This window comes from Lactuca sativa, chromosome 5, assembly GCF_002870075.4.
Source record: "Lactuca sativa cultivar Salinas chromosome 5, Lsat_Salinas_v11, whole genome shotgun sequence".
Taxonomy (NCBI): Eukaryota; Viridiplantae; Streptophyta; class Magnoliopsida; order Asterales; family Asteraceae; genus Lactuca; species Lactuca sativa.
The window spans coordinates 258,106,923-258,251,101 of NC_056627.2; the positions used below are offsets into that span (position 1 = coordinate 258,106,923).

Here is a 144,179-nt window from a genome sequence, read left to right on the forward strand (position 1 = left end):
GTACTAAGAGAGATCTAAGAGATTAATCATCAAGTTCAAAACTTTATACCTTAAAAAGGTCCGAAATGAAGCAAATATCCCAGATCTATACCTCCTCCTTCAGTCCACCACCTTCCTTGTTCTTTACTTGCTTGAGGAAATGGCTTTGCAACACTATAACACTCTTTAAAGGCCTCCAAAGCTCCAAAAACACTCAAAGGAGGGTTAGGGTTTCGTAGCAGCTCTTTAGGGTGGAATGGAGGCTAAAACTTGAGGGTATAACATTCTTTATATAATGGCATGCCCTAAAATTAGGGTTTTAGGAAAGTTGAACGTACGCTAGGTGTACGCCTCCGCGCACCCGCGACCATGCACCCTATTACGCTGGGCATACCCACGCATCTCTTTTATGCATGCATGGCTCTTCTTGCCAACTTTTCCCATTAAGTGTAACGCCCGCAGATCCAGGCTAGTCAATTTAGAGGCAATAAGTGTCGAAAATGAATTTTTGACAAAAGATTATTCAGAATAAATAATCTCAACCAAGTTGTAGTATATGTTACAAGGTTTCTGTACATATAAAGAGCGTCGAAATCTGAGTTATAACGAATAAGTTATGACCCATCGAAGTTTCGCGACGAAACCAGCACGACACCGGGAAACGTAAATAGTGAATTTACGATAGAGCGAGTTTTAGCCTTAGCAATCTAAATGAAAATCGTAGAATATGTTAAACTGAGAGCGTCCATAAAAAGAACGCCCAAATCTGACTTCGTATAAGGAAGTTATGATTTTTCGAAGATTCAGCTTAGCAATGTACAACCCGAAATTCGAATATTAGATCGAACGGTTTTTGGCCGACACAACCTAAACGAGAATCAAAGATCTCGTTAATAGTAGTGTGATGATAAAAAGACAAACGGAAATGGACATCAGATGAAGAAGTTATGAATTTTTAACGGACCAATCGTGTTTCGTCCTGTTAAAAATATAACTTTTAAAATAAAGTCAAAATTAGCTGACAAATTCTAAATGAAAGTTGTAGAGTACGTTCCCGCCTTCGCGTGGATATAAAGAACGTCGAAAACGGAGCTCGTACACGAAAGTTACAAATTTTTAAAGATTTCACTCGAAATTGCGAAGCCTGATGAGAAGTCGATGACGTGGCAGCGCCACAGCCGTCCATCGCCGATCAGCCTCGCTTCGGATTTGCGCCATGTCGCTTCGCCCTACGCGCCGCGTCCGGGGCTGGGTACGCCCAGCGTACCTCGGTTCTTATCCATCCAAGTCCAAAGTGCGAGATAGCTGGAGCCACCTGTGACCCTTATCCAATCTACGCCCCGCGTAGCCAAGGATTACGCCCAGCGTAGTCCGAGGCCTCGCAGGTTATATAAGGGGGCGAGGGTTTCCTGGTTTTTCACTCATTTCTTCATTCCTTTCTCTCTCTACTTTCTCTCACTACCCATTTTAACCCCCTAAACCCTAGGAAAATCCCTAGCACCTAAAGGAAGCCCCGAGGCTCCCGAAGTCCCGAGAAAAAGGGTCTTTCGGTTTCAAAACGCTGCTCCGAGCAAAGCCCGGTTTTCTTTAAAATCCGCTGTAAGTGAGCTACGCTTACGCAATTTTAAATATAGCTTTCAAATAATTATAGTAATGTTATTAGGTCCTTAAAATAATTATTTGGGCTATTATTATGAGTTATATTGAGTGTTATTTAACGCTTATATAATAGTAATAATAGTCAGACTATTAATTTGTCGCGGTTATCGTTAGACTAAACCCTAGTGGTATTGGTACTAGGTTTTATCGAATGAAAATTGTTTTGAGAGTATCGAAGCGCTGTCCGAGTGCTGAGTCATCACCTTTCAAGTGAGTGCATAGTTACTTTAAGCTTACACATAGATATGAAGTATTTTATATAAACTACGTGCTATGTGTGTATATTGTCTGAATACTTGTTGTCTGTGCTGGGTGAAAGATTTTCATACATGTTTTAAATTATTTAAACTGTATACGTATTTTATATCTACAAAATGTGTTGGGTAAAACATGGGTAGATGAAGTAGTTTCTGTGTGAAAAAAAATAAAATGATGAAGAGGTGATATAGACCATGTGGTAAGGGTGAGAGGTGAACCATGAGAGAAGCCTTTTACCCAAGTGATGGCCCCGTCATCCAGCAGAGTATGGATGACAACCACGGGCTATTCTAGACAGTCTAGTGGACACTAGCAGGCTCGCAACCTGTAGGTGTTTTGAACTGTGTATTCACCAGGTGTACTCTAAAAACCCATCAACATGTATTGCGAGTGGATTCTCGGAAACGATACTGTCGATAAACGAGATAAAACCCATTGACCTGTATTGCGAGAGGAGTCTCGAAAACGATACTGTCAATAAACGAGATAAACCTTGGTAACTATGGATTTAGTGCATGTTAAGTAAACCTTGGCAACGATGGATTTCGTGCCTATTCCATAGGATAACCCTTAGGAATAAATAAACGAGGAATAGTTGAATTCTTAGGGTAGAATAAAGAAGATAATGGGGATGAGTAATTGGGTTGATTGTTTAAATGCTTAAACATAATAATTATATTATTATGGGTTGAAAACCCTATGTACTCACCAGGTTTCCCAACCTGACCCACTCAGTTTATTTATATCACAGGTGTTGATATGAAGTCACATTATACTGAGAGATTATGGAGATATAAATCACTAGTGATAATGAATGTAAGTTCTGTTTATGCTTATGTTTCTGTATTGACAATGACATCCCAAATGTTTTAAAATGAATAAAAATACTTTTCTTCGGAAATGCTTTGATAACGTATTTATCATGTTTTACTGGGAACAAATTCCGCAACCTTTTTATTAAAAGAGACACTCTGATTTTTATAAAGCATAAACAAAATCGGTCTTTTCTGACCGTGAAAATGTGGATGTCGCATTAAGGGACCATTAATGTCAACAACTTCAAATCATCACAATTCATTCGTTCTAAGTCCGTTTTCCGACGAACCTTATATCCACGAATAGGCAACGAGAAGCCCTATGCTTCTAGCGACACATCCGGACCCAAAACCTCTTGAATAAAAACTCAAACCCATAAAAGACCGAAATGCCCCTAGTGTTGGCCTATGAAATCCATAAACCTGGTGAGAGGAACGACAATTTTGGAGAAATATCTGATAAAACTCCGATAGTAACCTACCAAACCCATAAAACTCCTGATCTTGGATGGGGATCTCGGCACCTCCCATCGCATAACTACCTCCATCTTGGCCGAGTCGACCAAAATCCCATTCCGATTAACGAGGTTTCCCAAGAACTGAACCACTCGTAACCAGAAATCACACTTGGAGAATTTGGCATAAAGCCTCTCCATCCTCAATACTCCAAGAATCTCCCGCATGTGCTCCTTATGTTGCTCCTTATGAGTAGGTACCGAGTGAAAAAACCGTAATTTTTAGGTTCCGTGTCCTATTTAAAGGACCTTATGCCTTCATATCCACCTCCCTTGTCACTTTAGAGCTTTGTGAGAAACCCTATACCAGTTCCACTCGTTGTGCTCTTGTGCATTTTTGGAAGAGAGAGAGAGAGAGAGAGAGAGAGAGAAAGAGAAAGAGAGAGAGAGAGAAAGAGAGAGAGAGAGAGAGAGATTAATTTGAGTGTTCTTGTGCATTTTTGGAAGGAGATTTGGAGAGCAACATGGATTGGAACGGGGAGGGAATTTGGATTCGGTGTTCTTCAGTGATTAGCTTATGTTGGGAGGTAAAAATCTACCATCTTGACCATTGTGACAACCCGATATTTCGACTCTATGTAATGACCTAAAAAGTCAAGTATTGTAACCACTTTTGATATAATGAAATTAACTTCAAAAAATAAGATGTGCAAAAGTCTCTATAGGGATATCTATTATGCTAGATAATGTGTCAAGGTTTATAGAAATACTAAGAAAACTAAAATCCGAGTTATAACGAAGAAGTTATGACCATTCTAAGATTTCCTAAAAACCGGCAACACCGATTAAATGAAAAACGCGAAGTTTCAATACAATGGTTTTTAGCCTTAAGTATCTAAATGAAATTTGTATATATCATTAAACCGTGATCATACACAAAAAGAACGTCCAAATCTGACTTCGTATGAGGAAGTTATGATTTTTCCAAGATACGGATATAGCAGTAGACAACTAAAAACTCGAAATAGAGCTCGAGAGACTTTTAACCGAAACAACCTAAATGAGAATTGAAGGTCTCAACAATAGTAGCGCAACGGCGAAAAGTCTGACGAAAACGGACATCGGATGAAGAAGTTATGGATTTTTAACGGACTTTTCGTGTCCCGGCCCGTTAAAAATAGATAATTAAAAATAAAGTCAAAATTAGCCGATGAAGTCTAAATGAGAGTTGTAGAGCATATTTTCAGCTACATGTGCATATAAAGAATGTCAAAAACGGAGCTCGTACTCGAAAGTTATGGATTTTACAAGTTCGGGGTCCAAAATCTGAGGTTGTCAGGTCTGCCACGACGTGGCACAGTTTGCCGCGACCCGGAAAGTGACTGAGGGCGTCCAATCAACGGAAGGAGATAAGATTTGCTCCCCACGACGTGGCCAGCCTTTTCAACGACATGGCACCCAAAAATCCACCCCTATAAATAGAACTCTTGGGGTGTCGGGTTTAGGTGCTCCATTCTTCCATCTCTCGTGCCGAAACTCTGCGATTAAGCTCCCGAAGCCCCGGTTTTCACACTCAAGTTCCGAAGGAAGGTTCTACACTCCCGAGATTTCCGAGATTCCCGAGAAAAATCAACTCTTCCAAGTTGAAGTTCTGCTCAATTATCATCTCGCTTTCTTCGATCTATCAAGTGAGTTCATACCCCTATAAACTACACTTTCAAATGTTTTATCAATGCTTTTTATACAATTTTAAGGGGGGGGGGGGAATACAAGTAAACACACGGTTATTATCGTGTGTAATATAAAGTTTCACTATATACTCTTTTTATCAAGTGAATCATATGTGATTCATAACTACTACATAGGAACTTTCGTATGCAATATATATCCAAGATAACACCTTGTCTTTTGGAAATAAGACATGGTTATATATATATATATATATATATATATATATATATATATATATATATATATATATATATCTACACGAATCAAACACTTTATTTATACTTTAAGTATATGTGATCATTTATGTCACTTTAAATGTTATAATTTACATAACAAGTAAGCATTACACTAGGGTTTACTATATGAACAAAACACACACTTTGAAAAACTATAATACGTATAGTTTACGAGAAAATCATGAACATTTACATACTAGGAACACTATATCAAAGAGATATTTTCATACACAAGAACAAATGGACATTTTGATACGTAAATATGCTTTATACTAAGTTTTGTGAGACATTTCACGTACTTTCGAGTATGCATTTTAAGTCCTGTATTATATACGATAATCCCTTTGTAGGGGGAGCGTGATACTTGTGTATAGATCTATATGGGATTGACAATCCCACACCTAAGCTATTAGCTACAGTTAGGCCGGCAGGCCTGGGGTGACAAACGTCATAACTTTCCAACGCCTGAAGAACGTTGTTATAGGCATCCAGGTCAAATAGTATGGTTATAAGACTCACATGGAGTATTAAAAACACATTGATTTACAGGTTTTTTCAAATGCATTAACGATTTATACATAAACCTACTATTTTAGGCATGAAAAGCACTATTGCATTACAGTTTTGGAACAATTAAACTACCATCTACTATAGTAGAAAATATGGGATTTTCTAGGAACATTTAAACATGTACAAACCATTTTCATTCTATTTCATACAAACATTGTCACTAAATACTTATGAACTCACCAACTTAAATGTTGACCTACTCTTTCAAAACTACTTGTATTTCTAAGGGATTCAGTAATACATGTAAACTAATGCTTTTGAAGAAGGGGCGCTGCGGCGTTAGTTTAATTTCATTTTGACATCATATTGTAATTTCTTTTGAAAAAAGTACTTTCTACAATGTAAACTTTCAAATTACATATACGATGGTTGTGTTACTTTCTTTACTATGTATTTAACTGTTTCGATACTACATGAAGTCATCCGCCCTTGAACGATTCTGCCGTTCTGGTTTGGGGGTGTGACAACCATTTCTTTTGTTAGATCTCATTCTAGGGAGTTTTAGGTCTTTCTCTCCTCCATCTTTTGGTTATTGAGTCACTTGAGCATGTCATGAGATTGAAACCTCAGATCTAGAATGTAGGAGGTCCTTTGAGCCCAAAGATCCAAGCTTTATCAAGCTAGAGGCAAGCCTTTATACATTAAACCCTATATTAGAGCTTGTTTTGGCATTTCGAGCCCTAGGTTCCATGCAGGACGTAAAGCTTGCAGCTTTACGTGGTATTTCAGCCTTGAGAGGTTAGATCTAGAGTTTGTGACAATATTTCTGCTTAGAATCGACTGAATGAGAATTGGTCAAGAGGGACTCGACGAGTGCATGAGCCAACTCGATGATTCAGTTAGGGTTTTCCCCGATAGGTTGGACATGCTACAACTCGACGAGTTGACGAGACAACTCGGCGAGTTGAGTTGGAGCTTTCTCGATTCTTCTGATGAAAGGAGGAACTCGACGAGTCACATAGGTGTTGTAACACCCAGAATCAGAAAGACCAAGAAAAGAAAAGAAAGGCTCTAAGTCAATAGTCAACTCGTCGAGTCTAGGGAGGAACTCGATGAGTCGGAGCTGGATCCGGGGTATAAAGTAAGTGACCGACTCAGCGAGTCGGCTAGTGAACTCGTTGAGTCTGGTCTGGGCGAGAAAAACCCTAATCCCAGAGGTTGTGCCCTATATAAAGCACATTATAACCCACCCGCAGCCTCTTTACTCCCCTTTTTAGTTCCAGAACCCTAAAATTGAGTGAGCCTTCATTATTTGAGAGAATAGAGCCTTGGAGGAGAGAATCTTGGAGAGGAGCTTGAAGATCAAGGGCTTTGCTGCAAAGGAGTGGTGTAGATTTGGGATTTACTTTAGTCGGAGCTTTCATTTGAGGTAATAGTCTGTTGCTTGGGCTTATGTGCATCTAGATCTATCTTATGTTTGAGTTTTGGGCATTTTGAGTATGGATGAGATCTATTTCAAGTTTGGAGTAGATCTGAGGTTGCTACCTCAAATCTAGGTTGGTAATATTACAAAAAGTCATAAATTTTAGGCCAATAAGTTGTTGGTGAAGCCCCTTTGTTACAAACCCTAGCCCTAGAGTGTTCTAAGCCTATAACTCCTTGGTTACACGTAAAGTTTGCCACTTTACGTGGGGGTTAGGCTCTAGAGGAATGGATCTATGGATTTGAGCCCCTGCATGGCTCGAAAATCCACTGTATGGATTAAGAACTGAAGAGACTCGGCGGGTCACGTGGGTATACTCGGTGAGTTGTATGAACATGAGCATGAACTCGGCGAGTTGGAAGAACAACTCGGCGATGTTGTTGAAGATTGCTTAGGACTCGGCGAGTCTATTCTTGGAATCAACGAGTCAGATCGCAGAACCCCCAACCTCTTCTGGTTAAGACGCCAATCAGTGAGTCGAGTGGTGACTCAGTGAGTTGGTCAGGACAGGACTCGGAGATCGGTAGACTCGGCGAGTTAGGGGCTGACTCGGCGAGTCGAGTCGAGAATGAAAGGATTCTGAGCGTATGAGCTCGGCGAGTCAGTAGGCAGACTCGGCGAGTAGGGTTGACCTGGAAGGTTGAGTTTGACCAGGACTTTGACTTTGACCAAAGTTGACTTAGTTTGACTTCTAGAGTTCAGTTTGAAACTAAGTGTTATATTGATATTAGTAGCTTGAGGAGCTAGTAGGGCAGCGGTTCAGAGAGTTGTCGGTCAGTAGCCAAAGGTTTATCAGCAAGGTTCAGCAGTGCGAGGTGAGCCTCTTCGCTATTTGTATGGGTCTACGGCCACAATGCCGGCCCATGTAGTTTTGTATGATAGGAAGACCCAGGGGTTAGCCCTAGGCATTATGCATGAAAGACCCGGAGGCGGCTCATGGCACACAGTATGTTATAATGTATGATAGGAAGACCTGGGGGTTAGTCCTAGGCAATATGTAAGGAAGACCAGGAGGCGGCTCATGGCGCACTGTATGCTATTGTGTATGGAAGATCAGGAGGTGGCTCCTGGCACACTATATGCGGAGTAGCCTGGTAGAATAGTATGTATAGTTGTCTTTGTGATACTTGCATGAAAGACCGGGGGGTGGCCCTTGGCACTTGTCTGTAAGACCCAGGGAGTGGCCCCAGGCTTGACCAGGAAGACCACATGCGCCCCGTGGCATAACCACAAGACTATGTTTGGCACATAACACCTTAGAAAGACTATGTTTGGAACATATCACCTTACTTGATTATGGATATGTTGGTTATGTATGGCTCTTGGCTATGTATGGCATGTATGGATCAGTTGGTTTGTATGGTATGTGGTATCTGGGGAACTCACTAAGCTTCGTGCTTACGGTTTTCAGTTTTGGTTTCAGGTATTTTGTTTTCAAGGAAAGGAGTCGGCTCGATCGCAGCGCATCACACTATGATTCTGCACATGAGATCTTTGGGATTACACTCTGATATGGTTTTATGATAATATGTTTTGATTACCGACACTCGGTTTATCACGAGATATTACAATGAATGTTTTTATACTGATGGTTTTATGTAATAACTTATTTAAAAATGAAATTTTTGGCCTTGAATTTTGGGATGTTACAAGTGCACTCGCCGAGTTAGGTCAACAGGGACTCTTGACTCGAGTTGACTTCCGTTGACTTTTAGGGTTTGGTCAATTGTGGACTGTGTAGACCATGGAGGGGCAAAATGGTATTTTCACCCTTTGGAGGCCTAGTAGAAGTGTTAGATTGGTGGTTATTGCAAATTGTTGATTGGAGATAATTATATTATGTAGATGGAGTCTAGACTGTTCGTAGGGTACTAGATCTACTTGCTTACTTGCAAGGTGAGTCTTCTCACTATACTTACATGAGTGGTAATACTGAGTGACCAGAGGGTCTTATTTGAGTTATCGATCAGAGGGTCCTATGTGATTATATTGAGTTATGTGATATTATGCATTTTGTCGTTGTGATATATGCTATATTATTATGTGCTTTACTGAGTTAGGACCGGAGGGTCTAAACTGAGTTGTGAGACCGGAGGGTCTTCACTGAGACACATGACCGGAGGGTCCACACCAAGCCGAGAGACCGAAAGGTCTTCACCGAGACGCATGAGACGGGGGGTGGGGGGGTCCATGCCGAGTTATAGCAATGAGAGGCTTACTATTTGTGTATGTGGTATTTTGGGGAACTCATTAAACTTTGTGCTTACCATATTATGTGATATGTGTTTCAGATACTTCTCAGGATCGCGGGAAGGCACCGGCTTGATTGTACACACGAGATGGAGTTTATGTTTTGAGGATCTTGGATTTTATCAAACAATTTATGAAATTGTGTTTTTGACATTTTGACAATTAGGGCTTTTGAGATACAATATTGAGAATTATGTGATTTTGAAAAGGAATTTTTTTTTGAAAATTTAGAGTGTTACAAGTTTGTAACATCCCAAAATTCAAGGCTGAAAATTTCATTTTTTTTAAGTAAGTTATTATAAACCATAAGTAATAAACATCCATAATAACATCTCATGTCAAAAACCAAAGTGTCAATAGTCAAACATGTTATCATGAAATAATATCATAGTGTAATCCCAAAGATCTCGTGTGCGGAAAACATAGTGTGATGCGCTGCGATCGAGCCGACTCCTTTCCTTTGAAACGAAGTACCTGAAACCAAAACTGAAAACCGTAAGCACAAAGCTTAGTGAGTTCCCCCATCATACCACATATTATACCAAACACATACTGCTAGGCATTTCTAGGGTGCCTGACCTACCCTGCCAGGAAATTCTGGGGTGCCCGACCTACCCATGTCAAGCATTTCGGGGTGGTCGACCTACCCTGTCAGACCATTTTGGGGTGCCGACCTACCCTCCGGTTTATCTCAACCGGCTGCAGGGACTATTTCACCCCCTACTACTACCACATAATAACATAGCATAAACATACTGTCAGACATATCTGGGGTGCCTGACCTACCCTTTGGTCCTTACAACCGTAACATGGGGACTATTCCACTCCTACTACCATTATCACAAAAAACATAATACTATCACATAACACATAACAGATAGTGGCATAACAAATAGTTATCACAAAGACAATCATTTAACAAACAACTCCTACTAGTGGGTCGACATTGTGGCCTTATACCCACCTCTACTGGAAGGTAACTCACCACACACTGCTGAAGTCCCGTAGACAAAACTCTAGCTAATGGATGACAGGTTCTCGAACTGTCAATCATCAAAATAATACCCAATTAACAATTGGGTCCCAGCATATACTCATAAGACCATACTTGGGTTAAAAGACTGATTTACCCTTATCTTAGCTTGATTCAAGCCCAATGCCCAATCCAAAGGCCCAAAAGTCAACTATGAGTCAAAGCCCAACATATGACCTAATTTTTCAAATTGGGCCCAAACCTTTACATGGTCTTATTCTGAGGCCCAACCATTTAGTCCAGTCCAAACATTTGGCATTTCAATGGCTCGATATCTCATAATCATGAAGGCCTAATTATGGCCCATCTGTGGCCCAATTTTCCAAATTGGGCCCAAACCCTCATATGAGCCTTACCCTAAAGCCCATCAAATTATTTTAGTCCATATGATTGTTCTTGAATGGCCCAATCACCAAAGCCCAATAGAAACGCCCAAGTGAAATTAGGGTTTTCACATAAAATGACGATTAAGGTTAAGTGTTTCTCACTTAATCCATTAGGTCCATCACTCTACCAGATAAGTCATATGGCGTGACTGGGTGTAATTTACAATTTCATTCTAATGACCAAGATGTGGGTCCCGATAAGTCCAAGGCCCATATATCTAAAATTAGGGTTTTCTAAACCCTAATTAGGGTTTCCAACCCAATCATAGCCCCATAGGCCCAATAGCTAGGTCATTTGATCAATTAGGGTTCATTAGGCCCATTAGGGTTTCGCTAGTCGGGCACCACCCACTACTACCTCGGGTAGTGGTAGTCAACGGCGGCGGCCACCACCTTACGGTGGTGGTTAGGGTTCTAGTCCAATCGAGTCCAATCATCCCAAAAGCAATCCAAACACAAACTAAGAACACTGCCACCCAACATGGTGGCTGGTGGCGGCAGCCACCACCCTACGATGGTGGTTTTGAGTTTCTTTTCATTATTCTACTTTCTAATTACATTTTACAAAGCTTTGATCCCAAAAATAAACACACACTAAAAGATAAACATACACACATCCACCTTGTGGTGGTCGGCGGTGGCACATGGTGGCAGCCACCACCTCACGGTGGTGGTGGTGGCCTTCTCTTGGTTTTCCGGCTAGACAAAACACATACAATCACACTTCAGATAGCAGTAAATACTCCAGCCACCCACCCGGTGGCTCACGTCGGCGTCAACAACGAATTTGGGATGGCAACCACCACCTCACGGTGGTGGCGGTGGGGTTTTCTTCCGATCTCCGGCCAAAAAACGCTCTTGCAGCCTTATACCATCACAACACAGGAACACAAACACCACCACACACACACAACCACCTTTCATGGTGGCTAGTGGCGGCAGAATAGGGTAGCATGGCGGCAGAACGAAAAGGAACAAGAAAAAGAACGACGACAGCGAACGGCGACCACGGTTGCCTACAGCCGGCAGCAGCAACACGAACGACGATATTCACGACTGTAAAGACGCCTCAACGACGACTCGCAGCGTTTGACGACGATTGGTCACGAGCGACGATGGTTTTTCATCGGTTACACGCGTCGTCCGGCAGTGGCGATGGACATCCGAATGACGAAAAGGCAGGTGGCGCGGTGGTGGCGGCTGGAGGACAAGGGGGGATAAGGTGGCGGCTGGGAGGGTGTTTAGGGTTAGGGTTTGTACTGGGGGTGACAGGTTTAAATACCTCGATCCCCAAAACTTGTTTCCATAATGACCAAAATGGTCCCTCATTCCTCCATTTCTTTCAAAATAAATCCATATTTTACCTTTTTAACCCTCAACATTAACATTCATTACAGATCATGTACAATAGTTACCAAACAGCCCTTCGTTTTTGAATTTCTTTGCAAAGCCAGTACATCATATTTTTAAATAGTACATCAAATTAGATAAGTATAAAAAATGAGAATGGTTGAATTGTTTAAATAGGTGTTAAAGTTTGAAAGAGAAAAAAAATTAAAATAAATCAGATTTTGGACCGTTTGCAACGGTCAAATGTGAGCAGCCAATCAAAATCGTCCATAGATCGCACCCTCCGAAAGCCGCAGTGCACCCAAGGGACGGTGTTGAAAGCTTATGTGGCATAGGAAGTGCAGTCCAGGCCGCATCACTCCCTCTGGTCTAAGAACCTATAAAAACCTAATAGTCAAAGTAAAAGCATGAAAAGACAACATTAAAAGATTGACAATTTCCAAATGTTCAAAATCAAAATTTATTGGATTACCTCCCCTGAGATATATCAAACTTGTAACTTAAGCCTTTATTTTTTTTATATTTATTATTAAACCTTACAATTAATATATAAATTTATTTTTTGTAATCTTAATAGTAATGTATTTTCCAACAACTTTTATTTAATTAAATTTATATTATAGTAAAATATTTTTTATTATTTTATAAAGTTTTAATTACAATGTCCTTTAACATTTGTACTTTTAAATTTATAGTTATTTATGAAAAATATAACGATAAACAAACTGAACGTATATCCAAACATTCTAAATAGTTTGATAATTACAATGTCCTTTAGCATTTGTACTTTTAAATTTATAGTTATTCATTAAAAATGTAACGATAAACAAACCGATCGTGTATCTAAGCATTTTAAGGTTGTGGGAAATGGTCAAACCCAACCCACTGAAAAAAACATTGTCACCTCTGCGACACGTCAGCTTTACCACAAACCCATTAAACATTGGAAATAGTTACCACTCCACAACTTTCCTTTTTATTTATTTATTTATTTTTTTAATATTATATTATATAAAAAAACATAATTTATAACATAAATTAATTTTTTGAAAACATAAAAAAATAAAACAACATTTCATTAATTTAAAACTTAAATGATGAAAATTAAAAATTACACTGTCTAAATAAAATAAAAATTAAAAAACATAAAAAACATAGAAAAATTCTATTCGTCGTCATCGTCCTCACCCTCCTCCTCGTCACCGTCTTCATCCTCCTCGTCGTCACCGTCCTCATCCTCCTCGTCGTCACTGTCCTCATCCTCTTCATCGCCATCGTCGTTACCAGATCCAAATACTCTAGAAATACTTCTTGTATAATCAAGTTTTCACTACTCACTATAATAATATAACTATGTTTGTTGATTGTTCCTCGTATCATAAAAAATGTATGTGTGTATATATTTTGTCAACTCAAGATCCTTTAACACTGAATAAAAACTCAATAAATCAATACTTGATTATTTAATAAATTCTTTAACATAATATTTTTCGTGGGGTCCCGATTTGAGGATAAAGTGTTAAATTAATAAATTATTAAAATTTAAGATGATTTATAGACCCATACACAAGTGTACTATCGTGAATGATATAAATAAGATGGTTATAAATATAATATTTGAACATATCGTTCTATTTGATCAATGAATTTGATTTATCAAGGCTGAATATAAAATATAAAAAAAACAATAATAAAGAAAAAATAATGATGCATCGAAAATAATATCTAAAACAAAGATGATATATACATATAATATAAATGATTAGGATATAAAATAAAGGACCATGTACATAAATGGTTCTCATGGTTGATAAAATCGACTAATTATGGTCCTTATGACGATTTCTTTAAATAGATGGTCCATGTGGTTTAAATTTCTTGCAGATATAATCCTTATGACAAAATCGACTATTTATGTAATTTTGTCTATATAAAATTTGTTAACGTACGATGGATTATTCATATTTAAAATATAAAAGATTGAAATTGACTATAAATGTAAAATTTCTTTTATATCATGGGTTTGATTTAAAATATAAAAGATTAAAATTGAAAAGAATATATAACAGAGGGGCTTGTAAATGTAAAAGTTATTTTATATTATTGAGTTTGGTCCTAATGAAATAATGATGACGCCCATGACAAATAAAAGTGGTTTTGACTATGGTTATGACTCGGTGAAAATGGTTTCGACCTATATTATGGTTAAGTTTAGGGTTAATGACCTACGAGGGTAATAAGGTTTTAACTTTGTCCACATAAGGTCTTTAAGGTTTATTTATTTATTTATTATTATTATTATTATTATTATTTTGTTACATATTACACCAATATGATTGTTATAAACCGTTTAAAAGGGTAATAAGATTTTAATTTTGTCCATATTAGGTTCCTAAGGTCTTTTTTGTATATATTACATCAACATGAGTGTTATAACCGTTTAAAAAAGGTAATAAGATTTAACTGTGTCTACATTAGGTCCCTATTTTTTAATATTTTTATCATTTCATCTAACCCTTTTACAATTTATATTGGTATCTAGTTAGATGACTTCATCATTTCATCTTTTCATTTTAGTCGCCCACTCACCACAACTATGATTTCAATCGAAAGGTTATATAACAATTTTTTTTTTCATTTTTACGAAAAAAAGCTAATAATAATGAAAGTCTTAATGATTAAGACTATGTTTGGCGTCACAGCTAACTGATAAGCTAGTTTATTTATCGATATTTTTTAAGTTGGCATGTTTGCCAAGCTAAAAAGTAACTTATAAATTAGCATTTTAAAAAGCTACTTAGACTAGTTTTTTAAAAGTTTTATTTTATTTTATTTTATTTTAAATTTCCAAATATATCTCTTAATTAATTAAGAAAACATATTTTTTATATGTCATTATATAAATTTCGGATAACTTATAAGTCAGTGGCACAGCTAGAGTGAAAGTAAAAGAGTATCCACGACAAGTAATGAGGTATCCTCGATAAGTAATTGCCTATTGGGGATACCCAATTGGCGAAGCCATTACTTATTGGGGATATCCCATTACTTTTCGGGGACACTATTTTACTTTGGCTTGACTCTGCCATTGGCTTATGTAACTTTTTGATTGAAACCGTAGTTGTGGTGAATGAGCGACTAAAATGAGAAGATTAAATGATGAAGCTATCTAACTAGATACTAATATAAATTGAAAAAGAGTTAGATGAAATGACAAACATATTAAAAATAGGGACCTAATGTGGACACAGTTAAACCTTATTACCCTTCTTTAAACGGTTATAACAACCATGTTTGTATAATATGTACAAAAAAAGATGTTAGGGACCTATTATGGACAAAATTAAAACCTTATTACATTTTCTAAACGAGTATAACAAACATGTTGGTGTAATATGTAAAAAAGAAAAATTAAAGATATAATATGAACAAAGTTAAAACTTTATTACTCTTCTAAATCATTAACCCTTAAGTTTGATAAGAGCCGAAGGTACACCAGAGAAAAACATGAGAGTGAATTAGAAAAAAATAATATAAACAATCCTTTCATCACTAATCCTTTTATTAAATAATATATTTAGGAATATCTAGAAGATTAACTAACATAAATTGATATCTATAATATAGCATTATTAAAGAAAAAAATAATTAATTTCAACATTTGCGTACATAATTTAAGATTTGAAACATATAGAAAACTTAGGGGTCTTTGGATTAACTTATTAACTTATTGTTTATTAGCTTATTTGTAACGCCCCATCTCTGGTATGTTGTTCCTGTGACATTTATTTAAAAGTTTTATTGAGGGACTCGGCGAGTCTATGGCCTGACTCGTCGAGTAGGGTCGAGTTTTCGTGCACGTGTTAGTCGGCGACTCGGCGAGTCCATATTCGGGACTCGGCGAGTCTGCCTGCCTGGAAGAAACCCTAAATCCCCGGGTTGCTCACTATTTAAGCAATGCTATGTGCCCCAAACTCGCCTCCTTCACCCTCAGAGAGCTGTGAGAAAACCCTAATCCATCCCTTATTGTTTTAAGTGCTTTTGTGTGTGGATTTTGAAGGCTTGAAGAAGAAGAAAGGAGCAAAGAGAAGAGGTGTAGAGCAAAGATCCAAGGGAAAAATCAGAGTTCATTGAGGTATTTCTCGAATTCCTTCTGTTTTATGCTTTAGACCTCCATTAGAACTCTTCTAGGGCTAGTTTGGTGCATTTTCCAAGCCTTATAGTTGTATGGATGCCTTAATAAGTCGAGATATCTCTAGATCTGTTCATTTAGGAGTTGTAGAGCCCGAATCTATTGCCTTTTTGAAGACGCTTTGCATAAGAACCCTAGATCTAGCCTTTATTATGCTTTTTGAGCCTTATTATCTTCTTGGTCGCTTATGGGCACGTAAAGATAGAATTTTTACGTGCTAATCGAGTTAAGGAAGCCCAGATCTATAAGTTTCAGACGTTGGATTCAAGCAGAATCGAGTTTAGAGTAGCTGCATGGATGTGACTCGGCGAGTCGGAAGAACGACTCGGCGAGTCAAGTCGCGAGTCCCGTTTTTCCCTTTTTTGAGTGATGTCGAGTGGAAGCCTGTGAGTAGTAGAGTGGACTCAGTGAGTTGGAGGGTAGACTCAGTAATGGAGGGACTCGACGAGTTGTTCATACAACTCGACGAGTCCAAGGCAATCTTCTTAGCTCAAGAACAACTCGTCGAGTTGTTCATATGACTCGGCGAGTCGGATGAAGATTGTCTGAGTTCTTGGATCGAGAGAGTACTCGTCGAGTCGATGCCATAGTCGACGAGTAGCCACGAGTAGGGTTGAGAAGTGAGACTAGAGACTCTGCGAGTTGGCAGCCCAACTCGGCGAGTCAGGTCAACTGTGGGTTGACTTTGACCGAGAGAGTTGACTTTGACCAAGGGTAAAAGAGTCATTTTACCCCAGTGCAGTGTTTAACATTTGATTGAGTGTGTTTGTGGACTTGTAGCCGGGGAGATACCGGAGCAGCATCAGTTAGCTTCCAGAGCCATTCACACAGCAGCCAGTTCACGAGGTGAGTTTCCTTTCAGTAGGAACGGGTCTACGGCCACAATGCCGGCCCGTTTAGTTAGCAGTAGTCCCGGACTTTAGTCCGATGCAGTAGTTAGAGTGCTTGATGTCTTTGTGATTCAAGCATGTTTGTATTATGTGTTCCAGACTCTGTTCCGATGCAGTATGCAGTATATGTGTTTATATTAGTTAATATGTGTTATGCTATGCCATGATCAGCCAGTTCCGGACTTCGGTCCGATGCAGGGGACAAGGTCCCAGTCAGTTCCAGACTTCGGTCCGATGCAGTCAGTTCCGGACCTCGGTCCGATGCAGTCAGTTCCGGACCTTGGTCCGATGCAGTCAGTTCCGGACTTTGGTCCGATGCAGTTAGTTCCGGACTTTGGTCCGATGCAGTGAGTTCCGGACTTCGGTCCGATGCAGTCAGTTCCGGACTTCGGTCCGATGCAGCTAGTTCCGGATTTCGGTCCGATGCAGTGGGCAAGGCCCATTATGTGCTTTATATGTATTGTATGGTATGTGGTAGTTTGGGGGAGCTCACTAAGCTTCGTGCTTACAGTTTCAGTTTTGGTTTCAGGTACTTTCGCAAGCAAAGGGAAGAGCTCGGGATGATGACATCGCACACACCACAACTTCAGTTTTGTCCTGGGAGTTGATTTAGTTTTCTTGATATGTTTGGATACAGTTGTGACATAGTTTTTTCTCACAATATTTTATTATGGTTTTTGAGACACGCAGCATATGGTTTTATTATGTGATACTCAGTCTCGTGGGTTTTGTTATAATAAAAATCGAAATTTTTGGGTGGTATTTTTGGGTCGTTTCATTATTCGTGGTCGGAATCTCCGTTCTTAATAAACGAAACTATATTACACGTGTCAATCCTTTCAATGCATCTTTAGTCAAATGTAAAATTACCCTTCTACCCTTATTTTTTAAATATCAAAGAAAACCTGCGATTTTAAATGATATGCATGAAATATGGAAACGGAATATGATATTTGTAACTAATATCCTTTTTTAATGTGATCAGATTCTTAAAAAACATAACCGATTCATGAAAGAAAAGACTTTATTGCTTACCATATTGATTCTTCTATTTCATTCAATAACTTATGAAACAGTTGTATTTCAAATTCAACTTCAAATATTTTTATAAAATCTCAGCTGTATGAAGATTTCAAATTCAAATACTATAATCAAATCCCTAAATATATGGTTAAATGATATATGTTCCTATTTATAATTTATATTGTATGCATATATTTTCAACTTACACGAATTCCAAGAAACCCTCCTCCTGCATCGTCCGACTTCCTCCAAAATATGTTTCTTCACATCTGCATATTATACAATAGGAAACAAGTTAGTTTCTTTATACTAAGATTGTTCATTCACCACAATTTTTTATATACAGTATATTTATCATTCTATTTCTCAATTCAAAAGATTAAATATGCTTAATGAATGTTATTTTATGTGGGTTTAGTGTGTTTCTGTTGTGCTGTGTTTCAAACCATTTTCCAGAATAACAAAAACTTGACAAATAAATTTGTATCAATTGCAAAAATATGTGTGTACTTTCAGGAAAAAAAAAATCAGATTTCTTTAATTTTTGCAGTTAATCAATTCTACTTCAAATTTGAATATAGGTAACCCAAAATCTGTAACTTTTCTTAATTTTTGTTCCAAACTCATAACGGTCTTTTAGATCTCATGAGTATGATAACAGTACAGGGGCGAAATGGTCACCTGTTACAAATAGCTGGAATATATGCATAAAATAGCTTTTTAGCATCAAACTTTTATATTTATTGGATATAAAATATCCAGATATCTAAATTTTTGAAAGTACCTTGCTATTGTATGCATATGTTAAAATGTTTGTTGTCCACTTTTGGGTTTTATGGAAAGTACTTGGATGCATAACACAATAGAAAGACACAACAAAAAATAGGCCTTTCGCATCCAACTTTCATATGTATTACGTACAAAAAATGCAGAAATTAGTATTTGTGAAAGTACATTGCTATTTTATGCAGTGTTATATATATATATATATATATATATATATATATATATATATATATATATATATATATATATATAACTGTAGTTGGAAACAAAATTATCGTTCAGAAACAATTGCATGTGAATATCAACTACAATATGTTTAAACCATGAACATCAGGTGTAATTTAGCGGTAAATAGCAATTTAATAAAAAAAACTATATCATATAAAGTAGAATGCTATAATATGTTTATAGTAGAATAATCAATGACAAGGTTATTGGATGTTGTATAACAGACTTTCTCATTTATTTTTTTCCTTTTGGCTTTAGGTCGAAGTTCTTCCTGGTTAGCAGTCATGTCCAATACTACCCATTGAAATTATGTCCTCTCAAGAAAGATACAAACAAAAATTTCAAATTGAATATGATGAATTTTTAATTAAGCACGAGATTAAGAGTATCGTTGACTTATTCGAACCACATGATAATGTCATTACAATTACTGTCTTTCACATAAATTTTCAATACATTAAGATTAACACTCTTTTTTGCCACATGGAAAATCCTCCACTCATTCTTAATATAAGTTAAATTACTTTTATACCCTCCACCTATGCATATCGGTTCCAATAACTTAAAATCAAGTAATCAGCCTCTCAAGATTTTTGGATTGATAAGCAAAATTCTAGCAAATGCAGGTAATCGTTTCCATTGTCAATCTCAATTTATAACATTTGAAATCATCAATAGATCATAGCTCATTCTCATTCTTTCTCTTATTTTCTATGTTTTTTTAGCAGCGTATAGTCACCACATCCGCCGAAATTAAATTAAGCAAATCCAGGTGAGCCTTCCATTTTTGTGAAAGAATCCTATACTTTTCCCTCTCTTCCCCATCTAGTGTTGTAAGGTTATGTAATTTTTGTATGGGATTGTAAATACAACTCCAACGCCATCGATTTCAAGACTATTTCATTGTCGATTCATCACTCCCTTTTTCGATTCATGTTTCATCAGTCTTCATTAGGTATGTTTTTTTTTTTCTGTTTGACATACCTATTTATGTTTTGTGTATGTGCGGGTGTGTCGGTGTGTGTGACACAATCAATAATCCGCTTGCACATCTATAAGCTATTTATTTAAAGGTATATTTTTATATTTTTTTGTTCTCATGTTTTTTTTGGCAGGCAGAGTGATATCAACTTCATTTGACTATTTTATGTGTTTTTGTGGTGTGGGGTTCTATATGAAGCAAGATAGCCTTTTTAAGTGAACTTGATTGTATGCACTTGCGAATTCTGAATGCATGAATCTAGATATCTGTGCAAATTGAGTATCGGTTAGTGTTTTTGTTTTGATGTTTGATAAGATGAATATCTTCCTGCACGCCATGTGTTTGATTATTTGCTTGTGTGATAATCTTTAGTGATTCATATGTGTTTTGCTATAAGGACGATATAGTAGTTGAAAGCTTTCTAGATTATTGAATATGATTCACCGAATTTTGCTTTGTTTGATATATGAAACTTATTTTTATATGTTTTGGGTTTAGTTTCCTCGCTCTCTTGATTTTTGCTTTTAATGTTGGCCTAAAAGCGTTGACAGTATGCCATTAACTTGGTTAATATATAAGCTAGATTAAGAAAATCATCTTACCTGGTACAGGGTGTACAAGTTAGCAAAGCACTTACTAAAAATATATATGGAAATGCTATATACTCTTTACTTGTAAGCTTAATTTTGGTATGTTGCCAGCAATGTACTTCATTTTTACCAATAAAGCTACAACTATTTCACATAATAATATTGTATTTTCATTTCCTCCGCACGTTATGTTAGGTCAAAATAGAAATATACTTTTATTTCAAATTATACAACAATTTTGAAAAAGGGTACATTATGTTTTCAAATCTGTTGCTATATTTATATTTGAGCTTCCCTTAGATCATGCTGTCATTTAAAGCCAGATTTGAAAATTATATGGCGTAAACACCAAAGTACAATGCTAAACTATTTAAAATATGACATGGATCCAATAAAAATGACATGGCTAAATCTTATTAATTTAATAAAATTTTAAATCATCAATACAAAAAGTCTATAAATATTTAAATCTTATTAATTTAATAAAAATTTATAAAACTTTTACCCGTGGTTTTCACGGGTTGTAACCTAGTAAACAATAAACAATAAGCATGAGGAGAGATGCTTATTAAAATTAGTTTATTTAGCTTAATAAACTGAATTTTATCCAAACACTCAAAGTTAGCTTATTGAGAAAATAAGCAATAAACAACTCTTTTTTTGGTGAGTGGGTTTATAATAATACGAATAATAATAATAATAATAATGACAACACCAATAACATTATTATAAATCCTTTTTTTTTTGTGTGCGACGTGTATAATGATTTATTATAAAAACAAGCAAAATTGAACACACATATTATAACGAATAAATTTAATAAAATATACTGTTATAAACTTATAATGAGACTGAACTTAAAATACATTGCCATCTTGCAAAAATAAATTACTAAATTAGAAAATAAATCAATAGTGTTATATTACTGTTTAGCTTTCACTGGACTATGGAGGATTTATTATTGCTAAATTGAGAAGCTCGAATATCCGAACCCTAGCGGATGAACTGAAGCCAACAAGTTACAAGCCCTACCAATACCAATGTCTCATCGCGAGGGTCGTGATTCCGATTCCAGACACCATCGTTCTCGGTTCGATCGAGAACTTAGGTAATTATATCATAGTATTTGTATCTCTTGTAGTTTCGTTATCAGTGTCTATAAGTACAAGAACTAGATGCTTCGATTGATCTCTTTACTGTATGCCACAGCATCGAATGATTAGATGCGAATCAAATCTAACCTTTCATGATTCCGATTCTGTGTTGATTTGATTATTGTAACCAATTATTGCCTCTTAGGCTGTGAGACGTGTTCCTAATGGTTTTGGGTTCTGAAGAAGACGAATCAATTTTAATTTTGTGGTGAATCGTAATTTTATTCCGATGATTAATTTGTTGGTCTGGGGTTAGGTGATTTTTCTTGGATCACTTCATGTACAGTTAAATGCTTGTGGTCAACATCAACAGTGCATCTTGTTTTCCTTTTGTAAATTGGTGATTTTGCTGCTGTTTGATGCAGCCCTAAAAGAGTTAGGAGGGATGGAAGAACAGCAACAGAGCAACCAGCCATTAACCATAATCTGGATTCTTCAGAACATATTAACCGAGATAAAAAACGCCCAGTAGTACCTGATTCAAAGATACAAAATGTATCCTCGATCAAAGAATCTGACAAGAAAAGCAACGGATACCATGAAGGAACAAAAATTTCTTCTGAAAATATGGAATCATCTCGATCTCGATCTCACTTTCAGGTTTTTGCATCCTTCAATCTCACATTGCTGTGTCTTTTTACTCTACTACCCCTATGGAAAACTAGGTTTCACTAATGGGCTTGTCTTATAACACAGCATGATGAGCGTGGTCGTAGCTTTAGACACAGGGATACTCATACTACAGGTTGGTTTTTTTCGTAATTATGTACCCTTTCTTGATTTCATGGGACACCCAAAATTCCAAATCATGTCATTTTTGTAAATCTCTCTGTTTAGAACGTGGGGGGTGGAAGGATTCAAAGGATCGTGAGAGTGGAAGGGCTACAAACAGAAGCTCAAACAATGGTTCGGATACAAAGAAGAAAAGGCCATCTTTTCGTGAGACGAAAATACCCCTGGATGCTGTAACTCATGATAAACCAGCAACACAAGTTTCAAAGCCATTAGAAGGAAGTGAAAGGAAGGAAGATGGAGGAAAGCCGGTGGTTGAGCGGCCTGACAGGTGGTTGTCAGGGGAGAGGGACCCACAAAGGATGAAGTTTCAATCAAGAGATAGGTATGGTGGTGGTGGTGGTGGTGGTGGGTACAGGGGAAGGGGGGATAGGTTAGGTGGTGGAAGGCAAGGGCAGGGTGGTGGTGGTGGTGGTGGAGCTGAGAAGTGGAAGCATGATCTTTATGATGAAGCCAATAAGAGTCCGAATTCAAAGAATGAAGAGGATCAGATTGCAAAAGTTGAAGCCCTTCTTGCTTCATAGCCATGTTTTTTTTTTTTTTTTTTTTTTTTTTTTTTTTTTTTTTTTTTTTGTTCATATGATTTCATGGGACATTATAGTTTTTCTCAAATGTCAAGTGATGATCCTAGAATGGGTCAAGGCTGTAGTTTGTGGTTGGTTTAGGATGTCATTCTCTGTTTTGTTATTGTTTTTCACGTGAGTATGCATTTAAGAATAATATCAAGTGATTTTTTATTAAAGATTTGAAGTCACTAATGTTTTTCTTAAGTGTTGTTTTGGATAAAATGTAATGTTTTGAGAAAAATAAAATGGGGTGATTTGTAAAAAAGTTACTACCTAATGACGCATTCGTTGACTTTTGATTTTCTATATTAGTAAACAAAAAAAAAGGGGGCGGACAAACGAATTACACTTTGACCAAAAACCGTTTATTTTATGATCGATGTACATCTTTTGTATTTAATCATAGAATCAAACCATATAAATTATACAGAATTACTGATTACAAACAATTAAAGAATCCTTTTCTTGGAATTGTATTTTAATCAAAATGGTAGCATCGATCTCCTTAATTGTTCTTGACCTTGGAAGCATGAAATGCGTTTGGAGTTGAATGGTAGGACGTGGAAATATCTTTCTTGAAACTCATTGATCGGGACACATAATCAGAACCTGATGATATCTGCTGCAAGTACTCAGCCGTGGGTGGCTGAAACTCTGACCTAGTCCGGCGGTGGGAGGAGCCCTCCACCACAGCCCCATCCAGGAGGTGGCGGCGGCAGGTGGAGCCGGTGGAGAGGGAGCGGTAGCTGTTGTGAAGGCTGTGTTTCTTCACCGCATGCATCAGAAATGGTATCAATCCTTCCATTTTTTTTGCTAAACTTTTGATGGTTTGTATCGATGGTAAGTTGATGTTTGATATTTTGTGGATGTGAATTTGATGAGTGTTTTCGGAGGGTTATATATATATGGAAAGGGGGTGGAACATAGGTTTGACTTTTTAGATTTAGAAGTTTGACTTTGTATGTATTGTAGATAGTGGATAGGATAGGATGTTGTTTCTGAACAGAACAAGTTATTGACTTTGGAATACTGTAAGAATGGCGGCTACGCCTCTATTTTCGTATCTAAATCATATCGTTTAACTCGTTTATTGCATGTGAATACAATTTTTTTTTTAATAATTTAAATTGTAGTTTATCTATAAATGTATTATTTGATTAGTAAACAAAATATGATTGTATGGGCTCTTGTTGTTCTAAATTAGTTTGTCATTCAAATTTTTTGTTTTATAATGTTTAATTGAAGAAAGTGTTTAGTGGCTTAATTCCTGACCTTTGAACTTGAAATCCTTCAACTAGGACTTCAAATTAACTACATTTTGTTTTTATTTAATTTTTGGTTTATTAAGTAAATCATTTTGTGATTTGTGTTGATTACATAATAGTTTAAGCAATAATTATCTATTTGTTGGTTTTCAAAATTTGGGAATATGGTTATTCCTACCAAAAAGAAAAAGTACACTCCATGTAAGTTTGAGGCATTGAATGTATATTGCCTTGGTTCTGTATCAACCTTTAAAATATATTTTATCATCTCTGTTAAAAAAAACTTGGAGAACAAAATTTTAAATTAAAAAAAAAAAAACACAAAGAAATAAAGTTTTGTCTTTTTATTTTCTTGAACACCCTTTTTAAATAAAAAACTCCGTTTGATTTTTAAGACATGTTTTTAATATGATAGATTGATAGGTAGTAATTGGCGTAGGGTGGAATGTAAAAGAGGATGATGGTAGTGTGCAAGTGTCAACCACAAATATCAATACGCGGAAGGGTCTTTTAGTAATTTCATAAGTAATGGTCCACAAGTTGGGGAAGAATCAGGAGATGGCCATATTTTATTTTATTTTATGTTATATTTTTTTTAAACAAACAAGCCAAAATCAAGTGGCTTTTATTTTTGACACTTTAAAATTCAATGTCAAACATAATCAGACAAATTCCCGTGGGCTAAGATGATCCTAGATTTTGATCTCTTGACAGTTTTGAGTTTTGACACTTTGACGTGGGTGGGCATACTGATAAATTCATTTTATTTTTTAATGTTTGCTCATATTTTTGTGTGGCCCCACTAGAAGAAAAACTTATTTTTATATATTACAAAATTGTTCTAATATACTACGAAATTACTGATATTATTAAAAGAATCATAGTTTTTCTCAAAAAACATTTTTTTTTGTTGCGAATAAAGAAGTACGAAAATAAAATATTAAATTGAAAAGATTTAAAAATACAAAAATGTAAAAGTTAAAAAAAATGTTTCAAAGGATCATTTGGTAACAAATAATGATTTTTGTTAATGTAGATTAAATTACTTATTATTTTGGTATGCATTTTTTTCAAAATTATACTTTAAATGATTAATGTTTATACTTATATATTTAACTATTTTTTTAATCAATCCGTGTAATATGTGAGTCTTACATCTATTTGGTAACAAATAATGATTTTGTAATGGATAATTGGAGTTCAATTTGAGTAAAATTTCAATTTTATACCTATTTTATAAAATATGGTTTACTTATATGGCTATAATAATTATTGTCAATAATTATTATATATAACAGAGTTATAAAGTTATATAACATACATACATATGATTCGAATATGAGTTGATTGTACCACATGAAAGCATGTTTGTCAATTCATCCATACATTTTTTCTATCAGGTGGAGTGGCCTTGGATCTGAGTTAGAGGCAGACGGGTCAAGAGATAAAGAGGGTTGGGTGGAGCAACCTTAGATCTGGATTAAAGGCAGACATGTTTAATGACACACTAAAAGAACTATAGAAAGAAGTGGAGGTGTCAGGTTTCAAACACTCAAACTCAATGTTAGATTCTGTACACACCTAACCATCGAGGCAAGCGTGAGCTGCCTTAAACTTTGACACAATATATTTATAAAGAAAACATAAATAGTTACACTTCACATGTTGGTAAATAATTTGTAACTAAAAGGTATACCTCCATACAATGCAATATTTGTATATCCATAAAATATGTAACATCTTGATTTTCAAGTATTTCCTTTTTGACCTGATAGTTTCATTTTATTTATTTATTTTTTTATAGTTTATTTTAACATATTTCATCCATAATTTAGTTAATTTCCATGCATATTTTCTTTTTTGTTATTTTATGACCATTTCGGGTACTTTCTAGTTTCGTGAGCTTTATTGCAGATTTCATGGAGATTAGTGGAGCAAGAATGTTCGGGACGTATGGAAAGTGATGGGAATCGGTGGACAACAAGGATCTTAGGCTTGATGGGTAGTGGAGATGATGCATGGAGATAGCTTGATGATTATTTGAAGGCTTGGAGAGAAATAAACTTTAAATTTGCAAGATGCGGGAGAATATTCAAGCGTGCGTAGATTATTAATCGAGCGAGTTTACGAGCTATGGAGGATTTGGAGAAGCCAAATTGGGCTTAAAATGAAGAAAAATTGAAGAAAAATGGGCTAGGAGCTGATTGGAATCGAATTGGGCAAAGTGGGCTAAGCTATGGAGGCCCAAACCTCAAAGAGGCCACATTCAGGAACCACCCGCGCAACAACTCGCGGGTCGCGCACAAAACTGCAGGGCAAATTCGAAATTTCATTTGGAAGACTATTTGAGGAAGGTTAGTGCCCATCTTTTGGAGACTCTTGGACATTCGATTTTTGAGCATTCTCTCTGGAGTTTTAAAGACTTTTGAAGGCCAAGAACACCTCAAGAACATCATCTTTTCATCTTTTGATTCTTGCTAAATGTTTGGTACAATCTTTTCTAACTTTGTTTCTTTGAGTTTAGCCATGCTTGGCTAAACTAAAATTGGTTGACTTTTGTTGAATCCTTTGAACTTTTGTTGAATGTTGAAGAATCCATGAACTTGTTCTTAAATCTTTATGGGAATATTTTGTGTTTTAACATATTATCACTACTTGTATGTTTTTATTTATGAGTTTAAATGTGTTTGTGGTGATTAGTTGGCTAATTTCTTGATTAAGTAAAGGATCCTCAAATTAGCAAGCAACAAATGATTTTTGTGTTGTTTTTTCTTCACACAATCATAAAAACATTTCTTCCAACACGGTAGTAAAAGAATTTGACTCCTCTTGGATTTGGTAACTTTTTGGTTCTTAATGCTAGTTGACTTTCACTAATTACATGCTTAATGTAAATTGTGACTTTGACTAAGGAAATTGTTATGAGTTCCCTAACTATTTTAACAACTAAGAAAAGTCTAGGTAATCTCAAGCTTCTTGGATTACTATAGCCAAATCAAAGATTTAAATCAAGTATCACACCATTGGATTCTAATGATATGTTCATCAAAAGTCAAAGTGAGGAAACCTTAAGTCAACCATCATTCTCTTATTGATTTTACATCAAACTCTTATTTTTGTTAAATTGTCCAATTAAATCTTAGTTTAGTTTTAGTTTATTTCAAGTATTTCAAAAGACCAAAACCCCCATTTTTATTTTTATTGTTATTTAACAAGTATTTTTACAAAGAGATTTTCATAGAGTTATAAAATCGAACAAATCTCCATGGATTCGATCCCTTTACCACTATACACTATTTTAATGTGTAATATTTAAGGTTATTAATTTTGTTGGCCTCGACAACCATCATGACCATTGGTTGGTGATTGTATTGCAAAGTTGGTCCCTAATGGCGATTTTGTAATTTTTGGGCATGACTTACGTATGTTGGGCGTACGTGGCCAAGGTGCAAACCCTAAATTTAGAGTTTGGACTCTATTTAAGCATCATTAAAACCCCATACCATTCCTTAACTCCAACCTCCATTCCTCCTTGACCTCATTTCAAAATCCTAAAGTGTGTGAGTGTATTCTGAAGCTTGGAGAGTCATTTTGGTACTCTTGGTGGCAAAGGAAGAACCTAGAAGTGGCGGTGTTTCACTCAAGGCCTTAAGTCCAGCATCTACACTCCCTTGTGCAACTTTTGGAGGTATAAAGCTCCAACCTTGATGAGTATTTCATATAGATCTAATTTTAGCTTAAAGTTGGCACCTTTTTGTCCCAAATCTTAATCTGAGTATAAAGTACTCCACGATATTTGATTTGTCCTTTTAGATGTTTTAGGGTGTGTTAAGTCATAAAAATGTGATCTTGGACATTAGTTTCTTTCCATGCATGATCTAGGTTGTCTTAATGGGAAAAAGCTAGGGTTTTTGATGTTAAGGTCTTAATATCCATCAAAACTCATAAAGTTGAAAACTTTATGGTTAAGAATACCTTTTAGGTTCTAGATTTGGATTTTGGGCAAAAGTGCTTAAGGATTAAGCACTTAATGGGTTGATTTGGTGGCAACCGCGTATACTAGGCATACTAAAGGGTACGTCATGCGTACGTGGTCATCCCTTTGATGTTTGGTCAAGTAGGTAGTACTCCCAGCGTACGTATTGAGTACGCCTAACGCACTTATCAAGTTAACCTGGTTGAATCAATTGACTTTGACCTGGATTTTGACCAAGGTTTGACCTAGCGGGTATTTTGGGTATTTTGACCTGTATTATGAGATTTGGTTAGTGTATTTATAAAGGTGTCTAGTAGAGATGATTTCGGAGCAGTGAACTATATTAGTTTTCTCATATGTCTGTGAGGTAAGTTTTCTCACTATATCCATGGGTCGAAGGCACCAATGCCGACCCATTATTGTGTTATTTAGGATGATATTTGTTGTGTAACTTACATAAATTTCTATGATGTGTTGAAATAGACCCCCAGGGCAGGGCCTACTATGTATGATCGAGTTGAAAGATACCCCAGGGAGAGGCCCCATGGCGGGGCTGATATGTGTTGATCGGGTTGAAATACACCCCAAGACGGGGCCCATATATGTATATCGAGTTGGTTATACCTCAGGGTTAAGCCCATTTATATGTTTTGGTATGTGGTACTATGAGAAACTCACTAAGTTTAATGCTTACGGTTTATGTTTATGGTTTCAGGTACTTCTGATTCGAAAGGGAAGGGCTCGACACGATGGCGCAACATCCTCCCTTCATGATTTCCGCATTTTGAATAATTGTACTATGATGTTTTGGATATTATGATTTGGTGTTGGATTTTGAAACGATTAATGAATGAACTGATAGTCTTTCAATAAAAAATTTTATCATCGTTTTTGGGTTGTTACAAATGATTACACAATATAGATATACCAAAATTATATATCAATGTTGTAGTTATGAAACCAAATGTTTTAGTACTCCTAAAAAGATATTGACGTGTGTTCAACATGGATACCAGTTATTTATAATTTCTGGTTGTTTTCATCATTTGATTGAGTCCTGAGAGGTAGGAGATGTCTTGTTTATAATGTTATCATTACCCGACCCTGATTCAAAAAAGAAATTATGCTTTAGGGCTTTATTCAGAAAAGTCCCATTATTTTGGATTTTTTTGACAAAGTCCTAATTTCTTTTCATTGAATAGAAAAAGTTCCGATTATTTAATATTTTGCCCAAATTAATGAAAAATCTTTTATTTTTATTTTCATGGGAGATGACAGATTATGCGATTTTTCCAAACTAATAAAATTTTCTGTTAAGGAAAACCACATTTTGGACTTTAGCAAATAACCCGGTTGACCGGTCAAGTGGTCGGAATTGTAAAAGATTGGAAATCACAGTGTCAAATTTGAGATAAAAAAACACAATCTCAAATTAGAACTTCTTGTTGTGTTGATAGGAGATCTCTTTAAGTGTAACACCATGTTTCGGGTTATTTCTGAATTCGGAGATTTGATCCAAAGTTATATTATGAAAAGGCTTTGGGCTTTGAGGGAAGAAAGGTTTAGACCTTATTAAAGGTTGATAATGTTGTTTGCGAAGCCCAAACCCTTTGATTTGTGTGAAGGACCGAAGAGTAGAAAAAGAAAAGTCATAGATCAGGATCCGTGCGAGGGTTTTGGTTTTAGTTCGGTTAGTGGCAAGTCAAAAGTAACTAGATATAATTGTGAGGCTCTTCAATACCTTTTTGTGCATATAAAGAACGCCAAAAACAGAGTTGGAACGAATATGTTTTGGCCGTTTGAAGTAAAGATGGAAATGGGAGTTGGTAGTATGCTGGGTGTACATGATGTATATGTAGAGTGTACATCATTAAAGATTGAACGTGGACTTCGTCGAGTACGTTGGGCGTACGTAAGGAGTACGCAGGGCATACTCATGTAGATCCCAAACCCTAAATTTTAGGGTTGAGCCCCTATTTAAGGACTTTAAGGTGCTGTTTGTTTTTTGTTTGCATATCTTCTTGGCCTCTTCTGTTTGCGTCACACAGACCACACACAAACATTAGCCTTCATAGATTGTCTGTTTTTTTTGAAGACCGCATACCAAAAAATGTCTGTGCGCCCTCTTCTCGGCGCAGATGTGGACCGGAGTCTTCTAACTTCTTCAGACATCTTCTAGCCTAAAAAACACACATCTTTATTTTTTTTAGTTTTTTTTAATTTATATTTATTCCAACTTTATTAATGATAAAAAATTTGAAAAAAAAGTTACAATACTTAAAAAAAAGGTTCAACGATACAAACATGATATTTTTGAAAAATTTATAAATAAAGATTTATTACAATAATGGTCGTTGAAGTTGTTTATATAAAACTGAAAAAAAATCATATATATTCTTATATTTTTTATGTCAAATTTTATAAAACATTATTTTATACAGTATCGTCAATTTATTGGAAAAATATTTATGGTATGTTTTAATTGATTTAATTGAAAAAAATCAAAGTTGATCCATATTTGTTAAAACATTCTTTGATTCCTAATTATAATGTTTAGGTATAATATAACTTTCCAGTCAAAATTGTTGGTTTTTATGAAATATATACGTTAATCCATACCATTTTTATTTTCATTTTCTATACAATAGTACATAAAAGTTGATTTTAGATTTGTTAATTATTTATAACAAAGTCATAAAAACATTAAAAAATCACTTTGAAGTTTAAAAAAAATCAGTTTATTTAGATTTTAGTTTATTTTAGTAGCACACAGATGTTAAAAAAACACACAGTCTTTTTTTTTTTTTTTTTTTTTTTTTTTTTTTTTTTCAGACTACAAACGTTTGATCCACCTCTTCTACAGCAGAGGTCTACAGATGTGGTCCGTAGACTGCATAGATTTTGCCTTATAAAAAAGAAACAACACCTAAGTCCCTTGATGCCTCCCTATATTTATCCTCCATCCTCCCCAACTGGTGTTTCGAAAACCTAATCCTTGATTAGCTTGTGTAAGCCTCTTTTATGTGTTCTTGACGCATAGTGAAAGAGTAGAAGTTTTTCTTTGGGGATTGTTGTGGCTAGAGCTTGAAGACCGAGGGCCTTCATCACCTTTACAAGCTTATGGAGGTATAAAGTTGTCACCTTTATAGTTCTATGGGTTAGATCTAGACTAGCTTTGAGATTTTCATGCTTTTGGTCCTATGGTTTGGTTCTGGTGAGTAAAAGCTACTCCAGAGCTCAAGTTTGTCACTTTATATTGTTTTTGAGGATCTTGTGTCATAAAAATGAAGTATTTGTTGCTATTTCTCACTCACGCTAGAGTTTGAGATTATTAAAGAGTGTTATGGACCTAGGGTTTGGTCTTGGGCTCTATTAAGCCATGCAAAAGCTTAAAGCTGATGACTTTGTCGGTTAAGACCTTCCCAATATTTAGATATGTGAGTTGAACGTTTATTCTTTAGGTATTAAGATCTTAAAAAGTGGTTTTAGGCAACAAAGGATTACGTAGGGCGTAACCTCTGAGTACGCAAGGCGTAACTGGTTTGCACTGTATCCTTTGTTGTGGTCACGCAATAAACAAGGCGTAAGGATGGAGTACGCATGGCCTACTCCCAGAAGTATACTTGGACTATTTTTAAGCCTTGGGCCATTTTTAGTGGGTACAACTTGGAAAGGGTAAAATGAACTTTTACCCTATATATATATATATATATATATATATATATATATATATATATATATATATATATATATATATATATATATATATATATATAGAGAGAGAGAGAGAGAGAGAGAGAGTATGAAATGGACCTTTGATTAAGGGTTATTACCCTAATTATTAATTAGGGCCGATTTTTGATATGTTTAGTGTGAGGAGCCTTTGTAGCAGTAGCTTGAGTGTGTGATTTGTTTATTATCATATTGAGATGAGTATTCTCACTATTCTATGTAGGATGTTAGTTGTTTTTGTGATACTCGTATAGAAGACTTCAAGGGTATCCCATGACATTTGTATGAGAGAACATTGGGGTAGCCCATGACATTTGCATGAAAGACCATGTAGGTAGCCCATGACACTTGGATATTAGACCATGGGGGTAACCCATGACATTTTAAGGAAAAGACCATAGGGGTAGCCAATGACTTGGTTGTAATACCCTAAGGGTAGCCCATCACATTCCAGGGAAAAGACCATGGGGGTAGCCCATGACAGTTATATGCAAGACCGTAACGTCCCAATTTCACAACCAAATTTTTTCCAATTTATTAAGGTAAAACCCCACATTATAAAACCCGTGTTAAGAAAACTAATTGTTCTAGATTACACTTGTTAAAATCAGACTAATATAATATTGCAAAATCTTCATTGCTGCTGATGAATGTGTACAATCATTCTTTCGGCTTCCCACGATAACCGATGATACCTGAAAACAATAACAGCTGGGTAAGCACAATGCTTAGTGAGTTTCCCCAAAATACCACACACAACATAACACATACAAGCATGCATACTAGGTCCTCAATCATCGGACTGGAATACCCACGAGCCAATTAGTCATCGGATTGGAATGCTAACATGCAACAGGTCCAATCAACCATTAGACTGGAATACCCAACGTTTGTTGGCCTGCCGTCTCAACCCAACTGCTCTTACCGAGCTTCCGTGTCTACGACTTATAGTCGGCCCGCGCCTGGTATGTTAGCCTATAACACACAGCAGGACCGCCTAAGCCTTAATCACCACCATATGCCGACATATAAACAATCAAGGATCAAGTAGACACATAATACAAACAATTATCAATATGTACATGATCATGCAGCTTTTGTAGACACATCACCATAATATACCGTGAGGTAAACATTTTTGCTGATAAAGATACCTCCCATACACAATTATATCCTTTTACATAGAGTTGTTAATAGCTAAGGCATAACATAGACCATGTTTTGACGAAGCTACCCCTCCGAAACGCTCTTCATGTACGTTATGGCCTAAGAAGGTTACAACCTTTGATACTTTTACAACTTTAATTTCATTTAACTTTTTGGGGAAAATGACTCAGGAGGGTAAGTAACTATTGAGTTTGTTCATATTTGGTCCCGTTCATTTTTTTTATACCTAATATACCATCAAACTTGTTGTTTATGTTCACCATAACCTCTTGACCGGATATCACAAGTGATAGCCGGTCAAAATGGTTATGATGAACACAAACAAAAAGTTCGATGGTATATTGGGTACAAAAAAAGGAAATGGACCAAAATATGAACAAACTCAATAGTTACTTGCTCTCCTGAGTCATTTTCCCTAACTGTGAATGATTGATTTTAAAGTATCTAACATTTTTATGGTATATATTAGAACGTTTGAGGTACGAGACGTGCAAGCTTGTATGGAAAGGGAGGTTAATGAACGAGAAAAATTGCAGCCCGTATTGAAATGGAATACAAAGAGATGCAAGCTAGTATAGAAAGGGAAGGAAAGGCAACACAAGAATCGCACCAACCGCAAGTCCTACTTCATAAACAAACGAATGAACTTTTAAAACGATTCCTCCAAAGCAGTAATCCACCCTTGTCATTGTAGTTTTATTAGAAAATATCCATGTTTATGGAATATGTAGCGGACAAGTTTTAGATTTAGGCTTATTATCAATTGTTGAAATTGTTGAAGTGGATTATCTTTACTATTATGTAAAGCATTTTAGACATTTCTTGAAATTTAAGAGGTACCATACCTGCTACATCATGTACAATCAGTTTATGCTTACCATTTAATACACATATTACATTTCCGTTTCAGAAATTAATCACATTAAACATTAATGCTTCATAAATTAAATCAAACCATACTCTTCTATCAATTAAATGACTTTCCTTCTTTATCTTCCCAATTACGCACTGTTATCTTCGACCTTCCCCCATTAAAACATAAATTAAATCAAACCATACTATTCCATCAATTAAATGATCTCTAGTTTATTATAAACATTTTTTTTTGAAGAAAATGAAGCATTTTAAAACCAATAATTGGTATCAAACTATAACCATTGTATCATGGTGTTTGTATATTTAGTAGATTGAAAATCTTAAATGCGGGTGAGATATGTTTTTAGTGGTTGTCATCACAACATATGATTTTCCGGAGAGGTAATCATAAAAAAAAATTGAAAAACACATTGATAAAAAAATAAAAGTAAAATACTATAATAAATAAATAAATGGATAAACATTTATGTTAACCTTATAAATTAAAATGGTTTTAAGACTACAAAACAACTTTAAATAGATTGAAAATAAAAAATCGGATTGAATTATTACAACCGTACAACCCACCAAACCGGTCAAAGTTCTAATACAAGTTAAGATGTTACGGTTATTAGAAGTTAGCATTATGAATGAATGATTAATTGCAATTTGCAAGAAAATGATGCATAAATGGATTTATCAACGTTTGAGGATTGAAAAAATGAAAGAATTATCAATATTGTAACTCGGTTATACTTAAAGGTTTTTATGGTTTGATCTGATAGCCGCAAGGAAACTATTCACTGAAATAAATTAATCAACGTCCGGAAACTATTTGTTGCCGCTGCTTTGCGCGGGCACACCACTAGTATGTATTTGTTGCCGCTGCTTTGCCGATATATTAGTAATGAAATTTCGTTCACTGGTTAGCAATGAAAGAGGCACCTGTTAATTTCTTGACTGACCTGATAGAAGGAAGGTCAACCCTCAGACCGACTGACATTTAGATTTTTGGATGGGTCGGAGGGAAACACGCATGTGTGGATCTTACAGAGGTATCCCCTCTCGTGGGCCTACAGACAAAGTCACCAAACATGAGAGATCGTGCATGGAAGATCAACACGTGTTCATACCATTTGCATTTGATACGTTTGATTTCCTCACACTGGATGCGGTAGAGCTTCTTAAAAGAGTACAATGAATCATGCATAATAATGTTATATCTCCTAGATCTTCGGATGTAGTCTTTAAAAGAATTAGCTTTACCATTCAAAAAGGCTTAGCGGCACAACTTATTGCCCGTTTGACATCTCACTCATTGTACGATGACAATTAAAATATATGATTAACAAATTGTTAGTTTGAAAAAAAAATGTCATAAACCTGTAACTTAAACAGCAGTTTGTCTGTTATATAAACCAATAGGTAATTTCTCACCAAATAAATTTGTTGGTAAGTTGTTGCAATATTTATCTGTCAGAAATCCGTCACAAAACTGATCCATCGGAAATCCACCACAAAAATCACAAAAATTATTAGTGACGGAAAAGTACTTTTGTCAATGAACAAGAACAATCTACAAATTCATTGGTGAAAAAGACAATTTCGGACAGACTGGCCGTCGAAATTTTCCCATTTTGTAGTAGTAGTAATTTGTTTGTTTTCTAGTAGTGCATGATGATTACATATAGTTCACCGGAAAGACGTCCAACTTGTAAAGATAATAAACGTGATGATTAGGTTGTTCTAAATACAAGATAAACATTGTTGTATTATCAGATCCATATAATTAGGATCTTCATTTGTAATTATGTTATATATAATGAAAGCCAACCCTCAGGGTTATATTACGCCAAATATAAGATTTCTATCTTGGTATCAGAGCCCACGATCCATCTGATCTCTCTGTACCGAAACGGCGAAACCTTATTCCCGACTCTTTTGGTCTCCTTCCAAAGAGTATCTCTTCAATTCCCCATCATTTCTGCACTTGTAAAATCATCAACCATTGCTACCGCCATATCTTGCAAATTGACCCGTACCAACTTTCTGTAATGGAAGGCTCAGGTAATCCCTATTCTACGAGGCGTGCAATTGTTTGGCCATCTCGATGGCACTACACCGGCTCCCCCAGAAAAAGTGGTCACCGAACCCAGCACCGCCGAAAAAGAGGCAACAGAACCCGCTAAAACATCGCCTAACCCTGATTACCAGACATGGGTCATCCAAGATCAGGCTGTGATCGTAGGTCTGTTATCCTCCATAACTGAGGAAGTCCTCCCTCAGCTTATTCGATGTACCAGCACTGCCCATCAATTGTGGACATCACTCCACACAATGTTTTCTACCCAGCATCACAGTAATTCAATTCAAATCCGCACTTAGCTCTCAACAACAAGAAAGGGGGACATGACTGCTGCTGAGTACTATCAGAAAATGACCGGATTTGCTGATACAATGGCAAATATCGGTCAGCCAACGAATGATGAAGAAGTGATTGTGTATATGCTGGCAGGACTAGGGCCCAGACATAGTGATTTGTTTACCGCAATTACCGTCCTGAGCAATGAGCGAAAGGTAACGTTACCTGAATTTTATTCCTACTTAATAGCGCATGAAGCTCAAGCTACTGCCATAGGAAACACCGTTGAATTCACATCCTCTGCTAACTCTGCTTCTCGATAAGTATCAACCAACAACAACAATGCACCTCGTCGCAGTTACAGTAACAATAATGGTAATAATAATAATTTCAATCAGCGGGGCAGCTACAGAGGAGGAGGTGGCCGTGGTCGTGGTCGGAACTGTGGAGGACCACGCTTCCAGGTTTGTGGCATACCAGGTCATACGGCTCTCACTTGCAGAAACCGATTTACTCATGCTTATTAATCTGAAGACTATCATAGTGGGAACAGTGTGATGGCAAGAAGACACAATCAAGATCCAAATTGGTTTTTAGATTGCGGAGCAACTGATCATCTGACTAGTGACCTGGATCGGCTTACTGTTCAAGATCATTATCAAGGGAAAGATCAAGTGCAAGTAGCAAATGGTGCAGGTTTGTCTATTTCACATATTGGTCATTCAATAATTCCCGGTTTAAGTAGACCTCTTGTTCTTAAAAATGTTCTACATGTTCCTCATATTAGTAAACATCTTTTGTCTGCTCAACGACTCGCTTCTGATAATCGTGTTTTCATTGAACTTTATCCTAATGTTTTTTTTTGTTAAGGACATAGCCACGAAGAAAATTCTTCTATTCGGTAGAAGCAAAGGAGGTCTCTATCCCATTCCTGTAAGTCGTTTCAGAAGTCTTCAGCAGCATCACGGTCTGTCAAGTGTCAAGGTCTCCACCCCTCAATGGCATAAGCGTCTGGGTCATCCCACTTCAACAATTGTCAAGACAATTTTGAATTCTAATAAGTTAGGTCGTTCTTTTCATAATGAGTCAGTTGTTTGTGATGCTTGTCAACGTGCTAAAAGTCATCAACTTCCTTATAATAATTCTGTTCGTGTTTCTACTTTTCCTCTTGAACTAGTGCATATTGATGTTTGGGGACCTGCTCAAGTGTCCAGTGGAGGTTTTAAATATTATGTTAGTTTTGTGGATGACTATAGCCGATACACTTGGATTTATTTTATCAAACACAAATCTGATGTTGAGCAAGTTTTTTACACTTTTCAGAATCATGTAGAACGTCTCTTAAACACAAAAAATCGTTGTGTTCAGTCTGATTGGGGCGGTGAATATCATAAATTGCACCGAGACTTTCAAAAAATAGGCATAACTCATCGGGTTTCTTGTCCACATACATCTCCTCAAAACGGAGTGGCCGAACGAAAACACCGACACATAGTCGAAACAGGTCTTGCTCTTTTAGCACATTCATCTCTCCCCCTTCGTTTTTGGGATGAAGCCTTCTTGACGGCGTGTTATTTAATAAATCGCATGCCCGGTCGTACTATTGGTAATACCACACCCATTACACGACTTTTAAAAATTCATCATGATTATTCATTTCTTCGTGTTTTTGGTTGTGTATGTTGGCCCAACTTAAGAAAATATAATACACGTAAGCTCAGTTTTCGATCAACTCTGTGTGTTTTCTTAGGGTACAGTTCTATCCATAAAGGTTACAAGTGTCTGGACAGAACCACCGGTAGGATCTATATATTGCGTGATGTTGTCTTCGATGAGCATCGTTTCCCTTTTGCTTCCACTCCAAATTCCGTTATCTCATCTCCAGAAACTGATCCTGTATCCTTTCCTCAAACTGAACCGGCAATTGTAAATGATCATATGCGAAACTATGACTTGTCTGTTTTGTTAGCTAATGATTGTGATGCAGTTATTGTGACACCACCTCAAGACAAGACATCACCAGTGCAGGAATCATCTTTATTGCCATGTATATCTCTGGAGCAGCCACATGTGCCGGTCTCTCCTGCTCAACCAGCTCAGCCCATGCCGGTTCACTCACCAGCAGCACCGTCGATATCAAGCACATCTCCTTCAGATCTGGAGTCATCCCCGCTACAGCAGCCAGAAGCTCAGTCACCAGCTGCACCTATTTTTCCCATTCCTATGGCTGCTTTAGATGAGTCTCCTGTTGGTGTTCGCACTCGAGGACAAGCTGGTAAGACGTTTCCAAAGAAATTTCTGGATGGCACTCTTCGATATGACCCCACCAAACGAGCTTTTGCAGCTATTACACCTACCTCTTACCGTGTGGCTATGAAAGACCCTTCCTGGTTAACCGCCATGAATTCTGAATTCTCGGCATTACAACAAAACAAAACATGGTCTCTCGTTCCCAGGCCCAAGGGTGTTAATATTGTTGGGTGTAAATGAGTGTTGAAATTAAAGCAAAATCCAGATGGCTCTATTGATAAGTATAAAACTCGCTTGGTTGCAAGGGGTTTCACACAATAGTATGGGATTGTTTATCAGGACACGTTTAGCCCTGTTGTCAAACCTGCAACAATACGACTAGTCCTTTCTCTGGCTGTCTCACGTGGTTGGCATCTAAGGCAAATAGATGTCAACAATGCTTTCCTTCATGGTTTCTTAGAAGAGGAGGTTTATATGCAACAGCCACCTGGTTTTGAGGATACTTTCACTCCTCATTATGTCTGTAAACTTCACAAGGCCCTTTACTGACTGAAGCAATTGCCACGGGCTTGGTTCTCTCGTCTTCGTGATAAGCTACATCATCTTGGTTTCCACTCTTCTAAAGCTGACATGTCTCTTTTTATACTTATAAATGACGTAGTTTCCATTTATATGCTTGTCTATGTTGATGATATTATCATTGTTGGCTCCTCCCAAGTAGCTATAGATAAGTTAATACGTGCTTTGGCTCTCTCGTTTCCTATCAAGGACCTTGGGCGATTGAAGTATTTCTTGGGAATTGAGGTCCTTCACAATTCAGGGGGAATAACTTTGCTACAGCGCAAATATGCTTCTGATTTACTTCATCGTATGAATATGGAGAATTGTAAAGGCGTCTCAACTCCAATGTTACTCACAGATAAGCTAGATTGACACTCTGGAAAATTCTTGAATGAAGAAGATACTTTCAAGTATAGAAGTATGGTAGGCGGTTTACAGTACCTTACCCTAACAAGACCGGACCTTTCTTTTCCTGTTAATAAGGTGTGTCAATATCTTTCTAAGCCTACAGATGTTCATTGGGAAGTTGTAAAACGAATACTACGATATGTTAAAGACACGATGTCTACAGGGCTCCATATAAAAAGGTCCTGCTCCACATTGTTGAGTGTTTTTACTGATGCAGATTGGGCTGGATGCCTGGATTCTAGAAGATCTACTGGAGGTTTTGCAGTGTTTTTAGGGCCTAATCTCATTTCATGGAGCTCACGAAAACAACCAACCGTGTCACAATCTAGTACAGAAGCATAATACAAGGCATTGGCAAATGGAACTGCAGAAGCAACCTGGATACAACATTTACTTAAAGAGTTAAGAGTTTGTCAGACACGAGCACTGGTTCTTTGGTGTGACAACTTGGGAGCTACCTATTTGACAGCAAATCCAGTGTTTCATGCTCGAACCAAGCATATAGAAGTTGATTTCCATTTTGTTAGAGAGAAGGTAGCGTTGGGGGCATTGGATGTTCGTTTTATATCTTCAAATGATCAAGTTGCTGATGGACTCACAAAGCCTACAACACGGAGCATTTTGGAGAAATTGCGTTACAATCTTAACCTAGTAATGGTCAAGATTGAGGGGGAATGTAAAGATAATAAACGTGATGATTAGGTTGTTCTAAATACAAGATAAACATTGTTGTATTGTCAGATCCATATAATTAGAATCTTCAGTTGTAATTATGTTATATATAATGAAAGCCAACCCTCGGGGTTATATTACGCCAAATATAAGATTTCTATCTCAACTACCGCTGTAAGTCTATGCGTTTATGTGTTTACATAGATAGATAGAAAGTGGGTTACAAATGTGAAACGTACAGAAGCAAAAACTAAGATCTATTTAGTTGGAATTATAATATTTTATAATATTTTATAATATCTTTAATTTTATAATTATTTCAGTATGTAAAATAAAAACTAAGCTCAATGATTGAAGCTTGGCTTGACATCCGATAACTAATAAGGCGGAGCTAGGCTGAGACTCATTTAATACAATCTTAAGTTGAGATTTTAACGAGTCTATTGATCATGAGTAGTTCGGTTCGATTACACACATATGCTAATTAATTACATTAACCATTTATTTATGATGCACCTCTTTTGGACCTCATGTAGGGTCAGACAACAAGCATATTGTGTATATATACAAATTAACAAAATAGTTCTTTTTCTTGGAATCAATGTTCATTCAAAATGCTTGCTTCTGCTTTAGTTACTCTTGAGCTTTGATGCATGATATGTATTTGGGATTGAACTGGTGGAACCTTTATTGAAGCTCATTGATTGGGAACCAACACCAAACCCTGATCTATGAGTCAAGTACTCCGCCGTGGGTGGCTGAAACTCCAACCTTGTCATGCGGTGGGATGAACCAGTGGAGAGGGAGAGGACTCGATAGCTGTTGTGAAGACTGTGCTTCTTCACGGCATGCATCAGAAGTGGTATTAATCCTTCCATTGTTTTTGTTGATGATAAGTAGTGGTCGATATTTGTGGATGTAAATTTGATGAATGTTTTTGGAGGGTTATGATTTATGAACTTATTATGATGATGGTATATATATGGAGAAGGTGTGGCACATAGGTTTGTTAGACATTGTCGTATGTTGACTTTGTTGGTAGGATGTTGTTTTTGAACAAAACAAGATGTAAACCCGTGTTCATTTTTTAGGATATATGGATTAACTGGGGTGGGTAAGGTAGATCATGGAAGAGGTAATGGTATTCAACCAAATTTTTCAATGGGCGGAAGGGTTATTATTGTAATTTTTTTGGTCTTGGGAAAGTGGCGAGTAAACTGTCGTTTTTGACATTTCAAAACTTCAAACAAATCACGACCTTTATTTTTAGATTAAGATTAAGATTACAACCTTTATCCCTTATCCCTGTGATGTATTCTTTATACATAATTTTAGTCCACTAGGTCATTTTACAATTGCAGTTATTTAATATAAAATTAAATACGTCACCAGTGAGGCATCAAATGATGCTAAAGCCGTTCTGTAATAATAATAATAATAATAATAATAATAATAATAAATAATGATGTTACACATGTGCTTCAACCAAATGATGTTACGTGTTTCTCAAATAAGTGTTTTTAGTCTCTCGTGAGCATGCACACACACACACAAGAAAGGCCTGAATAGGTTTTACCAACAAATTCGGGCCACGATCAAAATCCATCATTAAGAACTCCAAGTAATACAGATTTGCAGACGATATGACTTAAATTTTGGCTTACACCATCTCCAATTTTATTTTATTTTTAGAATAAAATATTAAAATTAATATTATATTAGTCCAACTAACTTTTGTTTTTTATTTTAAATAACCATTGATTTTTTTTGTTTGTGTGGGACTCTTTAAACTTTCAAATTACGGTTTATATTAAAAAATATATTTAAAAAATGAGAAGGTCATCCGGTTACATGTATAAATAATATACACTTTACAGTTTAGTCCATTGAAGTGGTCCATGTGATGCTTACATGGCGGACACATGACATAATCTCAATGTTGACACATGATTTTAGCGTTGGTACGTTGATTTTCGAAAAAATTACATCGTAATTTAAAATTTAAGTGGTTGCAACGTTCAGGGAAGTCGGAACCCCTAGGGGTATAAGTGAGCCGAACTACTCGTGAGCTACTCAGGATCGACTTGTTAAAAGCTCGACTCAAGATCGAATTAAACGAGCCTGGGCCGAGCTCGAGCCTAAATATGAGGCTCGTGAGCCAAAACGAGCCTACACACACACACACACACACACACACATATATATATATATATATATATATATATATATATATATATATATATATATATATATATATATATATACTCATTTAGGCTCAATTAGGCTCGCGGGCCCACTAAATTGTTCACGAGCCGAGCTTGAACTTTATTTTAAGGCTCGAATCGAGCTCGAACTCGAGCTTCCTTAAAATTAAACGAGCCGAACTCGAGCTTGGTCAGGCTCGGGCTCGGCTTGACTCGTTTACACCCCTAGGAACCTCTTTGTCGATTTTTCTGTTACTTTTGTAATTTAAAAATTATTTTTATTCTCTCTGTCTCTCTCTCTCTCTGCTCTCTCTGTCTCTCTCTCTCTCTCTCTCTCATGGTTACTTTGACTAGTATTTTTTTTGATCATCATCTTATCACTACTAGAAACTTGACCTACAGTGATGGAATTTGCGACAGATTCTATCTGTAGCTAATTAGTGACAATTTACTGAGGGATCAGCGACGATACCAACAAATATTTCGATCAAAATAAATATAGTATTTTAGTAAGGTATTACTGAGGGATCAACGATGGATTGTCAAGATTTTATCGATAAAAAACCGTCCCTCGCTAGACCGTCGTGAAGTAAAACCTCCTAGTGAGGGAACAACGACCGATTGCAAAAATTAGAGGCCTTTTTTTCTTAACCCTCGCCAAACCCTCGCAGAATATCTACGACTCCTTTTTTTCATCCCCCACTTTTCTTTCTTTTCTTGTTCCCTCTTTTTATTCTCATTCCCTCTAAATTCTTCACAAAGCGAACAATTTCCTCCCAAAGCCTTAAATGACCGTCAAGTCTCTCCTCCGCCCCGGAAATCGCCTCCACCATAGTCAACCCTCATCGCTCATCTTTGAAGCCTTTGAAAGGAAAGCCTAATCAAAAATCACATCCTCGTTGGCTTTCCTCTCGGTCCGTCTCCCTTTCTTGTTGACTCGCCACTTAATTCCCAGTTAACGCCTTTCGATCTATTGGTTCATCATATACTGTTGATTTAGATCGTACAACTGCACATCAGCAACAACGACGTCGATCACCAGCAGTGTCGATCACCTGATAGGGTAGCGGCGGCGGTTCTGTTGGTGATCCTAATCCTAGCCAATTTCCCAAATCACCTGTAAATTTTAGAAAAACTTGAGTTTTGAATTAAGTTTGGTAATTGTGTTGAATTTAATTTTAGATTTATGGATTGTTGAATCTGGTATGGACTTTGGCAAATTTCCGTTGATTTACTCTGGTTCTTTGCATTCGATTGCAAGTAAATCAACTTACTACAGGCGAAGATTAAAACTACATCTTCAGAAAATTAGGCTACACAGGATGACAAATAGAAAATCATTACCAACTCTAAGCTTTTACAGGCTCCATTTTTCTTTATTTTCACACTTTCCTTCCTTGGGGTTGAGAAATTTCTGAGATTTTTTTGTTTGTATAGAATAAACTTTAGATTGACTCATAACTAACTAGTCTCCATTGAAATTTTTTGCTTCAATTCTCATTTTTTGGTGGAATTTTTGTAATTACTAAAATACATTATTTTTAGTTTCAAAGTAAGGGAAGAGTAATATTTCCATTTATTCATCAAAAGAAACGTCCCTTTTGAACCAAGAATGGATTTTCCTTGATACCTACTGAAATTGCCATATGCACGGGCGAAGAAAAGCCTATATCTGGGTCTGCGTCAACAAGTTATGATTCCTCTACTAAAGAATTCAAGTTGCAAAATAAAGAAAGCTCAATCTAGGATTTTTTTTTTTTTTTGGGGGGGGGGGGGGGGGGGGGTGGTCCATCGACAGGGACAACTGCCAGCAATTGAAAGAAAGTTGCGAACAGACCCTGCCTTCTAGCATTCATGCCTCATCTTTCAGAGAACAATGTATGTTGGCGGTTCTATTGATGACTATCTTATGAAGGTATACATTCCTTTATCCTAATGAAGGTAAATTTACTTTCTTTTAGTCATGTCTTCCATCTAATTTCACAAGAAACAAAATAATAAATTTTCCATAATAAATAAAATAAAATAAATAAAATTGTAAACTTACAGTTGGCAACCATGGGAGGTGGTTGAAAAGATCCCAATGATCCAACCCCATAATCAACAACCTGCCTTTGTTCTTCTAATTCTTTTTGCACCAATTTTCCATAACCCCCCCTATGTTTGACCAGTTAAGGAAACCTTAACCAAAATTCCATCTACTTATATTTTCACTTAATGGGTTAAATATAAGGGTGATATGGTAATTTAGTCTCTCATCCAGACCCTTATTCAGTCTAAGACTAAATAAACCGTCTGAATTAGACCAAGCGACCATTTTACCCTTACATTCCAAAAAACAAACTTCATATCAATCTTAACAAATTTTAACATGAGAGGAGAAGGGAAAATAGGTATAGTTAACTCATTTAGTAAAAAAAGAAAAGGATATCAGGATCACAATTTGTAAGATATTATTTACAAGGAATGCCACTCATTCTCCTGAAAGCCCTCAGAAGTTGAGAAGGGCAATTTAGACAATTTGAAACATGAAGTTGTTAGGAAATGTGATTTCCACAAAAAGTTTTTAAGGGTTCTCCCATTTACCAGAATTTCCAGATTGTATCTACACAGAAATTTAGTGATGCATGGAAGGTGATTCTCAGTTTTATTTATGACACAATTTTATATCATTCTGACATAAATTTATTTTTGGTTTCTAGTTTTTTAGAGCACTTCCAGAACTTGGTTTGAAAGGAAAGACTTGTGTATTGGTATTATTTTCTCCATATTTATAAGTTTGTTTTTACTTTTTAGAGCCTTTTCAGGGGGAAATTATTAACTAAAGGGGTGTTTGGCTTGTCTTTTGAGAGGCAAAAGTCCTTTTTGGAAAAGTTACAAAAAGTCAGGTTTTCCTAACTTTTCCAAAAAGTCAGTTTTCCTTCTATCTAAAATCCAAAAGGAGCTTCTAAAATGTTTCTACCAAACATCTTTTACATTTTATCTTTTCCAAAAAGGACTTTTATCCATAAAAAAGACAAGCCAAACACCCTCTAAATAGTTAATAATTTACATGTACCGTGCACACGCTAGTAGGACTAGGAAGGGTAAAATAGTCCAACAAAAGACTTTAGCTTTATATTGCATTCTTTTTTCTTTTAAACCAAAACCTCTTAATTTGTGTCCGTATTCCATATCACATGAAAAATTAGTTTTATTCTTAATAAGCAACCCTCGGTCTTTCCTGTTGAATGTCCTTGAAGTCATTCTAACTAATACTTTGCAAAATACAACTATACCCTTGTTTATAATTACATGACTAAATTCATGTTCAAAGGCTAGCTCTTTGGTTTGTTCACGTGATTGTCATCCTGATGCTATTCTCCATCAAGTACAATTCAACAAGGCTAACAAAATTGCATATTATTCTGAATTGCATAAGTATCATACTAAGTATGTCTGTTATGTTCATTCTCATTCAATATATATTTTATTTTTTACCACTCTTATCTTGTTGATAATAACTTTTTTTGGGCAAAATGATAGGAAATCTAAAATTATGGAAAGAAAGATGGGAAGCTTTGTGAATCCTGAAAACGAGTTTACAGAAAAGATACTAAGGTAAATTGTTCTTTTTATTACTTTTACTTTCATATTTGTCAGCATTTGCTTTCCAGAATTTGATTTCTAGAGTTCTTGGGTGGTACCTATAATTGTATTGATAAGGTTGGTTGCATGCGATCAAAAAAGGACCAATAGCACTAGAGACCATGAAGGTTAGTTCTGTAATTTTCTTCCTAATTAAAATTTATGCATCCATTTTTATAGATGCTTATAGTGCTATTAGTTTTGGTGTGGTAGATGGCACATAATGGTCAATACAAATGTTGAAAGATCAAACCCCAAAAGAGAAATTTCTAAAGACCAATATGCAAACACGATATTTTCTTTCACCAACATGTTTTTTCATATATTTATTGGTCAGAATCAGAATTCAATTGCATTCTAGTCCTGCATTTAGTTTAGTTTCAAATGAGTTATGAGTAGACAATAATGTCCTTCATCAATAGAAAAAACATACTTCCAACAAACACCATGTCTCCTTCCATTGCAGGAAAAAGTAAGTCGAACTTTGTTCGCCTAATTCCATGGGATTTACCAGGAATAGGAATCGGAATCCAATTCCATTATGATTCTTCTTTCGGATGCAAGATATGAAGCAATGGAGAAGATGTATGTGGAAATGCAAAATATGAAAAGAAATTGAGATTTTTGTAAATTATACTTGGAAATAAAATATCAATCAATATTAAACTTTGATATTTGATGATTTTGATCGTTTTGGTAAACATTGATATTTGATGTTTTTGGATGTTTTGTTAAAATTTGATAGTTGATTTTGGTATTTTAATGTTAGTGTTTGGTTTTGAGTTGTATAATTATTTGATGTTTTTGGTATTTTATTATTGTTTAGTTTGAGATTGTATAATTATTTGATGTTTTTAGTATTTTTTTGTTTTAGATTTGTAATAAAAAAATGTATATTATATATTTGCTAGGGATCAGCGGAAACAAAAAAAATCACATCTAAAATTTGCTAGGGATCAACGACGGAGTATAAAAGGACAGATATAGAGGTTTGCAAGGGATTAGCGACCGAATATAAAAAGACAAAAATAGAGTTTTGCAAGGATTAGCGACCGAATATAAAAAGACAAAAATAGAGTTTTGCAAGGGATTAGCGACGGAATATTTATTTAGTTTTGTTGTTGATGTCCTAAAATAACGGTATTAAGGGAGCAATGTGTGATGGATATTCGGTTGCTAAAGTTGTCGCAAGGAAAATCAAATCCGTTGCTAAATCTCTCACTAAGGCATTAACCACATTTTATTTGGCTATGGAGTAAGTCTCTCACAGATCCGTCGCAAAAGATCTTTAGTGACGGAATGGAGACTGGCTCATCTGTGGCTAAAACCCATGTTTCTAGTAGTATATGAACCCAAATCACTTAATTTTCAGTTTGATTCATGTGCATTTCTCCAAAAGTTTGTTATGGTAATCGTCTTTTTCAAATAATTACATTCGATTTGAGATTTTAGGGATAAAGATAACGGTCATGGTTTCTTCCAAGAAGAGACCAGAACACACATTACATTGAAGACATGAAAAAGGAACCAAAGTAAAGCTTATAAACAGGAAGATTATTCTGACGAATGGTGCTTCGTCTGCAAAGATGTTGAAGATTTAATTGCTTGTGACCACAAATGAGTTTCCGAAAACTATTTCAAATAGGTTTGTCACACATTTGGTCCAAGAAAGTGAAAGGATTTGACAAGTTTTCATACGTTTACAATAACATTCATGACAAAATCATCAGATCCTAAAGTCCTTAACCAAGAGAAATACGATAATGCCAAGAGAAACATGTGACCTGACTTAACCATGTTTAGAAACAAATGAACTGACCTTAATTAGTTTGACCGGAATTGAGCGGTTTCTTAGAACAAGAGATAAGTGGCAAAGAGCTAAGGCGGAGTCATGACGGCGGCAGCGGCCTGAATCCTCGGATTTTAACGACCCTTCTTGAGTTAATAGCAACGATAAATGGAGGAGGAATTGTTTCTAAAAGGAAACCAGGTTAATGATCTTCAAATGGTGAGAAACAAGCCCTAAAAGTGGTCCAACTAATTTTTTAGTAAAGAAAAGCCATATGGACCATTTTTTAAATTTTAATTATTAAAAAAAATAAATAAAAAGCTGCATGGCGTATGTGCAACCAGATCAAATACGTATTTTCCCATTCATTACAGGTCAAATGAAAGTTCGGTGATTTAAGGTACACAAAACTTTAGTGACTAAATAAATAAAAACCAAATAGTCGGTAGGATGATAATGATATTAACATTAAAAATTGAAAATTATTAAATTAGTGCTAATAGTGATTTATCGTCCGTTTTATTTTATTTTCCATTCTGTTTTTTTACACAAAATGAATATTCCAAGTATATTTATTTTTTCCAACTTATTTACATTTTATAATACCCTTTCAATTTAAAACCATGAGCATGACATCAACCCAAAAATCCCGAATATAGAAATTTATGAAAAAAAAATACCACGTACTGAGCCAAATACTCCAAATATTCATATCTACGACAATTAAATTAATGTGCCATTTGTGTAACTTTTTAAAACATGTGTCATCAGATTGTAAATTATAAATGGATGTAGGGGTATAAAAGAGATTTCACTTTATATTGGTTTGCTTAATATTAGGTGATTAATAATAAAATGATAATCATATAATTAATTTAATTAATTTGAATCTAAAATTTTGGAATCAATTGAATCATATTCTCTTCTTTACAGCTCTACATAATCAGCCATCGTAACCCTAGATTGCCTCGATCTATCTTCCTCTCCTAACAGCAAACATCAGCGCAACCATCATCGACACAACCTAACGCCACCATAAACATAACTATCGTCTCCTCTACACCGCATTAATTATAAGAAACCCGTCTTTTAACAATCATTGTCCACTTGGGATTAATTTCTAGGACTCGTTCATGCCGTGGTTGACTAGGTTAGGAATTGTGAACGGGTTCTCCAAGATCTCCCACCACCACAACAAGCGACATAGCGGAAAAATGTGGGTAGGGATGTTATTCGGGTCGGAACCGAACCAAACCGACCCGAATAAACCGAAAACCGAATAAGGGTAATTGTATGAACCGAAAACCGAACCAAATAAGCAATACGGGTTCGGTTCGGTTCGGGTATTATTCGGTTCGGTTCGGTTCCGACCCGAATAACCCAAATAACATGTAGAAGATGATTAATGAGTCGAATAACTCGAATAACCCGAGTAACCCGAATATTTTGTATTACTTTTGTAGCTTATGATTTCATAACAAATCTGTAACATCCCGAAATATCAAGAGTAGAGTTGAAGGGCTAAAAGAGTAAGTTGTGAAAGAGTGACTCGGCGAGTCCATGGATGGACTCGGCGAGTAGAGTCGCGAATGGGTCGCGTGTTAAGTAGCCGACTCGGCGAGTCCGTAAGGAGGACTCGGCGAGTAGGCGCTGAGTGGAGAAAACCCTAATTCTCGGGGTTGAGCCCTATATAAAGAACATTATGTTTTCCTCCTAGCCTCTTTATCACCCCTTGAGCCCCAGAAAACCCTAAATCACGGAGAAGCACCATTGTTGAGTGGATTGGAGCTTGGAGAAGTAATTGTTGAAGAATTTTGGGAGATTGAAGGCTTGGAGCAAGGGGCTTTGCTTGGATTCGAATTACATTGCAGTTGGGGCATCTCTTGGAGGTAATATCTCGTTCTTGGGCTATTGTTATGTTGTTTCTTCATTTTGGGGTTTGTGGGAACTTGTCTATGGATGTAATGGGAAGTCTAGAGGTTAGATCTGAGGTTGCTACCTCAGATCTGGAAGGGAGAAGAATCAGAGAGCATGAAAGTCCCTGTGTTGGAGTGTTTAGTGAAGCTTACATGTCCCAAACCCTAGCCCAATGTGCAAATGGCCTAGATCTCTTTGGATTCACGTAAAGTTTGCCACTTTACGTGATGGATGAGTGGTAGGAGGCTAGATCTATGTTTTGGAGCAATTGCATGGCCTGGAATGCTTCTGAATGGATTCAGACCGGTGGTACTCGGCGAGTCACATGGGTGTACTCGACGAGTTGCTTGAAGATGAGCTAGGACTCGGCGAGTTGGAAGAACAACTCGGCGAGTTGGATGAAGATGGCCTGGAACTCGGCGAGTTGGATGAACAACTCGGCGAGTAGGTTGATGATAGCCTTAGGCTCGGCGAGTCTGTTCTTGAACTCGGCGAGTCTTGTCGAAGAGTTCCAATATTTTCTGGTTGAGTCGAGAATCGGCGAGTTAAGGGATGACTCGGTGAGTTGTGTGCGAGTGGACTCAGAGTTGTGGGACTCGGCGAGTCTCGGGGTGACTCGGCGAGTTGAGTCGCGGACTGGGGAAGTTCCGGGCATGGGGACTCGACGAGTCGACGGGTTGACTCGGCGAGCAGGGTCAACCAGGAGGGTTGACTTTGACTGAGGACTTTGACTTTGACCAAGAGTTGACCGTTGACTTTAGGGTTTGGTCAGCGATGTGGCCTTTGGGCCAAGAGAGGGGTAGAATAGTCTTTTACCCTTAAGAGGGTGCATTGAGAGGATTGATTCTAGTCATGAGAGTATTTGCCTTACGTGTTAGGCGGTGGCGAGTTCGAGATTCAAGTGTGGAGATATCTGCTTTCTGCTTGCCAGGTGAGTCTTCTCACTATACTTTACCTTGAGTAGGTAACTAGAGTTATGTGACAGAGTATTGTATGCTATGTATGTTATGTGTTGTACTGCATTATTTCTATGTGATTTATGCTGTGCATGTTTACAGAGTTGGAACCGGAAGGTTCCTAGAGTTAGAACCGGAAGGTTCACAGAGTTGGAACCGGAAGGTTCACAGAGTTAGAACCTGAGGGTTCACAGAGTTTGGGTGCACGGACCCATAGAGTTATAGCCTCGAGTGGCTAATATGTGTTATGTGTGTGGTATTTTGGGGAACTCACTAAGCTTCGTGCTTACAGTGTTTGTGTTATGTATGTGTTTCAGGTTCTTTCAGGATCACGAGACGACACCGGCTTGATTGTACACACCAGAGAAAGAGTCATGTTTTGGAGGATCCTGGTTTTCTATGCAAGTGTAAATGGAGTTATGTTTTGTAATTCGATTATGAATGAGATTTTAAACAAAGTGTTTCTAGAATAAAATGATTATTTTAAATGAAAATTGTTTTGAAATTTACGGTGTTACAAAATCTTTTAAAAAAACAAATTAAACACTAAAAATTAAATATCCAAAACATCTATAAATCTATCTATAAGTATATAACCCGAATAACTTCATCAATATGGAATGAAACAAGTAAAAGAACATATATGGTTGTTTTCATTAAATTACCTTATTCAATGTCAAAGTCCCCATTGCTTGGACTTATAGAAAAAAAGTTAACTGTTAACATAGCATATTCAAATTTCAATTGATAACATACATAATAACACATTTAAAGATTGAGTAACTTATTAACACATCCAATTTTCAATGAGTAACATACATAATAACACATTGAAAGATTGATTAGTAGATTAAGATACAAATTCTTACTTGTGTTTCTTGATTTGGAACCCAATTTTCCATGAATTGAATGGAGTAGAAACTAGAAAAAAAGATGAGGAGATGATTCATAAAAGTTTGAAGTACGGAAGTCGATCAAAAACTAATGTCGAAGGAGCAATTGTCGATCAAAAAAATTGTCGGAAGGAGCAATTCGCAATCAGTAACTGTCGATCAAACAAAATTGTCGCAATCATCAATATGGAAGTAGACAAGTAGTCGACTCGATTTAGTGTAATAGGATATTTGATTTGGTGTATTAAGTGGGTAACGATCTTCGATTTGGTTTTTTTGGGATCGATTGTGATGATCACAGAACCAAATACGTAAATTGTGCAAGGGAAAAAAACGACTCTTCATATTCGGTTCGGTTCTTTAGACCGAATAAGCCCTTATTCGGGTAACCTGGACCGAATAACCCGAAAACCGAATAAGCCTTATATAGATACCCGAAAATCGAATCGAATTGCTTATTCGGGTCTAATTCGGTTCGGTTCTCGGTTCGATTCGGGTTTTCGGGCCAAATTCTCATCCCTAAATGTGGGTATTGGATGAAGCTCCGACAAGTGTTAGGGAAATACGAAATAGGTATAGAGAAAATCTGGATAACAACTGGATAACAAACTGAAATCGTGTAAAACACTTTCTTTGTTTGATATTTCGACCCTATTTGCCTTGGGTATCACGAAATCCAAACTGAGATAATTCCTGCTGTAGCAATTCTGATTTTAGGCACAAAATCAGAATTAATTTTGAGAAGATTAAGAGAGAGCGTTTCTAGTTTCCTGTGTTTCAACGGGAGTCGTTTTTTCCTTGATTTATCCAACAACAGATGAATCAAAACTGTTGTCATCTTTCAAGAATTACAAATTAAACCTTGTACCCTAGATTAGGTTCAATACTAACAATGTTTAGTAAATACTAGTGTGTACTCTCACACCTCCTAACTTGTATTATAAATAAAACATTATTCTTGAAATACTTGTTAAGTCCATTATACTAAAATATATTTCGTCATAAAATCACCAACAACAAGTACCTTTCTTGGCCAATGATCTTCCGGTAAATTGAATCACCGCACCATTTAAATAATTAATTCCAAATTTAATTTAACAACTTTCTGAAGCATGGGTACAAGATGCTGATGTGATGAACCCAAAATGTATGGCTTCTATTAGTATTTGTATTTCCATTTTAGAATATCCAATTTCATAAAACTATACATGATTGATGCTTTGATTCGTATTCTTTAAAGAAAAGTACTTGGTTACAAAATTACGTACTCTAATAAAAAAAATTATTTAATGCAACATATTAATATTTTTACGAGAAATGATAGGTGCACACTTTTAATTGTGTCTACTTCCCATCTTTGACAAGATGACCAATATTATAGCTTGCATAGTCTAAAAATTGAAATATAGATACTAACAGAAGCAAGAGTAAAACATTTAGTTTTATGCAAATTACAAGTGAAAATAACATAATATCAATCAAATTTCATCACAGAAAATAAACCCGGTGTCTGGAAATTACAAGTGAAGATTAAAAAGTAGGTAGAGATCATCAATTAATTCCAAATAAATTGAATAACCGCATCATCTACTTTGTTTGCTGATCACTTTTCTTTTCCTTTTTTTTTTCCTTAAATAATGTCTTTATTATTTTATTTATTTATTTATTTTGGCTCATAATGAATATAATTCATACATATAACTAGGAGCTTTTCAAGGAATTATAAAAGGTACAAACTACTTGTATCGTTATCAATCGTGTAATAATTCTAAAATGAATATTTTTACAGTCTCTATTTAGTTCTATACATTTTATTCTAACTTTTTTTTACATACAACCTTTGAGAGATGCCATTTGTTTACACAAAACCATATAGCAATTTAATTTGCTTTTGATTTAATTATTTAATAGTTTTTTAGCTTTATAATTTATAATCACAAATGTATTTGATGATTAAGTCAGATTACTTGTTAATTATTCATTGATGATTAAATCGTATTACTTGTTTGTTTTCTATTTTACTAGTAATTACATTGATGATTAAATCATATTACTTGTTAGTTATTCATTGATGATTAGGTCATATTACTTGTTTATTTTCTATTTTAGATTAAGCCATATTACTTGTTTATATTGTTTTCACTTGGTATTTTTCGTTTTACATTGCATCCATCAATGACATGCAATTTGTATGTATTCAGGTGCATGGTGAGATATGGATACACATATATGTACAAAGAAAAAGTTTTATGATTAATTTTTTATTGTATTTTTTCTATATATTGAATTATATATTTCATTTACCGTTACAAATGTAGTTGATTTCTTTTAGCGATACATTGTATTTTATTTAATGATGATTACAAATATAATTTATATTTTATCTCTGCATGTGTTATTCATTTATGATTACAAATGCATTAACAAAATATAGTCATACATTTATACAAGGTCTCTATTTTGAGGTGAATACATTTATACAAGGTCTCTATTTTGAGGTGATTTAATAATTTACGAATATTATTGTATTAATACAAATGTTTGAATTCAATCATGGTATAGTCTATCATTTATAATTAATTATTTAGTTTTATTCATTGATGAAAGAAATCGTATAAATCAAATGATACAAAAAAAACATTGATTATATATATATATATATATATATATATATATATATATATATATATATATATATATATATATATATATATATATGATTACAAATATTCTAAATATTTTTTTTTCAATATCTTTTAATATTTGATTGATAAAAACAAAGCAAAGAATGTTTATTTTTTTTTAAAATTTATAATGTTAAATGATAGTTTCGTATTAGAAAGATAGAATCTTTATTTTATAAATGATGTATCTATAGTTTTGGAAGGTGAAAGTTACATTTGAATCCATTAATTACATACTAGGTGTAAAACCCGTGTATTACACAGGTTGATTAAAAAAGAAATTAAATATTAAAATATAAAAAATAAATATTTTTTAAAATAAAATTTTGAAATAAGAAATAAAGAAATGTATTACTTGCAATTTAATATCATATTTATGACATTTAATATTTTACATATATAAATATATAAATATTATGTGGATTTTTAATTTTAAAATTTAGAAAACCTAAAAATTAACATGTGGATATTATTTATTTAAAAAATATCACAAAATAACATGTGTCAAAACTCATGAGAGATTGACCAAAATGGATCTTCATTTATTATAACAAATAAAGAAATGTATTCATTGTAATTTAATATCATATTTATGACATTTAATACTTTACATATATAAATATATAAATATTATGCTGTTTTTTAATTTTAAAATTTGAAAAACCTAAGAATTGACATGTGGATATTATTTATTTAAAAATATCATAAAATGATATATGTCAAAACTCATGAAAGATTGACATGTGGCAAAATGGATCTTCATTTATTATAGTTGATAACCTATTCATATTCAATTATATTATACTAGTTTATAACCCGTAAGAACCACAGTTATATAATTAATTAAACTTTTAAAATAAAAATTAAAAATTATTAAATAAATATGTGAAATTATATCACTTGACAATTTGTATTAAGTTTATTTTTATATTTATTCTAATGTTATTAATTTAATGTAATTAAAGTGAGAAATTTAAAATTTGAAATTTGAAATGGAAAATTAATAGGTTACAAATGACATGTATTAATTAGAAGATATAATATGATGACACATGGCAAAAAGATAATAAAGTATGCATTAATTAAGAGGCCTAATAAGATGACATATGTCAAAAGATAAATGAAATTATTCTTTTATTAGATAGGGAGATATATATATATATATATATATATATATATATATATATATATATATATATATATATATATATATATATATATATATATACTAGTTTATAACCCGTGAAACCACGGCTACAAAATTAATTAAACTTTAATAGTTAGAACACAAAAGTATTAATCAATTAAAATTGTTAATTTAAATAAATATGTGAAATTATATCACTTTATAATTTGTATTAATTTTATTTTAATTTTTATTGCATTGTTATTAATTTATTGTAATTAAAGTGAAAATTTTAAAATTTGAAATAGATAATTAATAGGTTGACAAGTGACATGCATTAATTAAGAGGTTTAATAGGGTGACACATGGCAAAAAAAAGAATAAAATGTGTATTAATTAGAAGGCCTAATATGATGACACATGTGAAAAGGAGATTAAAACTATTCTTTTATTAGAATAGGGATTGTATATTTTCTTTTATGCCCTTAAGTAACGATTGATCCACAATTATTCTTGCATTCTCAACCTTATCACATTCTCAATATAATCTCTCATTCTCTCTCTCTCTCTCTCTCTCTCTCTATATATATATATATATATATATATATATATATATATATATATATATATATATAGAGAGAGAGAGAGAGAGAGAGAGAGCATATACACGACCTTTTTCTTAGATAATATAGCGACATGCTTTATTTTTTTTATACATAGTAGCAAAATACTTTATTTTAATTCCATAATAGCAACATACATTATTTTTTTTTTACCAATATGCACATTATACTTACATTTGTAATCTATAGTAAGTACATATTTTACCTTTTTTACCAAGAAACAATGCACTTATATCTCTTTTGTCTATAATAACAGTATATTTTGTTATATATATATATATATATATATATATATATATATATATATAATAGAAACATAATATATATTTTTATCCATATCAGTAAGATAGTTTACTATATCTATCATAATAAATGAAAATGTTATTGTCACTTGTCATTCTCTCATTTATTTAGATACGTGTCATTTTGTCATAATTTTGAAATATATTTATTTTCCACTTGTCACTTACTTCATTATTTATTTCCACTGTATCATTAATTTAGTTTTCATAAATTAAACCTACTATAATAACTATTAATTTCAAATTTCAAATTTCAAATTTCAAATTTCAAATTTCAATTTCAAATAAATTTACACTTTAAACATTTGTATTTAATATTTTATTATAATAAATCATTTATTACACGGGTCTAACAATTAAACACATAATTTTAATTAATTTATTTTTAGCATGTTTTTCACTTATTTCATATTTCAAATTCAAATAAACTCTTCATTTAATTGCTCCTGTTTAACATTATGTTTTAATTAACCCGTACAATATACGAGTTTCACAACTAGTTTATCAATATATTCAATGTATTTACATATTTTTGTGCATAATAGCAACATACGTTTATTTTTATGCATAAAAACACAAGAATTAAATAAGTATACCTGCTGAAAAAAGGATGTAATTGTGGAGTTATGGGTCACACTTATATGTTCCTTGTTACCATGAATGAATATGAGACTAAAGAAATGCTCTTAATTACAAAGGACTAAAGGAATGTTCTTAGTTACCAAGATTAGAGAACAAACTTAGTGTAAAATGTTCCACTCATGCTAGTTTCCAAATAGACCGAAATGATTTTACTTCCTATTCAGTATACGTCTTTATCATGAATATAGAAGTTGTGCATTGGTGTAGCTATAAAAGGAGCGCGATTGCATAGTTTATAATAAAGTGGGACTATACTGATGCATCTTACTCAACTCAAGAGGCATCCTAGATAATATTAATGTTGAGTTAGAAGTAGTACCGATCATTGAAATACCTATAGAGATCAATGTTACAAAACTTGATATTCGCTACTCGTTCTATCAACCGGGAAGTAGCAAGTATTTAACCTAGACGGGGAGTATATATATATATATATATATATATATATATATATATATATATATATATATATATATATATATATATATATATATATATATATATATATATATATATATGGTTTAGGTTCTATGGAAAACAAAAAACCCTAAAAATCATAAAAATGCATTAAAAAATACTTAGAGATCACAAAATTTTTTTTTTGAATTTTTTTTATAAAAAATCGCAGCTTTTTATAAAAATTCGTTGAAAAAAAATAAAAAATCAAATTTTCTTTTAATAAAAAAAAGTTTTTTTTTCAAGTTTTTTTTTGAGCGATTTTCTTTAAAAACATACGATTTTCTCATAAAAAATGTCAAAAAAAAAGTTTTGTGATCTCTAGGTATTTTTTTTATGCATTTTTATGATTTTTAGAGTTTTTTTGTTTTCCAAATAACCTTTCCCTATATATATATATATATATATATATATATATATATATATATATATATATATATATGATAAAAATATTTTGTTTTTTATCTGAAAAACAGCTAAGCACACATGCTAGATTTATAACATAATCTTAAAGCCAAAAGTAAAGCTGAAAACACTAAGGTGCTATTTGTTTTCGAAGGCATAACACATTTGTAATGTGGAAGAAAGAAATTGTTTATTTTATAAAGTTTACAAAGTGCATAAAAACTAACGTTTTAAAAAGGTATTATCTTAAACTTAAAAAACTTTTTCATTAATTGTAGTTTTACAACACTGAAATTTAATTTATGAAAAACATTATAACCGTTTTTTTTTTTTTTTTTTTTTTTTTTTTTTTTTTTTTTTTTTTTTTGCAATCCTGTAACTTTCTTGTGTATAATCATGTATATATGACAAAATTATGATACGTTTAAGAATAAGCTGATCAGATTCAACCAAAACAACAATAAGATATTTCAAAAAAGCATAACCATCAACATAAACACAAGAACTTGAGAATCAATTGAAGCATGATTCAACATAGATACATACAAACACAAGATCGAATTAGAAGTTTCATGACCTAATTATGTGGTTAATTTTGATTTCTAATAAAATGTTATAGTATAATATCATGAGTAATTAACCAGACACACAAATACAAGAACTTGAGTTGTTAAGTAATGTCAATCTCATGTTAGGGAACACATTCCAAAAGTGATAAAAGAGAGAAAATAATAGATGATAGATTTGAAGGGGGAAGAGAGATAAAAAAAAGGCAGATATATATCGAGAAGGGAGAGAGGAAAGAACGTTACATGAGGAGGAGGTGGTGGTGATGTACGCAGCGCCGATGTGGAGGTCATTGAAGGGGATGGCTGGTGAAGGGAATGGTCTGCGAGAGTAGCAGAGGCATGAACATGAAATTAAATTTGGAGGCGTGTAGTTGAAGAAGCGTACAAGGTTAGACTTTTTTGTTAAACCTTAAAAGTGACTGTCCAAGTCATGTAAGAATAGATGATGCACATACATTAATTTTGACGTCTGTGATCTTCTAAACTACAAAAAGTCTTTGAGCAAAAAGTCTTCTTTCCGTTGACAAAAGAGGCCTAGAAGAGGTTTTGCAAAAAAAAAAACAAATACCACCTGATTGATCATCAAATCTATGGAATGGTTTGGTTTTAAACGACTTGGTTGAGTTGAGTATGAGGCATCTCAATGTCGTTATCATGAGCACATCTATTACTTATTATGTGCACATCTATTACTTAATTCATCCAGCTATCAGTTAATTAAATATAATATATCTTTGAATTTTTTTTATCTAGTTGTCCAAAAGAATCACCACATGTCCTTCGCATAAGCGATTTAAACTTGGAAGACATAAAAATCATGAGATCATGGAATACTTGCATAAATGTATAATCTTTATAAAATCTTCTTCCGATGAATTTAATCTCTTTATTTTTTGACCTAAAAATATATCGATTGCCTTTTATTCAACAAAAATGTGACAATATGGATAGCCCAACTTTGCATTATCTTGGTGACGATGATGGGATGGTTGTTGAATTAATGAAGCCCAATGTCCATTCCATTGTATGCAATCGGAGCATACATCCACAGATCATCGGAGCTCAACAGCTGCAAATATCACCCATAGGTAAACAATATCAAAAACCAACTCATGTTTTCAAACAAATACATGATATATATATATATATATATATATATATATATATATATATATATATATATATATATATATATATATATATATATATATATATATATTACGTAAAAATCCTTTTTAATTAGTATAATTGACTTTTGTTTATCACCTTGATTTGAAGCTGCAAAAACTTCACGTACTCAACAGCCTCTTCAAGCATTGTGCTTATATCAACCTTTGTACCATTAGGAACAAGATTTTGTAATATTCTTAAACGTTTGTTAATTTTTTCTCTTCTTTTCTGCAAAAACACACAGAGAAATTATGTTAATTAGTTTTAAAGCCACTAAAAAATAGTAAAATTAATTTGTGAATTTAGATTATATATTTACCCGTGCATAGACACTTTGTGGATCAGCTGCTGACCCCCTACTTGCTTTTGTCTTGCCATTTGAGCTCAGAATTTCAGCCTGTTTTGGATCTTCATCAGCTCTATATATTTTCATAAATTGCCCAGAAATGTCTACATCTTCGTTACTTGTAGAAACAGGCTTCTTACTCTTTCTACACTTAATCTTATCCTTGTTCTCATAGACCTATATACATGATCAAACAGTTATAAAAAGTTTAGCATTTCACATTCGAGATTAATCACTAAACTCAACTATATGCATGCAGCAAGTTTAACTTACATCAACCATGCTACTAGAACGTTTCATAGAAGTTGCAGATAATTCATTATCTTTAGTGGGACCACTTAGAGTGGGAAACAGATCCCTACTTCCATAGGAAGAATTATGGTTTTGTGAAGGAAAATCTAGGCTGCTATTTGTGTCATCTGACAAATAAACCCACGTTTCATCAACCCCATCAAGGCTAAGGTGCGGCCATAATGGAGAAGAAGCAGCGTTCTGTGGATCATATGGAATTAGCGGAAAATTGTCAAGCAATTGTGCCATAAAATATGCCTCCTCAGTGACATTTCCTCCATTGAAGGAGTTCCAATCTCCTAACATGGAGACCACAGATTCCATCCTTATGTTGATCGATGAAGTTGAATCTTAAGAAGTATATTTTGAACAGTGGTTGGAAAAAAAGCAGTATGAAAAGAGATATTTATAGGTAAGGAGACAGGCAGTGATTGGTTTGTTTGTTAAAATATATTATTTGTAATAAATTAGAATAGAAGTATTTAAAATAGGAGATTCGATAATTTTTTAAACTATTATTGAAAGCCTGTCTCAGGGGTTGGTACAGCTGTGCAAACTATGTTTGGGCTTAATGTAACCTTTCAGAAGTTTTAAATCAGAAAACATGATCATTGGTGGCGAAAGGGCACTCAGAAGGGAATATCCGTGGGTATATAATTACTAAAAAAACAATCAAATTGTGGTCCAATGTTCAATTGAGTAGACAGATTCAAACTTGTGCATAGATCCCTGAACTGAAGCTTTCATTTTCCCTGCAGAAACTGGATTAGAATTTAGAAGTTGACCACATGCAAAAGCAGTTGTAAACAAACAAAATAGTTTTGGTTGTAAAACTTCCCAACATGTAACGCAATGTGTAATATTCCATATATTTGCCAATCATTAAAATCTTAAATAACCAAACTAAGATTCTGTTCATTGCATTTTTAACATTTTACTCCCTTCCTGCTTCAAAGATTTGAACTTCTCTTCTATTTTGGCCAAAACAAATATGTGAAAACGAATAAAAGTGATGTGAAGCCAACTTCTGGGGAACTGGTGAACATCACTATACCTACAAACGGTAGAATTAATCTGATATTTCATTGATTGTGTAAATATATTATATATACACAGGAAACCTTTATCTTACAAGGAAACTGGATATATATAGACTAACCTAAAATAGGAGATCCTATATATAAACTTTATTTAAAAAGAAGATACAACTTTCTATACTCCCTTCGAGTTAGTGAATATATATATGTATATCATGCCCAAATTGTTCTTCTAAGATTTTTTTTACGAGTATTACTTTTTTTTTTTGGTAAAAATTGGCTAGTTTTGAAAATGATACGGTAGAAATTGGATGTTTTTTCTTTTCTTTTGTAGAAATAGGCTCTTTGCTCATGATCATGATTTTACATAACCAACCTTTATAATTTACAACTTTGGTCCTTCAATTTATATCTAATAGTTTATCTTCATTTTTTATTATTAAAAAACTTTAGTTTTGACCCTTATTATATATTATAAATATAATATGTAAATTGGTTTATTAAAAGTATATAATTAAATCTAATTATTATTTTTAGCAACTTATATTATTATTTAGATTAGATCCCGTAAACACCTTTAAATGAATTCCAGTATTGAATATATTACAATTATGTGATCGTTTTTATTATAAGTAACAATTATATAAATATTTTTATTATTTCTTGTAAACTACAAAATATCATCTATTCATGATAAATCCTGATAAAAGACAATTGTCATTGTTTATAAAATGAAAACCCAAAAAATTTAAATCTCAATTCATTTTTTATATTATAAATTTATCTTCTTTTAGTTTTTTCATCCCTTTCAACATATAAAATTCCTTCCTTCCTTCCTTTCTTTTTATCCTATTCTATGGAAGGTACCTCTTTTATCCTATGATTATTGTAGTTATGTTCTGGTTTATTTATCGTTATGAGTCTAGATCGTCAATTTATGATTAGTTTGTACTGGGGTGGTAATATTTTATATGAGAATGGTTTCATAAAGGATGATCATTCAACTTTGACCACTTAAAACATTGTTGTGTGAAATGTGTTTCAGATATCTCTCAGGATCACGGGAAGGCGCTGACATGATTGTGCACACAAGTTTGAGATTATGTTTTGAGGATTCTGGGATATTGTTAAAGATTTTGTTGTCTTTTGTTTTGAACAACTTATAAATTTGGTTTTGAGAACTGTGAAACTGTGTTTTGTGTGATTTTTAAATATGAAAATTTTATTTGAGAATTTAGAGTGTTACAAGTTGGTATTAGAACCTTGGTTTGAGGGATTCAGATGTACCATCGGGTATGTCTGGACTCAAACTGAGGATTTGAGATATTAGAGATGAGATACTTATGAGATATTAGAGCTGCATGCTAGATGATAGGCTAGGTAGTTCAGGAATTTAGAGCTAGAGTTGCCTGATTCATGATGTCTTAGCCTATGGGGATTGCTATTGATTGATATTATCTGTTATTTGCTCTCTGTGTGTGCTGATTAGGAGTACATAGTATGAACCTTTTAGAGAGAGTTTTGAGTCAAAGAGTAATCTAGGAGAGATACCTAGATGTGCATTGAGGAATATACAAAGAGAGTAGTTTGATATCCATGAGGGATAGAGTACTTGTGAATTAGGACCATATGAGGAGGACTTGGGATGACTATGGGTTGGTGTGGAAGGTAGTATTAGGCTCGTACTACTGAAAGCACCGGATTTGTATGTGACCCAAGTAAGAATCTTAGGATGCTAAGGAGCATGTATGGGTGGATAATTGAGTGTGCGCTTGAGCTAGTCCCTGATGATTTTTGTGTTTGTGTTTCAGAGGGACTATGCACAACCCCAGGGGTGGTGGTACCAGTGACAAGGAGATCCGCATGATCATTGCGGAGGAGGTGGCCGCAGCTATCAGAGAGCCCATTCCAGAGATGTTCGGGTCTATTAAGACCACGTTGATTGAGACTTTTGACGAGCGTTATGCTGTTGTCACAGAGGCTGTTGCTACTGAAGCCACTGTAACCCTGGTAGCTGCGAGACCATATGGGGGTGACTCGTTGTTGTTTCGAAAGTTCAACAACATGAAGCCACCAAAGTTTGATGGGACCCAGGGCCCGATTTCTGCCATGAGATGGATCTCCGACATTGAGGGGTGTTTCTATACGTGTTCACGCCTGGAGCACTTGAGAGTTCGGTTTACACTAAACTAGCTTCGCTTAGGAACGAAGGACTGGTGGAAGTTTGTGACGACTTATTTCACTCCTGCAGATCATGTTGTAGTGACTTGGGAGATGTTTACCCAGTTGTTCAGAGACGTGTATTTTCCCCAGGTGGAGAGGGAACGATTGGCCCATGAGTTTCTGTCTCTCAAGCAGAAGACAGAAACAGTGTCAGAGATTACGAGGATGTTTCATGAGAGAGCGTTGTTCTGCCCTGAGCATGTGTCTACTGAGCAGGCACGTGTGAGCCGGTATTTGAGCATCCTGAGGAGAGATATTCGGGAGTTCGTGGTGAACTTTTCGTATCATACATTGGATTAGTTACAAACCAATACCAAGAGGAGAGAGATTGAGCTAGAGATTCAGACTAGAGAGGATGGAGAGCCTCAGGGGAGAGACAGGAGAGCAGTGTAGTCGCAGCCGGTGATGAAGTGGGATAAGCCCGCTGATACGAGAGCAGGAGGCCAAAAGGGCCGCACTTGTGGCAAGTGCAACAAGAGTCATGAGGGATCTTGCCGAGCAGGGATTTAGTAAAAATATGGCAAAGAGGGGCATATGGTAAAGGACTGCCCCAAGGGATTTTCTGTTTGCTTTCATTGCAATCAGACTGGCCACTAGAAGGCCGAGTGTCCCCAACTCACTCAGGACCAGCCCAGGCTTCTGCTCCTGCTTCTTTGCGCGTTACTGATGGCCGACTGGGGAAGGCCGAGGCTCCGAGAATTTGGTAAGACTCGATAAACCTCCCCACAAGAGACTTAAGTTCAAATACTAGGAGCTTCATCTAGGAGTGGCTAGAAATGGGAGTCTGTTCTAAATGGGAATACTCATATGTGAAAAACAACATATTAATCACTAGTTTAACATAAATTCAAATAACTTGCAACAACCCATTAAATAAACAAAAATTAGGTCCAGGTTGATATGTCTATAATGTGGACTTGATCTTCTTATCATTATCTTCAATTTAAACTCTTCCATACTAACTTGATAATTCTACACTAAAGCGGATCCAAACCCACTAAGCTTTAATGCTCACTAAGACTTACTAAGCTGTAACACTCTAAATTCCCAAATAAAAATTTCATTTTTAAAAATCACACAAAACATAGTTTCACATTTCTCAAACCCAAATTTATAAGTTGTTCAAAACACAAGACGACAAAATGTTTAACAATATCCCAAACTCAAAACATAATCTCAAGCTGGTGTGTACAATCATGTCGGCGCCTTCCCGCAATCCCGAGAGGTACCTGAAACACATTTCACACAAAATTATAAGCACGAAGCCTATTAAGTTCCCCAAAATACCACGCACAAATAATTAGCCTCTCATGGCTATATCTCGATAGGGACCCTCCGGTCATGTATCCCAGTGAAGACCCTATGGTCTAACTGCTCAGGTCGGACCCTCCAGTCCGGTATCTTAGTGATGACCCTACGGTCTCACAACTCGGTTTGGATCCTCCGGTCCTATAGAGCATAAATCACAAAGACAAAATGCATGGTATCCAAGGCCGGTCCAGACGGTGGGCAATCCGGGCGACCGCCCAGGGCCCACGACTCCAAGGGGCCCAAAATTTATGGGTTATATAGTGTACATATATAAACCAAATATTACCAAAATGATTTTTAGGGCCTAAAGTTGGTTCAAACTCAAACTAGCTTAAAAGATAAATAAGTTGTCTTGCTTGTTATTGCTAATTAAACATGTTTATAGTGAAGAATAAATGATATTTTTTTTGAATCTTTATTATATTTGTCTTTAAGGGGCATTTTTTTCCTTTTGCCCCGGGCCCCATATACGCTTGGACCGACCCTAAATTGGTATCACATAACTCAGTATAAGTACATATGACCCTCCGGTCAATAAGTCAAATAAGACCCTCCGGTTATATAGTATTACCACTCAGGTAAGTATAGTGAGAAGACTCAACTCGTAAATAAGCAAGTATGTCTCGCACTCAACGATAGGTCTAGACTCCGCTTGCATATATCATAATCATTTCTAATTAACAATTTATAGTATCAACTCCAAGGATATTCGACTATTCCTTTACTAACTCTCAGAAAGGGTGAAAGACCATTTTACCCCTCCATGGTCTCCTAAGTCTATAACTTGACTAAACCTAAAAGTCAACGGAAGTCAACCCTCAAGTCAACAACCCATGTTGACCTAATCGTCGAGTGCATCTGTGCGACTCGCCAAGTTCCTTCTGTCCTTAGAAAAGTCGAGAAAATCCAACTCAACTCCCCCGAGTTGTCTCACCAACTTGTCGAGTTTATAATGCGTCAGACTATCGGGGAAACCCTAACTAACTCATTGAGTTGGCTCACCAACACGTTGAGTTCCTTCAATCCATTTTCTCATTCAGACGCCTTTTAGCAAGAATCAGGCCCAAAACTCTAGATCTAGCCTCATAAGGCTGAAATACCACGTAAAGTTGCAAGCTTTACGTCTATGCATGGCATCTAGGGCTAAGTTTGCCAAACCAAAGCTCAAAAAAGGGTTTAAGGTATGAAAGTTGGCCAAAACCGGATAAATCTCGAGTCTTAGCTTCAAGGTAAGCTCATAGCCATTAAGGACCCAAGGGAAATGCTAAAAATGGCCATAACTCTTTAATGGAGAGATCTAACAAACAAGTGATTAAGTTAGTAGGTTTTTACCTCCAAATGGCCGCTAACACTCAAAGAATGTCGGATCCAAGGACTCCTTCTCATTCCAGGCCTTTTGCTCCTCAAGCTCCTTCAAACAATGAACCCAAAACACACACCCTTACCCCCCTCTCTCTCTCTCATGATAATAGCTTGATTAAGGTTTCTCTCAGGGTGTTAAGGTGATGAGGGAGGCGGGGTAAAGGACTTAAGGTCCTTTAGATAGGGTGCAAACCCTGAAAATTAAAGTTTAATTTCACGCCCAGCTCCTAGTCGTCGAGTTAGGTCCTCCAACTCGTCGAGTTGACTCTAAAACCCGGGTGGTTATCTCAATTTCTACTCGACGAGTTGGGGCCTCCAACTCGTCGAGTTTCTCTATCAAAATGAATATAAATTAATTAAATTTTATAATGTCCAAATCTAAAGTCTTAGCTTCAGGTTAAGCTCAAAGCCAATAAGGACCCAAGGGAAATGCTAAAAATGACCATAACTCTCTAATGGAGAGATCTAACAAACAAGTGATCAAGTTAGTGGTTTTTTACTTCCAAATGGCCGCTAACACTGTAAGAATGCCGGATCCAAGGAATCCTTCTCATTCCAGGCCTTTTGCTCCTCAAGCTCCTTCAAATAATGCACCCAAAACACACACCCTTAGCCTCTCTCTCTCTCTCTCTCTCAGATGATAATAGATCGATTAGGGCTTCTCTCAGGGTGTTAAGGTGATGAGGGAGGCGGAGTAAAGGACTTAAGGTCCTTTAAATAGGGTGCAAACCCTGAAAATTAGGGTTTTCACGCTCAACTCCTACTCGTCGAGTTGACTCTAAAACCCGCGTGGCTATCTCAATTTCTACTCGACGAGTTAGGGCCTCCAACTCATCAAGTTGACCTGTCAAAATGAATATAAATTAATTAAATTTTATACCTAGGAGTCGGGATGTTACATAAGCTCTACTTACCATGGTCATATATGTTTATCCCTATAATACAAATAAGAAAAGGGTTAATATCAAATGGAAATCAATGGTAATAATCTTTTATCTTTAGTTCACTTATCTTTTGATTGTATTCTATAGGCCACTAAACATTTTTAGGTTTTCATTATACCATTATCGTAGATTTCGACCTTATTGAGTCATATTTATCGTCCACTATTTCATTCAATATGTCATAATTTGTTCATTTAGGCTTATGTGATGTTGATATTGCGTCCAATGTGGCATTTGAGATGGTAAGTTAACTGATTAAGATGCACTCTAATGGCGTAATGAGAACTCAAAAAATGTTAATGGCCCAATCAATATAATTAAAAAATAAGTGACCTAAAAATAAAATTGTGTATTATTGGTTATTATTTTATGACATTAACCTATAAAAATAAGCAAATTATGTATTATTATTGGTTGTTATTTTAAACATATTCGGCCAGCACAAGGCTATAAAGGCAGCCGACCAAACATGGCAATGTAGCCCAAGCTATCACCAACCTATGTTGACTAAGTGATCAACATGATTAACTAAGTCGCTTACGCTTACTACTAAGGAAGCTTTGCAAAATAACATGCATCATCAAGTCTGCGTGACTAATGTTTGGCCATGACAAAGGTTCTTTGTGCGATCCTAAGCCAATCTAGAAATTGTTTCGTTAAACCCGCTTCAAATTAATGCATTCACCAACAAAAAGAGAGAGTAGTTGGTGACAGTTTGGTGAGGAGATTTAGGTAACATCCGTTGACACTTTATGAAGAAGATTTTGCAACAATGTTCCTTGCCTCTTTTCAATGGACTATGTCACTTGCTTCACTAGATATATAAAAGGGAAGAGCGATAGGGATTTATTTATTTATAACAAAAAATAGTTAAAGATAGTGAAATCATAAAGTAGGATAGAATTGTCATTTTACAATGAGTAAATGCTTGATTTTGAATTGTGCAGTCTAAGGTAATGATGAGATTTGAAGCCGAAAACCCATTCCGGAACCGAAGCTAGAATCGAAACTGAACCGGAACTGGTTGGAAATAGATTACTCAAAACAATCATGTTATCGAGTCCATCATTGGCCTAAGATCAGGTATCGGTCGGATCCGATGCTAATCAAGTCTGAGACACAGAACTGAAATTTGTTTTTTTTTTCCTAGCATTCACCCTACCTCATTCCCTTCATAAGACAAGGACAAGATGAATCTATTGCCATGTCTTTAAGAGAAGAAATGGCAACAATCGATTATGTTTGGAAGTAATGCGGAAAACACGAAAAACCACAAACACACAAGAGACAATATTTATGTGCTTCGGTTAAGGTCACCTATATTCACGGACATGAAAGGGGTATTCTTTGTTCACAAGTTCTCAAACAGAGGTTACAAGTACAGTTTATCAGAGCTTTTAGTCACCGAACAGAGCTTTGTCAGAATGCTCTGTCACAATGTTTTGTCACAATGCTCTACCAGAATGCTCTCTCAAAATGTTCAACCATAAATGCTATGTTCTCAAGTCTTTAACAGATTCAATAGAAGGCATTAAACATAAAGAGTGAGAAGATATGGCATCCTTTATCCTATTGCAGCTTTCATGAAGGCTTTGAAATATTTTTGTTCCATTTTAAGCTGTTTTAACTGATTAGTTATAAGTCCAGTTGGCATGATATTTTTTTTCCAAAATGTAGTTCAAGGTTTTCTCTTAAATTAGACGTTGAATACACCTTAGTTGTTTATGTATTGACTGACTTTCGGTTCCAAATCCAATCCGGTTCAACTAGTTCACACCCCAAATCCGATTCCAAACGATCCAAAGTGGTTCTATATCCGGACAACCTAGTCTCGTACCCGAAACCGAAGCAAACCGGTTTTCTTATATATATATATATATATATATATATATATATATATATATATATATATATATATATATATATATATATATATATATATATATATATATATATATATAACTTGAGGTAGCTCCGATGAATGGATCTTCAAATTTTTTTTTTCACATCGGCTCTTCGGGGTTTATATTAATTCCCCAATTAATTATTTTCAAGAAAAGATCATGATAATATGATAATATTTTCTTGAAAATAATTAGTTGGGGAATGAATATAAACCCCGAAGAATCGATGTGAAAAAAAAAAAAATCTGAAGATCCATTCCTCGGAGGTAGCTCCGTGGAATGGATCTTGAGTTTTTTTTAACACACTAATTTATTTACGATTTTGTCATTTCGTGGAGCTATTATAGATTCTGCGGAGCTCCGCGAAATCCATGTCTATATCCGGAAATCTAATTTTTTTTTGACTATATTTTGAAAATACCCCCCATTTTTTGACTATAGCTGGTATTTTCCCTTTTCGATAATGATCATTTTTGTAACTTACATCATCAATAATAATAGTAATAATAATAATAATAATAATAATAATATTATTATTATTATTATTATTACTATTATTAATATTATTAATATTATTATTATTATTATTATTATTATTATTTTATTGTTAATTGAAACAAATTGTATCTATTAAGGTAGAGGCAGAGACGTGAAACCATCAAATCAAAATAAAAATGGACATAAACAAAAATAAAACGCTAAGCACATGACCAAATTTATAATTTAGTCCACGCACATCTATTACTAAAATCTTCCCATCCATCCAGCCATTCGATCGATAATTAAATATTAATCTCTTTGAGTTTTATGTATTGTCTAGTTGTCCAAAAGAATCACAACATGTCTTTCAACCTAAGCAATTTTAAACTTTAAATTAAGAAGACATGTATGCATCATCCTGAATCATTGAATATTTACATGAATGTACATAATGAAGCAATAATGAGCATAAAAGCTTCTTCTGATCGATTTTTATTCTTTATATTTTCTAAACTAAAAATATATATACTACCCCTTATTCCAGAGAAACTTAACAAACTTTAATATTGCAACTTTTGCACTCAACTTGGTGATAAAGATGAGATCGTTTTTAAGTCAAGCCCAATGTCCATTCCATTGTATGCAATAGGAGCATACATCCACATATCATCAGAGCTCAACAACTGAAAACATCATAAAATATTAGGATCCATAGATCAATAATTTCAAAAAAATAAAAATAGTAGTATGCAATTAATTAGTTTTTGTTTATCACCTTGATTTGAAGCTGCAAAAACTTCACATACTCAACAGCCTCTTCAAGCATTGTGCTTATATCAACCTTTGTACCATTAGGAACAAGATTTTGTAATATTCTTAAACGTTCGTTAATTCTTTCTCTTCTTTTCTGCAAAAACACACAGAGAAATTATGTTAATTCGTTTTAAAGTCGCTAAAAAAAAATAGTAAATTTAATTTGTGAATTTAGATTATTTACCCGTGCATAGACACTTTGTGGATCAGTTGCTGTCCCTCTACTTGCTCTTGTCTTCAAAATTTGTACCTGTTTTGGCCTTGGACTTATTGAATCTTGAGACCAATTTGAGTCTTCATCAGATCCATATATTTTCATAGTTTGTCCAAAAACTGCATCATTGTCACCTTCATCTTTGTTGTTATTAGAAACAAGCTTCTGACTTTTTCTACACTTTCTCTTTTCCACGTTCTCATACACCTACATATGTCAAATCATTATAAAAAACTTCAAAATAAATTCAAGAGATTAAATAAAGTTAAGCTTGCAAAACATTTAATAACTTACATCAGCCATGCTACTAGAACGCTTCTTAGAGCTTGCAGACAAATCATTATCTTGTGGCAAATGGACCCAAGTTTCATGATCAACCTCATAATTAGGCCAAAATGTAGAAGAAACTTCAAAGGGAGAAGAATTCTGTGATTCGTTTGGAACTGAAAACTTATCAAGCAATTGTGACATAAAATAAGCCTCATCACCGACATTTACTCCATTGAAGGAGTTCCAATCTCCTAACATTGAAGTCACAGATTCCAATTCCATCCTTGCTGAAAGTGGAAAGAAGTTGCAATTTGTTGATTTGTAAGATGTATTTTGAACAATGGTTGGAAGAAAAGAAACAGTATGAAAAGAGATATATATAGTTAGTTAGGGAGAGTGGGAAATGATTGGTTTGTTTGTTTAATAATATTATTTGTGATAAAGTATATCACATATGAGATCCGTATTTTATAAACTACTATTATTAAGAGCCTGTCTCAGGGGTTTGTACAGCTGTGCAGACTATTTTTTGGGCTTAATGTAACCTTTCAGAAGTTTTAAATCAGATTAGAAAACATAATTACAAGTGTCGAAAGGGCAATCATTGACAAGGGTATATCTGTTATTTGTTTGACTAGTTATATGAGATTGTGTTAACTGTTAAAGCGAGAGACAGGTATTAGCTACCTATGCATGTTTAATTTATGCAAATGTAAAGCCTTATTTTAGGGAAACTAATTAAACATTGGTTCACAAAGTGGATGAGAAGTTGACCACATGCAAAAGCACAAAATAATTTTGGATTAAAAGCTTGCTAACATGGAAAGAATGTGTAATATTTTGATATATTTGCCAATCATTACAAATCTTATGTCACCAAACTAAAATTCCCCTCATTTGACATTTAACATTCAACCTTTTACTCTCCAAAACCACGTGATGCATGCTTTTTTATAATCAAATGCAATCATCATCAAAGTCTTCTGCTTCCATTTTTTGTTCAAGATTAACATATAAGATAAAGCAAGTCTGTTGTTATTTGATTCTTGTTTGGTTGAAGATTCCAGATTTCTGAAATTGTGTAATTTAGCCAAGTTTGGCATTGTGAGCTGTATCAGACCTCCTTTTAGATTTTAAGATACATATAGGACAAAATATTTATAAAGGACAAAAGTTTAATTCCTTCAGGTGATTAACATACTTTTAATATAAAGATTAGTACATATGGATACTCAATAGGTCCTACATGATGCAGGAAAAAATAGAACTTCTAAAACACTATTCAACATGTGGGATTATTAAAACCAGGATATTTTAAACAAATAAGCTTTGAATTACTAATTTTGTTGTGTATTTGGACAAGTACAGTGAAACAACCAACATGGTAGTTATCAAGTAATTTTTTTTACTTATGGAAAGTGATATCTGATCATGGAACAAAGAAAGATGTTCATTATATGCAGAAAAGTTGCAACAAGAAGCTCCATTTAGTAGTTATCTATAAGACTAACCAGATTTTACAGCTTCAAAGATATCTATGCAAGAATTTTCTTTGAATATCGATGACAATCAAGCAAGCAATATCTATGTATAATTGGGCCAATTAATCACTTCTCAAGATTCAAAACTGTAAGATTCATTTTTTTTGGATGTCAATGACTATAACATGTATCATTAGGACAGAGATAAATAGTTCACATTATTCCTTCAATGATTCAGTTGAAGAAAAAAACAAAAGTAGCTCTCAATTAAGATCAAACGAGAGGTTCCTTATTGTTTATTTTTCTCCAATGAGTATGAGATGGGTCAAAAAATAGATCCAATTGGATGTTGAAAGAAAATATCGGCTAGAAGCCTAGAACAGTGCATTGTACATCAAAGTCATTGTCACATTCACATATTAAAAATGAGAGACACATGTTATTCCATCGAGATAAGTTTGTTTATTGAACCATATGTTCCGATTTCGGCTACCAAACATAGATTATATGAAGAAAAAAAAAACACCAGTCTTGCGGAAGAGAAGAACGAGCGAAAACAACGTGCGCCAGATATTCCCGCCGATGTTCCCGGTTGTGAAATCGAAGTCTTCGAAGGGTAATTTTTCAGTTCCAAGACGATGATTTGCTATTTTTGCGTAAAATCCTGCATAGATTGGCATTGACAATGACGGAATAATCGTGGGCTAATTTAAAAACCCGCCAACGCACGATCTTTGACAAAGGAATATAGTAATTACTACTAATGAGACAGAATAAATCATAATACGAGGACGTAATCTGATTAGAACTTCTGCAGGTGGGACCGTGGGAGAATATAAGAATATCCACATCTATGATTCTCTATCTGGTTTGGTGACACGTTTTCTGGTTCATATTCGAGTTCTAGGGTTTTATAATCATTAGCATCTGCGAACGCAATGGGTTTTGTTATTCATGCAGCAGTTCCTCATTTTCCAATATGATTTTAAGAACCCCTCATGTATATGCTACATTTTTTAATTTAAATAAACAACACTGCAAAAATGGTTGTGTTATATGTAGAAATTATCATTTTGTCCAAAAAGATTTAGATTAGATTGGTTTAAAATTTTGATTTTGTTTGGTCCAATTTTTTTAAGTGACAATTTTACGTTTATATATATATATATATATATATATATATATATATATATATATATATATATATATATATTTTAATTATAGAAATTTAAAAAAATTCTCTCTCTCTCATATATATATATATATATATATATATATATATATATATATATGTATGCTTAGATTATTTTGTTTTTACTAATTATTGTGTGTTAGAATGCACAAATCTGGACCTCCGAATGAAATATAATCAAAGATCATGATCTGAGGGTCTATGATATTCCAATATGGTAACATGTACCATATAATCACACAAATTTCAACATAAATGCATTTTAATCAATTAAGACAAATTTAAAAAAGAAAAAAATCAAGATTTATGGGATAATTAATGATTTTGATTTAAAAAATCTGTTTTTTTTTCAAGTTAATTCAATTTCAAATGTAATTTGTATGCATAAACCGATTTTATTCTATCAGAATGTTATTTTGTTAGAATGATATTCTGTAATTCTGTCAGAATGGTATACAACTATGAACATAATATTATAAACACATATTATCAAGACCAATAATTTTTAATAAATACAAATTTTATATAAGACAAAGCTTAATAGTTTATAATAAGTAATTACATTCATTCTTAAAGAATACAACTATGAACATAAATTACATTCATTCTTGAAATCTCTTGCAAAAAAAATATCGACATTCCTGAAAGAATCCTCATTTACTTTCTTGTTTCGTTTCTAGATGTCTTGTGTATGTTTGACCTCTAAGCCACTTCAAAATATGCTAGCTTTCTATGAGATTGACATTCTGTCAGAATTGTCACTACTAGAAAAAAGGCCTTTTACGACGCTCATTGCGCGTCGTAAAACGCTCAGACGACGCGCAAATGCGTGTCAAGGAAGGCCCTATCATAAAGAGAGACGACGCGCATTTACGACGCGCATTTACGACGCGCGTTTACGACGCGCAATGCGTATCAAGGAAGGCCCTGTCATAAAGGAAGACGACACGCATTCGCGTGTCGTAACCTTACGACGCGCGTGTTTATGACACGCAATGCGTATCAAGAAAGCCCATGTCAAGAAAGGCCATGTCATAAATAAAGATGACACACATTTTTGCGTATCATAATTTTAAATGTTAAAAAAAAATTATTTATGGATTTACTAATTTTCAAATTAAATTTGCATTTAATGTCCAATAATAGAAAATAATATATCATATATAAAAAATATAATCCATTACATAAAATTTAATGTCATACAAAAATACAATACATTGTAATACATTGGTATTAAGGGGACCTAATTGTACATTGCTATTAAGAGGTTTTCCCTAACTATATAACCTATTTGTATAACCAAGTCCAAATGAAAGTATCCACGACCTTCTTCCAGCTGTGTTAGATTCCGAACGAATTAACCTATATATTAATAAAAAAAATAACATTAACATATAGCAATAAATAATAATATTAATAATAATAATAGCCATATTAATAAGTGCATTAAGTCAAAAAGAAAACACAACTACGTATTTGTCTATTTTGTTGACTGGATGAACTATGTGAATGTGAGTAAATGACCCTATTACCCTTCTGTACATATGAATTCAAAAAGAAACACCCCTTTGTATGTACTATATATGTCAAAAAGCATCACCCCCTAGTGAACTATCTGAATGCAAGTAAATGACCATTCTACCCCTTTGTATTTGTTAGGTCAATAAGAAACACACCTATATATATGTCCCTTTTTTTACTAAATGAATAAACTGTTTGAATGCAAGTAAATGACCATTTTACCCTTCTGTATCTATACCCATCAAAGTAAAAGATGCTGAATGATAAATGATACATTAATGGATGATATGTCACATAACACATACCTACAAAAAGCAAGAAATGGCTTCATTAACTTTCTTTTCAGTAGAACCCCATGATGATTGAAGATGTGCTTGTGAAAGAAGACAACAGCCAAGAAGGTGAAGAAGTGTGCACCATTCGTAGTTTACACCCTGCATACCACTAGATGTTTGATCCTTATTTCAGGTTTTATAACGCTTCTGGTCCCTATTCCAAGTAAAATGACTATCTTTTTCAGACCAAAATAGACATTTTATTTGGACTATAGACCAAAAAATGCTACAAGCACCTCAGTTGAGGACCAAAATTGCAAAAATAAGCTATTCTCAGGGACCAAAATTGTAATTTACTCTAACCTTAAAGATACTATTAAGTTAGTTATGCACAAAATAAAATACTAACTTTTCTATTGAGTGGAAGAGCTCTAAACCCATTAGCTCTTGAAGCCACATTCTCATTTCCAGTATTGCCCTTTTGTGTGACACCAAAAGATATTCAATTACATGTTAGTAAACAAAAAAATATAAAAATGCAAAATTCGATAAAATAATAGTGATATGTGGATTTATAATAACCTTATCCTTTGTGACCTTTGTGCCCTTTGACTTGTTGCAAGATCAGGTGGTCTAGGAACAATAATATGCAACTTACTATCCATGCCACCTTCCTATATAACCATAAAAACAAAAATATAATTAAAAACTAAAAAAAGAAAACGTCTAAAAAATCATTCACAAGATCAAATGGACCACATATAATCTGTATGTTACCTTTTTTGGTGCCTTGTGGATAAAATTAGCTTGTTGCTTTGTGTTAGTGACCTGAGATGTAAATTATAGGCATCAAGTATTTATCCTTTAATATAATAAGTGTGCAGAAATGTTTCATTACAATGATAAAAGGGTATTTATGACCTTACACAAGAGGCCTCCCTCGAGCTTTGTCTTTTGGCTGCTTGACCTTCTACATTAATAGAATTGTTACCCGATTTTTGAACTCTAACACACAATGTTATAAAGTTTTTTCAAATTTATGGTTTATAAAACAATAATACATTATCCTGTTTGATTCTTTTTCCATTCCTATCTGCTTTTAACAATAATTAAGAAGCATAATCACAAGAATAATTTCAATTTCAGCAGTATAATTAATACCTGGAATAATCCATTAAATGTTCTTGATTTTGTTTAGCTAATTGACTTGCAGTAGGTTTCATTAAAGTTGAAGATCTAGGAAAACTTGGTTTCAAACTTGATTTTGTCTTAGATTTATAATTATCAGTTCTTTTAGGCTGTTGCTTCTGGAAGTTTGGTAGCCTCCTCTAATTTGTCTTCTTTGAACAAAGAGTTTTCATCCATTCTTCTTCTATCATCTGCACTTATTCTCTCTTCTACTGTCATATCACTACGAGCTTTTCCTTATCAAAACATCCCTATTTATTAGACAAATAAAAATGACAACATTAACCCCATAATGATTTCAAATTCTTGGTGGGGCAAATCAAATGTTAGAAAAACCCTTTTATCTTAGAAGCTTTTATCGAAAAGAAAAAAAGCTCTGAAAAAAAAAACTTTTGCGATTTGTAAGTTTGCCATGAAAACCATTTTGAAAATTTCTTTTTAACTATTCTATATTAAGATAAATTATAGAAAGGAAAAAAAAAAACTTATATTTTGGATATTTTTACAGAAAAAGCTTGTAAAAATGTATAAAAATAAGGGCTTTTTTTATTTCATGTAGCATAGCTGCTACTCCTCTGCTTACTTCCATCAAGCAAACAACATGTTTGGTAGCCACTTTCATATAATTTCTTGTGGGTGTGTGTGTATGTGTTTCTTTATCCTAATGGTGATAGTTTTCTCCCCAATAAATATTTGCTGCCACTTTCATTGTGGATATGGCTAAGATTAGTGAGAAAATAACACAACTGAGATAGTTTTATGGATCTTATCTGACCACAATCTTTACAGGAAAGTCTCTTGTTCCTGTGCATAAAACCACCATCAAGTTCAAGACTCCATTACTCCCCTTTCCAAGAACTCAAGTGTTCCATCGTTATTGCAGATCAATCATGAAGACAGATACAACATTACCTATCATAGTCAAGGAAATTCACTCCATGATCTTGGAGATACTCTCGAGGCAGAAAACGATGATGTAACTCAAGAAAACAGATTACTCCCAGCAATGAATAAAATATTTACCAAAGTAATTAATGGGAGTTTTATACAAAGGTATATTACTTTAAAAAAATATTTACCAAACTATTGTGTTTTGAAACTTAATTACCAAAAGGTTGTAAATTGAAGTTTTTATGCGGTGTATTATTTTCTCTTTTCTAATTTTAAATTAACTTCTTTTGTTTTAATTAGCTTCTAACTTCATCCCTATCACCATCATATAATGTCGAATACCATTAACTTTTATCAGGCAGCCATCTTTCTTCGTCTACAAAAAGTAAACAAAAAAAACTCAAATCTACAATAAGCGAAAATTAAACCTAAAGTTTCAAATAAATATTTACCCCAAAAACAAATTTAACCTGAAGCTACTAAACCAAATATAACGGGGTTGATCACTGATTGTATCAGAGACGAACTAGAAGGGGAAATGGGTCCGGTGAGATCAAGGGAGTTGAGCACTATTTGATTAGAATATGAACAAACACAGGGCAAAGATCAAATAAACTTTCTTCCAGATAAACTTTCTTTATTTAATATATTTTGACCAATTTTGAAAAGATGTGTAATACTTCTAGGAAGAGGATCAGATAAACTTTCTTCCAGATCATCAACAGGATACCCATTTTGAAAAGATGAATATTCTTTATATAATATATTTTGACCAATCTTGCTTCCAATTTGCTCCAAGTAACCTAATAATTTGCATCGTATGGTATGGATCCATTATAAGTTAACACAAAAAATGAAAAAAAAAGACAGAAATACCCCTCTCCATACCTGCAACAGATGGTGCTGCTTCTTTTGCTTCAAAAGCTTCACAGACTTTAGATATATCTATTATTGCATCACTCATATACGGGCGAAGAATATTCGACTCCCCAAGATCAAGAAACATGTTGTGAACCTGAATAATTTTGGTTTAGTTCATTTAATGTTTCAGTTAGAAAGATTTTATAAAAATAAGAAGATTTAACAAAAAAAAATCTACCTTGGATTCATATGCGGATAAGGTATTCTGTATCATTCGAGACACTTCATCAAGAGAATGACATGAATATTTTTCATCTCCCGTCTTTTCCTTAGTTTTATTGACTTTGGAAGACTGTAACAGAGACAAAAAAAAAGTATGGATTCCTAGCATATGCATACAGTATACCTGGCCTCATTGCATTGAAGCCGGAGCCACCAGCATCATCAGCATTTAATGTGGACATCTGAACAGGTCTTGCTTGCTTTTCGCATTGCCAATGATCACATCTAACAGGTTCAGCAACTGAAACACAGTAACAAGTTTCACATTGTTAATGATCACATCTAACTGAGGATTTCGACTGTTCAAAGGAGATTCTTATAACTAATTTTGACATAGCTTCCATGTGCAAGAATTACTTCAAAACATAGTAACACAAAAAAGGACAATACATGTAATCTACCTCAATGTTATTGCTATTGTACATTACACTTCAGATTTAATAAAAACATGTGTAGTTCCTTGCTCAAAATATATAATATAGCATGAAAACACAAGAGTCACTCATTGGAGCATTTTATCAAACAGTTGGTGTTCACCAAAAAGTATCCCTAAACAGGCAGTGGTTAATTATTCAAAGATTACCAGGTTGCTGTCTTATGTAGTAACAAAGCAACCAAAAATAACGAGCAATAGCCCAAGTTGTAGGAGCGTAGAGAAATAAAACATCAATTGTGCTTAGAAGATTCAAAAGATTTACAAACAGTGTAATTCAGAAAAAAAAAAACTGTTGACTGATGTCTTTAATAAGAATTGATTACTCACCTGCATATATAAATGCATGATGGTTCCATCATTGGCAGTGGGTAACAAGTTCACGACATCAATCACTCTGTAGTCACGAAACCTTGTGGTGAGATTCTTGAGGGTTTCAACGACCCTTGTAGGCTCGAGAGTAACCAAGTCGCAGGGTTGTGATGTCATACCGGGAATCCATAGCCAAGTTGGGTGAAGGAACAAGACAATTTAATAAGATAACTCTAAAATAGGAGATAGAAACCTAAATTGCCTTTTAGGTTTTGAAAACGTGAATTCAAGGAGAGGAAAAAACCTTTCTGGGCTTAGAATCCCTAGTTCTTCAACATAGAGCCCTTAATCATAATGATTTTGTAAGGTCTATTTTTGGGAGAAAAAAACCCTTAATATCAACAATCTTGTTCCGCCTTAAGATTTGACGAACGTGAAAGCTAAATTCCATCATCTCCAAACGATTCCATACGACTTCAACCCTTTGTAATAGCCTCTTGAGTTGTTCTATTATATCTCGTACCCATCGATCACCACTAGAAACCCTAGCACGTACTAAGTCGATAGAAAATGAGAGAGTTGGGATTTTAGAAGAAAATAAAAGACCTCCAGCTACCTACTAAGAAGCTAGACGCACATTAGGGTTCTTCGTCTGTTTGTTGTTTTGATTTATCTATGGGAAATCAGATACAAACGAGAATCAAGCTTTGCATTCCATAATTCATAGCGATAAATCATGGAATTCACATAGCTTCATTAAGCCAAACCATGGAAAAGAGAAATGTAGAAACGAAGGAAGATGAGAATAAGGCGGGGTTTTCTAACTTTTGGGGATTTTGTTTCCCGCTTAGTTATTAAAGGTTGGAAAATGCGCGTTCCATTAAAATTTATAAAGCGACATCCTTAGACGACACACATTTTATTATAGGTGCCCTCCGTGTTTTTATTAGACACTCATTTAAGGGCGCGCAATAATGCGTGACATAAATTCTTATATTTTTTAAAGAGATGACACTTTTTTAATGTCACACGCTTTTGCGTAACATAAATCAAGGAGTGTCGTGGTTTGCGCGTCGTAAAAGGCTGTTTTTCTAGTAGTGTGTATTACATGAGAATGTTTTTATACAAGGAGCTGCAAAAGGAGATAAACTCGAGGATGCTAAGTGATCCCTAGGTAAAACTTGAAACATCTGAAAAACATAAGAAACAAAAATCATGTTAAAACATCAGCTAATTGCAATACAACCCTTGCAAAATCATTTTTATGTGATCTACCATAATCATTCTTATGTGATTATACCGGAAATACAATTCAAACAGAATCATTCTTATGTGATTCTCCAAGATTATAATATTCTCTACACATTATTCAAATAGAAGAATACATTAGATACATAATATTCTTAAAGAATCAAATAACTATTCTTAAAGAATGAAACAATTGAAGATAAGAATAAACACCCAATGATGAGGAAAGTCATTATCACAGAATTAGCTTAATTAGCTTAAATGGAATACACTATAGAATGCATTCAAATTTCACAAAAATAAACCCATTTTAAAATACAAACCCCAACTCCAGTCGACCAACCAACACCTGATATATTTCATAATCAAAAAATGACTTCCTCTCTTTCAATATTGAAAGAAAATGAGAGGAATTTTTTTCCTATAGTACCCAAATAAGCTTTCATAAGATCTAAAAAATAAAAGAACCTCATTCTTTCCTAGCATATTTGAAATCATCTTCATAAAAATAGCAGCAACACTAACAGAACTATAGAAAATGTTGTATAAAACTATAGAAAAGGTAAACATTAGATGCCTAGTATGTTAGCAAGTTGTAGAAAAAGTTGTTATGACACTAAACCAAAAAAAATATCTTACAACTTTACCACATATGTTGTATAGAACTATTGAGAAGGTAAACATCAGATGCAATGTTGACATTATGTCGAACACATGGTGGGTGGAAGTTAAACTTTCACATTACACATAGCAAATTAACATGTCAAGATCAACATCAGATTCAACAACAAGGTAAACATCATGTGCAATTTCAGAAAGCAATTAGATTCAAGGTGCAAAATCAAAAATCAAATTCAAAACCAATCAATCGACTCAAGGTGCAAAATCAGAAACCAATTAACATCATATTCCAGACGCAAAATTGGAAACCAATTTAAAATTAGACGGAGTAAACGAAAAAAACAATCATACCTAACCAATAAAGAAGACACTATGAAATCGATACAGAGATGGAGAAAAACACGTTGGAGAAGCACCCACCAGAAGAACGATTGCAGGTGGACAGGAGAGTTGTGGAGGCGAGCTAAACGATGGAATTCATGAAAATCAGATAGTTCAGCAACAGGTGGAGACCCTCGACACCTTGATTCCAATTCACATCGTCGACAAGTGTGGCAAGAGGTTTCGATCACCTCTTTTGATCAGACAATTTTCATTCGTCAATAAGAAAATATGAGGAGGCAGAAATAGAATACGTATGATATGGGAGGCTATGGTTAAATAGTTGGTCAAAGAGATTTTTTTTATAATTCCATGAATTAAGGGATTTTATTTTGATTATCATGCTAAATTTACATAATTACCCTTATAACAATTTTTATTTAATTAATTATTCCTAAATTCCTATTGGCTCTAACATACACACAATATCTGTTACATAATACTTGTCAGAAATATTTTTAACTTATATATATATATATATATATATATATATATATATATATATATATATATATATGTTCTAACTATTTATTGTGTGGATGTATCGTTGATTGTGGACCAATCAAAAATTAAAAATAAATAAATAAATAAATAATTTAATAAATAAATAAGGATAATTAAGTAATTTGATAAATAACTTCCATAACTACTCCTTATAATCATGCTAATTACATTGACTTTTAACCTAATTTCTCCCTTATTTATCTGCATCCGTTCTTCTTCCTCCCTCCCCACCATCAGTCGTTTTTCTCCTCGTCTCCATCACCACTTCTTCATCCTCATCGCCACTGCTTCTATTCTTGAACGATTGGAGATAAATATTTTTAATGGGAGGACTACAAAGGTTTTTATTCAAGAAAATATTTAAAAAGTTGAAAATCAACAAGGGAGCGTCAAATCCAAATCGAAAGAAAATAATTAGGTTGACCTAATCTTTCTTTATATCAGTTATCCATACGCATTTTCTTCTTCCCCTGATTCGATTCTCCTTGCTCCTCCTCCTCTTCCTAACAAAAAATGGAACCTAATACAAACGACACATCCTCCTAATTTGAGTCTTTGTTTCGAAGCTCTGCGTATGAAAGGAAAACGAGTGCACACTTAAATTCCAACTTGAATCGTCCAACTTCAAGGGGTAATCACTACTCTGTTTTGACCTAGGGTTTGTTTCCCTCTTTGCATCCATCTCTATTTCTCCGATCTTCACCTGCACGGTATGGACACCCCTGCTTCCCAGCACCGCCAATGCCTTCCGACGACGCCTACAACTTTGGTAAATGTCTCTATTTTTCCTATCTCGTATATGTTTTCTTGTTATGAAATTATCGTGTGTATACATCCAGAAGAAGCAACCATATACCTTTCATTAATGTGGAAGCTGATATGCATCTAATTTTTAAAGTTACCCAAAAGACGATGGTCTTGTGAAAAGGGAACAACAAGTCTTTTGCTCATACTTTAATGGTAGAAAATTAAGTAAACTTTTTTTTTATATTATATTTTTAATGGTAGAAATTTTTTTAGAGGTACTTTTTTGTTCTTGATCATTCAGTATAGATTTAGAGCTACCCAGAAATTAGATAGGCTTGGAATGCATGAAAGTGATATACCATTCTTATATCTCGGTTTATAGATGGACACATGTATCTGTAGTATACCATTCTCATGATTTATAATTTTTATATCTTACTTTATTCGATTCCCCTCTCTCTAATTCTATAATTCTTTATCAATATTTGACATTTGATAATTCTATATGTGACAAAAATTGTTTGAGTATTTCAATGTTTATGAATTTTACAATTTTTTAAAAGGCACAAAATCTCTATTACTTTTTTGAGGTAGTCTTGGCTCATTGTCATGCTAATTTTGACTTAATGTCCACTGTTTTTGTGATATCTCCATCTCTCAAGTCTAGAAAGCCATCAAAGTCACAAAGGCGAGCACCACACCCCACAATCTACGATGAGGTAGATATCATTACTAGATTCCCCACAATTGAACTGTTATGAGATAGAATACTCCTACTGTTTTGTGTTTGACATTACCCTCTTCTTTATATTTTCTAATTTTGTGTTTTTATCAATCTTTCAATTCAATATTCTTTTCGTTATTAGATGCACATTTCAAATTGATGTGTTAAGGGTGATCTAGGTTCGTCTTTTGATGAAGCATTAATATCTTGTAGTTGATAACATTTGCATATCATTATGTTAGTTAGGGTAAGGCACGTATAAATATGAAGAAAATTTGCTTGTTATACCCCTCATCCACAAAACATAAGTTTTTATTTTATTGAATTAGTCTAGATTCTATTACTCAATGTTGATTTTTGAATTGTTTTTTTTTATCATGAAACTGAAGACTAAAAGGAATAAAAACAATACAAGATGCATTTTTCTAATATGTATTCGATCAAAATTAATAAAATTTGTTTTATTATTTTTCATATAAATATATTCTTACATAATTCGATTTTATGGCAATGCTGAAAAGTATCAGAAATCGCCTTCAAAAGGGTTTTTCTTCGTCTGGAATCGTCTAACCATCAAATCTTTTCAGGAGGGTCGTATTTATATGCAGGCAGTAATCTTCCGGAGCAAGAAAATAAAACTTGTGATCACAAATATTGGAAACACGAACATAGATTTGTTGATTTTTTCTAGAATTGTAAGTTAATGAAGTATGATGCTATTGCCAACATTTTTGGAGTTGCGTTAAATAACTGTGATCGCAAATATAGAAATACGATCATAGATTTTTAAAAATTCTTCCTAATGACTTTTTCGACTTTGCAAATCCTCGATCAACAAATGCAAACGCAAATGTCCAAATATATGATCGCGGATTTGGCTTTCTGGCACGTTTTGGACACGATTATTCAGTTTAAGCATTCCAAGTCATTGTTCAGCATCATTCTTCAGTTCCAACTCCATTTAGGCTCCAGATATGCATACAGCTACTCCCAAAGTACAGCTCAACACGAATTATCTAAAAACGACAAAAAAACGCTAACAGTATGGGAATTCTGATAAAAGATATAAGCTAAACATTATTTAAACTAATGACATGAAAATGTATAAAATATGATGCTAAATGCTAATATAAACTACCCTAGAAGATGCATAAAATGGCATCCATCAGACCACTAGATTGGATTATATCCCCTTGCACGTTTCATTATATACACCATATGATTTAATGAGTCAAACATCATTCACAAACTGTCCTCCAGCATCAACACCAGCGTCAGTGTCAGCACAAGTGCTAATGTCTACATAGTATCAGTGACAATGTGACCTTTTTTATAATAGTCTGATACCTTTTGTGGATTAGTCGGTGAGACACTTTGTAATCATTGATATATTTGTATTTATAGAATCAATATTTGATTCGTAATCTTAGTGTTTAGGATCATACGTGTAACACCTAATTCAGGTATTAATCGGTTTTGGACCTTAATATTGAGATTTATTGCTTTTTGTCCCTGATAATGTAAGACTTGGGGAATGAAGGGACTAGTTTTTGCCAAAATCCAGAAGTTGGGGCGTAGCCCGTTATGATGGGCATTCCTTTGAGAGCATTGGGTGTAATGTCGTAACATGCAAACCCTATTTCTTAGGGTTGCTACCATATTTATTAAACATTATAGCCCAAGATTCTCTCATTTCTCAGCTCGCATTGTCCTTAAAGTTCCATTTCGAAACCCTAAATCATCCCAAGAGAGTTTTATCTCGTTGTGTGTGTTTTGGTGGGTGTTTGGAGCATATTCAAGAAAGAGAAGCTTGGTGCAAGGTCATTGATCTAGAAGGAGCTCATGGATCCATATTTCCCACTTTATTTTGAACTTGTTTGAGGTATAAAGATCTTACTATGTTTATGTGAGTTTTGTTCTCTTTTGGTCCCATTAATGAGATCTAGTGGTTTGATACCACTCCAGAAGTTATGAGTTGCCCCTCTTGATGTTTATGAGGTTTATTGTCCATAAAGTTGACATCTTTAGGGTTAAGGACCACCCATGCATGAGCTTATGCTCATTTGGTGATAAAAGGATGTTAATTCTTGAGGTTGGGTCTTTATGGAGCATGCAAAGTCACCAAGTCAGTTACTTTATGGGTTTAGATGTTCCCAAGGGTTAGATCTATAATTTGGACTCCTGGTCTTACGCACTAAGTTCTTAAAGTTGATTTTGGCTTAAGAGGCACGTACATCGGGCGTAAGTTCTCATACGCTAAGCGTACGTGTGTGTTTCCCCAATCCAACCAATCGACCCGGTACACAAGACGTGCTAGGATAACGCTCAACATAGCGTTGGGTAGTGGACTTTCCATTTGGGGCCATCTTTTAGACTTTGAGGTTTTGGGCTTTGGTTGGGTTTTGTGCTATTGAGCTTATGATAGACTTATATTATCTTAGAGTCTTGGACTCCTTGTTGGGCTTGCCCCGTTGGAACTAGGAGTGTGTTGTTGGGCTTTAGTGGGTCCAATGGGATTGGGCCCTTAGTGGGCCTGATTAGTTGGGCCATTGTTGGACCTAATGGTTGGGTTTAGCCATGAATAGTGATTAAGTATGGTTTTGGTTTGTTTGAATCAGATCGAAGAGCCGGTTCACAGCAGCTACGAGTGTAAGATCTTTTATCTGTCGATTGAGGTGAGTTTCATCACTATGTTTAGCAGGTCGTAGGAGCTAATGCCAACACAAGATCTGTTGTGTTAGATTACTCGTTATCTATGTGACACTTGTATATGTACGTGATGTATGCTTACTAGGCGGGGCGTGATGGTTATTCTATATGCTAATACTTACTATGCTTATATGAATTGCATGTAGGCGGGGCCCGTTATGCAAGTTAAGGTGGGGCCGTTATACTCAATGGGTGGGACCCGTTATGCGAGTTAGGGTGGGGCCTGTTATACTTAGTGGGTGGGGTCCGTTATGCTAGTTAGGGCGGAGCTCGTTATACTCAGTGGGTGGGGCCTATTTTGTGATATGTATGTATGGCATGTGGTATCTTGGAGAACTCACTAAGCTTTGTACTTACGGTTTTCATTTTACGTTTCAGGTACTTTTTTTTTCAAAGGGAAGAGCTTAGGATGATTGCAGAGCACACACCACATCTTTATGTATTCTGTGATTTACTCTGTTAACAATAATGTATTAATAAGCTTTGGTTACCTTGGTTTTATGAAAAATTTTGGGTTATATTTTTGGAACGTTAAAAGTTGGTATCAGAGCCTTCATTTGAGGGATTCGAACATACTCTCGGGTGTGTCTGAACTCAAACTGAGGATTTGGTAAAGTCTTTTCAAAAAGACATGTTTTTTTTAGAAAAAAGTTTTCTAAGAAAGGGGTGTGGTAAATGCAATCAGCCGAGTTCAAGTAAGTTTTTCCCAAAATACCCATACATGTTATTCGATATGATTGATTTATGGATTTGTGAATTGCATGCTAGTTAGGTCTAAGGATCTGCTCAGTTTCTGCATGGTAGAATGCTAAAAGAGATGTCATCTATGCATATTGTATGAGCTTGTAGACTTGCATGCTAGTTCTCATTATTCAATGATAGATTAGCCTGATATTCAATGCATAAGGCAGTCAACAACGAGAGTAAAGGTTCCTAGCATGATTTGTAGGGTGTGAGTTTGAATGTTCTCGGGTTAATCAATGGCTCGAAGTGCTACTGCACGAATGCTTCTTGTTTTGTGCTTTGTGGGACTCCTAAGTGACGTGAGTTAGTTGTTAAGTGAATATCTTAAGTCGCATGTAATAAAGGTTGAATAATCTCAGAGTGATGGATTTGACCCTATTGTGCAGCTCTCGTTTGAGTCTAACCGTTGTAGGGATGAGTCTTTTACTTTAAGGATTATCTGAGCTTTGTTGCATGTGATTGTCTTCACAAAGTGTTCTTCAGCAGCTGATGGCAGGGTGAGGCCGGGAACCTAGGAAAGCATAGGAAATGCTTCAGTGGGTTTTGTTGCACTGTTTAGCGAGTGCTTGGAGTATTAGTTTGAGAATGTGACTTGGAGGATTCAGGATGATTCTTGAGGAAAGTATGGATAGGTGTGGAAGGTAGTATTGGGCCCGTACTACTGAAAGCACAAGATCCATACTCAAATCATGGAGAGTCTTGGATAATCTAGGAAGTCTATGGGAGGAGGGTTCTTGGGTATGTTCTGATCTTTTGTATGTTGTCTTTCAGTATGGCGTAGAGCACTCAGTAAAAGGGTTCAGATTCTGGTTCCGACTTAGGTGCAGGTAGTGAGTCGATCGACGAGTGGATGTGGGAGTTTATCATGTCAGAGGTTACCCACGATATTTTGGAATGGACTCCTGTGATCTTTGGTTCAGTCAAGGAAAGGATACTGGAGCTCTTGGATGGTCGTCTTGGGGCCTTTCGGACCGATATTATAGTAGGGCAGTTGGGGGCTCTTCCGGAGCCCACGACTTGTGGATCCTTAGAATCCTTCAGGAAGGAGAATCATATTTCTAGTTCTCGTCATTTGGGATTGGAGGTGGTTTATGCACCATGTTTTCAGGAGGGTCAATCCCATGATTGGATTGCTGCGGAGGTTTTGCTGGCTTTACGCGAGGAGTTACCCGACATCATTGGGCGTGTCACTGATAGATTGGTTGCCAGGTTCGAGGCTCAGACCTCGGACGTTCAGGTGGTTAATGGGATGGTTGGGGTAACCATGGAGCGGGAGATTGGTTCATTTTAGCATCTAGGAAAGAGGAAACGGACCCATGGTCTGGCTCGGCGGTTGGAGCAGTTGGACGTTGCCATATATAGTGTTAGAGACCCAATGGACCTTCGTGGTTGCACGAAGGACGTAGGGTCACATGAGGACGTGCACAGTAGGTCTAAGTGTGACAGGTGCGAATGGAAGGGCCACTTCTGCCAAGAATGCACATTGGAGGTAGAATTGTGCCATCGTTGTCATCAGCCAGGTCATATCAGGGCAAATTGCCCATGCTCAATGGTTAGGGTAAGCATTATCTAAGTGCGACAGGTGCTTTTTCGGGTATGTTGTCTTTTGTTTTCATCTTGTTTATTGTAAGAATTTATATTACCTGAGAAATATGTATTGGTTTGGGGTAAGCATTATCTTTGGTTTGGTTCTCTGCCATTGTCTAAGTTATATAATCAAGAATTGTTATATGCCATTTTGCATGTCATGAATCATTAGTAGGTCGTATCTTGTTGAGAGGGTTTCAAAGTGTTCGGTTGCTATCCCGAGTCTTTTTCGAGATCAACTCAGAGGTCGTGTTTGGAGGGTTGTTGGGTCAAAAATATGGTTTAAACTTTGCTTTTCTAGGAAAATATATTTTTATGTAATGTTGTATTTGTTTGCGGTTTGTGTGTACAGCCGTACACGTGTGTACGGCCGCACACCCTGTGTACGGCTGTACACATGTGTATGGCTGGAGGTCCATATAAATAGAGGAGTGCATGTGGGAGTGTACGGTTAGTAAAAAAGAGAAGGCTAGAGAAGAGAGAGAAAGTTAGAGAGAAGAAGTGTGTGTGACAGAGAATCTATTGTAAGGAGCATCAATCATATCATCAATATATTGGATTCAAGTTATCCTTCTTCTCCTTCTCTTATATATTGATCTGACATCATCTAATTGATTGGGATTCCGCACCATCAATTGGATCTAATTGATACACAAGCAATTTTGGGGACTTACAATTGGTATCAGAGCTTGGTTGTATCAATCAGTTTTGTCAGATCTGGAGCTTATTTGATCTGATTTTGAAAAGAGAATAGCGTTTTTGGATAGATCTCGCAAAAATAAGGGGGGGTTACTTCTTTGCATTTTTCATAAAAACGAGTTTTTGATCGAGTTTTGGAGCAAAAAAGGGTGAAAATGTCATTTTTTTGCGAATCTGTTGAAGGTGTGCGGCTCAGCAGCGAAGGTATGCGGCATCGGTGTGTGCGGCTCAGCAGCCTCGGTGTGTGCGGCTCGGAGTGCGGCTCGGTGTGCGGTCTTGGATTATGGCTCGGAGTGTGCGGCTAGGTCTTCGGTTCTCGGTCTGGCCTCGGAATCCACGGCTCAACTTCGCTCTCGGATCAACAACGCCCACCTCGCAAGCAACAACCTCGCACAGCAGCGCTTTCATAAAAAAAGAAACGGGTTTGAAGGTGGTGAGGATCGAACCCGTAACCTCTAGATTCAAGTCAGCGCGCCTTGCCATCTCATCCAACCATTCTTTTGTGACAATCCTTCGGTTTTTAAAACATAAGCTAGTCTTCTCAGTTCCAACTTTTGAATTTTGACATTTTAAACCCCAAAAATTCAAATTTTATTTTTTAAAATCCTTTTTCAACCCAAATTTTTTTATTTTAATTTTTGACTTTTGACTTTAAAATTTTGACTTTGACTTTCAAGTTTGACCTTTGACTTTAAACTTTGACTTTCTCGTTTAACTTTTAATTTTTCAAATTTAGCTTTTTCGGTTTGACTTTTAAGTTTGACTTTTAAGGTTGACTTTCCCGGTTTTTAAATCAAAGGGCAATTAAAAAAAAAGAGTTCCACATCAATTCCGGTAAATGAAGTTTCATGTACTCCATCTTGTAAAACTACGATTAAATTTTTTCGCGAACAAATTGATTTGCTAAAAAGGGAAAATGAGGACCTTAAATATGAAGGCTATACTCTAAGGAAAGGGCAGAAACCGTTAAAAGCTCAATTATAAACCAAAATCAAGGATTTCCGAAAACTCCAAGAAGATTACAGCAACAAGTGTGAAAATTATGATCACATTAAGAAAAAACTTGCTGATGTAATTGAAGAACTTGACGCTTTGAAAATAAAGTGTGGAAAAACAGATGCTAGTTTCAAAAATTACACTGTGTCAAGTAAGACAGTCGAGTCCTTATATGAAACCCAATTAAAATTCAAAGAAAATCAAAACAAGTGTCTAGGGTATGATAGTGTTCCTCCACCTTTCAATCATGACTACACATCCATCCCTTTGACACAAGACAAAATTGACAGGGAGGCACATCTTCGATATGGCAAACCAGCTGGATTTGTGTCAGGAGGTATTCAAGTTGAAGATACTAATGCTTCTACTTTATGTGTAGGTAAAGTAGCAGAGGATGAGAACAAGGAGAACACCATTGAACAAACCAACATCTCCTTGAACTCTGAATCTGTTGCTTCGAACTCAACTGCTTCTGATCAACCTATCGTTGAGAAATATAGGCCACCAATTCCAACGCAACAAAGTTCTTGTTGCAAGTGTGCATGTGGGAACAACAAGAGACAAGGCATGGATACGCCACCAGGGGCAGGAAGAAACAACTTCACAGTGAAGAAAAAGACTTGTTTTCACTGTGGAAGACCTGGACACATTTCCAAAAACTGTACTAATCGAGCATACGTTCCTTACTATGCAGAAGGGTGGCAGAAAACACCAAGAGGGAGATACCCCAAAAGAAACCCTTTGAGGCCATATTCAGAAAATAGCGACTGGAATGCGACAAAGGCCAAAAATCAATCCTACAAGGTCAAGAATCCAACTCCCAAGGTCAAGAAGGGAATGTCGGTCAAGAAGCCAAATCCAAGAGATGCTCCCATGAAGCCAAAATCAAAGTCATCTCAACGGCCGACATCAAGATCAAAAGCAAGTACTGAGCCACCCATCAGAACGAAAAAGAAATGGGTTAAACCCAACTACAAATGGGTTCCAAAGGCTCACTTTTCCAAATCTACTAATGATTCTAATATTTCTACGTCTTCTGTTTGTGATAAGAAGGATATGTCATGGGAGAGAGTACCATGCAAGGATGACAAAGGTCAACCCAGTTTCAAAATGGACTGGGTTCCAAAGACCAACTGATCCTGCTATGTGTCGGAGCAGCTATGGAGGCATATCATCATACTTCAGTTTCTTGATAGTGGTTGTTCCAGACACTTGATAGGAGGCATCTTTCAACTGTACAACATTCAGACCTTTGTTTGAGAGTATGTGTCCTTTGTGGGAAAGGAAGAAAGGAAGAGATCACTCATGGGGTTAGTGCTTAATGACATGAAGAATTTTCGGATTTGTTTTGAGATTACGCGTGCTGTTCTCAGACCTTATGGATGCAAATTCAATCGGTGACTTACAGTTTGAGTTTTCTTCTCTATACTCCTAAGTTTTTCTTAAGCCGATTCGCTTTAAAGACAAATTTTTGTTTTAGGATAGTTTAAATTTGCGCATTTACTTTCGTTTCTCTCCTATGCACAAATTTAGGGGGAGAAATAAAAACAAAACAAAAATTAGAAAATTTAAAAAAAAATCAAAAATTAAAAAATAATAATATGTTGGTTATGGAATGTGCTTGAGGGAGATATTTTGGGAAGTGATATTATCAAGTGATAACGGGCAATCTGAGTCTGTGTAACGTACCCAAAGTTGAAGGGTCTATGCTCTGGTTTGATGCGTCGGTAGGCACGAAAGATTCTAAATGGACATGACTAGGCAGAGTTAAACTTAAGAAATCAAATGACTTGACAAATCTTGACCTAGTTAGATCCGTTTAGCCTGACAATACGACACTTGGATAGGTTGAGTAGGGAGATATATATGGGAATCTACTCGTCACATTAAATGAACCCATATCTGGAACCATGGTTTAACTTTTCCTCCATGTGCGGATTCTGTCCTTAATTCCGGTATTGATGGGGCAACTTGTAAATTCTGATAAATTAGGCCTGTAGAAAATCATTTTATTTCTTTCTGTCTGTTAGTCATATGTTACCTCCTCTGCGTGATTGGAAGAGATCCGACTGGGACTGTAACATATGCATCTCTATTTCTCTGCATATATATATATATATATATATATATATATATATATATATATATATATATATATATATATATATATATATATGAAATTCCTCATATCTGTTAGCCATATGCTGTGTCCTTTGCGTGACTAACAATCCGACCTGGTACACAGCATATGCACTATAAGTGATAATACTCTGAATCTATCTTCTCCCCTAATGATGGTCTGCTCATCCGATGTAAGGAGTACTCTGGAAGTCCTTGATTACCGGGGCATATCTGGAAGTGGGAAACATGTTCTAGTACAATTAAAATTGAACACTCAAAGATTGTCTATAGATCTCGCTGCTCAATTTAGGTGGACAACAATATCCCTGGTCGTCGTCAGCTGAATGGTCCTTAAGATATAGTATCTAGAAACTTAGGATCAGATATAATATCTAGGAACTTAGGATCACATTGTCTTGTCACTTATAGTATGTCCTAATTTTGTCACAATTTTTCGTGTTTAAGTGGACAACAATATCGACGATCGACCAGACAAAGACGTGAAGATGGAAGGTACCGACAAGCGGATAAAGGATGTCTAAAAACTTTGATCCCAAATCATTCTCAAAGTTAGATATCATTTTATTAAATTTGTTCATAGTTTTCCTCTATGCACAAATTTTAGGGGGAGAATTAAAAATAAATAAAAAATCAAACAAAAATCAGAAAAATTCAAAAATCAAACAAAAAATAGAAAATTAAAAAAAATGTTATTTCTGTTTTATTTTTCCAGAAAATATCAAAAATCCAAAAATATTTTTTTTTGTGTGCTAATTTTTCTTTTAGTTTTGTTTTGTCTTGAAAAGTGATTTCAGGCATAGATAAGACTCGTAGAGACTGTATTGAAGATCTTCTGAGCCAAGGCTTCATCCGTGAGCATCGAAGAATTCACATTCAAAGGAGCAAGAAATGAAGATTATTCTTTCGACATTCAATCTATCAACCCCAGAAGCATGATGAAGCTGTACTTGAAGATCATGTGATAGATTGCATTGAAGCCTCCTCTATCAGTTTGCTGCTATCTTGTACCTGTTGAAGAGATCCAGAAGATTATTTCTCTCTGATGTTCTCCCTAAAGATTCTCAAGCTGAAAGAGCTATCTTTCAAGAATCTTTTCAAGATTCCTCCTCACCCAACGTGCGTTCAATGTCAATTTTTGAAGAAAAACCCAACCGTTCAAGATGAATTCATTTATTGAAGATTCATATGTTCATCTTAATGCTGTGAAGAAATTTGAAGATTAATGCTGGAGCCAAGCTCCCAATGAAGATTAACAAGAAAAGCCATCAACTTTTTAGGGGGAGTTTGTTGGATCAATTAGAAAAGAAAGCTATAAACCAAGGGGGAGATTGTTGGGTCAAAAGTATGTTTTATACTTTGCTTTTCTAGGAAAATATATTTTTATGTAATGTTGTATGTGTTTGCGGTTTGTGTGTAGTGTACGGCCGCACACCCTGTGTACGGCCGTATACAGGGTGTGCGGCTGTACACATGTGTATGGCTGGAGGTCCATATAAATAGAGGAGTGCATGTGGGAGTGTACGGTTAGTAAAAAAGAGAAGGCTAGAGAAGAGAGAGAAAGTTAGAGAGAGGAAGTGTGTGTGAGAGAGAATCTATTGTAAGGAGCATCAATCATATCATCAATACATTAGATTCAAGTTATCCTTCTTCTCCTTCTCTTCTATATTGATCTGACATCATCCAATTGATTGGGATTCCACACCATCAATTGGATCTGATTGATACACAAGCAATTTTGGGGACTTACAAGGGTATATGGTCAGGATTAGCGGGTTAGTTCTCCAATGAAGATAGGGTTCAATTATTTTATCTTTTAATATGATGGGATCGGCGGCCATCTATGGAAGAACTTTTGGGTTCAAACACTACCGTTGCTAGGGTTGGAGCAGTAGCAGGAAGATGGTGGTGACAGTTATCAGAGTTGTTTGCTCATTGGAAGTGTCAGGGGAAGTTTATATATTCATGGGTTGTATATGGTTAGAATTCAATGATTCTTTGAGGATGGAAGTTGGCGTGAAGATTTGCTAACATAAGAACTCGGGGTGTGGTGCAGTATCATGGGAGGTGATTGGGATTATCGGACTTGTTAAGATTCGAGAGTATTCTTCTGGATATCAGAAGTTGGGCGATCATCGATTTTGGCTAGTAATGGAACACTAGTATTGGTAAACTTAGGTCATAGTTGGTTCATGCTTTATCAAGATATGATGGGTTAGGAATCCATAAAATTTTGTGGGATGTGAGAGCTTCGAAAAATCCAAGTGGGGGAGAATCGATCAGAATTTCTAGGAGTTGGATCGGGTGTGGAACTAGGGCAAGTTTTGCATCCCATTCAGGAGGAGAGACGACCCAAGTGGTCTTTGGGATTGAAGTTGTGTATGTTGGGAGTTCAGGAAACTTCCCACAGTGGGTTGGCATTTTCTTTGTTATGCATAGCAGGCTTTTGGGTGAATTTAGGTTGATGGTTGTGTTAGAGCCTTGTTACCTTTTCTTGTATGATGAAGGATTTGGGGTTCGAAGCGTGACACAAAACCTGATTGGATGTAGTCGGATGCGGGTTTCGATTCAGGATGAGTAGGGTTGTGATGGTTTGGTGTGGTAAGACCATGGGTGGTTTGAAGTGTTGTAAATGTGATTCGACACATTTTCCTTTCAATCCACTTTCAGCAGTTCTCAACAAACCTTGAAGTTTGCTCAAGGTGACCTCCTCCTTTCTCATATGATAGGTCATTTTGAATTGATCATAGCAAGGAGGTAAAGAGTGTAGGATTATATCAATAGCCAGGTCTTCATCAAAGTTGAGATTCAACTTGAGCAAACGATCCACATGCCTTTTCATTATTTGCAAGTGGGTCGTGATGGACTCTCCGTCCCTTATTTTGGTTGTTACGAATGAGGTAACAATCTCGTACCTTTCTTGATGTGCACTTTGATGGTACTTTTCCATCAATTCTTGGTAGGTCTCGTAAAGCCAGTAGTCCTTATAGAACCGTTGCAGCTCAGGAGTCATAGTGGCCACCATAATACACGACACCTGTGTCGCGTCCTTTTTGTGAGCCCTATACTCAACCAATTCTTCAGGAGTAGCTTTGGTTTCATCTATCTCTTTGAGTTCTTTGTCGAGGATGTATCCTTTATCCTCTTATTGCAAGGCCATTCGATTGTTGTGAATCCAATCATTGAAATTGGATCCATCGAAGGTGATCCTAGCAAAAATGTTCATAAGAGAAAAGGAGCTTAAGGAGATGAAGTTCAATCCAAAAGTGTTGTTTGAGCCAGACATCTAAAAAAGAAAAAGGAAAAAGTTTTGATTAGATAATGAATCCTTAATATAACACCCAAATGAAATATTAAGACTAGGACCCAACACAATAATTCACAATTCGAAAAGGGATGTCATAATCCAGTTGTAAATTATTTGAAGGTAGGTAAATGACGATTTACCAATTCCACCATGAAAAAGAGAATAAAGAATTAGGTCTTAAATGAAATGAAACACTTAGATTCTTTTGAGATTCATTGAACTTTTCAATGACATGTTTAATCTTGATTATGCCCTTCAAGTTTGTGACTGGGATACCGAGGATCACAAACAAGGTGTGAATAACCATGCAAATTAGCTTGGTACTCTCAATGTCATTTACCACCTAATCAATGTGCTAGTTAACGACACATGCTCCATTGATCTACGATAATTTACGAGCTACCCATTGCCACCCTTGTTAGTCCAAGTTAGTATGTCGGTTAACCACACACGCTCGACTAACGACTTGGCAAGGTGCAAAGTGCAATTTCATGGACCAGCATCATTTTCACATTTTTCCTAAAGTAATTAAGATTGGGAATTTATGAAAACATTTAGTTACTTTATATTTATCATTATACCGATTAATGAGGATTTAATGTCCTATCCTACCCGTTCGGCTAACGACCCTCCACCAATCAAGGAAGCGGTGGGTGAGAATGGATACCCATACAACCACCATTTTATAGGTAGTTTCCTTAAATTTTTAAAATACTAGGGTTTCGTCCACTTCTTCCTTAAGGAGTCGATCAGCCCAACATTGCAACTATCAGTGATTTGTAATATCAGTCCCCATTCTTTTTAATCAGATCTTTTAATCCCAAAATTAATTTCAAATTAATTTCTGATTAATACTAATTAAATAATATGGTTTCTCAATTAATATATTATTCTTATAATATATCTATAAATCATTTATCAACCTCTTTCTCCAAAAGTCAACCTGTCAAGTTTCGATGGTGAAGGCAACCCAAAAGGACCATGGTACTATCAGATCAAGTACAAACTAATTATACTTATGGGCTTAGACACCTAATCCAACTGTCTCCCACTTGGATAAGACTAATAACTAAAGTTGCAAGTATGACTTCAAAATCTGACCAACAACCGTAGCTCTCAAAAGCTGTTGTCGAACTCTGACCTAGTCAATGACGCGTCCTTCAGATAAGGGATCATATAATCCTCCATTCTGAAAGATAGTGTGTGTACAAAGACATGGAATAAAGTCATACTCCATGTCCAACTGTTTGTTTCCCGATTTCTGATTTTTCTAACATAGAACTTAACTAAACACATCAATTTAGTCTTGACCGGGCCCGACACATAAGTCAACACAAAATTATCGAGGGGCTCAAGATATCGCTTTTACCCTCTTAGGATAAAAGGAACAGATAAACTTTGACTTATATGTTTGTATTATTTATTCATTAAATCATACACAACAACACATTTTATAACATCAAGTTACTGATGCGTATACGCATTATCAATGCAGAACCAACTCGTATATCTTGGTTTAAGGATTATACGATATTATTGTCTCAAAATCACTCATGATAAATTCCATGAAGTGATTCATATAAGCATGGGTTTAATCCAATACTCAAATATTATTTCAGAAGTACTCATGAACGTTGCAGCAAACCTTTGCTATGTCTAAGCACTTAGACAATCTACAAACCAATTCATGACATTCTAACCTCATAACTTACTTCCAGACTATGATCGACTGGGAATAAATTGAATAATCCAAGTATTCAGGAAGTAAAACATGCAAAAGTGAAACAATAGTAAACAATTGACACAAGATATTAAACAATACTTATATATAAATCTCCATTATATAATCACCAAATGTCAATTACATTTATCTATTACAAGTTTCTAAGCATCTATCTAATCACTAAAACTAATATCGTCCTTCAAACCAATGCTCCTTACATGTTGAACGTCCATGATCCTACTTAGACCCTTTGTGAGGGGATCCGTAGGATTTTCTTCCGGCGATACCCTCTTAACCACGAGGATCCCTTCTTCTACCTGATGTCTGATGAAGTAGTATTTTCTGTCGATATTTCTGGATCTACCATGATCCCTTGGTTCCTTGGTCAAGTAAACCACTCCTTCGTTATCACAAAAAATCTCCATGAGCTCCTTTATGGATGGTACAACTCCAAGGTCTCCAATGAAGTTCTTCAACCATATCGCCTCCTTCGATGCTTCGCTCGCTGCTATGTACTCTAATTCGCATGTTGAATCAGCCACGGTCTCCTACTTGGAAGTTTTCCAAGTCATTGCTCCTCCATTTAGGGTAAACACCCAGCCTGACTGAGAGCGGAAGTTATCTCTGTCGGTTTGAAAGTTGGCGTCACTATACCCAATCACTCTCAAGTCATCACTCCCACCAAGTATAAGGATCCAGTCCTTAGTCCTTCCCAGGTACTTAAGAATGTTCTTAATTGATGTCCAGTGAGCTCTACTCAGGTTCCCTTGATATCGGATAACCATTCTCAACGCAAAAGCCACATCAGGGCAACTACATGTCATAGCATACATGATCGAGGCAACGGCGGAAGCATATGGCACTCGACTCATTTCTGCTATCTCAGCCTCGGTACTCAGACTCTGAGTCTTACTCAGTTTGGTATTACTCTGGATAGGCAGCTCCCCTTTCTTGGAATTCTCCATGCTAAAACGTTTCAACACCTTGTCCAAGTAAGTACTTTGACTAAGTCCTATTAGTCTTCTACTCATATTTCTCAAAATCCTTATTTCCATAATGTAAGGAGCTTCTCCTAGATCCTTCATAGCGAAACACTTCCCAAGCCAGGACTTAACCTCCTGCAAGGTTGAAATGTTGTTTCCTATGAGCAGTATGTCATCGACGTACAATACTAGAAATCTAACTATACTCCCACTATCCTGGACATATACACACGACTCATCCTCACTTATGGAGAACCCAAATTCTTTGACTTTCTCATCGAAGCAAAGATTCCATTTGCGAGATGCTTGCTTTAATCCATAAAAGGATTTCTCAAGCTTGCACACTCTATAAGGGTATTTAGTATCCACAAAACCCTCTGGATGACACATTTAAACACCTTCAGCTAGCTTCCCATTAAGGAAGGCGATTCTGACATCCATCTGCCATATTTCATAATCATGAAACGCAACGATGGCTAACATAACCATGATAGACTTGATCTTGGCCACTGGTGAGAAAGTCTCATCATAGTCAGCCCCCATGGCTTGAGTAAAGCCATTTGTAACCAGTCGGACCTTGAATGTATGCACCTTTCCATCCATGTATGTCTTCTTCATGAAGATCCATTTGCACCCAACTGTCATCCAACCTAGTACATTGTTAACCAAGTTCCAAACTTGATTGTCATACATGGACTGGATCTCGCTGTCCATTTCCTCTCTCCATTTTGCAGACTCAGGGCCCGCCATGGCTTCCTTGTAGTTAGTAGGCTCATCCAGATTTACCAATGTACTATCACTGTTAACTGTATCACCTTCCATAGTAATATGAAAACAATAAAATGCTGGTGCCAGTCTAACTCAAGTGGAACATCGAAGAGGTAATGACTCGTCAATTGGTTCAACATGAATCTCTTCCTTTGGTTGAGCGCTAGTGTTAGAGGTTCCTTCACTGCTTAATTCTTGAATCTCTTCAAGATCAATTGTCCTCCCAATTTCCTCTTAGCAATGAGGTCGTTTTCGTGGAAAACTTTTCTCCTCGCTACTAAGACCACGTTGTCACTAGGTCTGTAGAAAATATATCCAAAGGATTTTTATGGGTAACTGATGAAAATACACCGCTCACTACGAGGTTCAAGCTTGTCATGAGTCTCTCGTCTTACGAAAGCTTCACAACCCCAAACCTTGATATATGCCAACAAGGGAACATTCCCTGTCCATATTTCGTGAGGTGTTTTGGCTACCTTCTTAGTTGGGACTAGATTAAGGATATGGGTGGCAGTCTCTAAGGCATACCCCCTGAATGAGATTGGTAGCGAATCTCGACTCATCATGGAACGAACCATGTCCAACAAGGTTCGATTGTGCCTCTCAGCCACACCATTAAGCTATGGTGTCGTAGGTGGCGCCAATTGTGAAACAATTCCACATTCCTTAAGGTAGTCGTGGAACTCGATACTATGATAATCACCACCTCTATTGGATCTGAGCATCGTATCTTCCTGACCAATTGATTCTCCATTTCTTGCTTAAACTCTTTGAACTTTTCAAAGGTTTCCGACTCGTGCTTGATTAAGTAGATATGTCCATATATGCTATAATTGTCAGTAAAAGTCACATAGAAGCGGTTAGCATCCCTTGTGGTGGATCTGAAGGGCCCCCACACATCTGTGTTTATAGGATCCAACAATCCCTCACCTCTTTCACAAGTACCAGTGAAAGGTGATTTAGTCATCTTTCCAAGTAAACAAGATTCTCACGTGTCATCCGATTTTAGGTCAAATGACTCCAACACTCTACCCTTTTGGAGTTGGGCTACGCGCTTCTTGTTGACATGTCCAAGGCGACATTGCCACAAGCATGCCTTGTCTAAACCATTAGATGAATCAATATGCAACACATTATTTCTTAAGTTGTCTATAACCATCATAGTTTCATATACACCATTACAAGGCAATGCTTCATAATAAAATGAACCATCATAATAAACATTAATAGAACCAATTTCATTATTAAATGAAAATCTAAAACCTTGTCTATACAAACCATGAAAAGAAATAATATACCTCGTCATTTTTGAAGAGTAGCAACAATCATTCAAATCTAATCCTTACCCACTATTAAGCACTAAAGAATAAACCCCGATCTTGGTGATAGGCGACGATTTCCTATTCCCCATTATCAGTTTCATCTTCCCATGCTCCACATCCTTACTTCTTTTTAGCCCCTGCAAATCAGAACAAATGTAAAAACCACATCCTATATTAAGGACCCAAGAACTAGCATGTGATCAGTTATTAGACAGAATAGTACAAATAACTACGAATGTGGGATTTATCATCCCATCCTTGATGTCCTATAAGTATTTCGGGCAGCTTCATTTCTAATGCCCCTTCTCATGACAGTAGAAGCACGTTGCTTCTTTAGGATCGAAAGTGGGAGTGGCAGAACCGATTTTAAGTTTGGATCCATTGGAAGAAGATCCAACACGGGACTTTCCCTTGTTGTTCTTAGAGGGATCTTTCCTCTTTTTCCCTTTTCCATTTGTAATAGCCAGGACTGGGGCAGCAGTAGGAGTGGATTCGATAACTTTTCCCTTCAATCCACTTTCAACAGTTCTCAACAAACCTTGAAGTTTGCTCAAGGTGACCTCCTCCTTGCTAATATGATAGGTCCTTTTAAACTGATCATATCAAGGAGGTAAAGAGTGTAGGACTATATAAATAGCCAGCACTTCATCAAAGTTGACATTCAACTTCAGCAAACGATCCACATACCTTTTCCCTCTTTGCAAGTGGGTCGTGATGGACTCTACGTCCCTTATTTTGGTTGTTATGAATGAGGTAACAATCTCGTACCTTTCTTGATGTGCACTTGGATGGTACTTTTCCATCAATTCTTGGTAGATCTCGTAAAGCCAGTAGTCCTTATAGAACCGTTGCAGCTCAGGAGTCATAGTGGACACCATAATACACAACACCTTTGTCACGTCCTTTTTGTGAGCCCTATACTCAACCAATTCTTTAGGAGTAGCTTTGGTTTCATCTATCTCTTTGAGTTCTTTGTCGAGGATGTATCATTTCTCCTTGTATCGCAACTCCATTCGAATGTTGCGAATCCAATCATTGAAATTGGATCCATCGAAGGTGATCCTAGCAAAAATGTTCATAAGAGAAAAGGAGTTTGAGGAGTTGGAGTTTGAGCCAGACATCTAAAAAAGAAAAAGGACAAAGTTTTGATTAGATAAGGAATCCTAAGTATAACACCCAAATGAATATTAAGGCTAGGCCCCAAAACACTAATTCACAATTCGGAAGAGGGATGCCGTAATCCAATTGTAAATTATTTGAAGGTAGGTAAATGACGATTTACCAATTCCACCACGAAAAACAAAATAAAGAATTGGGTTTTAAATGAAATGAAACTCCTAGATTCTTTTGAGATTCATTGAACTTTTCAGTGGCATGTTTAATCTCGATTATGCCCTTCAAGTTTGTGATTGGGATAACGAGGATCACAAACAATGTGTGAATAACCATGATAATTAGCTTGGTACTCTCGATGTCATTTACCACCTAATCAATGTTCCGGTTCACCACACATGCTCCATTGATCTACGATAATTTACGAGCTACCCATTCCACCCTTGTTAATCCAAGTTAGTATGTCGGTTAACCACACACGCTCCACTAACGACTTGGCAAGGTGCAAAGTGCAATTTCATGGACCAACATCATTTTCACATTTTTCCTAAAGTAATTAAGATTGGGAATTTATGAAAGCATTTAGTTACTTTATATTTATCATTATACTTATTAATGAGGATTTAATGTCATATCCTACCCGTTCGGCTAACGACCCTCCACCAATCAAGGAAGCGGTGGTTGAGAGTGGATACCCATACAACCACCATTTTATAGACGGTTTCCTTATACTGCCCTTATAGATCAGTTTTGTGAATGAGGCCTACTAACGGTAAGATTGACTCATCTTGTATATATATATATATATATATATATATATATATATATATATATATATATATGTTAATCTTTTAATATTATAATAGTATAAGGGTTGTATTTTAAACTTTTAATATACTAGGGTTTTAGAATTTAATATTTCAAAATTAAACTTTTAATTAAATTTTAAATTCCAAAACTTTAAGGGTGCAATTTGAAACTTTTCAAAATTACTAGTTCAAATTTTAAATAATTAATTAAACATATAATTAGACATTATCTTAAAATTTGACGAAATCAATCTATTTAGATAGGGAAATCACATTACCAACCAGATAATTCAATTTAAGGCATTAAAAATGAATTATGGTAGTTATTCTAATCTAAGATAGATTTGAAAATCAAAAAATTAGATGACAGACGAGTCAACTCATCGAGTTCATCTTTGAACTCGTTGAGTTCATTAGATAGAAAGCAAAATCGTTTTTGTTCCAGCTTTAGACTAATCACTATTACATCAAACATAACAGAAATACATCCTAGGCTTTGATAGCACTATTGGGCTATGTGCATATCTACATTCATATGTGTACATGCAACCCTAATTGCTTTGGATCTAGGTTTTCTCAAGTTATACATTCAAATGAATTTTCCAAAGAAATAACCTAAGATCTAGTATATATAAAATCGAAATTTATATATTATTAGGGTTAGAAGAATACCTTTCTTGTTATCTAGTAATAACAACTGTTCCTTGCTTGATCTTGACTTCTAAGAGCTTAGTTCCCCAAACATTACACCTCTGATGGAGTCACAAACACCACTAGCAAAGGATGAAGGAGAGAGGTGATGGAGGGTCTTCAATTTTCGGCTAGGGTTCTCTTAGAATTCATTGGCCGAAAATTGTATACCAAGGTGTTCCTTACATCATTGAGGCTGCTAGGGTTTTAGGTGGAAACCCTAATATGATTGCTTATGCCTTAAGCAGTCCATGGACCTCCTTCTAAAAAGCCTTAGACGAAATCTCTATGGGCTTCCCATATATTTCGTCCACTCCTTCCTTAAAGAGTCCATCAGCCCAATATTACAACTATCAATGATTTGTAATATCAGCCCTCGTTGTTTTTAATCAGTTCTTTTAATCCCAAAATTAATTCCAAATTAATTTCTTATTAATATTAATGAAATAATATGATTTCTCAATTAATATATTATTCTTATAAATATATCAATAAATCATTTATCAACCTCTTTCTCCAAAAGTCATCATGTCAAGTTGCAATGGTGAAGGCAACCCAAAAGGACCATGCTACTATCAGATCAAGTACATACCAATTATAGTTATGGGCTTAGACACCTAATCCAACATTATTGTCATTGGAGATTTTGAGAATCTGGCGGCTAGACTAGGTGCGAGATTGGTAGTGTCAGTAATGGGTTGGGAACCTTTATATCCCGGTTTAGTGAAGGGTTGCCACGTGAATCAGAAGGTTTCGAAGGAAATGATAATGTAGATCCTTGGATCTTGGCTTATGAGTTTGGTACCGAGTTAGTTCTTGGTGGGAACTCGCATTGGGAATCACGAGTGTTTGTGTGAAAGGTCTTCATTTCATTAGGATATGAATTAAGGAATCTATATGTCGAGGGTATCAGTTAAAGGGTTCAGGGTTAAAGGATGGTTTCAGTTTTGATGGTAGATCTGGCTCATGTGATTGTGTTTTGGATTGGTTCTATTTGTATGGGGTTCGGGATCTCGACGGCGGTATCTTGGTTCGGCAGTTAAAGAAAACAGTGTATTGTTCAACACTAGAAGGCTTATCTCCCAGTTTGTCTCGTGTTGTTCATTATATTCATGGAATTGTTATCATCAAAGGGAGCTTTCTCTCGAAGGAATATGTAATTCCTTTGGTCAAGTGAAAAGTTTTCGGCAGCAACATATGGTCTGTGACTCTGTTTTCTAGTGGGAACCTCAGGTAACCAGAAGTTGGGTAGTCAATTGGGGAGTCAAGTGGAATGGAATTGGCAATGGTTCGGTATGGGCGGTCTGTCAAGGAGTCAGACCAATTCGAGACTTCAGATTTCAGGTTGATCAGATGTGGTTCTTTTGCATGGGATTGTTTAGGCTGGTAAGCTATTCGTTCATTTTCGGGTTTGGAGAACTCTGCTAGGGATTATTGATTCGTCGACCACAGAAGGTGAGGTAAAGGAGCGCTATTGGGAGTTATTCGGTGCAGCGGACTTCGAGGATGAAATCTAATTCAAGTGGGAGAGAATTGTAACACCTGATTCAGGTATTAATCGGTTTTGGCCTTTAATATTGAGATTTATTCCTTTTTGGTCCTTATAATGTAAGACTTGGGGATTAGAGGGAGTAGTTTTTCTAGAATCTAGAAGTTGGGGTGGAGCGCATTATGTTGGGCGTTCCTTTCAGAATGTTGGGCGTAATGTCGTGACATGCAAACCCTATTTCTTAGGGTTGGGACCCCTATTTATACAACATTATAGCCTAATATTCTCTCATTTCTGAGCCCCACTGTCCTTATAGTCCCATTTTGAAACCCTAAATCGTCCCAATAGAGTTTTAGCTCGTCGTGTGTGTTTTGGTGGGTGTTTAAAGCATATTCAAGAAAGAGAAGCTTGGTGCAAGGTCGTTGATCTAGAAAGAGTTTATGGATCCTGATTTCCCACTTCATTTTCAGCTTGTTTGAGGTACAAAGCTCTGACCTTGTTCATTGAATGCATAGATCTTTGTTTATGTGAGTTTTGTTCTCTTTTGGTCACATTAATGAGATCTAGTGGTTTGATACCACTCCATAAGTTATGAGTTGCCCCTCTTGATGTTTCTGAGGTTTATTGTCCATAAAGTTGACATCTTTAGGGTTAAAGTACCACCCATGCATGAGCTTATGTTGACCGGGTGATAAAGGGATGCTAAATCTTGAGGTTGGGTCTTTATGGAGCATGAAAAGCCACCAAGTCAGTGACTTTATGGGTTTAGACATTCCCAAGGGTTAGATCTATAATTTGGACTCCTGGTCTTATGCATTCACTTCTTAAAGTTGATTTTGGATTAAGAGGCACATAAGTCGGGCGTAAGTTCTCGTTCGCTAAGCATACGCATGTGTTTCCCCGTTCTAACCAAGCGACCCGGTACACAAGATGTACCAGGATAACGCTTAACGTGGCGCTGGGTAGTGGACTTTCCATTTGGGCCATCTTTTGGACTTTGGTTGGTTTTGTGTTATTAGGCTTTTAATAGACTCAATATTATCTTAGAGTCTTGGACTCCTTGTTGGGCTTGCCCTGTTGGGACTAAGAGTGTGTTGTTGGGCTTTAGTGGCCCAATAGGCTTGGTCCCTTAGTGGGCCTGATTAGTTGAGACATTATTGGAACTAATGGTTGGGTTTAGCCATGAATATTAATTAAGTATGGTTTTGGTTTGTTTGACTCAGTTCGAAGAGCCGGTTCGCAGTAGTTGTGAGTGTAGGATATTTTATCTATCGACAGGGGTGAGTTTCATCACTATGTTTAGCATGTCGAAGGCACCAATGCCGACCCATGATCTATTATGTTAGATTACTCGTTGTCTATGTGACACTTGTATGTGTACGTGTTGTATGCTTACTGGGCGGGCTCCGATGCCTATTCTATATGCATGCTAATACTTATTATGCTTATATGAATTGTATGTGGGTGGGGCACGTTATGCGAGTTCGGGCGTGGGCCGTTATACTCAGTGGGTGGGGCCCGTTATGCGAGTTATGGTGGGGCACGTTATACTCAATGGGCGGGGCCCGTTATGCGAGTTAGGGCGGGGCCGGTTATACTTTGTGGGTGGCGCCCGTTATGTGATATGTATGTATGGTATGTGCTCTCTTAGGGAACTCACTAAGCTTTGCGCTTACGGTTTTCAGTTTATGTTTCAGGTACTTCTGTTTTCAAATGGAAGAGCTTGGGACGATAATGTATTGATAAGCTATTATTACCTTGGTTTTATGAAAATGATATGACTTACTATTTTAGTAATTTAAAATTGAAAATTTTCGGGTCTTATTTTTGGGACGTTACAAGACGATATGTAGCTTAGATTACATCCCTTAAATAAAGGGATTTTTGTTTACTGTATTAGTATATAGTCTTGCGTTCGGGTTAAACCCTATTGTGTGGCGTGGCCGTCTTTATGACTGCTTTGTGCACCTGTTCTCTTGATGAGGACATTGTTTTTAGTGAAAAACCATCTTTGTGATCATCGTTGTTCTTTTGTTGTTTTGTTCTTATATGTCATCTTTTCTTTGTGTTTATACTTTTTTGTATCTGATCAAGCAAACTTTCAACTGGCATCAGAGCGGCTTCTTTGATACATTCTAGTTGTCATGTCTTCCACATTTTATCCTCAATCCTCTGCCGCCTCCAAAATTCCACCATCTAATAAAGGTGATTTTTCTATGTGGAAATCAAAGGCTATGGATGTTCTCGAAATCATGGACTATTACATACTCTATGTCATTAATAAGGAACCTATAGCTTCCATGCATCATCATTCAAGTGATGATGTGTCCTCGGGTGGACTAAATAAGAAATTGGTGTCTGGCTACAACAAGGAAGATAAAAGACTCTTAGATCTAGATGAGAATGCAAGGATTGATATAGGGAACTCTCTTCCCTCTCATGTTTATCGATTAGTTCAAAAATGCACATTTACTCAAGAGATGGTGATTACATTAATAGTTTCCTTCGACAAAGGTGGGCTTTTTACAACAAGAGTCTTATGGCTCGAATTGATGATATTCACTTTGAAGAGTCCAGAAACAACATCAACACATTTGACACTAATCTTTCTCGAGCAGCAAAGGATTCAAAGTCACATGACTGGGACTCATCCTCAATGTATCAGGTAAATAATTACATTAATTATTCTTCTAATGAAAAGGTTGACATTTTTTATTATCTACGTTTTGATCTCTTTAACTCTAATCAACAAAAAATTCTCTCTCAAAGATGAGTTGAAGTCCTTAAAAGAAAAGCTTTTTGCCACTGTGAATATTCTTTCTCTTTTGAGTTAAGAAAATTCTTATTTTTCGTTGACTAACAAATATATCCTTTGAGAAAAAGAAAAATCCAATGAATGTGCCAATAACATTCAATTTATCATAAATAATTGGGCGCATTCTCATTTTAATGTCACTAAAATTATCAACTTTCAAATTCCTGATCGGTGCGTGAAAATTCTTGGTGGTGATATTAATGATGTTGTCTCTTTATTTAAAAAGATCAAAACCGAACAATCCATTTAGAATTTTGATGATCTTGAGAAGGACTTTAAAATTAGATTTGTTAGTACCTATTACATAAATCCAACCTTAATTGATAAACATTGCATTACTGACTCAAATGGTAATACTAAATCTATGTCTCATTTATCTGTTGGATTAGGTGTCTAAGCCCATAACTATAATTGGTATATACTTGAATTGATAGTAGCACACGTCCTTTTAGGTTCCTTTCACTCATGCAACTTGACAGGATGACTATTGGAGAGAGAGTTGAATTTATTATTTGGAATAATAAATTTATGCTTAAAATGATTTATTAATATATTATAAGAATAATATGTTAATTAGAAATCATATTATTAATTAGTATTTAATCAGAAATTAAATTGGAATTAATTTTGGGATTAAATGAACTAATTAATAATGAAGGGGCTGTTTTGCAAATCGTTGATAGTTGTGAAACTGGGCTAAGGGACTCCATGAAATGAGTGGACGAAAATTATGTGGTAGCCCTATAAGTTTTCGTCCAAGGCTCCTTAATGAGGGTCTATAGGTTGCTTAGGCCTTACGCTAGGAATTCGGGTTTCCTCCAGCAAACCCTAGCTTTGGGACTAAGCAACCAACTGCTAAAATAGCAACCCCACCCTTAGGATTTTCGGCCAACACAAATACACAAGAACCCTAGCCGAAATTCTGGTTCATTCCTTCCTCTCTCCTCCTCTCATCCTCTTGCAAATAGTGTTTGTAAGCCATTAGAGGTGTAACATTTGAGGCACTTCATTTCAAGAGTCAAAGATCTTCAAGGTGTTCTTTTTATTACAACATAACAAGCAAGGTAAACATCTAAACCCTATTATTGTGTAAATTTCGATTTATATACTAGTTTCTAGGGTTTTTCTTTGTGTATTCAAGGTTGCATGTTCAACTAGTGAAAACCTAGATCCAAAGCATTAGGGTTGCATGATCACTTAGGAATACATTTTATACTCATAACCCATCATTATCTTCTTTTGATCCTTCTTAAAAACCTCCTCTCTATGAATATGTCTTGCCTTCAACTAAAATTTTTCTAAAATTTTCCATCTCTAACGGTGAAGTTCACGTCGTAAAAGAAATTCTTAGCAAGTTCCCTGATTGTTCCATCAGTAACATTAACTCCGATTGTCAATCAAAATCTTCTCTCACTGATGTTTCTTCCAACACCTCTGAGTGCAGTGACTATGTAACCATCGATAATTCACCTTGGTCCAGAAATAAAGAAAGAGTTTTCAATTTAAATGAACAAAATTCCTCCAACTCAAATGTTAATAGTAATCAACATTCAAATTTAAATGAAAGAATTCTGGAATTAGGGTATTTTATCGTTATGGAGATTCATCTCGCAAAGTCAGTGACTGCGCGTTTGAAGTGAACTCTAATCATGATGATAATATCATTGCTCGAAACAACAAATGGATTAAAAAGGAAAACTCTTTAAATTGTCTCCCTAATAATTGTTATGATATTTTTTCTATGTGACCCATTGCAAAATGGGTCAGCGTGTACTAACTGTATACCTTAGCACTTCAGGGTAAACATCATATTTGGTATTTAGACAATGGTTGTTCAAAGCACATGATAAGATTTAAGTCTCTTTTGGATGATTTTGTTAGAAAAGATGGACCTACCGTTACATAAGGAGACAATGGGAATGGAGCTACCAAAGGCTATGGCACCATCAAGTGTAAATATGTTATGTTCAAGAATGTGTCATACATCAAAGGCCTCCAACACAACCTCATTTCAGTTAGGCAACTATATGACGCTGACTATGAGGCTCACTTTAACAAGAAGAAAGGAAAAGTAATTGATCAAAGGAATGTCTCTGTGCTCACTGTAAATTGACAGAATGAAACTTATGTCTTGGACATGTTTTCCTCTGACAACTCTCTTAGACACTACTTCGTCTCTCATGTTCAATCCCATCTAAACTGATTATGGCACAAGAGACTCTCTCACTAGAACTACAAAAGTCTAATTTTTGACTTCGAGAACTATTTTATGTTGATTTTTCACTCCAAAGTTTAATAATTTTGTATTAAATAAAATAAAATACACTTGAATCTCAAAATATTCAAAAAAAACTCTTTATACCATTCCTAAACTGAGAAAAATCAGACTTAATTATTTGAGGTCATTTAGATGCATTCTTGAATAAATGAGTCCATGATCATTACTAAGTCACATTTTTAGAACTTTTGAGGAATCTATGAAAACAAAACTCATGAACTAGACATCAATCATATGTAATCTGATTTCATATGCAATCTGATCCAAATCGCATGCATGGAGTTAAAATAAGTTCCTGGTAGTTTAGAAAAGATTTATATACAAAAGACTCAAAATAAGAAGAAGAAAGTGTGAAAATCATCATTTTTGAGCTAGCATTTGCACTTTCTTTGATTTTAACCTAGATTTGTGTGACACCCCCAATTTCACGGTCAGAAAAGACTGATTTGTTTATGCTTTGTTTTTAAAATCAGAGTAATCTTTTAAAGAATACAGTTGCAGAATTTGTTCCCAAAACAAAATATGATAAAAATTATCAAAGAATTTCTTTAAAGAAATGTATTTTCATTATATAACAAAATCTCGGGATGTCATGTTCAATACAGACCAAAAGCATAAACAGAACAAAATAGACCTTACAACAGTTATTCATAACTACTGGCCTATAATCCAAATCTCTCGTCAAGTCCACCAACTTATACTCTTGTTCCATTACCTGTAATGCAAAGAAAACTAAGTGGGTCGGGCTTGGGAGCCTAGTGAGCATATAGGGTTTTCAACCCATAATAATATAATTATTATATTTAATTATCAAACAATCAATCCAATTACCCACCCCCATTATCTTCCTTTATTTCATAGAGATTTACCCTAAGAACCGATTACCCTTCTCCCATTCACACCTATGAATTGTCCTAGGGAATTGGCACAAAGTCTAGTGCTGCCAAGGTTCTTAGATTACCTCTGGTGAACACGTAGTTCACAATAATTAATGAACACCTAGTTCAAGAACACCTAATGAACACTTAGTTCTAATATTAACTAATGAACACCTAGTTCACAAAAACTTAATGAACACTTAGTTCAAATATCCCTGATGAACACTAAGTTCAAATATCTAATGAACACTTAGTTCGAATATCCCTGGTGAACCCAATCACCTAAGGAACACAGAATACGAAAGCTCTTAGTTCAAACAACGTGATGATAAAGTATATCTCGATCCTGCAAAACCACTAATGTTATAAACACATGAAAATTATATTTCTAAAACAGTATATCCCATCCCGTCGATCCCCACATACTATGACAACCCGAAATTTCCATTTTGAACAAACCATATCAAGTCAATAGAAGTTAGAACAGTTACAGTGAATTTCCATACTTTTGGGTATAAGTTTGAGTATTTCAGGATTTACACTTAAGGAGATATCAGGAGAGTGGATGCACTAGGGTTTTGTGTAACTCTGTTATTCCAAAACTCTATGATATTAGAGTTCATTTCGTGAATAAAATATTTTCAGCCAAAAATCCTAGGACTATATATAGGATTCTGAACCATATTTATTCATTAGTTACATTTCCAACTAGAGAAAAGCAGAATTCTCTATCACGGATCTTCGGGATTTCATCCCAAATCATGAGTACTTCTATCTAGTTGTATTATATAGCTTAGATTGTGCTTAATAACATCAAAATCAGATCAAAACCACAAGATTTGAGAGTTTACTGCCCAGAACACTTGGAGAGTAAACTCTTTTATAAGGGCCAAAGTGTGCCCAATGTCCCTCCAAGCCTTGGAACTCAACCTAAAAACTACCATGACATGTTTAGACCACAAAATCATTAAGAATCAAAGGCTAGAAGTGAGTTCACGGCCAAGGATGTTCTTTGGCTGTGAACTCCATTTTAAGGTGTCAAAATGCCCTAAAAGCCTTCCTTAAAGCCAAGAGACTAGTTTAGACATGTACCCTAATGTGTTTAGGACTAGAAAACAGCATTAGAACACCAAGAGTAAGGTTTTCACGACCCAAGAAGTTCCAGGGTCGTGAACTCCAAACAATAGTGCCAAATGGTGCTATAAACTCTTCTAAAGCCTTGTACATTAGCCTAGTTTAGTTCCTAGTTGAATTAGGAACTTGAAAACACCAAAAACACCCATCCAAGGGAGATTACGGCCGTAATCTCCATGGGATTTGGTCCTAGGGCCGTAAACTCCTAAAAGGAGTTATATAATGCCCTAAACTCTTCCATAGACCAAGCCATTAAGTAGAAATGCTTCTTAGGGTCTTGTAGAGAATCAAACACAAAATGGACATATAGGTGTGAGCTTACGGCCGTAAAATCATGAGTTTACGACCATAAACTCATTTGTTAGTGTCATTAGGGTCGTGAACTTCATGGTGGAGTTTTCCTTGAGCCCTACACACAATAGTTTCCCCTACAAACACTTAGATCCAATCCTAGAGGCTAATAACACTTGATAAAGGTGTTTAGCATGTCCTAGGGTGTCTTAACTTATTTATTAGTTGTTTATAGACTAATTTGTTACATATATGTAATATTATATGTTAACTAGGATCATAGAGTGTGTTCAAGACTTCACTTGACACCTAGCAATCGTACATCTTCAGTTCATCCGTATCACCCATAACAGGTGAGTTCATACCCCTTAATCAATGTTTTAAATGATTTTAAATGCTTTAATGGGGGGGGGGGATACAAGTAGAAAACAACATGTTATTAAATCATGCATATGTATTTATAACTGTGTTTCCATCCAGTAGATTTCACATACTTCAAAATATGATGCATGAAATGGTTTTCTTTCTTAAAAATACACTAGTATCAAAAGTTTTACGTTTTTGAAATGTTTATTAAAATGATATCAAGTCATTGTTAATTATTGTTCAAAAACTCATAGATGTCTTACAAAACCATTTTTACCTTCTTGAACAAAACTATATCTATACACTTCTGTTTTTTTATATGTATTGATGTTATAGTTTTCATCCTTCATTCAGTTTCCCACACTCTTGTCTAGCAAGGGTGTATAAACCTGTTTGGACAATCAATTACCTTCCAGTTAACTATTATAAGGATAGTTAGGAGATACATAACATTATTCCTATTACAAGGAATTACATCAGAGTCAGTTTATTCATGAGTCTATACTATACATTACGTGTTACATGAATACGCTTACATGAATACGCTTACATAGATATGCTTACATGAATACGCGTACATAGATACGCTTACATGAATACGCTTACATGAATACCATACATGAGTACCTTTACGTAGATACATTTTCCTGTATACATTTACATGGATACTTGTACCTCGATTCACTAGGATGATTTATTAGTACCTTCTGTGTAAATTGTCCTACCTATCCCAGTTCAATGGGATGTCTAGACGGGACTAACCATTCCGAAACCCAGCTGTTAGCACTAGTGGTCGATGAACATCTATGGATGCCTATGGTTATTACTTATATTAGGAGTACTTTTACGGGACTAACCATTCCTTGGGCCTACTGTTCGCTACAGAGGTTTATGAACATCTACGGATGCCTACGGTTAATACTTATATTAAGAATACTTTTATGGGACTAACCCTTCCTCCTACCTGCTGTAGCTACAGAGGACAATTGAACAATCTACGGATGTTCAAAGGTTATACATTTCGCAAATCGCGATGTCGTGTTAATCCTAATACAAAAGGATACCACTTACATGATTATATTTTTCCTATTACTTTATTTTGTGATACATTCACATAAACGATGAGTTAGACTAAGTACTGTTTGTAATAGTCAAAAAGGAAGGAAAAACTATCATTCTTATAGCAAAACATTCGGGTCTTGGTAGAAGACAATTATATTCTTTTCCTATGTTACTTTATTTTGTGATACATTCACATAAACGATGAGTTAGACTAAGTACTGTTTGTAATAGTCAAAAAGGAAGGAAAAACTATCATTCTTATAGCAAAACATTTGGGTCTTGGTAGAAGACTACATTTCATACTAGTAGGTTTTCATACTTACATCAACTGTTTCATTTAAAGATTTACAAGGCATTCATAACAGCATTCCAAAACAAGACAATGACACTTAAATACTTATGAATTCACCATCTTTAGGCTGATACTCACTTTCAAAGTAACTTGTATTCTCAGGTCACTAGTTAGACAGGTACGATGGCCAGGTTTTGAGAAGACGGAGCACAGACAAGACTCGTCTTATTTTGATTATTTATTTTATTGTTGTACATTATGAAAGAACACACATGTATTAAAACATTACTTTTAATGAAATGGATGATGTTGTTGCTTGTTTACTACTTCACATGACGTCCTCTACCCCGGAACGTTTCCGCCGTTCTTGGTTTTGGGGTGTGACACATACTGACCTTATATAATGATCTTACGAGATCTAGCCCAAGGAATCGATATGAACCACAAACTGATGAAACTGCTTCAGAAATTCCCAAGCAGTAAACAAAGATCGATAAAGATATCGAATGAATGGAATAAGTTTAACCACGAACCTTTGTTCGTAAAAGAAAGAACCACAAGACAATTAATTCAGGGGTAGTTATGAATGCCTAGGCTGTGGTCTGAATATCGTGAGGTATGTAGCCCCCAGACGCACCCTATCCAGCATCGAACTGTGCCTAGGTTGTGGTCTGGATATCGTGAGGTATATAACCCCCAGACGCACCCTATCTGGCAACGGAAATGCTGACTAATGCCTAGGCTGTGGTCTGAATCCCCAGACTCACCCTATCCGGCATCGGAAATGGAAACACCGACTAATGCCTAGGCTGTGGTCTGAATACATGAGGTATTTCACCCCTAGACGCACCCTATCCAGCAATATAACACCAGACATACCTAGCAGTGGTCTATTACCGACACACTTTATTAGGCAGTCTACAAAGTTCCCTTAATTACTTCTTGAAAGAAAACACTGACATATTAAGCTCGGTCGATCACTTCATAAAAGAAACGTTGAATCCAAATCTCTCTCAAAATAAAAGTATGGGAAAATACTAATAGAGTATTCCTGTACGCTCCCGTAATCGACACACAAAATTTTCAAAAAGAATTTGTACATGATAGTACTTCTGGCACATTATAGTACTCTGGTAGGCGAAAGACTCGTACCCGAAAACATAATAGTACCCTGGCACAAGCAGCACCCAAGACACAGAGCTTTGAAAAGGACTTCGTACGTAAAATGTACTTTTGTACGTAGGACGTACTCCACCGATCATCAATCTCGCAACATACGTACTCTTAATAAGAGGCTACCCAATGTCCAAACTTAATGGAACTAAACATCCCTATTTAAGTCTTAACCCATCACTAGGCAAGCCTACAATGCCTATAATCAATTTTTGATACTAACTCCGTTTAGGAAACGCTAAGTAGTGTATACTTAACACAAAGTTTTAAGTAATAATATCATATATATATATATATATATATATATATATATATATATATATATATATATATATATATATATATATACACATCTTAAGACATATTGGACCATACTGGTTCGCATGTTGTATATCATCAATTATATATATATATATATATATATATATATATATATATATATATATATATATATATATATATATATATATATAACACATGTTTTGAGCAATAGCAAATATTTCACACACATATATATTTCATACTTAAATCAATACTCGTATTAAAATCAAATTCATAAAAGGGACTATACATATGATACCTTATCGAATGACACATGGTTCAAAAATACATAATCCGTACTCCTGGATCTAAATTTTACCTCATTACGTAATCCACATTCCCGGATCTAAAATTAACCTCCTGATCTGATTCATACTCCCGAATATATAACAAGTTTAAATTTGTACCCTTATATCTTATGATCCAAATCATCTTTTATTCCATACCAACAATCTCATCTACCCGTGCTTTACCCAACATATTCGTTGATACAAAATACGTATACGGTTTAACTTATTAAAACCTATATAATTTATCCATTCCACAATTATCTCGACTAAAAAACAAATATATACACACATAATACGTATTTCATAGCAAATACTAATTATTTATGTGTAAGAAGAAAGTGACTATACACTCACTTGATCAGAAGATGATCGGACAGCGTTACGACTTGTAGAAGTAGTATTCTTCGGTAGATCTGGAAGATTTTCACAAAAACCGGGCTCCTCGCGGGTAGAGCTTCGGCTCGGGAATCTCACTTCTCGGGGTCTTCGGGGCTTCGAGACTCGGGAATGATACCGGGGCTTCAGGATATAATTGGCACGCAAATCGAGGCAAAAACTAGAGAGAAAGGAAGAAAAATGGAAAGGAAAATGGTTGATCTCGGTTTCCAAGTACGCTCGGCGTAATCTTGGTTATGCTGGGCGTACTTTGACGTCACTATGTGCGTCATTGGTGGCACTCGAGTATTGGTCAGGCAACTTGCACCCTTCTGAGTACGCTGGGCGTACTCATATTACACTCGGCGTAATTTGACTCGTCAAACTTCTAAATTGTGTAACTTTCGCATACGAGCTCCGTTTTTTATGTTCTTTATATCCACGCGTAGGTCAGACCATACTCTACAACTTTCATTTAGTCTCCGTCGGCTAATTTTGAATTTTATTTTTATTATTTATATTTAGTAGGTCGGGACAGAAAATCTTCGTTATAAATTCATAACTTCTTCATCCGTCGTCCGTTTTCGCCTATCTTTTTATCGTTTCACTACAATTGATGAGATCTTTGATTCTCGTTTAGATTGTTTTGGCTAAAAACCGCTCGATCTCAAATCAAGTATTCGGGCTGCATACTGCTAAGCTGAAACTTAGAAAAATCATAATTCCCTCATACGAAGTCAGATTTGGACGTTCTTTTTATGCATGCTCACGGTTTAACGAACTCTAAGACTTTCGTTTAGATCGCTAAGGCTAAATATCGCTCTAACGTAAATTCACTATTTACGCCGCGCTGCGTCGTGCCGGTTCTGTTGCAAAACTTCGACAGGTCATAACTTCTTCGTTATAACTCGGATTTCGGCGTTCTTTATATGTACGGAAACCTTGTAAAATATACTATAACTTAGTTTAGATTATTCATTATAAATAATCTTATATCAAAAAGTCATTTTTCATGCCTATCGTCTCTAAATTGACTAGCCCTGATCTGCGGGCGTTACAATTTGATTATGAATTCTCCCCATGTTCATGACCTGCAACATGTTTTTGTGAGGATCTACAAAAATTAAAATCAAAGATTGTTTACAAGCAAAAGAAGGCCTTAGAACATCAAGATAGAAGATAAAATATTTAAAAACTTTTAAATATTGTTATGGACCTTCAAGAGATGTATGTTATTTACCTTAGATAAATTTACAACTTGAAAACCCCTTATGAATCTCAAAATTTCATGGTTAATAGGCCACTATGTAATGAGTTTGAGTGTGTTTTAAGAGAGAGGGAGAGATAGATAGATAGATAGAGAGAGAGAGAGAGAATTGGATTCTTGGAGGAAGTAAGGAGGTGGAGTGAATTATGAGAGTTAAAGAGTGGAGTGTGACTTTTAAATGTGAGAGTGGTATAAAGAGAGAGGAAGGCTGAATTTTGAAGGATTTTGGTGGGATTCAGGAGGCTTTCTTTTATTGTTTTATAAACTTTAAGGTTTAGGGTATTTAGTTTTTATAAAATATAAACTTTTGCATTGAATTGTTATTACATTTGGCTCTTATGCTCATAAATGAAGCTAATGCTTATAAATTATTGCTCGGTAATATAATTCATGTTCCACGACCTATAATCAATTAAAGATGCTTACAGTATAAAATTTTGGAGGAAGTTCAAATTTTATATAGCTTGCATTTATTTTATAAAATTTTGACACTTGTTGTAAAGTTTGGACATTTTAAAATATCATAATGGGTACAGAATATTTTGGATTTATGGATTATAAATATAAGGTTAAAGTTAACGAATAAAATTAATTTCCTTGATTATATTTCCACATTTTTAATATTTGAAGATGATAATATAAGTTTCATAATCATTTTTCTAGAATTCTTGATGTTAAACCTTATAAATTCGAGTTTTTAAGGCTTGTAGGGTTTTAAGGAGTTTGTAATATTTGGATATCAAGATAATTTGAATTTTTGAGACTTCAAATTATTTTAGAGTTCCATAACTCTTTTCCACTTAAAAATAATGTTTGTAATTCGTTTTCCATCAGATTATTGGCATTCTATGTAGTGGTTCTAAGATTCAAGTGAAATTGAAGAATCAAGTATACTAATCATAGTTTTCAACTTTGAATTAATTTCCTATGAGACTCCGACCTAATTTCTGCTACTAGGTTAAGTACATTATGTGTCTACAAGATTCATGCAATGATGTTCAAGTCAAGGCATGAACCGAATTTAGATAGTTGTTACAGTTAAAGTAGCTATAGAATTCACGTATCAATGTGAAATCTAAGTACACCATCCCTCGTTTGTAATTGTTTCCAAGTTTCTATTAGGTTATAACTTAGCTTCTATCTACTAAGTCTAGCATGTGTCGTGCCTATACGTTTAACTAAGTTTATTAAAATCTAGAACTGACTTAAATTAGGACGGTTGTCACATATTAGTTGGTTAGATACTTTCTAATTATGGATAACTTTGTATTTATAGAATAGATATATGATCTGTAATCTTATTGATTAGGATCAAACTATATGTAGATTAGATTACCTCCCGTAAATAAAGGGATTTCCGTTTATTGTATTAGTATATAGTCTTGCATTACGGTTAAACCCTAATATGTGGCGTGACCGTCTTTGTGACTGCTTTATGAACCTATTCCCTTGGTGAGAACATTTTTCTTAGTGAAAAACCATCTTTGTGATCATCGTTGTTCTTTTGTTCTTCTATATCATCTTTTCTTTGTGTTTATACTTGTTAATGCCCAATCAAGCGAACCTTCAAGTAGTGGTATGCTGGTTAGAGTACCAGTAGGTTGGTTATCGTCTAGTGGAGTGCCCTATGTTGGGTTTCAAAAATACACGTTAAGCACTTCAAACAAATATCAAAACAAACTTTGGTGAACTTGCGGAAATAATACTTCTAAAAATGTAAATCAAGTGAAAATAATATTTAACGTGATTCGGTCAAGGTGACCTACATCCACGGGCGAACAAGAGAGAGAGAGAGAGAGAGAGAGAGAGAGAGAGAGGGGATTTTATTAACGTCCAAGAAAAATTACAATAACACACAAAGGTTACACCTCACTTGATCTCTCAAAACAAAAGAATCTCTCTTTCTAACTAACTGCTCCAAATGAGTGCTCTCAACCTCACAATGATTACTATCTTGAAATTTTTGCACACTTGCAATGATGGAGATATGAAACTATTTATAAGCAAGCATGGGAAACCCTAACTATAATGGGAAAGGCCCATCCAAAATTAGACCATTAAGGGAATTCCCTAATTTCCAACCAATCATGGGGTGCCATTCAGATGCTTTTAGAACCTTCAACCTCATGAGCACCACCAAACTTTAGGCAACCTTGAACATTCTTCAGCATCACAGAGGACTTCATAACATACGTGGCTCATCAGGATTATGATGCTTGATGGCACAACATGTTGCTAGTTGACCATTACCAAAATCAAATGGCGTGACATGTTGACTAGTGGACCATCACCAATTGACCATCACCAGTTGACCATCATCAATTAACCATCACCAATTAACCATCACCAATTGACCATCATCAATTGACCATCACCAATTGACCATCACCACTTAACCATCACCAATGGGTCATCACCATTTGACCATCACCAAATTACCATCACCAGTTGACCACCATCAGTTGAACATCAATAGAAAACAAATGGCACAACTTGTGCAGAAGTTGCTCCATTTCACTCCCAAGTGCTCCAAACCCTCTTCTAAATGATCTGTTCCTCTAGCACTTGATTCGTTGCTTTGTAAGACGATTCATTCCCTTCTCAGATGATTTGTTCCTTTGTTACATACTTCATGAACCCCAAGTTCTCCAATGAGTTCAAAGTTTCTCCAAGTGGCTCCAAGTTTCTCTATTGCAACTCTAAGTGCTCCACTTGATTCTAAGTGCTCCATGTTGGACAAGACTTTATACCCCACCAATCTGATGGGTTTTAGCCATAAGAACTTTCCTATGTGCGCATGCAAAACCCTAATGCTTGGATCTAGGCTTTCTAATTAAACATGCTTTGAATCCAAGACTTCTAATGACTATTTAGGTTAAATGACAACATTGAAACAGATCTAGAACCATACCTTTGAATTCCTTTTTGATCTTGTTGTCTTGGAGCTTCTAGAGTCACAATTGTCACTCCTCTAATGGCTTACAAACACCAAATAGCAAGGAGGATGATTTGGGAGAGAGGAGAGGGGAGGAATTCGGCTAGGGCTTCTCTACTTTAGGTGAAGTACCGAATTCCCTTAGCCATGGGGTCTATTTATGCTTGTAGACTCCTTAAGGGTCACAACCTAAACCCTTATTGGATAATCTTCTCTTAAGGCTATCCAAATGCATTCCTTAGATAAGCAATGAACGATTTGAGCTATCCTTTAGCTTCTAGAATTCGTCCCATCTATATCTATATGGATTTACAGTCTAAAGTTTAACTATCAGACAATTGACAGTTTATACCCTCTTATTTAATTAATCTCTTTAAGTCACCAAATTAATTCCAATTAATTCTATGACTTATATTAAGCAAATAACAATATTATTATTCTTTATATTATTCTCATAATATATTAATAATATTTACTCTTTCTTAATAAATCATCCTATCAAGTTGTTATGGTGAAGGCAACCCAAAAGGACCATGCACAACCGTGTCAAATACTTGCCTAATATAGTTGCAGCCTTAGACACTATTCCAACAGTCTCCCACTTGGATAAGTCTAGTAACTATATGCACAAGTGCAATTTGGTTTGCAATCGTAGCTCTCAATGACACTGTCAAACTCTGATCTAATCAATCTTGTCCTTTAGATAAGGGATCGTACAGTCCTCTGTTAGATATCATGCTGACAATCCTATGGAATGGGTATTCAAGCATTTAGGTTTCTCGATCTCTGATTTATTTGACATAGAACTTAATCGAACACATCAATTCAGTTCTGAACGGGCCCGAAACATAAGTCAAATCAAATCATCGAGCGGCCGAGATATCGCTTTTAACTTCTTAGATAAAAGTTACAGATAAACTTCGACTTATATGCATTTACTTATTCATTAACCAACTATACACAACAATGCGTTTTATAACACCGAGTTACTGATGCGTTTTCACATTATCAATGTACAATCAATTAACAAATAAGAAACCATATATCTAGGTTTTAACACTATATGATATTATCGTCTTGCGATCATCCTTTTATATCATATTCCATAAGGTGATTCCAGCAAGCACGGGTTTGTTCCAATGCTCGAAACTAGTTCATAAGAACTCATGAACGTTGCAGCAACCCTTTGCTATGTCTAACACCATTTAGACAATCTACACACCAATTCATGACAATCTTCATTCATATCTACTTCTAACATATGAACGATTGTCGACAATTTGAATAATTCGATTATTCTTAATAAATTCAATTATTCTGGAAGTCAAAACATGCAAAGTGAAACAATAGTTAAACAATTAACATAAGATAGTAACATTACTCATAAATAAAACTCCTTTATTTAATCATCAAATGTTAATTACATTTATCTATTACACGTTTCTAACACAATCTAATCTATGTTAATATCATCCTTCAGCCCAATACTCCTAGCATGCTGCAAGTGCTTAACCCTACTCAGTCCCTTCGTAAGCGGATCTGCTGGGTTATCTTCTGATGATATCCTCTTCACTACGAGTTGTCCTTCTTCTACACGATGTCTAATGAAGTGATATTTTCTGTCGATATGTCTTGATCTACCATGATCCCTCGGTTCCTTGGTCAAGTCAACCGCTCCTTCGTTATCACAGAAAATCTCCATGGGCTCCTTTATGGTAGGTACAACTCCAAGATCACTGATGAAGTTCTTTAGCCATATTGCCTCCTTCGACGCTTCGATCGCTGCAATGTACTCTGATTCGCACGTTGAATCAGCTACGGTTTCCTGCTTCGAACTCTTCCATGTAACTGCTCCTCCATTTAGGGTAAAGACCCAGCCCGACTGCAAACGGTAGTTGTCCCTGTCGGTCTGAAAACTGGCGTCACTATACCCTCACACCTTCAAGTCATCACTCCCTCCGAGGACTAAGAACCATTCCTTCGTCCTCGGAAGGTACTTAAGGATATTCTTCACCGCAATCCAATGTGCTCTGCCCGAATTCCCTTGATATCTGCTAACCATGCTCAAAGCGAAGGCTATATCATGGGGAGTACAAGTCATAGCGTACACGATTGAGCCAACTGCGGAAGCGTATGGTACTCGGCTCATTTCTGCTATCTCAGCTTCGGTACTCGGACTTTGAGTCTTACTCAACTTGGCATTACTTTGTATCGATAATTCTCCCATCTTTGAGTTTTCCATACTAAAACGTTTTAGTACCTTTTCTAAGTAAGTATTCTGACTAAGTCCAATTAGTCTCTTACTTCTTTCTCTTACTATCCTTATTCCCAAAATGTAAGAAGCCTCTCCGAGGTCCTTCATAGCGAAGCACTTCCCGAGCCAGGACTTAACCTCCTGCAGAGTCGGGATGTCGTTTCCTATGAGTAATATGTCATCGACATATAGAACTAGGAAGCTTACTATACTCCCACTGGCTTTGACATATACACACAATTCGTCTTCGCTTCGTACAAATCCAAACTCTTTGACTTTCTCATCAAAGCAAAGATTCCATCTGCGAGACGCTTGCTTAAAGCTTACACACTCTATTTGGATGCTTCGGATCCACAAACCCCTCTGGCTGAGCCATGTAAACATCCTCAGCCAACTTCCCGTTAAGGAAAGGGGTCTTGACATCCATTTTCCAAATCTCATAATCATGAAATGCGGCAATAGCTAGCATCACTCTAATAGATTTAATCTTCGCAACTTGTGAGAAGGTCTCATCATAGTCAACTCCGGGAGTTTGAGTAAAGTCCTTCGCAACCAATCGCGCTTTATATGTGTGTACGTTTCCATCCACGTCGGTCTTCTTCTTGAAGATCCATTTGCACCCAACGGTCTTACGTCCGGGCACATAATCAACCAAATTCCAAACTTGGTTATCATACATGGATTGGATCTCGCTATCCATTGCCTCTTTCCACTTTGCAGACTCCGGGCCTGCCATGGCTTCCTTATAGCTATTAGGTTCATCAAGATTTACTAGTGTACCATCACTAATATACGTGTCCCCTTCGGTAGTAATATGAAAACCATAAAACTGGGGATGAACTCTAACTCTATCGGAACGTCTAAGAGGTAAGGACTCGTCAATCGGTTCAACCGGAGTTTCCTCCTCGGGTTGAGTGCCAGCGGTAGAGGTTCCTTCATCTATCGAATCTTGAATCTCTTCAAGTTCGATTTGCCTCCCACTGTCTCCTTGGATTATGAGTTCTTGCACTCGGAAAACTCCTCTCCTCGCAGCAAAGACAACATTGTCCTTCGGTCTATAGAAGAGATATCCAAAGGACGTCTGTGGGTAGCCGATGAAAATACATCGCTCACTTCGAGGTTCGAGCTTGTCGTGAGTATCTCGTCTTACGAAAGCCTCGCAACCCCAAACCTTGATGTGTGCCAACGAGGGAGCCTTCCCAGTCCACATCTCGTGAGGTGTTTTGGCAACCTTCTTAGTAGGGACTCGGTTAAGGATATGGGCGGCAGTCTCTAAGGCATACCCCCAAAAAGAGATAGGTAGTGAAGCACGACTCATCATAGAGCGAACCATATCCAATAAGGTTCGATTACGCCTTTCTGCCACACCATTCAACTGCGATGTCCTAGGAGGCGTTAATTACGAAACTATTCCACACTCCTTGAGATAATCGTGGAATTCAAGACTTAGGTACTCTCCTCCTCGATCGGATCGAAGCATCTTGATTTTCCTGCCCAATTGATTCTTCACTTCATTCTTGAACTCTTTGAACTTTTCAAAGGTTTCTGACTTTTGCTTGATTAAATAGATATACCCATATCTACTATAATCATCGGTAAAAGTCACGTAGAAGCGGTTCCCATCCTTCGTGGTTGATCTAAACGGTCCACATACATCGGTATGTATTAAGTCCAATAGACCCTCACCCCTTTCACACGTACTCGTGAAGGGTGACTTAGTCATCTTTCCAAGTAAACAAGACTCGCATGTGTCATCTTCCCTAAGGTTGAATGACTCCAACACTCCATTCTTTTGGAGTTGGGCTATGCGTTTCTTATTGACATGTCCAAGACGACAATGCCACAAGGATGCTTTATCCATACTAGTGGAAGAATCTATATTCAAAACATCATTTCCTAAGTTATCAAAAATCATAACAGTTTCATAAATTCTATTACATGGTATAGCTTCAAAGTAAAAGACACCATTTAGATAAGCCAAAATAGAACCATTCTCATTATTAAAAGAAAATCTAAAACCTTGTCTATATAAACCATGAAATGAAATGATGTTTCTAGCCATTTCTGGCGAATAGCAACAATTGTTCAAATCTAAACACAAACTATTCCTAAGCACTAAAGAATACACTCCAATCTTGGTCACAGGCGACGATCTTCTGTTCCCCATGATTAGATTGATCCTTCCTTGCTCCACATCCCTACTTCTTAGTCCCTGCACATTAGAACAAATGTGGTAACCACAACCGGTATCAAGAACCCAAGAAATAGCATGATTAGAATCGTTAGATTTAATTGTGTATATACCTGCGAAAGATGGCTTGATCTTTCCTTCCTTGATGGCTTGCAGGTACTCTGGGCAGCTTCTCTTCCAATGTCCTATCTTGTGGCAGTGGTGGCACTCTGCCTCCTTCGGGTTAGGGCAGGGCTTAGTGGGATCAACTTTGGTCCCACAAGAAGAGGCACCATCTCGGGCTTTAACCTTGCGATAGTTCTTCAATGAAGCCTTCCTCTTCTTTCCCTTTCCTTGACCAATAGCCAAGATAGGAGCAGCAGGCGGATTGGGAGTTGGTGGAACAGACTTGTCTTTGAAGTTGCTCTCAGCGACCCTCAAGAGACCTTGGAGTTTGCTTAGGGTGACCTCTTCTTTGTTCATGTGGTAGGTCATCCTAAATTGATTGTACATCAGAGGCAAAGAGTGAAGCACCATGTCGATCGCCAAGTCTTCTCCAAAGTCAACATTTAACTTGCGGAGGCGGTCGACATACCTTTGCATCTTTTGCAGGTGCACGGTAAGAGATTCTCCATGACCCATCTTAGCGGAAATCATGTTGGTGAAAATCTCATAACACTCTTGTCTCACGTTCTGGTGGTATCTCTCCAATAATTCTTGGTGCATCTCGTACGGGTACATGTCCTCGTAGGACTTTTGGAATTCGGAGTTCATGGTGGCTATCATGATGCAATGTACATTCGTTGCATCTCACTCATGAGTTTCAAAAGCGGTAATTTCAGCCGGAGTAGCGATTTCAGGGTTGATCTTCTCGAGCTTCTCATCAAGGACATACTCCTTATCTTCATAGCGAGCAATGGTGCGAATGTATCTTATCCATTCGCTAAAGTTCGTTCCATCGAAGGTGACCTTTTGGCAAAGGCTCATCAACGTGAAAGAACTAGCAGCAGCGTTGTTTGCGTTCGACATCTTTGAAAGAAAAAGGACAAAGATAGATTAGAATAAGAATCCCTAATTATTACCCAATAAGAAAAATTAGGGCTAGGATCCAACAATAACATTTACATACTAGAAAAGGGATGCCGTAATCTAACATGCAAATAAATTGAAGGTAAGTGAATGACGATTCACTAATTCTCCATTTCAAAACTTAATTATTAGTCCTAAATGTATTGAGAATTCCTAGGTTCGGATGAGATTCATTGAAACTATTCAGTGGCATGTTTAAATCTCGATATGCCCCTCTTGTTGTGACTGGGAAACCGAGGATCACAAAGCGGGTGTGAATTACCATGCAAATTCACATGGTGCCTTCATTGTAATGATCACCTATTCGATGTGCCGGTAAACCACACAAGCTCCATCGAACTATGATAAATAATGAATCACCCTTTGCCACCTTTGCTTAGAACCAATTAGTGTGCCGATAAACCACACACGCTCCACTAACTTCTTAGCAAGGGTGCAAAGTGTGATTTCATGGGATTGCATCAATTCACTTTTCCTAAAGTAACTAAGATTGGGAATTTTAAAATGTGTAGTTACTTTGTATTACTATTATACTTTTAATGAGAGGATGAGGTTGCCCTATCCTACCCGTTCGGCTAACGACCCTCCACCAATCAACCAAGCGGTGGATGTGAGTGTACACCCATTAAGCGCCATTTTATAGGCCGCAACTTTATACCCACCTTATAGATCGGCTTTGTGAATGAGGCCTACTAACGGTAAGACTAGCATTTTAGTTATACATACATACATATATATATATATATATATATATATATATATATATATATATATTATTCTAGTAATATTATATTTGTATAGGGTTGTATTTTAAACCTTTTAAAATCTAGGGTTTGAAATTCAAGTTGTCTAAATTAAAAACTTTTAATCACAAAATATAAATTTCAAAACTTGAGGACAAGTTTTAAACATTTAAAACATGGAGGATCAGATAACAATTAACTTCCTAATTATCTATATTTGATTTATTCAAGATTTCTTTTAAGATAATTACTAAAATAATCAAAATAATTAATTAATTATCATATAAGGAAATTAAATATTTTATTAGTTGATAAATATCTTTAATTAGATCAAGATTATAGTCATATATATCAAAAAATCAGATTAGGGTTGATCTAATATGATTATGGTAAGTTTCCATAAGATAATTATGAAGAAATCCTGAATCTGGCCATTCCTGACGCTTGGACTCGCCGAGTCAGGCCAACTCGCCGAGTCCATGACTCAGAAACACAAAAATCAAATTTTGCAGTTTAGTTTCATACAAACAAGCAACAATTTAATGAAAACCAAGTTAGGCTCTGATACCACTGATGGGTTTTAGCCATAAGAACTTTCCTATGTGCGCATGCAAACCCTAATGCTTGGATCTAGGTTTTCTAATTAAACATGCTTTGAATCCAAGACTTCTAATGACTATTTAGGTTAAATGACAACATTGAAACAGATCTAGAACCATACCTTTGAATTCCTTGTTGATCTTGTTGTCTTGGAGCTTATGGAGTCACAATTGTCACTCCTCTAATGGCTTACAAACACCAAATAGCAAGGAGGATGATTTGGGAGAGAGGAGAGGGGAGTAATTCGGCCAGGGCTTCTCTACTTTAGGTGAAGTACCGAATTCCCTTAGCCATGGGGTCTATTTATGCTTGTAGACTCCTTAAGGGTTACAACCTAAACCCTAATTGGATAATCTTCTCTTAAGGCTATCCAAATCCATTCCTTAGATAAGCAATGAACGATTTGAGCTATCCTTTAGCTTCTAGAATTCGTCCCATCTATATCTATATGGATTTACAGTCTAAAGTTTAACTATCAAACAATTGACAGTTTACACCCTCTTATTTAATTAATCTCTTTAAGTCACCAAATTAATTCTATGACTTATATTAATCAAATAACAATATTATTATTCTTTATATTATTCTCAGAATATATTAATAATATTTACTCTCTCTTAATAAATCATCCTATCAAGTTGCTATGGTGAAGGCAACCCAAAAGGACCATGCACAACCGGGTCAAATACTTGCCTAATATAGTTGCAGCCTTAGACACTATTCCAACACAATGTCCCACTTGAAGGCTTGAACAACTTTATCTGCTATTTAAAGGTTTTCATCATGCTTCTCAATCCTTCTCTTTCTCTCTCTCTCTCTCTCTCTCTCTCTCTATTTATGTCGACCCATGTCCTCAAAATCTTGGAAGGGAAGTTGAATCCATACTAGGGACTTTCTTCAACTTAGTATCCATTTGGTTCATTGTCTTGAACTCTCTAGTCAGCCGCATCTTAAGCTCATTGATCTTCTTCATGTTGGAACCAACAATCAGTACGAGATCATTGATCTTCATGTAACAACTACAATCAACCTCACGTCTTCTAAACCCACTCCTCTTCGTGAACTTATCAAACTTCAAGTACCATTGCTCAGAAGTTTGCTTCATGCAATGCAGGTTTTATTTCTTCTTGAACGCCAGCTTTTTCTTACCGGTTGTAAGAGCGCTTATTGGTTGTTCCTACCAAATGTCTCCATCCAGGTTATAATCAAGGAGATCAATTGTATTCACATCTAGATGCTCTAGATGGAGATTTTTAGAGACCACTTCATTCAACATAGAAGTGATTGTAGCCATCTTCGCAACTGGAGAATCTCCTTATATCTTCTATTTGATTCCCTTAACCACCAATCTTCCCTTGCAAGTGTTACCACCATCTATCTTATCCTTAACCTGAAACATATAACTATTCTACAGTCCACTCAACTTGTCATCCATAGCCTTCCCCCAATGTATGGATTTTATCCTCAAGGCCTTTGGTTTTGACCCATTCTCACACATCAACAAGTCACTGGTTGATGGAGAATGCCTCACTGGAGTACTTTTCTTAGTGGTCATCTTGATAATAGGTAGTTTAAGCTTTGGAACACCTCCAACTCCACCCTCATAATTATTATCACCAAAGCTCCCACTCTTTCTAGGTTTATTAGAGCTCCCACTGCTTCCTGAACATTTTCCTATCCTTTGACTAGCATTAGGTATTGCATGATTCTAGAATCTTCCCACTGAAGAAACTGAAGTTAGACAGTAAACACAAGAATAAATTAAAAACCGACATCCCAAACTTCGGCAGATTGCCTATTTTCTCAAAACTGACTTTCGTCTGTCTGCCAATAGAACATCGCTTAGAAGCATCTGTCACAACTTAACTCCTTCAACAGTGTTTGTTTCATTTTTAAAAACCTCCACCATATATAGTGTATCCTGTTTCTGACCCTTAGCAAGGATCAAGTTCCCTTCTTCACTTTCCACTAGTGATCATCAAATGTAACATGTTGGCCTTCATTATCAAGTTTCCCAAATGATATCAACATCCTCTTTAGATTTGGAATGAACATAACATTCTTTGGAATACAATCCATACCTAGAGTCCTCTTGAGAACCACATCTCCGACACCCATGATATCCAGACACTTTTTATTTTCTACTCTAACCTTCCCTTGGTAATGTCTGAAGTTCTGCATCACATATCTAGAATGAATAGCATGAAACGAAGCACCAAAATCCAAGATTCAGGATTCTATTATGTTTTAAACTGATCAAATGATCATGTCGCCTTCAAAAATCTTCTGCGATTTTCATCTCCTTTTGGCTTTTACCTGCCATGAGCATTGGGCACTAAATTTTGACATGACCACTCTCTTTGCAGTTCCAACATGTTACGTCCCTCCTGGTGTTCCGTCCACCTCTCCTTCTTGATTTCGATCTTCTACTACCCCCACACCCCCTGTTGGACTCCCTTTCTCTATCTTCAGTACTCTAAAGACTATTAGAAGCTTCCTCATCACTCTGTTTGTGTACATTCTCACCAAGGATTAAATCGCAGATGCATTTGAATGTCATCTTAGCACCTCTAGCTGAGTTGCTAACAGTTGTCACTATACCGGAAAAACTTTTAGGCAAAGACAATAATTGTAGCAATGTCATGAATTCATCCTCAACTTTAATCTCAACCGACATCAGCCTTGATAAGATTGAATTAAATTAGTTAACATGATCAGTCACTAAGCCACCCTCCTTCATTTTCATCTTACCAATTGCCGAATCAAATGAATCTTGTTTGCTACTGAAGGTTTTTCATGCATTTTAGATAGCGCCGTGATCAACTCATAAGTAGTCTTAACATTGAAAATGTTGTAAGCTACATTATTTTCCAAGGATAATATCACCACACCAAGTGCCTTCCGATCTAACAATTCCCAATCCTCCTGGTTCATTTTTCATGTTTACTTTCAAATAATGGTTAATGTAAATTATTCTGGTAGAGGTAGTCTTCAATTTTCATTTTACAGAAACCGAAATTATGTCCATTGATTTTTCAATCTTAAATCTTCCATCTTCAACCATAGCTCTGATACCATTTTCTTGGGTTGCAACAAAACAAGTTAAGCACTTCAGAAAATATCAAAACAAACTTTGATGAACTTGCGGAAATAAAACTTCTGAAAATGTAAATCAAGTGAACACAATATTTAATGTGGTTAGGTGAAGGTGACATACATCCACGTGTGAATGAGTGAGAGAGAGGATTTTATTAACTTCCAAGAATAATTACAATCACACACAAAGGTTACACCTCACTTGATCTCTCAAAACAAAAGAATCTCTCTTTCTTACTAACTGCTCCAAATGAGTGCTCTCAACCTCACAATGATTACTCTCTTGAAAATTTTGCACACTTACAATGATGTAGATATGAAACTATTTATAAGAAATCATGGGAAACCCTAATTCTAATAGGCAAGGCCCATCCAAAATTAGCCTATTAAGGGAAGGCCCTATTTTCCAACCAATCATAGGGTGCCATGTAGGCGCTTCTAGAACCTTCAACCTCATGAGCATCACCAAAATTTAAGCAACCTTTAATAGTTTTGATCATAATAGAGGACTTCGTAGCATATGTGGCTCATCAGTGTTACCACGGTTCATCAAGGAACCAAGATGGCGCAACATTATGCTTGATGGTGCAACATGTTTCTAGTTAACCATCACCAAAACAAAATGGAACAAAATTTTACCAATTGACCATCACCAACTAACCATCATCAGTTGACCATCACCAATTGACCATCATTAGTTGACCATCACCAATTGACCATCACCAATAGACCATCACCAACTGACCATCACCAACTGACCATCACCAACTGACCATCATCAGTTGACCATCATAAATTGACCATCACTAGTTGACCATCATCAGTTGACCATCACCAGAAAACAAATAGCACAACTAGTGCACAAGTTTCTCCATTTCACTCCCAAGTGATCGAAACCCTCTTCCAGACAATCCGTTCCTTTGCCAGATGATCCATTCCCTTCTCGGTTGATCCGTTCCTTTGATACATACTCCATGAACCCCAAATGCTCCATTGAGCTCCAAGTTGCTCTAAGTGGCTCTAGGTTGCTCCATTGCAGCTCTAGGTGCTCCACTTGATTCTAAGTACTCCATGTTGGACAAGACTTTATACCCCAACACTAGGGACTATATGTAGTCACGTAGGATAGCCTGAGAACTCTTGATCTAGGATTTCTTGCCTATTCCTTATTTGGTTGTGTCTCTAGAGTAGGATCATTTCACTTCCAAGTGCTCCAAACTTTCTTCCATATGATCCGTTCCTTTGTTAGATGATCCATTCCATTATCAGATGATTCATTCCTTTGTTACATGCTATCAACTCTAGTTATATAGTTATGCATTCCTTGGAGATTTTCTGATAGTAGCATAGTGTGTTAGAAGAGGCATAGAACATGGTAGTGAGTTGTTAAACATGTAGACTTGTGTAGATAGTTTCATGTGCTTATATGCTATTTTGTTGCTTGATTTGATTTTATATATGTCGGCATATTGTGGTTGGTCAGGTTGAGGCGGTCCTGCTTTGTATTGTAGGCCAAGATACCAAGTTCGGGTTAGATGTATGTTGTAGGCATAAGAGGGTAGCCAGTTATGGCTTGAGGCTCAGGGAGCGGTTGGGTGAAGGCAGCAAGCCAACATACCCCAAGGAGGCTCCAATCTTTGTGGTTGTGGGCCTGGGGGCAAGCCAGTCTTTATGACTGTGGGCCCGATATGCATGTATTGTATGTATTTTGTTGTGTGTGGTATTTTGGGGAGCTCAATAAGCTTCGTTCTTACCCAGTAGTGTCACACCCCCAAACTGGAACGTCAGAAACGTTCGGGGGCGGAGGACATCATGTGCAGTATCACAACAATGCATAATAGTAATCAAAGAAAACATAACTAGTACATTGATAGAATATAGTATTTAAATTTGTGCACAACATAGTTTGTATGACATCAAAAGTGTATAACAAAATGTATAAAAGACACGACTCTATAAAGCTCTGTTTTCTCAAAAACCTGCGGGTGTACCTGTGTACTGGTTCCCTGAGAATACAAGTGATTTTGAAAGTGTATCAACATGTAAGTTAGTGAGTTCATAAGTATGATTATGAGATGGAAAACTTGTCTTGGTTCCTTGAAAATGTTATAGTGTTCTTCCAGAAAATCCATTATTTTCTTTGGTGAATGAAAAGTACTCTTAGTCTTTAAGTAATTACTATATTCTGAAATAGTTACCTATACTTTCAAATAGTAGACCATAGTCTATATTAGTAAAATGTAGTCTTATTAACAAATAAAACTATGTCATGAATTTTTATTGAATTTGTATGTTGTACTAGTGTTCTCTGTACTTAAAGAGGTAGCGTATTGTAATAGTAGTGTTTGTATGAAAAACCTTTTGTATGAATGCCTGGAATCCACCAGCTGTAGTGTACTGTAGTTTCATTATTTAAAATAAAACGTTAGAAGTAGTGTTAGTCTCGTAAACAAATGTTTTAGTTGAAACTATTGTGAGTTTCATATAACCATGCTTGATATGACTAGTGGCCTCTAGGACGTTCTTTAGGCATCGGAATGTTATGACATTTGTCACCCCAGGCCTGCCAGCCTAGCTGTTGCAAGCAGCTCAGGTGCGGGATTGTCAGTCCCGTTAACAAATGTTTTAGTTGATATTATTGTGAGTTTCATATAATCATGCTTGATGTGACTAGTGGCCTCTACGATGTTCTTCAGGCGTCAGAATGTTATAACATTTGTCACCCCAGGCCTGTCGGCCTAGCTTTTGCAAGCAGCTCAGTGTGGGATTGTCAGTCTCGTATTGATCTATACACAAATTCACGCTCTCCCTCTAGGAGACTCTGGTGATAACTTATAGGACTTAGTATTGTACCCTGGTGGGTACCCCGAAGTAGTGCCTCACAACCTTGTATTAACTAGTTTACGTGTAGTGTAGTAGTGTTCTCTTGTACTTGAAACTGTGTGTATTACCTTGTAGTAGTGTACTTTGTAATGTAAATAATTATACTTAAATAACTATTTAGTAATGTATCCTTGAATTAGTGTAATAGAGTAGTGTTCCATAAACTATACCTATTATAGTTTGAATGTATGTTCCGTAATCAGATGAAAACCCTTGCAAATTACCAGTGTGTATAAGGTAATGATAAAAGATTTGTATAAAATCCCCTCTTGCTCAACATCTTACATAAGGTTAAACAATATGTTTTATATTCACATATATTCCTAATATATAATCAAGGGTGAAAAGACAGTTGAATAAGTAATTCTATTCTAAACCCACAACCAAACAAGGAACAGGATTTAGGGCGGAACTATAGAGATGATCTTCGGGCTAACATACGTAGGATTAACGGTATCCTAATATTATTTAAACATGTATTCGTAGTTAAATTAGTGAAATGATTATTCAAAGTGTAAAAAACACTTAATCTATGTAAGAAATTATTACCAAGAATTATTTGGAGTGTTGAAGAGGGCTTCCGGTCTAGCCTTCACCGAAATCCTTGATTTCGGTCTTAAAACCTCAACCGAGAACCTGGTTCTCGATCTTATGGTGTTTTCGGTCGTAAACGAGTTCTCGGTCCAAGTGTTTTCGGTCAGCTTGAAGATTTGAAGATTTGAAGATTTGAATATTTGAAGGTTGTTCTTGGTGTTCTTGGTGAAAAATATGAAGTTTTGAACGATTTTTCTTGAAGATTGGAAGGTTCTTGGATGATGTTTGAGAACAAAATGAGAGTATTTTCGGTTTGAAATGTGAGAAAATGACTGAGTTTTCGAGTGAAGATATATATACCGGTTGGGTATTCGGCCAGAAAAGGGGTTCTCGGCCGAAATCTGTTTTCGGTCCGAGGAGTTTGTGGCCGAGAAGGGTTTTTGGTGCGAAGGTTCTCGGTTCCAAAGAGAGAAATGTTGATTTTTAAGTGCCTTTTATTCCAAATACTTATATAAAAACATCATTTATAAAATTCTAAATCATATTTTACCCTTATAAACTTAATGAAACAACTAAAACTCGAAATTTTATAAAAAGGGTTTGACTTTTATTGGATTGGAAGTAACGGGTTGTTACAAGTAGGTTATGTTTTCAGGTGCTATTGGTGATAATGGGAAGGTGAAGGCGTGATTGTACACATTCATCAGCAGCAATGGAGATTCTGTGTTGCTATATTACTCTGATTTTAAACAAATGTGATTTTAATCAAATGGTTTTCTTGACTTGGATTAATAAATTTGAAGCTTTACCGTAACTAAAAATGAAAATTTTGGTTGTGAAAATGGGACATTACACTCGTACACAATTAAAATTGCCAATTAATATTACATAACCCTAAGATTGGATAAATCTCTAGTCCTAACAATTTAATGATCATAAAAAGTTAAGAATCAAGCTAATATAACTAGATTGTGTTGGATTAAATGTCTAAGGTCCTAACTAAATCGGTATACTGTTGATGAATAAAAGTAAAGTCATTTTTGGGTTGTCCTTATAACCACGAAATGGATTGGATTGATTAAAAGGAGAGAGATAAATTGATTTGTTAATATATTAATTAGAAATTGTTAATTGATGATTTGTTAATTTGTTATATGAATAATAAATTAATTAGAAATAGTTAATATTTAATTATGTATTAATTAAATATAGTCATAACTGATTATTGTTAATCAGAATTTATCTGGAATTATTTAGAATTAATTAAAGGTGCAAGGGGTGAATTGTAATTGTTCAATAGTTGAACAAAATAGGCAATTCTAGAATAGTCCATGGCATGGATAGTTTTGGAGCCCTTCTTAGGGTTTCTAGAAGCCTCTTAGTTGCTAATAAGGAAAGCATTTGGATTGGGATTAAAGCTATTATTTAATCATTCAAATCTTGCTTTGTCCCTAAGTTACCTAGACTACAAAAGGAATCGTTGGGCATCATAATTCTGTGATTCTCTCATATCTAGGGGGGACGATATTCTCCTCCTCTCTCCTCTCTCCTCTCTCTCTTTTAATCCTAAGGTTTCTTGTGTTTTTAGTGTGAACCATTAGAGGCTCACACATTATTGGAGCTAGGTTTTCCAAGGAGACATGAAGGTTTCAATTAGCTTGATTGGAATCAACAAAAAAGTATGTATTCTTAACCATGAATTTCGGTTCATAGGGTTTAATTTTTGTATTTCATAAGTATGTTGTTATTAGATGTGTACAAGACATAAATCTCCTTTATGTTGGATGTACCCTTAAGTGTTAAGTGAAATTTCGCAAGTACATTGTTATTGTAACCTAGAATTTCTATCAATGGTATTAGAGCGTTGATTTTCACATTAATGGTACATAATTGATGAGATTGAAACAAACAAAAAATTCGACAAAATTGTATGTCACGTTGTGACTAGTCCTCTGTCACAACGTAAATACAATTTGAATTGCGATTTTCGAATTTTCTTACATTAATTCAAAAGATAGGATAATTACTAGTTAATCCATGTTATTTTAAATTTATAAAAACTGAATATGTCAAGTAGGTAGTTAAGAATCTTAATTTGAATATGAAAGAAAGATAAAATAAGTTAATTTTTAATCATCCTATTTAGTTCAAATATTAATTATTAAATGTCAATTGATTAATATGATTTGAACCTTGTATTTTTAAAAGCTTTAAAATACACCCTATATATATAGATATATATATATATATATATATATATATATATATATATATATATATATATATATATGTGTGTGTGTGTGTGTGTCTATGTGTGTGTGTATGTATAAATTTCTACTACTATATGTATCATTAAAAATCCAGTAGAATCAAAAGTAGGTCTTATTCACGAAGTCGCACTCTAAGAGAGGTATAAGGAAACAACCTATAAAATGATTGTTGAATGGGTGTCCTTTTCACCCACCGGTTCTTTGTATGGCGGAGGGTCGTTAGGCGAACGAGTTTGATTGGACACTAATAAAACTACGAGTATAGTGTATGAAGTACTAGAAGATTCTATAAACTCCCACTATAGTAACTTTAGGAAAAATGTGAAATTGTATGCTAATCCATGAAAACACATATTATTTCTTTATGGGTCGTTAATGGACCATGTGTTGTTAACCGACACACTAATGTGGGACTACAAAGTTGAAATGATGGTGCATTATTGAAAATTATGATTGTTGATAGAGTGTGTGTGGTTAACCGGTACATCAATGTGAGATCATAAACGACCTCGATGATGACCTCGGCATCCCAGTCACAAGTTGAAGAGCATAATATGAGATTAACACGCCATTGATTGTTCAATGATCTCAAAAGATGTTAGAGTTTCATTTTGACTAAAATTGGTAGAATGTTTTACCTACCTAACATAGATTCGTGATGTGATTACAGAATCCCTCTTTATATTACGAATCATATATATGGTTCCTGGCCTTAATTTAAAATTGGGTTCATAATTAAGGATAAAATCGAGTAATTTAAAATTCCTCCTTTAGGTTAGATGGAATCCTCTCCCACCTCCTCACTCACTTTCTAATTCTAACTTCATTTGCTCTCCCTCGAGAATGGCTCATTTGTTATGAGATCTTCCTCGATTTTGATATTGGGAAAGATGTCCATAATGAGCATATCTCTTAACTAAATAATGATGCATCAACTTTAGATAAGTTGTTATTCCCACAAAATGTAGATTTGTCAAATATGGTTCTCTTACATCATTATATCTATGTCCTCGTTGTTCCGAAATGACCTTTTGTGAACATGTGAACATATGAAATGAAATTTCATTTGAGTGAAATGCTTCACCAAAAGGCAAGACAAGAGTGATTTGAAAATCATCAAAAGTTCCTAATTGGATTCGAATTGAAGAAAAGAGTTCTTTTTTATGTAATCAATGAGAGCTACATAGACAAACTCAAGAATCGAAATGTTACCCTTGACAAGAGTCTTGTTATAAATCTTGTGCTTGGATCTTTCACTAGTTCCTATGATAATTTCAACTTGATTTATCATATGAGTAGTATGGGGGAAAACATTGAAGAGATTCTTAAACCTTTTCTAAACTGAGAAAACTTGAAAGGAATTTGAATTTCTTATCCAATTCCAGTTATCGTTTTTGAATGTTGGTGGAATGAATAGGAAACATTCGAATCCTAAATGGAAAGGAATGGTTTTGTCAAGAATTTCCCATTATGAATGAATGGAATTAGCATGTCCTTTATTCCACGTAACCATGATTCAAAATAGGTAAATTGAAATTAATGCAATGAAAATGATCATAGGAAACGAAGTTGCCTTAAGTACTTTGACATGGTAAATTCAAATGTTTAACTCTACATCAAGTACTTGAATAATCAAACTCTAAATACGTCCAACTCATGGAACCTTGATGCATGATGTGGTAATCACATTTGGATGGGATTATAGAATATATAGGAAAGAAGGAAGTTAATCATAGAGAGCTAAACCTAATCATAGGAATGGACGAATGTCACATGTCTCAATAATTGAGGATTTCGAGCTTGTTTTTAGTAATGGAGTTAGGTTTAATTAGTTATCTGTTATTACTCTTCGGATATGTCTAAAAACCAAATTTCATCTTATGCGTTGTATAATCATGAATTTCAGTTTTCATTTAATAATGGAAATGTGAAAATTTTTGTTTATAAAGATGATGGATTTATGTCTAAAACATCTTCTTGCAATTGGAATTCATGAAACTGTAGTTTGTGTTTCTAATAATAGCAAGTGATGACTTGAACATGGATTTCTCTAATAGTTTAGATATAACGCGCTTGTAGTATGATCGCCTTAACCATATAAGTAAGAATCACATCACCAATCTCCAATTAGACTGGACTTGGAATCACTCGACCTTGAGTTGGATGATGTATGTGAGTCTTGTATGTTGGTAGGATGACTTAGTCACCATTCACATGAACATGTAATCGAGACAAAGGATTTTGTTATCTTGTACACACTAATGTGTGTGAACCATCAGATCCACCACAAAGGATTACATATACTACAATATCATATTTATTGATAGTTTCAATAGATGTAGTTATGCTTATATGATAAAAATAATTTTGACACTTTGAAAAGTTTCAAAGAGTTCCAAAACAAAGTAGGGAATCGATTGGGCATGAAGATAAAGGTTCTTCAATCTAAAAGGAAAGGAGAATACCTTTGTATTGGTTTCTACGATCACCATAGAGACTGTGGAATAGTTTACATAATTGGCTTCTCCAAGGACATCATAATGTAATGATGTTACTATAAGGAGAATCGAACGCTATATGGTTCGATCTATGATGATTCGTGCTTCACTACCACTCACAAATTTGTAGGAATATACACTTGAAATAGTAGATCATATTTTGAACCTTATAAACAACTAAGTAGGTTTCAAAACACATCATGAAATGTGGAGTTAGAAAGTTGCCTCATATTCAGATCTAGTTTTTTGAGGTTTTTCGTTTGACGAGATACCAATGACCAACTTGAATCGAGATTTATGAAGTGTTACATTGTCGGGTATTCCCTGAAGACTCTTGATGTTTGTGCTTTAAGTCAAAAGGAATGTTCCTTGAGAGAAAGAACATATAGATGTCAAGAAGTTAGTGGGAGTCATATTGAACTTGAAAAAATTTGAGATATAATTAAAAATGAACCTATATTTGGCACTAGCTCTCAACCTGAGGTTAAAAAAACTAGTTAAGTCAAATTACATTACCTTAGCTTTTCGCAGATTTAGTAGAGTTAGATAATCTCCCAAGTTTAAGTTTTATCTAACTATGGAAGGAGATACGTTGATTAGTGATAAAACATTGATTAATTTGGATAAGCCTAATGGCTACTAGGAAGCAATGGTGACCCCTATGGCTACCATTAGAAGAGTCTAAGGATAGTGAAATTCTATCCATGAATGATAACTAATTTTGAAATTGGATGAACCAAATCCTAGTCATACGACATTGGGTTGCGATTAGATCTTCAATGTGAAGACTAAGATGGATAGGAATGTACACACAGTCAAAGCTAGTATGGTAGAAGTGGTTTTCACTCAGACTTAAGAAATTAAATATGAGGAAAAGTTCTCACCAGTAGCTGAGAAATGTATATATGGTTATTTGTTACCATTATTGCCTTCTTTGATATAATATATGGTAAAGTAGATGTTTAGAAGACTTCCCTCAAAATTAAATTTTCAAAGTATGTATGACATGAACATACAAAGTATCCAAATAAAGCGTGTAGGCTTAATAAATTTATCCATAGATTTAGACAAGAATCGTGTAGTATGAATCTATTCTTCCATGAGGAAGTCGAGGAGTATTGTCTTTCTAGAATTCTAAATGAGTCTTGAGTATATGTCAAAGCAAGTGGGAGTGTCGGTGTCTTCCTAGTATTGCATGTTGATGACAATACTACTCATAGGAAACATTTCCCTTAAGTTGCAAGGTGCAAAAGCTCGGGAATTTTTTTGCTATGATGGACAAGGAGAAATGACATTGATACTTGGTATTCGGATCTAAAAGAATAGATTGAAGTGATTAATAGGATTCAATCAAAGCACAATATGTTGAAAGTTTTCAATAATGAAGACTCCAAAATGGATTAATCATATGCTTCATGGCAAGGAGTTGAGTGAATCTCCAAAGTCCTTTTGTTCGGGTCATGAAAATGATAGAACAAATCAAGTCCCATATGCTTTGGATATAGGATCGATCATGAATGCTATGACTTGTGCTTATTCTGATGTCTCAAATCTTTTAAGCATTGTGAGATCGTATCATAATTTTTTGTTTGACCGAATCACTAGAAAACTGGCAAGAATATTATGAGTTATTGAAAGATACCAATAAATAGTTGCTTGTAGACATTCGAGAACATGATTAAGAAGAGTTAGAGTGACATAATTTTTAGAGATGACTTTGAGTTATAGTCTAAATGAATATTCATTTTGAGTTGTAACATGAAAGGTTTCACGTACGAGATGGTGGTAGATTCGACAAAGTGGGTAAGACCACATTAGTGTAAGTGAAGTATCCAAAGAGCGCACTTGGTCTAGAAAACTTCATAGTTAACCTTGGATTTGTTTGAAGTAACAAATTGCCATAAAAAACATTCTGTGAAAATGCATTCGTATTGACTAAGGATGCTTGAGATCATAGAAGGTCAATATATAGAAGAAGGAAATTCCATTGCATCCAAGAAAATGTTGAGGATGGAGATCTTGTTGTGAAGTGAATATATTTTCGATGATTCATTCACAATAGTGATGACCAAAGGAAAACATGATATGCGTACTAAGAGCATTGGCATGAGAAATGTTAACAAGTTTAGTCATTAAGTCAATTACCTCGAAACGTTTATACAGATAAATCTGTAATTATTATGATGATTAAATAATAGGGAATTATTTGGGATAATGACTTAAAAGGGTAATGTATTTTTTTGATTTGTACATATTTAGTCACTGACTTTTTTTCGTCCACATTTACCCCTTCAACTTATTAAATTGTACACATTTAGTCCTTATGACCGGTTACTCCAGGTTATCCGGTAAAAATGACTTAAAAGGGTAATATATTTCTCACTTTGTACACATTTAGTCCTTAATATTATTTTACACATTTGGTCCTTAATATTTTTTTGTTGCAAAATAAGTCATTTTTGTTTTTGTACTCGTTCAATACTTATGAATGATTTCTTTAGGTTTTTCCCATGACATCTTACGTGGGATAACCATATGGTGGTGGGATAGGTTGAGGTGATCATGCTATATGTTGTAGGCCAAGATACCTGGTGCGGGCCGACTATAAGCTGTAGGTAGTGAGGCTCGAGAAGAGCGGTTGGGTTAGGGCGGCATACCGAAAAACCATGGGTATTTCAGTCTAATTACTGATTGGACATATTGCACGTTGGCATTCCAGTCCAATGATTGATTGGGCCAAGGTATTCCAATCTGATGAGTGTGGGCTCGTTATGCATGATAATACGTTTGTTGTATCGAGTATTTTGGGGAAAAATCACTAAACTTTGTGCTTACCCAGTTGTTTATGTTTTCAGGTTCTATCGTTGATCATAGAAAGCCGAAAACATGACTTTACACACTCCTCAACGATATTGAGGATTCCGCGTTTCTTATAATACTCTGATTTTCGATAAATGTATATTGGAATAAACGTTTTTTCTTAATAATGGATTTATAATTAGGGACTTTTACCTTATTTAAAAATGAAAATTTTTTTGTTGTGAAAATGAGAAATTACACATAAACATCAACAGCCCCACACACTTCATCAATGATTGTCCCATGTAAGATGTCGTGAGAAAAACCTAAAGAAATCATTCATAACTACTGAATGATTACAAAAACAAAAATGACTTATTTTGAAACAAAAAATATTAAGGACTAAATGTGTACAAAAATATTAAGGACTAAATGTGTACAAAATGAGAAATATATTACTCTAGAGTAACCGGTGGTAAGGACTGAATGTGTACAGCTTAACAAGTTGAAGAGGTAAATGTGGATGAAAAAAACTCAGTGACCAAATGTATACAAATCGAAAAATATACTACCCTTTTAAGTCATTATCCCGAATTATTTATATTCAGAGAGTATATTACCATAGAACAATTATTTTATTATTGTGTTTCATTTTTTGTGTTACTTCCTGAATATTAATTTATTCAAAATATCACAGTCAGTCATACTTTTGGGAGTAATCATTGATTTAAGACTGACATAAATTGATTGTAGATTGCCTATAGTGATTATATATTGCATAGGGATTACTGCAATATTCATGAGTACTTAGAAAATAGGTATTTTGAGTATTTGTTAAACTCACGCTTAGAGATTACTTCATGGATTCAATCACGAGTAATTCTAAGACGATAATATCTTCTATTTTTCAAACAGAGATATATAAGTCATATTTTGTAAATATGTAGTGCATTGGTATACACCAACGCATCTCGTAATTGGGTGTTATAAGTTGTAATTCCATGCATGATTTGGTAAGTAAAATTCATTATTATATAGTAGAAGTTTATTCATTTGTTTTTCCTTAACATAAAAAGCAATATCTTTAGGCCCCTCGATGATTTATTGCTGATATCTGAAGTATGTAATCGAGCCCATACGAAATTGATGTGTTCAATTAGTAGTCTGAATTCAATCGTCATAAATTAGGAAATCAAGAAACAGAATCTTGGACAAACATATTGATTCTAATCCATGTCTTGTGTCCATACAATATATTGTAGAATGAAGGGATAGATGTGTAACAACGTAAATTTCAAAACAATTTTTCGCATGATATAAAAACATATTCATTTAATTTTCATAAAAAACATCAATGTTTGAAAATCCAATCAACGTCATATAGAGTATCCCAAGATCACATATCATAAAAATCCCATGTGTGTGTACTGATCAAGCCGGCGCCTTCCCACGGTCATCACTAGTACCTGAAACAAACAACATCAACACTGTAAGCACAAAACTTAGTGAGTTCCCCAAAATACCACGCATAACACATATTAGCCACTCGAGGCTATAACTCTATGGGTCCATAGACCCTACTCTGTGAACGTACTGGTTCTAACTCTGGGAACCTTCCGGTTCCAACTCTATAAACATGCACAACATAAATCACATAGAAATAATGCAGTACAACACAAAACATACATATAGCATACAAATACTCTGTCACATAACTCTGATTACCTACTCAAGGTAAAGTATAGTGAGAAGACTCACCTCGCGTATCTCGATACTCGCAAATCCCGGAAATCACTCGCGCTCGATCCACCGAGCTATAATCCTCCTATAATACAATATATCTCTAATTAACACTTTCTCAACTAAGGTTGACTACCCCTATCAACTCAACACTGGTCAACGATCAACTTTGAACGGACTCGGCGAGTGCACTAGAGCCACTCGGCGAGTCTGTACGTGTTCACTGACTCCCTAGGATCCTCTCTTGACACGTCGAGTACTCTCCTAACTCGACGAGTTCCACTTGGCATGAATCGTGGGGCCACCACGACTCAACTCGCCGAGTCTCAAGAACAACTCGGAGAGTTCACCTTTACTAAGTCCACTCGACAACCCTCTCTGACTCACTGAGTCAACCCCTTAACTCGGCAAGACCACTCGTTGAGTGGTTAAGGACAATCTTCATGCTACTCGCCGAGGCTGTTCTTCAGAATCGGCGAGTCCATGCCATGCATCAACTCAAACTCGCTTCTGAGGTCAGATCCGCTCCATTAGCTCATAGATTCAGTCCTTCCAAGCACATTCATCACGTAAAGTTACAATCTTGGCTACCATGCAACGCCTACAAGGCTCCTTTTGGTGAAATGACCTCTAAAATGGTAACCTAAGTCCCCAACTCAAAAGGAAAGGCATAAAGCAGGGCATTTGGGACTCTCTGGACCTTCTAAGGTCCAGATCTAGGTACCATTTCCCCAAGGGACCTCTCACACTCCAAATACAAGGCAAACAAGACATGAAGAAACCCTAGATTTGGCCATATCAACAAAAACACGAGAATAAGCTATAAATATTACCTAAAATAGCTTCCTCTGCCGAAATAGAAGTAGATCCAAGCTCCCCAACTCTCCTAGCTTGGCCTTCCTCTTCCTTTCTTGCAAACGCACACAAAGATGGTGAATAATAGCCTCTTATCTCACTCCCAAGGACTCTCAGATGCTCTGGGGCTCTCAAGGTTGAAGGTAGCCGCAATGAAGGGCCATAAGGTCCTTTAAATAGGACTCAGGACCGGGAAATTAGGGTTTCATTAAACAGCGTGGACTCGCCGAGTCCATTCCCTTGGACTCGCCGAGTCCAGGCGCGAACCCGCATCCAAA

At 35.5% G+C, this 144,179-nt stretch overlaps 4 protein-coding genes and 1 long non-coding RNA gene across 10 annotated transcripts; 2 read left to right on the forward strand and 3 right to left on the reverse strand.

The window, feature by feature from the left end:
* The first annotated feature begins 21,745 nt into the window (after positions 1-21,745).
* LOC111887017 (heat shock 70 kDa protein) lies at positions 21,746-23,625 on the forward strand. The gene is made up of 4 exons (XM_023883247.3): positions 21,746-21,944; positions 22,356-22,590; positions 22,687-22,735; positions 22,828-23,625. The coding sequence occupies exons 1-4, from the start codon at positions 21,877-21,879 to the stop codon at positions 23,304-23,306; spliced, it is 831 nt and encodes a 276-aa protein (XP_023739015.1). The 5' UTR covers positions 21,746-21,876; the 3' UTR covers positions 23,307-23,625.
* Positions 23,626-32,805: 9,180 nt separating this feature from the next.
* LOC122198307 (uncharacterized) lies at positions 32,806-59,367 on the reverse strand. 6 transcript variants are annotated; one of them, XR_008232483.1, is made up of 5 exons: positions 59,033-59,349; positions 48,247-48,402; positions 44,848-44,957; positions 33,093-43,917; positions 32,806-33,016 (listed from the first exon to the last, which is right to left on the reverse strand). XR_008232483.1 is itself a non-coding variant. In XM_042902827.2 (3 exons), the coding sequence occupies exons 1-3, from the start codon at positions 59,078-59,080 to the stop codon at positions 32,909-32,911; spliced, it is 312 nt and encodes a 103-aa protein (XP_042758761.1). In that variant the 5' UTR covers positions 59,081-59,349; the 3' UTR covers positions 32,806-32,908. The 6 variants fall into 6 exon arrangements, 1 of the variants encoding a protein (XP_042758761.1); XR_008232482.1 differs by lacking the exons at positions 32,806-33,016; positions 33,093-43,917 and adding an exon at positions 44,212-44,774 and having other exon boundaries at positions 59,033-59,109; positions 59,245-59,367; XR_008232484.1 differs by lacking the exon at positions 44,848-44,957.
* A 146-nt stretch (positions 59,368-59,513) lies between these two features.
* Positions 59,514-61,478, reverse strand: LOC111887030 (transcription factor bHLH139). The gene is made up of 4 exons (XM_023883255.3): positions 60,579-61,478; positions 60,279-60,482; positions 60,056-60,187; positions 59,514-59,858 (listed from the first exon to the last, which is right to left on the reverse strand). The coding sequence occupies exons 1-4, from the start codon at positions 60,918-60,920 to the stop codon at positions 59,787-59,789; spliced, it is 750 nt and encodes a 249-aa protein (XP_023739023.1). The 5' UTR covers positions 60,921-61,478; the 3' UTR covers positions 59,514-59,786.
* Positions 61,479-70,290: 8,812 nt separating this feature from the next.
* LOC111887053 (transcription factor bHLH84) lies at positions 70,291-71,548 on the reverse strand. The gene is made up of 4 exons (XM_023883273.2): positions 71,179-71,548; positions 70,855-71,091; positions 70,633-70,764; positions 70,291-70,540 (listed from the first exon to the last, which is right to left on the reverse strand). Exons 1-4 carry the CDS (start codon positions 71,434-71,436, stop codon positions 70,439-70,441), a joined length of 729 nt encoding a protein of 242 aa, XP_023739041.1. The 5' UTR covers positions 71,437-71,548; the 3' UTR covers positions 70,291-70,438.
* Positions 71,549-82,476: 10,928 nt separating this feature from the next.
* Positions 82,477-84,618, forward strand: LOC122198104 (uncharacterized). Its single transcript, XR_006191947.2, has 2 exons — positions 82,477-83,113; positions 84,403-84,618. It is a non-coding gene; the product is annotated as an uncharacterized LOC122198104 (long non-coding RNA).
* Positions 84,619-144,179: the final 59,561 nt, after the last annotated feature.

Bases quoted from the DNA above. Each gene is read 5' to 3' on its own strand.
- LOC122198307 (XM_042902827.2), bottom strand. From the start codon at position 59,080: ATGACCTCCACATCGGCGCTGCGTACATCACCACCACCTCCTCCTCAT. The intron at 48,403-59,032 runs GTAACGTTCTTT...GTTTCCTTTTAG, and splicing joins CACCACCACCTCCTCCTCAT to AAACAATTCCTCCTCCATTT. The intron at 33,017-48,246 runs GTCAGTTCATTT...TATTGTTTTCAG, and splicing joins TTCCGGTCAAACTAATTAAG to GTATCATCGGTTATCGTGGG.
- LOC111887017 (XM_023883247.3), top strand. From the start codon at position 21,877: ATGTCTCATCGCGAGGGTCGTGATTCCGATTCCAGACACCATCGTTCT. The intron at 21,945-22,355 runs GTAATTATATCA...TGTTTGATGCAG, and splicing joins CGGTTCGATCGAGAACTTAG to CCCTAAAAGAGTTAGGAGGG. The intron at 22,736-22,827 runs GTTGGTTTTTTT...CTCTCTGTTTAG, and splicing joins CAGGGATACTCATACTACAG to AACGTGGGGGGTGGAAGGAT.
- LOC111887030 (XM_023883255.3), bottom strand. From the start codon at position 60,920: ATGGAATCTGTGGTCTCCATGTTAGGAGATTGGAACTCCTTCAATGGA. The intron at 60,483-60,578 runs GTAAGTTAAACT...TCATGTATATAG, and splicing joins GTTCTAGTAGCATGGTTGAT to GTCTATGAGAACAAGGATAA. The intron at 60,188-60,278 runs GTAAATATATAA...GTGTTTTTGCAG, and splicing joins CACAAAGTGTCTATGCACGG to AAAAGAAGAGAAAAAATTAA.
- LOC111887053 (XM_023883273.2), bottom strand. From the start codon at position 71,436: ATGGAATTGGAATCTGTGACTTCAATGTTAGGAGATTGGAACTCCTTC. The intron at 71,092-71,178 runs GTAAGTTATTAA...TGACATATGTAG, and splicing joins GTTCTAGTAGCATGGCTGAT to GTGTATGAGAACGTGGAAAA. The intron at 70,541-70,632 runs GTGATAAACAAA...TGATGTTTTCAG, and splicing joins TTTTGCAGCTTCAAATCAAG to TTGTTGAGCTCTGATGATAT.